General features: G+C 36.8%; 29 protein-coding genes across 29 annotated transcripts; 17 read left to right on the forward strand and 12 right to left on the reverse strand.

Annotated features, from left to right (window-relative positions):
- Positions 1–1,998: 1,998 nt before the first annotated feature.
- On the forward strand, positions 1,999–2,537 carry Bfra_011773 (uncharacterized protein; the record flags this gene model as incomplete). The annotated part of the gene is made up of 2 exons (XM_037342099.1): positions 1,999–2,182; positions 2,239–2,537. The coding sequence occupies 2 exons, from the start codon at positions 1,999–2,001 to the stop codon at positions 2,535–2,537; spliced, it is 483 nt and encodes a 160-aa protein (XP_037188179.1).
- A 1,673-nt stretch (positions 2,538–4,210) lies between these two features.
- Positions 4,211–6,159, forward strand: Bfra_011774 (putative transcription factor c2h2 protein; the record flags this gene model as incomplete). Its single annotated transcript, XM_037342100.1, has 3 exons — positions 4,211–4,322; positions 4,426–4,808; positions 5,062–6,159. The coding sequence occupies 3 exons, from the start codon at positions 4,211–4,213 to the stop codon at positions 6,157–6,159; spliced, it is 1,593 nt and encodes a 530-aa protein (XP_037188180.1).
- Positions 6,160–7,769: 1,610 nt separating this feature from the next.
- Bfra_011775 (putative oleate delta-12 desaturase protein) lies at positions 7,770–9,267 on the reverse strand (the record flags this gene model as incomplete). The annotated part of the gene is made up of 2 exons (XM_037342101.1): positions 7,770–8,344; positions 8,397–9,267. The coding sequence occupies 2 exons, from the start codon at positions 9,265–9,267 to the stop codon at positions 7,770–7,772; spliced, it is 1,446 nt and encodes a 481-aa protein (XP_037188181.1).
- Positions 9,268–13,698: 4,431 nt separating this feature from the next.
- Positions 13,699–14,842, reverse strand: Bfra_011776 (putative ring finger domain-containing protein; the record flags this gene model as incomplete). Its single annotated transcript, XM_037342102.1, has 2 exons — positions 13,699–14,247; positions 14,297–14,842. The coding sequence occupies 2 exons, from the start codon at positions 14,840–14,842 to the stop codon at positions 13,699–13,701; spliced, it is 1,095 nt and encodes a 364-aa protein (XP_037188182.1).
- Positions 14,843–16,239: 1,397 nt separating this feature from the next.
- On the forward strand, positions 16,240–17,280 carry Bfra_011777 (uncharacterized protein; the record flags this gene model as incomplete). The annotated part of the gene is made up of 1 exon (XM_037342103.1): positions 16,240–17,280. The coding sequence occupies one exon, from the start codon at positions 16,240–16,242 to the stop codon at positions 17,278–17,280; it is 1,041 nt and encodes a 346-aa protein (XP_037188183.1).
- An 815-nt stretch (positions 17,281–18,095) lies between these two features.
- On the forward strand, positions 18,096–19,915 carry Bfra_011778 (putative peroxisomal adenine nucleotide transporter 1 protein; the record flags this gene model as incomplete). Its single annotated transcript, XM_037342104.1, has 2 exons — positions 18,096–18,122; positions 18,356–19,915. 2 exons carry the CDS (start codon positions 18,096–18,098, stop codon positions 19,913–19,915), a joined length of 1,587 nt encoding a protein of 528 aa, XP_037188184.1.
- Positions 19,916–20,672: 757 nt separating this feature from the next.
- Positions 20,673–23,695, reverse strand: Bfra_011779 (putative dna ligase protein; the record flags this gene model as incomplete). Its single annotated transcript, XM_037342105.1, has 5 exons — positions 20,673–21,209; positions 21,263–22,031; positions 22,079–23,279; positions 23,342–23,583; positions 23,670–23,695. 5 exons carry the CDS (start codon positions 23,693–23,695, stop codon positions 20,673–20,675), a joined length of 2,775 nt encoding a protein of 924 aa, XP_037188185.1.
- An 879-nt stretch (positions 23,696–24,574) lies between these two features.
- Bfra_011780 (putative asparaginyl-trna synthetase protein) lies at positions 24,575–26,439 on the forward strand (the record flags this gene model as incomplete). Its single annotated transcript, XM_037342106.1, has 2 exons — positions 24,575–26,208; positions 26,306–26,439. The coding sequence occupies 2 exons, from the start codon at positions 24,575–24,577 to the stop codon at positions 26,430–26,432; spliced, it is 1,761 nt and encodes a 586-aa protein (XP_037188186.1). The 3' UTR covers positions 26,433–26,439.
- A 4,499-nt stretch (positions 26,440–30,938) lies between these two features.
- On the forward strand, positions 30,939–33,407 carry Bfra_011781 (putative negative regulator of differentiation 1 protein; the record flags this gene model as incomplete). The annotated part of the gene is made up of 1 exon (XM_037342107.1): positions 30,939–33,407. One exon carries the CDS (start codon positions 30,939–30,941, stop codon positions 33,405–33,407), a length of 2,469 nt encoding a protein of 822 aa, XP_037188187.1.
- Positions 33,408–34,920: 1,513 nt separating this feature from the next.
- On the forward strand, positions 34,921–37,124 carry Bfra_011782 (putative sorting nexin-41 protein; the record flags this gene model as incomplete). Its single annotated transcript, XM_037342108.1, has 5 exons — positions 34,921–35,017; positions 35,097–35,416; positions 35,463–35,729; positions 35,784–36,947; positions 37,029–37,124. The coding sequence occupies 5 exons, from the start codon at positions 34,921–34,923 to the stop codon at positions 37,122–37,124; spliced, it is 1,944 nt and encodes a 647-aa protein (XP_037188188.1).
- A 2,274-nt stretch (positions 37,125–39,398) lies between these two features.
- Positions 39,399–41,248, forward strand: Bfra_011783 (putative quinate permease protein; the record flags this gene model as incomplete). The annotated part of the gene is made up of 5 exons (XM_037342109.1): positions 39,399–39,884; positions 39,937–39,987; positions 40,039–40,158; positions 40,245–40,790; positions 40,841–41,248. 5 exons carry the CDS (start codon positions 39,399–39,401, stop codon positions 41,246–41,248), a joined length of 1,611 nt encoding a protein of 536 aa, XP_037188189.1.
- Positions 41,249–42,534: 1,286 nt separating this feature from the next.
- On the reverse strand, positions 42,535–43,533 carry Bfra_011784 (putative acetate transporter protein; the record flags this gene model as incomplete). Its single annotated transcript, XM_037342110.1, has 5 exons — positions 42,535–42,829; positions 42,890–42,935; positions 42,986–43,179; positions 43,238–43,350; positions 43,405–43,533. The coding sequence occupies 5 exons, from the start codon at positions 43,531–43,533 to the stop codon at positions 42,535–42,537; spliced, it is 777 nt and encodes a 258-aa protein (XP_037188190.1).
- Positions 43,534–44,424: 891 nt separating this feature from the next.
- On the reverse strand, positions 44,425–45,016 carry Bfra_011785 (uncharacterized protein; the record flags this gene model as incomplete). The annotated part of the gene is made up of 2 exons (XM_037342111.1): positions 44,425–44,723; positions 44,776–45,016. 2 exons carry the CDS (start codon positions 45,014–45,016, stop codon positions 44,425–44,427), a joined length of 540 nt encoding a protein of 179 aa, XP_037188191.1.
- Positions 45,017–49,320: 4,304 nt separating this feature from the next.
- Positions 49,321–53,466, forward strand: Bfra_011786 (putative laccase precursor protein; the record flags this gene model as incomplete). Its single annotated transcript, XM_037342112.1, has 8 exons — positions 49,321–49,451; positions 49,513–50,357; positions 50,521–50,552; positions 50,600–50,728; positions 51,612–51,746; positions 51,796–51,895; positions 51,956–52,007; positions 52,062–53,466. 8 exons carry the CDS (start codon positions 49,321–49,323, stop codon positions 53,464–53,466), a joined length of 2,829 nt encoding a protein of 942 aa, XP_037188192.1.
- A 1,019-nt stretch (positions 53,467–54,485) lies between these two features.
- Positions 54,486–54,845, forward strand: Bfra_011787 (uncharacterized protein; the record flags this gene model as incomplete). Its single annotated transcript, XM_037342113.1, has 3 exons — positions 54,486–54,596; positions 54,626–54,692; positions 54,777–54,845. The coding sequence occupies exons 1-3, from the start codon at positions 54,502–54,504 to the stop codon at positions 54,843–54,845; spliced, it is 231 nt and encodes a 76-aa protein (XP_037188193.1). The 5' UTR covers positions 54,486–54,501.
- A 9-nt stretch (positions 54,846–54,854) lies between these two features.
- On the forward strand, positions 54,855–55,722 carry Bfra_011788 (uncharacterized protein; the record flags this gene model as incomplete). The annotated part of the gene is made up of 2 exons (XM_037342114.1): positions 54,855–55,252; positions 55,653–55,722. 2 exons carry the CDS (start codon positions 54,855–54,857, stop codon positions 55,720–55,722), a joined length of 468 nt encoding a protein of 155 aa, XP_037188194.1.
- A 2,028-nt stretch (positions 55,723–57,750) lies between these two features.
- Bfra_011789 (uncharacterized protein) lies at positions 57,751–58,551 on the reverse strand (the record flags this gene model as incomplete). Its single annotated transcript, XM_037342115.1, has 2 exons — positions 57,751–58,236; positions 58,426–58,551. The coding sequence occupies 2 exons, from the start codon at positions 58,549–58,551 to the stop codon at positions 57,751–57,753; spliced, it is 612 nt and encodes a 203-aa protein (XP_037188195.1).
- A 2,573-nt stretch (positions 58,552–61,124) lies between these two features.
- Positions 61,125–62,073, forward strand: Bfra_011790 (putative cell division control protein 42 protein; the record flags this gene model as incomplete). Its single annotated transcript, XM_037342116.1, has 4 exons — positions 61,125–61,144; positions 61,329–61,448; positions 61,547–61,925; positions 62,008–62,073. The coding sequence occupies 4 exons, from the start codon at positions 61,125–61,127 to the stop codon at positions 62,071–62,073; spliced, it is 585 nt and encodes a 194-aa protein (XP_037188196.1).
- A 1,446-nt stretch (positions 62,074–63,519) lies between these two features.
- On the forward strand, positions 63,520–65,500 carry Bfra_011791 (putative mitochondrial precursor protein; the record flags this gene model as incomplete). The annotated part of the gene is made up of 4 exons (XM_037342117.1): positions 63,520–63,714; positions 64,090–64,279; positions 64,378–65,069; positions 65,339–65,500. The coding sequence occupies 4 exons, from the start codon at positions 63,520–63,522 to the stop codon at positions 65,498–65,500; spliced, it is 1,239 nt and encodes a 412-aa protein (XP_037188197.1).
- A 2,290-nt stretch (positions 65,501–67,790) lies between these two features.
- Positions 67,791–69,077, forward strand: Bfra_011792 (putative c6 transcription factor protein; the record flags this gene model as incomplete). Its single annotated transcript, XM_037342118.1, has 2 exons — positions 67,791–67,859; positions 67,953–69,077. The coding sequence occupies 2 exons, from the start codon at positions 67,791–67,793 to the stop codon at positions 69,075–69,077; spliced, it is 1,194 nt and encodes a 397-aa protein (XP_037188198.1).
- A 236-nt stretch (positions 69,078–69,313) lies between these two features.
- Bfra_011793 (putative fungal specific transcription factor domain-containing protein) lies at positions 69,314–72,407 on the reverse strand (the record flags this gene model as incomplete). Its single annotated transcript, XM_037342119.1, has 6 exons — positions 69,314–69,986; positions 70,249–70,469; positions 70,689–71,440; positions 71,556–72,016; positions 72,068–72,171; positions 72,309–72,407. 6 exons carry the CDS (start codon positions 72,405–72,407, stop codon positions 69,314–69,316), a joined length of 2,310 nt encoding a protein of 769 aa, XP_037188199.1.
- A 2,530-nt stretch (positions 72,408–74,937) lies between these two features.
- Bfra_011794 (putative surface protein sp1 protein) lies at positions 74,938–76,065 on the forward strand (the record flags this gene model as incomplete). Its single annotated transcript, XM_037342120.1, has 1 exon — positions 74,938–76,065. One exon carries the CDS (start codon positions 74,938–74,940, stop codon positions 76,063–76,065), a length of 1,128 nt encoding a protein of 375 aa, XP_037188200.1.
- Positions 76,066–79,072: 3,007 nt separating this feature from the next.
- On the forward strand, positions 79,073–81,351 carry Bfra_011795 (uncharacterized protein; the record flags this gene model as incomplete). The annotated part of the gene is made up of 4 exons (XM_037342121.1): positions 79,073–79,528; positions 79,581–79,663; positions 79,720–80,654; positions 80,738–81,351. The coding sequence occupies 4 exons, from the start codon at positions 79,073–79,075 to the stop codon at positions 81,349–81,351; spliced, it is 2,088 nt and encodes a 695-aa protein (XP_037188201.1).
- A 7,441-nt stretch (positions 81,352–88,792) lies between these two features.
- Bfra_011796 (uncharacterized protein) lies at positions 88,793–89,248 on the reverse strand (the record flags this gene model as incomplete). Its single annotated transcript, XM_037342122.1, has 3 exons — positions 88,793–88,945; positions 88,985–89,048; positions 89,229–89,248. The coding sequence occupies 3 exons, from the start codon at positions 89,246–89,248 to the stop codon at positions 88,793–88,795; spliced, it is 237 nt and encodes a 78-aa protein (XP_037188202.1).
- A 4,620-nt stretch (positions 89,249–93,868) lies between these two features.
- On the reverse strand, positions 93,869–94,063 carry Bfra_011797 (uncharacterized protein; the record flags this gene model as incomplete). Its single annotated transcript, XM_037342123.1, is given in 2 exon segments — positions 93,869–93,963; positions 93,976–94,063. 2 exon segments carry the CDS (start codon positions 94,061–94,063, stop codon positions 93,869–93,871), a joined length of 183 nt encoding a protein of 60 aa, XP_037188203.1.
- Positions 94,064–96,617: 2,554 nt separating this feature from the next.
- On the reverse strand, positions 96,618–97,983 carry Bfra_011798 (uncharacterized protein; the record flags this gene model as incomplete). The annotated part of the gene is made up of 3 exons (XM_037342124.1): positions 96,618–96,901; positions 96,970–97,164; positions 97,221–97,983. 3 exons carry the CDS (start codon positions 97,981–97,983, stop codon positions 96,618–96,620), a joined length of 1,242 nt encoding a protein of 413 aa, XP_037188204.1.
- Positions 97,984–100,352: 2,369 nt separating this feature from the next.
- Bfra_011799 (putative protease s8 tripeptidyl peptidase protein) lies at positions 100,353–102,320 on the reverse strand (the record flags this gene model as incomplete). The annotated part of the gene is made up of 7 exons (XM_037342125.1): positions 100,353–100,425; positions 100,510–100,684; positions 100,822–101,159; positions 101,221–101,361; positions 101,417–101,613; positions 101,705–102,235; positions 102,288–102,320. The coding sequence occupies 7 exons, from the start codon at positions 102,318–102,320 to the stop codon at positions 100,353–100,355; spliced, it is 1,488 nt and encodes a 495-aa protein (XP_037188205.1).
- A 137-nt stretch (positions 102,321–102,457) lies between these two features.
- On the forward strand, positions 102,458–106,073 carry Bfra_011800sa (putative abc transporter protein; the record flags this gene model as incomplete). Its single annotated transcript, XM_037342126.1, has 10 exons — positions 102,458–102,632; positions 102,690–103,363; positions 103,490–103,652; positions 103,701–104,048; positions 104,104–104,227; positions 104,412–104,462; positions 104,515–104,579; positions 104,633–105,248; positions 105,304–105,774; positions 105,845–106,073. 10 exons carry the CDS (start codon positions 102,458–102,460, stop codon positions 106,071–106,073), a joined length of 2,916 nt encoding a protein of 971 aa, XP_037188206.1.
- Positions 106,074–106,426: 353 nt separating this feature from the next.
- On the reverse strand, positions 106,427–107,056 carry Bfra_011801sa (putative nad-p-binding protein; the record flags this gene model as incomplete). Its single annotated transcript, XM_037342127.1, has 1 exon — positions 106,427–107,056. One exon carries the CDS (start codon positions 107,054–107,056, stop codon positions 106,427–106,429), a length of 630 nt encoding a protein of 209 aa, XP_037188207.1.
- Positions 107,057–128,514: the final 21,458 nt, after the last annotated feature.

A 128,514-nucleotide genomic window follows, 5' to 3' on the forward strand; every position in this document is an offset into this window, starting at 1 on the left:
TCAACAAAACGTCAAGTCACCTCATCACATATCGATCTGCCGTGAGAAGTGGATTTAGGTACTTCTCATTGCACCACTTATCCTTGCGATGCTTTCATACGATGAAGAATCAAGAGGAAACGCTTTCAGTTTGTGAGATGTTCTGCAGTACCAGTAGTGCAACGCCATTTTCAACAGCTGTAGGCCTCGATCAAGTTTGGATGTGACTTCCCTAAAATCCTATTCTCTCAATGTGACAACGGATTATGGTAGCAGTGAATATATCTTCCTCTAACCAACGCGTAAACTACTCCTTGTTCACACCACAGAGCCAGCAATAAAAGATCAGGAGCTCTCCCTGATCGCCCTACATGTTTGTTCAGAGCTGGGCTTTAACCTACAATGTAGCGACCGATATAAAAAAAAATCAGTTCGATGATGATGAAAGGAAGAATGGCTGATTGCTTGAGTAATCATGGATCCGTTGACATACGAGGTTTTGGTGTAACTCGACGAATTCTCCTGAAAGTCCGCGAGGATATGTGCGTTTTGTTGTGTTCCCACTGTTCTCATTGGTTGTAACATCCTTTCCACGTCGTCGGTTTTGTTGGTAGAGAATATTAAATACAACTTTGGGGTAGAATTCGGAAATGCAATGACTGTGATGTGGAGCATTACTCTGAAAGCAATTACGTAAACTAGCGATCGTGAAAGCTTGTATACAAACCCATACGAGGTCTCGTGGCAAATGCCTCGAGCGCGGAGGGACAACTTTTTCCACAAAATAAGTCTCCAATGCAGTCCCTGAGAACAGCAAAAAGCCGCTAGATTCACCAAAGAAGAATACCAACAGCGTCTCCTGTCACGCCTGGCCCTGCAGACGAGAAAGAGCCATGTGAATTATCATCTTTGGGGAGACAAGTTTGAACTGGTCGATTTGTGGAAGCAAAAATATGTCACACTGCGGATACATCTGCATTGGATGTAAGTGGCATTGTCAATGAGGGGTTGACGTGTAGAAGAGACAACCAAAGTATTCCCGGGTACGAAGATGTGGTGTCTCATTGAAAAGGCTTTTATGATGTACTTGGCAGATAAAGCGGAGGCTAATAAGGCAGTTGGTGGAGTGAGAATCCTCTGAGTAAGCGGGTAGAATTCAGAAAGCTCAATGTTCGTTTTGCGGGGCTGCAGAAGCCGATGACCCGATCGTTGGCTGTGGAGATCTGCCCCTATAGAACGCCCCGCCTATTTGTTTTCATTCCGAGGCACCAAGCGTGCATATTGTGGATAATCGTGGCTGAGTTAAGGGCCGTAAAAATTTAAAGTTTATCTGCCGTTTACGTTGTTGTGTTCTGGAATATGACTGCCAAAATTTAAAGCTTAAATTTAACGTTCTCAATAGAATGGTCACATACTCCACATTTTGACATGCAGAAAATTTCCACCCTGAGCCACTTTGAGGTCCTCGGAAGGCCACTGGCAAGCCTACAAATACGAGGCCGGAGAGACACACGAGACACAGCAGGAGAAGTGTACGTCGTATAGAGGTACAACTAAGCGGTCTACGTTAGGATCGAATTAGAACATCGATCAAGATGATAGTACTACAGTGCTAAGCGACTACTGTTTGGCCAATCCACTTTTTATATCAAAACTCGTCATTTTCATATGTTTATGTTTTTAAAACTAATGATTCGATACCAATTGTTATAGGAATTGGATCACTGTACATCTCGTATAGCACTCAATGCAGGGTCATCATACTATGTTAATATTATATTGACTGAGTGACAACATTGGATATCCGACTTATAGTGAGCCAAGAACATGGTTGTTAAGAAGTTAATGGATCAGACCCAGTTGTGTCTCCACGAAAATAAATGGATATTATAGGGGTTCATCGTATATATAGAGAAGTCCTGGAATTCAACATCATTCAAATCATCACTCAACTCACTCATCATTTCACTACACACATATTCAACTGTTCCATCAGTCCAACAGCTTCCAAACGTCAAAATGTTCTCCAAGACTATCATCGCAACTCTCCTCGCCAGCACTGTCGCTGCTAGCCCTATCGTCGCTAGAACAGCCGATACTACCTACACGCTCCGTACCTTCCCAACTGGAGCTGGGTCGATCTTCCGAGGCTTGGAGATCACTGCAGACAGCGGATATCTTTGGGTTGGAAAACCTACACCAGGTAAGCATAAACATGTTTCTATGTCCATGATTTGAAACAAGCTAACAGGTATACAGCCATTCAATTCTCTTTCGATAACGGACATGTAAACATCCAAGGAGGAGAAGAATTGTATCTCTCCAACAATTCAGTCGCATATGCTGCTCCAGACGCCAGCCTTTCATATAATGCAGGTTGGGCGTTCGAAGCCCCTTATAGTGGTCCAAACATCTCTGTTGGACTCTTGACATACCCTGGCAACGACTTCTGGGCTTGCTCAACCTCCGAGGCTGATGTTTATTCCATCGCTGTTTTCCCAAGCGATGCCCGCACTTACCCTGTTGGATGCGAGAAGATCCAATTGATTGCTCAGTAAATGGATGCCAGTTGGGGGTACCTTCAAGTTGTTAGGGCCAATCTATGATCAGATTTGTAATATTTAATAATGTTTCAGGGGGAGGGGAGGAGGGTGTTAATACAGCACTGGCAGTCATTTGAAGAATTAGACCTATTCCAGCTCAAGTTAATTACTAAACGATTTATCGTGCCAAACACTGCTTCCAAACATGTGATAAGATTCAAGACTTTAGTCAACAAGCAGAGATCCAGTTCCTGACTTCTCCAAGTTCACAACTCCAAGCTCCTAAATCTCGGCTCTTAACAGCACCTGGCCCCTTTAAGCTTCTAGTAATAAGCATGTTCGTAACATCGGCAGTCATGTTTTCTTTGCCTAATAGGCCATTATTTCACCATCCCCTACGATCGTGTGAACAAGATTGTGGCTGGCGTTCTCGGGAATACTTGCTCCCTTGCGTACTTAATGACTATACACTTCGGAACGAATTTCTAAATATCATAGTATTGAATATCTCATCTCTTTATGAAATGTGAAATATGTGATTCATTTTGCAAGGAGTAGGCGTAAGGCGTTATAGTAAGAAGCCGAGGTGTTCGATGGTTTTGATTGAGAAATGACATAAATCATGGTGTTAGATGAAGGCTCTAGATAATTTGACCTTACATCACGACAACAGAATTTGATCGATGAATAATCGACTGACGATGGCATTCACATCCGAGAACATCGACCATTCTTTACCTACTATCACCATTCTACAAGCAATTCAGACCACTTGATTGAGTATTATTTTCCATAGTACACTGACATGAATGTTTTTTTTTTGCTCTTAACAAGGCTCGTCCGTATGATTCAGCTCGAATGAATGTTACATTGACTGCCGAAAATCATGTGATAAGGTTGTGATAATGATCCTCATCGCCATAAGAAATTTTGGTAAACTATAAGACCTTCCAATCATTGTCTTGAAAAGTAACGACTTGGTGATGATCGATGTCAAAGTATGATATAAGGTATTCCTCGAGGTACCCGTCAGAGCTCGGTTCCTCCATCAGCGAAACAAGTTGTCAGAATTGAGTACCTTAAAAAAGTCTTTATAGTCCAATTGTCCTCTTAGGAAACAGATGTCATTTATTTCAATATATGATCCGAGGTAAATAGTAGCTGAACTATCTATTCCTCTTTTGTCTTTTGTCATTTGCTAAACCATTTGTAGTTGATTTATGATCCTAACCAATCGATAGAAATGAAGTATAAGGTTACTCGATTCCGGCAACTTATTTCGCTCTCAAGAGCTTGTACCACTAGTGGACGTACGGACTGATGGGAGCTGCAAAAATGGACTTGCTATTAAAAGATCTATGAAGTTGGTGGAAAAGTCTTAGTATTATAAGAGCTTGAGTCTTAGAAAATCCACATGTAAGCTGATCCCAACACAGCATAGCGTGATATGAGGTATGAGCCTCCTATTCCATACACCCAATGGTATGCCGGAGGCGAGACTTCTGGAGGCAAGACTCGCTGTGATATCACGTGATACTCTAATTGGTCCACGACGGTGTCGCATTTCGACGGACCTCACTTACTTCTCAATCCTCAATAAACTTGTTAAAGCTGTTGAATCGTTGCTTCAATCATCAATAACTACGGTCTCGTCAATTCTTGCATCTTCGAACTTTCTCAGTTTTGAGATGTCGTTGCCAGCTTTCGAAAGAGCTATCGATGTGAGCGATTTGGGGACCTCGGTACCAAGCACGTGTGGAATGAACCAAAACACGGCGGAAAATGTTGTGTCTCGTAACGGTAAGTGGAATAAAGCAACGGAACCTGAGTGGGGGTCGCTGGTATTTACCTGGGGCATGGTAGGTACACCGAACACTTGTCCGGAGCCTACCCAATTTCTTAGGTATCCGAATTGAAATCACACCGAATCAACTACACCATTTCTCGCATTGCTCTATTTACAACCATGATAACCATATGAACGGTTGCCCTCGCCTTGAACAATCAAGTAGCTCTCAAAATTCAGAAATATCGGAAAGTAACGATCTTGCGAATGTCACATCGTTGTCCCCTCATCCCTCTCACAATAATGTGAACTCAACGTCGCTTCTAGGGTCTGAGTATCTAGAGGTGGAACCCCTTTCAACACCTGAGCATGTTAGCTCGTTCATATCTACAGAATTTCCATCGCTTCAGCACACCACCTTATCAACTATCTCTCCAGACAATTTTCAATCGGATACTTTTCAACATCACACCACAAGAGATTTTCAATATGCAAATTTTGTGAGTTTATGTTCATGATATTTCTTCTTTGAATTACTCGATGGATGAACTCAATCTCGGGAAATACCAGTAGGTTAAAATTTGGAACTACACAAAGGGGTACCGAACTAGACTAGCTATTAGGTCATGATTCAAGGTTCCAGAGCTAAGTCACAGCTCTGCTATTGACTCGTCCTTCTTCATTGAATTCTGAATGCCCCATACCTCCATACACTCAGAAATTCCCGGCACTAATAACAACAATCTCTTACAGAATGCCTTGCCCAACTACCCATCATTCTCGGCTAGCCAAGAAGATCCCCATCGTCCGAACTTCTCGACTGTTTCCCAAAACAATTATGCTGCCATGTTATGTGTACGCTCAAATCACGAGATTGCAGATGAATTATTTACTTTGATACGAACAAAATTGATAGAGGGGGAGAATGTCTCTATGGAATACAGACCTTCGCTTGTGAAAGATTCTATTCAATTCTTCTATCGCAGATACGCGTTTGGCCCATTAGAAACTTTAGAATTCGGTCTTTCTATTCGCAAGTCAATTCGGGATATTCTTCTCAATATTCGGATTGAGGATAGGGAGGAGAAGAGCTCCTGTATACTAGAGGTAGTTGATGAAGCTTATTATGAAGAAGGATGGCGTCTTCACAGCCCTGTGAAGAGTGGTCTTTCGAATAATGATTGCAATTTAGGTCATGATGCACATATTCCCTCCGAAACCCAATCAACGACATTTTCTCAATCATTTTCTGATCCTTCTCCTTCTTCGAGCCAACCTTTCATTATCACATTACCTTCAAGCTCTCGCTCAAAAAAACGTCCAACAAAGGATCACCCCTCCACCGAAACACCAAGCCCTCAATCCAAAAGACAACGCCCCACTTCCTCCAAACCCTACAAATGCTACTGCAACAAACGATTCACCTCTCTGAAAGCTCTCCGCAAACATTCCAACACACACAATCCCTGTCAATTCATCGCCTGTCCTGAACTCTCCTGCGCTCACCTATCTCTCCGAATAGACAGTATAGAAGATCATCTCAAAATACACCACGTTGACATCTCCCATCTTTCACCCTCTGAACGTCATCAAAAACGCGAGGAGCTCAAACAAAATACCTTTCTAATACTAGATTGTACGCACGATCGATGCGTCGTCTCAGGTTGCGATCGAATATTTCCGAGAAATGAGCTGGATGGCTGCAAACGGAGTTTGGCTCATATTCTAAATCATTATCGAGATAAGAATAACCTGCCGAGTTCTTTTAGACATGTGTGCTCGGATGATGTGTCGTGTGGTGGTAAGGAGGCTTGGAGAAATAGTGTATATGTTACCGGAGAACGGATTTAGAGGCTGAAACGGCATGGTATTGAAGATATAGATGCGGAGCCATGATAGAAAGCGGGAGAATGAGAAGGGCACTGCTCCTCATCTCTCCTCAATTATCACTCGGAACATATAGATTTCAAAGCGAGGAAGAACATTACAGAGATTTAGACAATATTTGACATTCATTACATACAATCCTGTCATGAAATACTTCATTTATAACCTGCTCGATATGTACATACAGTCATCTCAATCAATGATCAATTTCTCAACGGTACCAAATATCACATTCACATCACTCTCGACTACTGTCGTCCTCGGCTCAAGGTCTCAGGATGCTCTCAAGACTTCCCGCTGCAATCACTCCTTCCCCCCTTCGCAGGCCGCTTGTCTGGAAGGTGGTACTGTATCAGATTCACTCACACTTTCCTCACTATTGCTATTGGAAAGCAAAAATGCTTCGAATATTGAATTGCTAGAACTCAACGGAGACTCTTCAGAGGAGTCCGGGATTACCTTGATAAAGGATCCCTTGCGATGAATAGCATTTGCTGGCAAGCTCATTTGCCTCTACACTCTAGCAACAGGTCTGAGTACAAGATATTGAGGTATCAAAACTTAGCTCAAGTATAGACCACAGAGACACAAAACCTCGTGCATAAAAGACAACAGCCCATAATTGAAGTAACTTAAGATGAGGTTCTCAATCCACTCACATACATATATTTATACATATAGCTATACATATATATACATACGTAGATACACACAGCTAAACAATCCTTTTACAAAACAATCTCCAGAAATCACCAAGTCCTCCCTCCACCAATAGCACACGACACATAACAAATAGCAACAAACACACCATCTTTCCAGCCAAGCAAACCAACAACACATCATCTTCCACATCGCACTCAAACATCCAGTCCAGTACGCCTCCGCTCTCAACACATAAATATATCGCGAGTAAAGTCCACCATCTCGTCATGTGTACCCGTACCAACTTGATCATTCCACATTTGCCCGCCGCCGATGTGTCCACCTCCACACTCCAACACCAGACTTTTTGTAGAATATGACGGAACGGAGAAGTTGCAGCGTAGACACTCATCTCACGTTTCACGGGTTGAATTGTAACACTACCACCAACTTTACCGAAGGTGGGTGGGAAGTAATATAGATACAAATACAACTTTTTCGCACTTGCATGCGGTAAATCTAACATGGCCATGAATGAAATCACCTTACTCCTTACAACCACAAAATCAATTGTTCAAACTCAAAGCCATAAAATAGAAAGAGTGAAATAACGCTTTTGTTCTATTCTTAACGTATTGCCGTGGTCTAGTCTAGTCGAGTTTAATCTAAACCATCTATCCAGTCTAGTCCATATCGCTCTATGTACACCAGAAGATGCAATCAACCAGCTAATCTATCTCTAAAAAGAAGGATATCTCTCCCCGGGATCCCAAGATCTAATTTGAACCTATATATCTTGGGTCTGGTATCGTGTTGTGACCCAAGTATCTTCTCAACTCGCAAGCGAAAACTCCCCAACTCCATCCACCAATGCACGTGGTCAATTATATCCACAACTCTTCTTGTCAAACATCTCATTTCCCATTCCTGATTCACTCTCCCAAAACTTCAGCCAAAAGAGGTAATCCAGCCTTTGCTCTCTCTTGAACACTTTGACTCAATCTTCTTCCCGCATTCATGTTTCTACTGGTGCTCATTGCTGTAGCCATGGAACCAACTGGTACGACCTTGGAGACTGTTGGCTTATCTGACTTAGCAATAGAAGCTTGGCCATTAGTGAGATCCTTAGCATGAACTTCTCCCTCTCTGTTATACAAGTTTCTGTACATGAAGACACCACTTCCTTCCATACCCTCGGATTCTTCGACGAATTTACATGTACGTTGGTTTCTCCAGAAAGCGGTCCAGAAAGGAGTCTTAACATCGGCTTTGTAATGTTGACCCATGACTTTCTTGATGTGTTGGCTTGCTTCTCCGGCGTGGTAGAATGGGATTGTGGAGACCAAGTGATGGCAAACGTGGGTACCGATGATATCGTGGAAAAGATGGGTATCAATGAAACCGAGATCACGATCGATAGTAGCGGTTGCACCACGAGCAAAGTTCCAGGTGTTGTTGTTGTAATGGGGCATGGATGCGTCGGTGTGTTGGAGGAAGGTAATAGCAACTGTGAGAATATGTTAGTTTCGGGTTATTGTAATTCAAAAGATAAAACGTACCAATCCAGTTGTTAACCCACAACCATGGAACGCCCCAAAGAACAATAACATTGAAGCTTCCGAAGACTTGACCAGCCCAGACCAAAGCGGCAATCATAACGGCAACACCAACGTCACTCAAAGCAATCAAAGGCAATTCGTGCTTCTTGTAAAAGACACTGTCCTCTCCGAAGTAGAAGTGAGAAATTTTCATTCCCTTGGCACCATCATAGTCTTGTCCAGTCAAGTTGGCAATCAAATAACCTGGCCATCCAAACAATTGATGAATGAATGCATGGTAAAGGGAGTAAATTGGGGAATCTTCTGCCAATTCAGCGAACTCGATCATATTGGCCTTGGCCTTCTCTCCAAAGTTTCTCTGAATCCAACCTTCTCTGGTGTGTGGAACGAAAGCAGTATCCTTATCCATGTTTCCGGTAGCTTTGTGATGTTGGGAGTGGGAAAGTCTCCAGGAGTGGAATGGCACAAGTAAGAACGAATGCATGATCAATCCCATAGTCCAGTTCAATCTCTTGTTCTTGCTGAAAGCACCGTGTCCACATTCATGTGCCAAAATCCAAATACCGGTGAAAACGAATCCTTGAACAGTGGTGTACGCGACCCAAGCGGCGAATCGAAGGTATGGATTTGGAAGCATTGGGATGAAGGTAAGGGCGAGGTAGATGAGAGTAGAGACGTAGAAGTAATCGCGGACAACGTATGCCATTGATCGAATGATGGAGGGTTTGAAGCAATGAGCTGGAATAGCATCGTAGATTTCCTTCATGGTATAATTGGGGAGCTCAAAGACATTTCCATGCATGTCAACATGTTGAGGTTGCTTTTCCTCAACGAGGGTGTTGCTCACTGAAGAGCGAGTTGAAGGTGCCATGTTTGCGAGATTGCTCCTCCCTCAATTCGAGTATTTGAGGAGATGTGTATAATGGTTGTTATAAATAAATCAAAACCGATGAAAGGGAATGATTCGAAAATCTTGGTTTTATTCTGCCAAGGTGATTCTTCCTCTTGCTCTTTGTGCGTGTTGACAAGAGATGGATAGAACAACAGTATCAGAAAGTCACCCTTGAGACAGTGATAAGAATATTCCAGATTCCTAAAACTTCTTCTCAAATAAGACAATGAGAGGAAAAGGGATTTGGAGAAAGATTTCAAAAAGAGGGAAAAGATGAGAGAAGAGTTGAAAGAAGGTATCGAGGGCGGAAGATGGGAAGTTTATATATAGTGATGGTAAGAAATATGAAATTTCTTAGCTTTACCTAGCTACTCTTAGCTTCGAGTCTTGGTAAAAATGATTGAGGCAATTCTCATATCGCTATACCTGGTACCTACCTTATTAGTAGCAAAAGGAGTGAAAGTAGTAAAAGTAGGAAAAGTAGGAAAAGTAGTAAAAATGGTAAAAATAGTAAAATCATTCACTTACCATATACCGAGTACGCAGATACACACACACGCACACACAGAGTTCACACAAACACCCACCGAGCCACCACATGTTAGTCAATTTGAAGAGAAAATGCCAAATGCCAATTGAACCCTTAAACACTTAGCGTGAGCCAAATGTTTTATCTTCCTTGCTATTTCTCCATATTATTTTTTACTTTTCCCGCCCAAAACCATCATCTCCACTTTAAGGATTCGGTAAGAGAAGTGATGGTGGAGATCTCTACTCCTCAACAGTTTTTAAAATTCCACTCTAACTTCTTTTGGTATAGATTCTGTGAGCAGGTCCAAATTCCAATTTATATTCATCAATTTATCTCGATTTACCGTAATTCTTCTTGCAATGGAATCGATTTGATTGGATCCGATAAGAGATGTTAACATGTCAGCATTTATCCGCCTGAGACCTGAGACTTGGTGGGATGCGAGGAATGAGATTGTAGCAAGAATAGCCATCAGATCCGATCAATTCGTACAGCGTACACTTACTTCACTTACTTGAGCAAGAGGCGAGAGCAAGGCAACTTGGGCAGGTACATGCTCAGACTGATACACACTCATCTAGGTACCCTTCCATGATTGAAACATCTCCAACGTCTATCTTTACCATCAATCATCAATCATCAATCGTCAATCGTCAACCGTCAACCGTCAACCGTCAACCGTCAATGTCAGTATCATGCCATCCTGATACATCTCCACTGATGGTCCATCCACAAATTCCTTTTCCTACCCACAACTAGCTAACTGTACAACGGTACAAGTGACGACCCCTAATCAATGAGGGAAGTGATATTTGTGTTGGCATTGGCGTTGGATTTGGCATTGGCATTGGCATATCTAGCTTCTTTTCAGCTCCCGAGTCAATTCTCTTCATTGACCAGAGAGCTGCTGCTTGTTGCTGATTGTTGCTGACTGTTGTAGGTGATTATGTTGTCGTAAGGATGAGTAGTACGAGATGTCATCTTCATCTTACCTTCTTCTTTTCTCGAATTTGTGCAACATCCTTTCACATGTTAAAAAGAAACGGTCTTGGTATTACCTTCACCCTTTCACCGTTGTCGGTTACAACAAGCCCTCACCTCACTCAGTATCTTCTTCCACATACTTCAACGACCACCATTCATGGCTCATACATTCAATCAATCAAATAGATGACATGTAACCATCCAATCAAATACTTTCCATCAAAAACTTCCTCTGAATCAAATTCAATCAACACATCCATCCTTCACCTCTACCCTGGTGGATCTAATGCAGGGTCCTTCTCCATCTATCAATCTTCGGCACATTTTCTCAATTCGGCTAGTGAAAGAAAGGAACACTTCACCAAGATCTCGACCACCCCTTGACTCGTTGATCCCAACCCGCGAGCTTTTGATTGGCTCGTCTATCAGTAAGAAACCCATGAGCTTGGCTATAATATGCTTTACGCGGTAGTGATGTGTTTTAAATGGAGTTTAGGAGCCAGATCATCAGGGGCTTCGACTTCCGACTTCTAGAAGAAGTAGAGGATGAACATGGTGGGATACAAATGTTGTGTCTCCCAAGGTTTGTGGCTATATTTTCTGGCGTTTTCCCCCCCTATACTGAAACAGTGAACGGTTATGCACATGCCAAAGGCAATGCGTGGTTTATTGTTGTACTGTAGTACAGCAGACTTGAGGCTCGAACTAATGAGTACCCAGACAAGTATCATGCACTCACAAAGTATAATGTAGAACTTTTTAAGCCCCCACGTTTGAAAATTTTCCAGATTCGGACCTCGTTTTTCTGGTGTACTTCGGGATTCAAATACTAATTGAGAAAATGTTGGGGAAGCGTCTATGCGATTCGAAGTTTTAAGGATTCTTCCAAGGGTATTCTTAATTTATGAAAATCATGTAAAATCATCTACTTCATAACTTCTCAAGGGGATTTACCCATTTGTTCCAATCAAGGGTCCCTCTTATCTGTTTGGAGCCGAAGATCGCAAAAAGAAATCTCCAGTAAAATAAAGAGATGTTTATCACAACATCCATATTACCACCCGTCAATTCTGTTTCAGATACGCACGTTCTCGGATCCACTCATCATCCACTACGACTACGAGTACGACGATGAAAAGGAGGAGGCGAATAATTAATTATTAAACTTTTGCTTTTTGACATTGCCTCGATTGGCTCGATTGGACAGAGGGAGTTTCGACTTGAGGGATCAGGATTCAGCACCCAGGAAAATACCCACTACAATTGCACGGGCTACACAATTAAACTAATTAAATCGAATCTACTCGACAGAAATGTATTGTACATACGAGGTACGTGATGGTATTCATAGATGCGGTGAGAGCTCGAGTGCGTTGCCATCGCGGGGTAGGTTGAAGGTTGACTCGGTTGCGAGAACAAATTTGAAAGACGCACTGTGAATGCAAATAACGGGTAATCTTCGGTTTGAATGGAAAAGGGTGAAGACTTCCTTTTTCTTTATAGCTATGTGGTACTCTTATAGTTCGGAATGGATGATTGCTGAGTATCTTGATAAGTCAGTACCTTGAGACTCATGATGACTTTCTCTGCGCTTTATTTTACTTGTCAGTTTTGAACCTCAGATTATGTCGAGTAGACCTGGCCAGTGAAGTCAGTATTTTTGATACATGTGCTCTCTTTTTCCAATCATCTACACAAAACATGGTGTGAAATCATCGTGAAGTTGTCTTTGACTTTTTGTATTGCATTCGATTAGTACATATCATAACCTTCATGGAATTACCGAAATCTTCGTACGAAGAACACTCTTTCTTCTGAATCAATCTTTCAATTCTTCCAAGCTGGGAATGTGGTCGGCGCTATGGGATCATATTAGTATGTTTTGAAGTGACTATGATGGTTGCTGGGTACTTGACGATGTTGTGGATAATCTTGATGATTCTGCACCTATTTCGAATTGTTAGTTCTTGGTGGAAATTTGCGAGTGGTCTTGAGATATAGCGGGACACCTAGTCTAAGACTTGATGTTTCACTAACAATATAATCGCTTCCCGTTGTCCTCTTGTTGGAAGAGAAAAACGAAATTCGTCACCGAGTTCGTCAGTTCACTTGCTGAAATTCACAATCAAAGATACATAAAGAATGGTCATAGGAGATTATCTACCACGTACATGTGTACGAGTATCAGAAAGGGAGTATAGTAACTCAATTCGAATCGCACACATAGTCTCTTCTATGAGAGTCGAAGGCTACCCAACTAATGTTATCGATCACGATACAGAGCTCTCTTTCTATGAGTGCGCTGATACATCGTAGGCTGGAGGGAATGACTGAGTGTACGTGTTGTTTGGTGTTTGGTGGTTGGATTCTCTATGTATGTACATGTGATCAGTGGAAGGTTTGGAGCCTGTAGGAAAACCATCGTGGGTTAGGGTTTGTGTATCGTAGGAAAGTTATTCTCTATGCTAAGTTATTGAATTAGGTTATATAGTAGCTTGTAATACAAAGTCTCATTGGTGTGTAATTTAGAGCGGCGTCTGGAGTGAGAGGGAGGACGTCCCGCCTTCTTCCGCTAGTTAACAAAATAAGCTAATGAAAGAGAGGAGGAAGTGAGAGGAAAAGATAAAGAAGATCCTGACAAGACAAACATTAAGAGAGTGCTTGCAAAGCGCGCCGGAACAGTCAAGTTATTGAGGTATCCCCAATAGCATAGCCTAAGGCCTATCAAGTCTTAGTTGTTTTCTTCGAAGTTGGCGCGAACACTGTTAGTGGCATGTTCAGACCCATAGTCTAAAGGCTGTGAGAAGTCATGGTACAATATTAATTATCTTCCTTGAATAACCACAATCTATCGCGCGCCCTATCATACAATCTATCGTGAAGCCATACTTTTCTTAACATTGAAAAGCGACGTCTTCCTTCACAACTTTATTACCCCCCGCACTAGCAAATCCTGTTCCTTCGCTTTTGATTTCTACCAATCCCGGCTTGATCTTCTCCTTATCTCCCTTCTTCCCCTTTTCCTTAACATCATTTCTCTCTGTCAGATCTGCCTCGCAGACATAACAAGCTACGGCATTCTGATCTGTTCCCGCTTCTGCGTGCGGGTCGTGAACTCCGCTTGGGGTCATGAATTTGGTAACGCATGATTTGCAGAGCACATGACCGCAGGGCTTTGCAAGTACGGCTTTGGAAGTGTTGGTCAATTGTTTCTTACACGAAGGACAGATTCTTTGCGGCTTTTTCGTGACACTATCGGTTTCTTCTGTGAATGCGACGGTAATTAAGGTGTGGAGTGAGTAATTGTGTGGTTTATCTTGTTGTGAGGCAGGGCAAACTGGTGATTGTTTGGCTTTCTTGACGATGTTGTGGAGAGTGGTGTTGGTATTCGAACTTGGTGTGACGGATGGAACCCAGAAACTAGGTAGAGTTGTTTTGGAAGCCTATCGTAGTTTCAGTAAATTGTCATGATGATCAGATTGGGCGCCATACTTTTTCGTCATCGATAGCTCTCCTCGCTTTTGATCTCTCATCCTGTGCAATTCTCAAAAGTTCATCCTCATCCAACTCAAACTTTCTCTTCTCTCCCCTCTTTCCACCTTCACCATTTACCTCTTGCTCCACCAAAATCTTTCCTCCTTCTCTCCCTACAATCTTGCCGCCTTTTCCTCCGGTCTTCCCCTCGAGCCCCATTTGTACTTTCTCAAATTCCGCTACAGCTCTCTCTCTCGCCTCATCTTCTTCTCTCACACGATCTTCATTCTTGTCCTGATCGTCCTTTTCCTTGTTTTTCTCCAGCCTCTTGATTTCCTTCTTCTGTGCCAAGATATTGCTCAACGCGCACTCGCGACAAAATATATCACCATGACTACACGAAACAGGAGTACGCGCAGGTAGAAGACACAGGCGACATGAAGCAAATGGTAAAAATGAGTCTCGAGATAAACGAGCACTACTGCTTGTCCAGGCTGATTTCGCCAACTCACGCTCGTAGGAGGTGAAGACCGCACGGGAGGTATTACGTTTGCTGTGAGACATGGTGGCCTTTTTGAATTTTGGCTATATCTGAGGAAAAGAGGCGACTAAATATATCGATACTTGAGGTTTTATTCGAAGGATGAGTCGTAAATTTATGTGGTCGGGAATATTGGTGAAGAGATCAAAAGTTCGAAGATGATCACCTGACAAAGCAATTGCACGGTGAAACATTAGTCCGTTCTCCACGCTAAGCTCGTTATAGCCTGTGCTGGCCAGCTGAGGTAACGTGCAACGATGACTTACACCAGGAGCTGATGAGGACTTCTTTCCTATCCTTGCTTCAATATCTAATGATTACAGAACATTACTCGATGATCCTTTGTTAGTTGAATGGTTTAACTTGGATTTGTGTACGACTACTCCCAAACCCTCTAAACGTTGTGTCTCCACTCCCTCAAATATCATACAAACTCTCCACTCGTCAGTTCAAAAGGAATCAAAGAATCGTGGATATCAGTTGACTTCATTCCTAAAGCCCGTGCAATGATTGTCCAAACATCATTGAAACAATCATATTGAATGGTGGCCAAGATGCCGAATGTTCCTGGCGCTCCACATCAAATGAATAAGCGCATCGTGCAGTCTCGCGTCCACCATGAACGCGACCAAATTTGTCGCAAATGCATCTGTTCTTGATTGAGACTGAGATCGAATAGCAATGCTTCAGTTCTACAAGCCCCCATTATGTTTAAGAACCCTAATCTTGCATGCCTAGCATATGATTGATCTCGTCTAGGAAATTTTATAGGCTTCGGGGGACAACAAAGCGCAAATTTGTGTTGCGTTGAAAGGGACTTCAGTTTGTAAGCCGAAAATTGAACATTGGACGGGATTTCAAAGATCGGTTGATAATCCTGTTGATTTTAAGATGTCATGTCTTTTGTCCCCGATCACTCTAGCACTTCCTATTGAACATTAGTAAATTGTACCTTTGGAGTTGCAATTTGAAATTAGGACAAAGATGAAACCCTGATATTATCTCATCTCATCTGGGCTTTCAATTTCTTGGAAAATTCGAGACCACCATTTTGTCTCTTGAGAATCAATCAAGAAAGAATGCGATAGTCTCAACTTTCGTGAGGTTATGGGAATTATCATCTGGTATACTGTGCTTTCCATTGAACGAGAACTATTCACTTTTCCTACTTACCGCCCTTGTTGACAAATTTTCTCTTGATAATGACTAGCGTTATTTACGGTTGTTATTGATTCATCCACGCTAAGACCATGTCCTTCGAGCCGTACCTCTACAGATTCCAATCATATATTGACAAAGTGAGATTGTCGTTTTCTAACTACAAACAACAACGTCTTAAGTCAGATTGTCGACAACTACATGCAAGCACAATCACTTCAAAAGTAACATTCACCAACAAATCTCGCTTTCTTTGCTCATAATGAAAGATCTTCGCCAAGTTCCTGAGTTCGGAAGATCTGTCCCTTCAACAAAACCAGATAGTTCTCGTTATCCTAGTCATAATTCACATACCAGTCAGGGCACGGAAGAAACGCGCGCACTACCTTCCTTCCCATCTCATCAGCCACACAGAAGCAACTTTTCAAGCATTTCTTCTAGCAATAACTTTACCGAGAACAAAGATCATCCACGGAAGCGTCTTTCGAGAGCAAAAGCCAAGATCAAAGAACTTGGGAATTTTGGTCCAAATCTGGTTGCTCTTGAGAGAAGGACACAAAAGCTCTTCATGGATCAGGCCAATCTTAATTTCAATCTCTTGAGCCGTCTCAAAATGCCACTGACATCGTCGTCTCCACAGGGATGCCCGTCAAGACTGGGACCTCTTCAACATCCGCACACAAATCTCCAAAATCCATCTAATTCTGGCCAATCGCTTGTTACTCACACTATCCAGGTCAACTCTGAGAATGTGGAAATGAATGATGCGCCAGATATTCCAAAATCAATCATGGTCCCGGTAGAATCCGAACGTCAAAACAGAGGTGAGGTGCGAACTCCCCGTCCAATTATTAGGCCCTCCCAAGCCGCAGAACCGGTTCAAATCACTTCAAATTCAAGTCAATTGATGACTCCAAGTAGGATATTGGAAAGCCCACGGCATACCGCTCTCCAAACCACCACAACCAACATCCGTGATCAAATTGAGCTTGAGATTTCCCACTTAATGCTAACAAAGCATAACGAACTACGACTCATCGAAACAGAACTAGCCAAAGCACAAATAATGCTTGAACAGCTTCGACGTGTGCATTTGAGGCCATTCAACCTTGTCAAGAATGAGGAGGGTCAGGTTTATGCAGTCAGGGTTGTAGTGAGGTCATTTAGTGGGGAGGAGAGAAGGCAAAGAGCAACTACAAAAAGACAAAGGGAAGATGAGAGGGCTGCCGAAGAACTGAAGATAGAAGAAATGAAGAAAGGGGGAAGTGGTATGGGTTTGAGGAATAGATATGTGAAGAGGTGAGGGGTGGAAGAGAAGGTAGATATAAAAGGGAAAGCGATGGAACTGGTAGGCTTGAAATGATTTCGGAGTGAAAACGATTGATCAGTGAGTACATTAGCGTTAAATAGCGAACCCATATTAAAACTATCATAATTCAAAATGTGTGGAATGACGATTGTCCAATTATGTCCTAAGTATTAGCGACGTCTGAAGCGACGCCAGCCAATCCCTCCCCGAAAGGACAGAGAGAGATATAGATATAACATAGGGGGAAAGAGGTCTAGATCGACAATCTTCCTTCTTTCTATTGAGTACGGGATCCGTCATCAGAGAGGAAAATAGCCCATCTGATGCTAAGTCAATCTCCAATAAACGTTTACTAGAAGGCATCACTCAATGCATCTAAGATCTTTAGAAAATTGAGCAACTAGACTGAATGTTCAACTAAGACATGAAGAATCACTGGATACTTGATATGATTACCGTCAATTCGTACGAGGCCAGGTGGCTTGTATCTAATGGTCTACCGTTTCAAAAAGCCGACTATGATTGTTGTGGCGCGCGTCGACGTAGAGGACGGGTTGATTACATAAGAATAATCTGGGGAAACCCTGTTTCCCCCTTTTGTTTATACTTTCGATGACGTAAATGGTAGGTACATTTCACATGTCCGAGAGCTTTGGTATATGAACTTCAACAATTTTCCCCTCAATTCTAATGTTCCATACCAAATATAATAGATCTATGACTTTACAAATATAACCATCTTCCACGACAGCAACGATCATATCAGAAATATTGCAAGGTACTTCGTACCAAGGTCAGATAGGACAACCATGGCAAATGTTTACAATAGTCAGCTTGTATTGTGCCCTCCCTTTTTCTCGTCTATCTCTCTTTACACAGAGCTTCCATTAGTCCGAATTGCAGTTCAACAATCGAAACCTTGTCATTCTTGGCTTCAAGAGGACAAATGAGATGATTTGAAAGACTGTATTCACTTTGAATGTTGCACTATGTGCACGTTAAGAGCTCCAGTCTGCCAGTCCGAACTCTTGAATTTTCTGTTTATGTGTCAATACTTACAATGTTTTAGGATGCATTCACGCAATATCATCAATATCAGGATACCTCATCATCCTCCGCGACCTCAACAGCTCTCCCAGCACTCGGCCATGCCATAAGCGGCGCGACTGGAACCGCCATCTCAAACCTCTGCATCTATCCCCTCGACCTCATCATAACACGTCTTCAAGTCCAAAGAACTCTCGCAAATTCCTCCTCTCCTACTTCAAGACAGCCACAGAAATATACATCAGTCGCCGACGCCTTTGATAAGATTTACAATGAAGAAGGAGGGATCACCGGATTTTACAGTGGAGTCTTACAAGACACATCCAAATCCATTGCAGATTCGTTCCTGTTTTTCCTCTTTTACGGATACATTCGTTCAAAAAGATTACAATCTCATCACTCACCCTCCAAAGCTACTCTTCCAGCACTCGAAGAATTGGGAGTCGGCGCATTAGCTGGCGGGTTATCAAAGTTTTTCACCACACCGTTGTCGAACATTGTCGTGCGAAAGCAAACTCATTCGATGACTGCTTCCTCTGGCTCAAAATCTCCAACAATATCTTCAATAATATCGGATATAAGAGAGAAGAAAGGTATTACTGGTCTCTGGTCCGGTTATAGTGCATCTTTAATTCTCACTCTCAATCCGAGTATTACATTCTTCCTCTATGAGTTTCTCAAACGTGTTATTATCCCGAGAGATAAACGCGATGATCCAGGGGCACGAATTACATTTTTGTTGGCGGCGGTTAGTAAGGCGGTTGCAAGCAGTATCACATATCCCGTGAGTCTAGCTAAGGCTCGGGCACAAGTCGACGGATCTTCTGCCCCAGTCAAGAAAGAAAGCGTTGAGAAGCTTTCAGACAATGTGAAAGATGCAACGAAGAACGGATCCAAGAAATCTGCCCAGGAAGCACAGAAAAATCTCAAAGATGTTTCCAAGCAAGCAAGAAGAAACACAATCGTTCATTCCATACTCAAGATCTACAAGGAAGAAGGAATAGGAGGATTATACGAAGGCATCGGAGGGGAGATTATCAAAGGGTTTCTAGGCCATGGATTAACGATGATTGTGAAAGATCGTGTACATGAACTCATACTCTCACTTTATTTCATGGTTTTACGATTGTTGAAGCGTAGTCCCTCGCCAAAAGCAATCATCAACGATGCGAGAGAAAAGGTCATGGAAGGAGGTGAGAATGCTTTACACAGTCTCAAAACAATGGGAGAGAATACGCTTCAATCTGCTCGTGACAATGGCTCGAGTCTCGCGTCTACAGCCCAAAATTCCACTACTACTATCACAAAATCCGCAAAGGACGTCTCTGATAAAGTGTTCAATGGAGCCAAAAATCTTGGGGAAAAGACAAATGCTATTGTCCCAACAACAAGGGAAGCAAGCGACAGAGCAGCTACCATGGGAAATAATCTGACAGAAACGACAACATCGACTTCTGAATACGCGAACAAGGAAGCAGGTCATTTGCTTGGAAACGCAGGGGAGCAATTAGGTGAGAAAATTGAGGGATTGGGAGGGGAAATCAAGAGGGTGGGAAAGACAGGGAACGGGGGACACGAATAGGATCTCGTTCCGGCTCTGAATCTTGGTCTGATTTGATACAATTTGATACAATTTGATTTGGCATGCATGATATGTTAGGAAACAGATTTTAAAGAGTGAAGCGGATAAGTGGAATATTGATATGAAGGATGATAATACACGCACAGCAGGATCGCTAGCATGATTAGGTTGTATAATAGTTTTTAAGTACATTAATTTAGTAAACGCTTTTTTTCAATGATAAAACAAATATTTTGGATTCATGACCTTGGTAGCTTTTGGTGATTTTCACAGCTTTTGATGCAATAAAAAATTACCAAGAGGTGTATGAGTTATAGCCACAAAGGGCAGACTTTCCTCTTCAGCGATGGCTTCGATTGTTCATATCTACGGGTGACATTCAAAACAACTCTAAAACGGCGTAGAACCAGCGCATGTTTTACGGGGTGAGGCGAGGCTTGTGAAGCAAATAAATGCCTGTGGACAATAAAAGCTCGCAGCTGGATATTTTGCAAGCTCAAAGCCTGTCGAGATTGCAAACTATGCGTAATTGCTATGTAGCTATCCGACATTGTAGTTTTGTAGGCACCTACTCGAGTAACTATAGCCATATTGTAACATTTCATCTTATCTCATACAATGCAACTATATCCCCACACCTGGCACCAACAAGCTCTCATATAATTATCTCCAAACACACCAGCGCCTATGGGGCATCCGTTTTATAAGCACGACAAAGCAACCGACATTTCACCCCCAACTCTCTTCGTCCCGTGATCTAATACTCAAAATCATCATCAACACTCGGGCCCTTACTCTTCGTAACACTCTCCTGCTTCCTGTACATCTCTGCCACCTGTCTACTACTAGTTGCCATATCCGGTTTCTTATCGTCTCTGATCTTGATAAATCTCGGAAATCTCAACGAAATGCCCTTTTCTCCCCCTTTGTCGACACCTTCCTTGCAACCCGCCTTATATCTCGGACTCAATGTCAAATCAGCCGTCTTGACTTCCCAGACATATTTGGGCTCAAACCAAACATCAGGTTGATGTTGATTTCCTGACGAATGGGAGTAGAATGGCTTAGGACGGTCGATGACTATAGCAGAGAGTTGGGCGTGGAGTTCTTCGAGAACTTGTTCGCTAAAACCAGTGCCGATATTGCAGATAGTTTCGTAGGTATCAGTTTGAGAATTGTGACAGGCGAGGAGGAAGGCTCCGTAGACGGAAGTACGCTTTCCACGACCATAGTAGGCTCCTAGAACGACGAGATCGAGAGAGTCGCCGATGCCCGAGAGATAATCCTTCTTGATCTGAGGTGGATGTTAGTATGATTGAGGAAATGAATTGGGATGAGAGTACATACTTTAAGCCAATTCCTACTTCGCTTACTGGGTTCATAACCACTTTCCGTACCATCCAACATCTTCACCATCAACCCTTCGCACGATGCCTTGACACTATCATCTAAGAATGTCTGAATCTCGTCAATCTCTTGACCATTCATACTAGTAGCAAATTGAAATTCGTCTTCGACAGGTTGGAAAGCTTCATGGAGAAGTGCACGACGTTCTCGTAATGATTTCTCAACAACAGCTTCACCATTCAGGAAAAGCAGATCGAACGCGAATACACAAACTTTAACTTTAACATCTTCGACCTTGACATCCTTCTTCTTTCGTGTCATGAGTTGTTGGAAAGGCAAGACTTTCTTTTCAACCATATCCCAAGCAACAGTTTCACAATCGAGTACAAAGCTCTTGGTATCTTCCTTGACCCATGTATTCAGTTTGCCAAGGATATCTGGGTATTTCTTGGACAAATCTTCTGAGTTTCGCGAGAATATAGCAGCGAGACCTCCAGCAGATGGTTTGGCAGCGGCGGGCGTAGCACCGAGATATTGTTTGGGAGAATCTTTAGAAACGTAATGGATCTGAGCTCTTTCTCCATCATATTTATACTCGCAAGTGAAAGTTTGATTTTCAAATCGATCCAGGACTTCCGTGATTGCTTTTGTTGGTTTGGCCAACATAGGTTTCAACGGTACACCGGGTTGGAGCTTGCAGTTGTCTTTCAGGTTGAAGATGCCGTGCTCCAACATTGCTGGAATAATCACGTCATAACTAGGAAGGGAGCTATTTTTGGTTAATAATCATTCAAGATCTGGAAGATAATAACATACCTATGAACTGCTTTCAATATTGACTCTCCCTTTGCCATCTGTTCTGTGCTTGGAACCTTTCCGGAACCTTTCGCTTCAATCTCATGACATACCATTGCTTGAGCCAAAGAGACGAGAACGGTCTTTTCTGCCAATCCGAGGCGAAGCTTACCCTCTAGGAAACGAACAATGTATTTTGCTTCGCTTGCTCCACCCTTGTCTTTTGTAATGTCAACTTTACCTGACGAATGCGCGTCAGCTGCGGAAAGCAACTTCTTGATTCCGTCAACTTTTCGTCCCTGGGCACCGTTGCCTTGCATTGTAGCAATGTCGATCAAACTCTTCAGAACGCCTCTAATTGTCAATGGCTTTGGCTTGAACATTACAGGCTGATTTGATCGACTCTTGACTGCTACAAGTCCAAGATCACCGATCTCTTTCTGATCGTTCTTGATGACGCTCAGATTTCGACCAGTAGACTCCCCGATTGCCTTCATGATCAATGATTCACCAATACCCAACTCAATTCCAGCATAATCTGCAGCCAATTTGTTGATCATGAGAAGAACTGTAGGCAAAAGATCATCTGGAGTGAGCCGAAGGACTTGACGAAGAAACAAGGAACAATGAGCCGCAATAACTAATCGCTTGGTGGTCATCTCTACCAAGGAAAATGTTGTACAAAGAGCTGCATAAGGTACTGGCTCTCCTGGTTTCCAATCCGGATATGGGTCTTTGTCCTTAGATTTCAAGGTTGTTTGAATCTTTTCCCTAGCTTTAGCGGCTACTTCTGGTTTCTCATCTCCACTAGATTCTAAATCCTCCTCGATTTCGGATTCTGATGCCGATTTTGATACATTTGAGTCTCGGCGCTTTGATGGTTTTGGTGACGGTGCTGCTGCTTCTACTTCGTCTTCATCCTCTTCCTCTTCCTCTACCACTTTCGCATTCTTACCACGCTTTGGTGGCGGTGACATGTTCTTCGAAGCGGCTTTTTTGGTCGATGATTCTGGCTCAGGTTTGGTCTTGGATATTATGCTAGCGGGTTTTGGCGAGGGCTTCTTCTCTCTTGCTTCGGCCTTTCGAGCTCTTCGAGGCTTCTTTACAATAGGCTCTTCGTCTTCATCCTCCTCCTCCTCTTCTTCCTTGACTTCATCCTCAATTTTTATAGCTTTGGTCTTGGCTGAGAGTTTCGGGCTGGCGGATCTTGATCTCTTCACACCTGTATTTGCAGAACTAATTAGCTTCCTAGAGGAAGTGCGCCACTACCCTGCCTAGACCTACCTTTCTCTAACTTTACATCTTCTTTTTGTACTTTTCCTTTGACATCAGACCCCTCTTCCTGCTTGATCAAATCTTCGTTTCCTACATCGGAATCCCCATCCTTCATGTCAACATCTTTATTCTCTTCTGAGGCTTCCGAGGCGGATGACGAGCTTGCTGACGGTTTGCTTGCGCTTGGCTTGGAAGAGAAAGATAGCTTCGATTGTTTTGGAGGCGCACCTTTCGGTTGGCCAAAGAACTTGCTTCGATTGGATAGCCATTAGCATCATCACATTTGCATCACTAGACAGGAACGAACCCCAACGTAGTTTGTGAATCTTTAACATACCCCAATGTCGCCTGCTTTGGAGGCATTGCGCAAAACGTTCGGATTGATAAGAACGTATGAAAGTTGCCCACTACAGGAATGAGAAGTCTGCGTGAAGCCACAATGTCAAGTTATGCAGTAGGGGAATTGAATTATCTTGACCAATTACGCTCAAGTATTGACAACTCTGTAGCGTAGACTTTATTTGAAAGGGTATGAAATTAGTTGTAAATTATACTTGGTACGATGTTGAAGGTTGAATCAATTCTGTTATTGTCATTTTCAAGTCTTCCGTTCAAACATTCAGACTTTTCCATTGACATAGATAGATAGATAGATAGATAGATAGCATAGAGATAAATTCTACCTGGTAGGCACCAGTCGCGTCATTGAAAATCAAAATACGCGTTTCTCCCTGGTAGTTAAGCTCTACCGCGTAAATTGGTTCCTGATCACATCGGTCGGTCGGTCGGCCAGTTCCGTTAGCTTCCGTTCACTAATTAAAGTCGGCTCTTCAAGCGGCCGACCACTCGAGTATTGATATCACCAGCACCTATGTAGGTGAGAGTACCGGACGAATGTGTGAAATTACTCATCTTTTAGAATTCGATAATACTACCGACGATGGATTGGATCCAGACTAGAATTGTTCATAGTCCAGATGAGTGTATAATGAGACGTTTCTCACCTGTTTCAACCGAAAATAATGATGAATCGAATTGATAAAGAATTTCAAAAAGAGAGTGTTTTACGATGTGCGGTGTGACACTCATCTTAATCTCTTATCAGTTCCCCTTCTGACTCACCAATTGGATTGTTTTGATGACTCCAATAATTATTTAGAAGCATAAATTCCCCCACCAAATAATAAGTTCCCCTCCCCTCCAAACTTTCAACACAATTTTGAACACCACAACACGATAACCATGGCTGCACTTCAAGAACTCGCAGATCGAACTCTGAAGACAGACGCAATCTATATCGACACCGATGTTGGTCAAGATGATCAATCAGCCACTGGTGCCGAAAGCAAACCATACAAGTCCTTAGCATACGCCTATATTCAACATGGTGGTAGCGAGGGAGGAAAATATCAATCGAGAGCCTCAACAACTGGTGCCGTGAGCGCGGATGGTGATCCAGCAGAACGATTGGTATGGAAAGATCCAGCTAAGGCTGCTATTAAGAAGGCACAAAATGCCTTGGATGCACACAAGAAGAAGCTTGTGAAGCAACAACAGATGGCTGCCGCAGAGAAGGAGAAAGATGATGCAAGACTCAAGACACTCGAAGACTCGAAAAAGATTGTTCTCACCGAAGATTCCTCATTACCACCAGCAGTCAAGATCAAGATTATGCGCAAAGATATCGAATTGGGTGAGGGCGAAAAGAAGGGTACTCGTGTCAAGGTTTCAGGTCGCATTCATAGACTGAGAGAACAAAAGCAAGCCACTTTCATTACATTGGTTGATGGATATGGGCATTTACAATGTATCTTGCAAGGCGATCTTACCAAGACATACGATGCTCTCACTTTCGCACAAGGTACTTCTCTTACTCTCTACGGAGAGATGCGAAAGGTTCTGGCTGGTCAATCGGCTCCAGATGACCGCGAATTAATCGTCGATTACTACAAAGTCATTGGCACATCCCCATCCGACGCCGATGCCATCACCAACAAGATCTCTCATCAACAAGATCAATGGGAGTCCTCTATGTTGGACAACCGTCACCTTGTCCTCCGTGGAGATACCGCTTCTTCAGTTATGAAGGTTCGTTCTGCAGTCGAATGGGCTTTCGCAAAGGCATACAAGGAGATGTACTTCACGAAGATTAGTCCACCTGCTTTTGTTCAAACACAAGTTGAGGGCGGATCTACTTTGTTTGAATTGGATTATTACGGAGAGAAGACATATCTTACTCAATCATCTCAACTTTACCTCGAAACTGGTATTCCAAGTCTCGGCAACGTTTACTGTATTGAAAAGTCCTTCCGTGCAGAGAAATCCCTGACTCGTCGTCATTTGTCTGAATATACCCACGTTGAAGCTGAATTAGATTTCATTGATTTTGATGATCTTCTCGATCATTTGGAGGAGATGATCAGCACCGTCATTAGTACTATTATGGCCGACCCAGAGATCGCCGGTTATATCAAGGAACTCAACCCAGAATTCCAAGCTCCAGCCCGTCCATTCAAGCGCATGCGCTACTCGGATGCCATTGACTGGCTCAACGCTCAAGATCCCCCTATTCTTAACGAAGAGGGCAACCCACATGTTTTCGGTGATGATATTGCTGAGGCTGCCGAGAGAAGGATGACAGATATCATTAACTTGCCCATCCTTCTCACACATTTCCCAGTTGAAATTAAGGCCTTCTACATGAAGAAAGATCCTCAGGATCCAAGAGTTACAGAGAGTGTGGATGTTTTGATGCCAGGTGTTGGTGAGATTGTTGGTGGTAGTATGAGAATGGAAGGTTATGAGGAATTGATGGCTGCATATGAGCGTGAGGGCATTAGTCCTAAGGAGTACTACTGGTACACTGAACAGAGAAAGTACGTTACTCCCCTTCTTTTTACCTCTACAACTGCACCCAACCTCTGATTGTGATTCTTCAAACTATGTATGCGCAAATAAACTAACAGTAAACAGGTATGGTACATCTCCTCACGGTGGTTACGGATTAGGTCTTGAGAGATTCATCGCTTGGATCTGTAAACAGCATTCAGTGCGTACGTGCTGTTTGTACCCAAGATTTATGGGACGTTGCAAGCCTTAGAGCAATGGATTGTGGTTGATTGGGATAATGAAGTTGGAGAGAAAAGTTGTGACGAATGGATGCTATTGATAGCAGAGGTTGCAAGTTTACATTTGAGTAAAGCGTTAAATGAGTGAATGATAGGCCACCTGATGTTTGATCCATTTTTGATTCTATGTATACATTGTGAATTCGAATGTTTGAGTAGAGTTATGATTGGAACGTTTGAACTTTGATGTTTGACTTCTCGAAAGCACCGCGAGAGCACGCTAGACTTTCGATATTGGAGAAAATTATATATACCAGCTGGTCAATTCCCACATTGTAGAATTTCCGATAAAGAAATACCGCTAGAGAGGTCAATGCAACGAGAATTGAGAGGGCGTGAGTAAGCGAAGCGAAAGGAGGTGAGAGGGAGGACATGAGAAATAGGGATTTTAAACGTATGGGAGGAGTTTGATATTTTGATCTTCAAGCTTCATTTATGTATGCAGAATAGACAAAAAACAGAAAGCTCGTTTGATGTTATGTTTATTTATTTAGGTACTAGATATATAGATGGAAGATTGTCGATTTCATACATCTCAACTCTGGAAGTTTTTTGATAGGTTGCCCGCGCGAGATTCTACATTGTATTCATATCCTAATTGCAGTTTGGAAATTGTAGAATGATATCTATTAATAGCCACGCTGAGCCATGTTTCCAATTTACATCTCAATATCATTCTTCCGTATTAATTACCCAGGCACTCGCAGTTAGATTAGTTGGTGGCGAGTGGACAATTATGAAGCTATACCACACTACACTACACTACCGGTACACTACACTACACTCACGAGTCACGGGAAATTGTTTCACGAAACACGCCACGAGAGCTTGGACCTAGGGGCTCGGATGATGTTCCTTACTTGGTACTGGAATAGATAGGGGAAATCCTTGGGGATGGAGAGTTGGTGTAATTGGGGTGGGTGGTTGGAGGTGGTGTAATGTTCTGGAAGGATGGGTGGAAGGATGGAGGTGAAGGATCGATGTATTGGGGGAGGGGAGGTGCAATGAGGAGAGATGGGAGGTTGTGGGTAGCTGAAGGTACTGTGCACTACGACTCATGGAGATGAATGGGAAGGAAATGCTACTTTTGATGGTGATTAGATGTGGTTAGTTTTCATGTGGGTTGTGATCTGTCGAAACGGTCGCGTTGAGACGTAAGGGATGATTTGGAAAGCGTTGAAAAGCGTTGATCTTGAGAATTTCCATTGATTACAACCATTGTTAACTTACCTTACCAGCAAAGTGTACACGAGTATCTCAAGAATGATTGACAAACCCGTGTGACATCTCGTAACGTGCTACTCTACATACATACGGATTACAGTTGTGCACAGCTACCTAGGAATATTCAGGGCTGCATCTTGAGACTTGGGGCCCGTTGTCGATACTACATAGATATGTACGTAGCCTGTCAGTACTTGGCCATCCTGGATATATAGGTACGCATCCGTATTATCTCAGCAATATTCTGGAGATTAAATCTGCGCATCTGAATGTTCCGGCGACTAAGTGCATCGTTTGTTCGTATTGTATGGGAAGAAACAGTAGGAGCCAGAAGGGATAGGTGGGGCCGATAGTGAAATGAATGATATCTGTTCTTTGAGGGTTGAGGAACTTTTGTTGGGATGATTAATAAATTTATAAGGAGTGAAGCGGTATCATTGAATTTACATAGCTGATTGGATAGACATGGGACGAGATGCTCTAAGGATCGGAATCAAAGAATTGGATAATTGGGTGAATGGGGACATCGATCACTTCGGGGAATATAATTCTTTTGTGCTCGCATGATCTCTGGAGCATACTCTCAAAGCAGAAGGGCTGGAAAAGTCGGTGGGTTGTCAAAAAGTTATGGAAGATTTTATGCCTATCGCGTGCAGAAACGAGGACAACCCATGAGCGGTGTTGGAGATCGTACGGAGTCGATGGATTTGGACCCTGAATTGATGAATGAAGATTAACCACGAATTCGACGCGAGATCCATAAGTGCATATCGTGTGCTGTTTTGCTCCATACGGTGCTTCAAAAATCAACACACAGTCGTAATGGATTTGCTCTTTTGGGTCGTCTCCATAGTAATCAAGTCTAGAATACAGTGCTGGCGCTGCGATTGGATCCGTGTTAGAATGCTGAGAGGATGAAAGAGGCAGAGCTCTTTGTCTGTTGTGTCGTACCTGATTGTGGTTATGGTTATGGCTTCGTACCTACCTTTGTATCAACATGTAGGTCCCACGATATGCGCCGCGGCTATGGAGGATTCTGTATGTTAGTTCACGGTAGGCTGTGATGGTGGAAGTCAAGAATGATTTGATATCTTGACGCTCTTTCTGCACCAATACCTTAAAATGTGTGTACCATGGTATTTTGAGTTTTGGTAGCTTCGCGTGCTTACATGATCGTTGACCCCCAGATGAAGGGTCCGAGATGATTTGGAAATGAATGCATCGCCTCGCCTTAGTTTGGATGCTTATGCCCAGGCATGAGATTCTTATCGATTCGTGAGTGAGAGACGTGAGGATGACTTTTCCTCTCTTCTGCTCTATCATATCTTGGATGCGTGCCTATGTGTATGTGCATGTGTGTGTGAGAGAGTGTGTATACCTGTGTCAGTGATTCAATGTGATTTCATCTAATGAAATTTTGATGAAATGTTTCTAAAGAACGATTATTTTAAGATGATTGCATCAACATATTGGTAGTACAACATTAGAAACGGTCTTGGAGGCTTCCAGGGGTAAAAGGTAGCTACCTACCATATTAGCGGGCATCTACTTGGTATGATGTCCATAAGATAATAGTCTATACCATACCAGATACCATACGACGCCAGACCATACTATATCCCACATCCCATCTCATACCGTATGCCATACCGTATCCCATACCGTATCCCATACCATCCCATCCCATACCACTTCCCAGCACACACCATCCCATCCCATCCCATCCCATCCCATCCCACCCCATACCGTACATTCATTTCCATATTTCGAGTAAAAGGGGAGGATAATAATGAACCAACCAAGGTACCAGGTAGCTTAGTGAGCTACTAGTGAGGTACTGGCGGGATTCATTCTAGAAAAGGAAGGACCCCATGTTAAATTATACTATCCCACATCAAGCCATCACCCCAAACTACTTTCGGTTTAATTAAAATGAGGAATTCCTCCCTTTTTCTCTCTCTTATTCATGAATTCTAGTATTTGATTGGTTCAATTCCAGATCATACTCGATCAGATAAATTATCTAAGGTATTATTTTTCCCATCGTCCTATTCCATCCTAACTTCACTTGCCCGCTTTCAATCTTTTTCATTTCAGTCCTCTCTCACATTCACTCTCACAACTCACTCCCTCTCTCCATCTTCCTTCATTACTCTACTTCTTATATTATGCTTTGAACAATTCACAATTCTTTCAAGATATTGTTCAATTCTATTTTACTCCTTTTTCGTTGATTTTTGATTCCAATTATTCCTTCTTTGGTTAATTCATTTTGAATACACTCTTTTTTGGTATCATTTCCACCATCAGGTCCCCATCTCAAGAGAGATTAAAAAAAGCGGATTGACTATCTTGCATTCCCCTTTTTTTACCCTTTCACAACTCTAATTCTTGATCTTTTGATTCTCGAATATCGACAAGAGGATTGAATTGAAGAAGACAAGAAGAGGAGCAGAAGAAGTGTGTATTGAAAAAAGAAGAAGAAGAAGAAGAAGACGATCCGAGAAGAAAAGAAATCTAGACAGTCCTTATCGATTCGTCCAAACTATTCGAATGAGCTTGTCGAAAAGTCTACCTCCTTTTTTTTAATAAGAAAAAGACAAAACTTCTTTGTTGTTACTATTGTTCCAATATTCTCTATACAGCCCACTCAAATCTTGCATCGAGCAGATATTCTGAAGCTTTTCTTTTAGAACTGCCCAATTTGTCTTCGCATCGAAACGACCATCACTTCGATTGGAATCCTTTGCGGTCAAATAAAGTCCTTCGAGCATTCACTTAACTTCAAACGTCCATTCCTTCGATCCAACACACTTCGAACATCTACCACACAGATATTTTGCGACGATTCACATCGACAACTTCCTCCTTTCGATTCGAATACTTGTATACAAACTGAACCTATTTTAATATTCATATTTCTATCTATACAAGAATTTGTTTATAGCGGCAAACATTCTCAATTCCAGCCAACCAGCCAACCTCGAATATCTACATACCTAGCTTTGTTAATACATATCCAAACTTCACTTCAGACAAATATTTCGATTTCGAATTTCTCGGCACATACACTCTTCTTACGATTTTTGGCAGATTAATTTTCTGTTGGATATCTTTTGGTCAATTGATTCATTCAATCTTCAAGACCAAAAGTTCTTCAACGTGCCTTTGCAGGCACATTTTAATCTTTCAAAACGGCGGTAATATCATCTCTTGTGCGGGACAGCTTTGTCCTGCCACCTCATCTTCTCGGGATGCAGGAGTCACAATCTCAAAATGGCGGATCTGGAGCGACATCTGTAAATAGACCCTTTGGGCATGCATCGAAGCCTTCCAGCAGCGATACGGGCTTCTCTCATGGCGCATACAGCTCAAATCAGTTTTCGATGGGTGGTTACGGTGATAGACATCCTCGCAGAGTGAACATTCCTTCAATAAATACACAGAGCATGGGCCAACAAGGTCAAAATGATATGACAACACCAGGGACCGCATTCGATATGCAATTCACACCTTTGTTACCTTCACAGCTTCTCCTTGGTAGTCCATTCCAACCAGGAACTCCTTCTGCGTTCCAAAGTCCTCAATTTCAAAACTATGCAACATTCCAACAGCAACAGCAGAATCAACAGCAACCTCAAAGCCCAACTGGACCTATGTCTCCTCAACTCTATCAGAGCTTGGTCTCCCCTTCGACTTATGGCGCACCTCAGTTCTACAACCCACAGTCCCCAACTGGTGGATTTGCACAAATGAACAACGGGATGCAGAACATGAGCATGGCTCCTTCCTCTCCAGTACAGATGTCACCTGGTTTAGTTTCAGGAACCAGCCGAACTGTTTACTTGGGAAACATTCCTCCTGAGACGTCCGCTGAAGAAATCCTCGGTCACGTCCGAAGTGGGCAGATTGAGTCTGTTCGACTTTTGCCGGATAAGAACTGCGCTTTCATCTCATTTTTGGATGGAAGTTCCGCCACACATTTCCACTCCGATGCGATTTTGAAGAAGCTCTCTATCAGAGGCCAGGATATCAAGGTTGGTTGGGGAAAGCCTTCTCAAGTGCCCACTTCCGTCGCTCTTGCCGTTCAACAATCAGGTGCTTCGAGAAATGTTTATTTGGGAAATCTTGGCGAGGAGGTCACCGAAGATGAGCTGCGTGAAGATCTTGGAAAATTCGGCCCAATTGATACAGTGAAGATTGTTCGAGAAAAGGCAATTGGTTTTGTTCATTTCTTGTCGATTGGAAACGCTATTAAGGCTGTCTCTCAGTTACCTCAAGAGGCAAAATGGCAATCGCCACGTCGGGTCTACTACGGAAAGGATCGTTGCGCTTACGTTTCGAAGACCCAACAACAGAATGCTGCACAATATCTTGGTATTGCACCAGGATATGCTCATGTTCTCAATGGGGCTGATCGTGACTTGATTTCTAATGCTCTTGCTCAACAATCCGTAGCTGCTGCTGCTGTTGCCACAACTGCGGGTGGAATCAATAACCTTGGAAACCGAACTGTTTACCTGGGTAACATTCATCCAGAAACAACAATCGAAGAAATTTGCAATGTTGTTAGAGGTGGTCTTTTACATCACATTCGATATATACCCGACAAGCACATTTGCTTCGTCACATTCATTGATCCTACTTCTGCTGCTTCTTTCTATGCTTTGAGTAACTTGCAAGGATTGATGATTCACAACAGAAGATTGAAGATTGGGTGGGGAAAACACTCTGGTGCTCTCCCAGCTGCAATTGCCCTTGCTGTTAGTGGTGGTGCATCAAGAAATGTCTACATTGGTAACTTGGATGAATCATGGACCGAAGAGAGATTGAGACAAGATTTCTCTGAATACGGTGAGATTGAATTGGTCAACACTCTTCGAGAGAAGAGTTGCGCCTTCGTAAACTTCACGAATATCGCAAATGCTATTAAGGCAATTGAGGCCATCCGAGGAAAGGAAGAGTACCGTCGATTCAAAGTCAACTTTGGAAAAGATCGATGTGGAAATCCTCCACGACAAGTCCAACAATCCCAATCTCCACGCGGTGATGGTGTTAACTCACCCCCTCATTCGGGTGGTCTTCAACCCAGTCAGAATGGTTCTTCCCCGACAGGTTCTGTAGCTCCTGGTTCAATCAATGGATCAAATGGAAATTTCCAACAGCAGCAACAACAACAACAACAGGGGTCTACTCCATCAACTATTCTTAACGCTGGAAGCAACAATCCTTTGACTATGTACCTCAACCAAGTTTCTCAACAAGCTCAACAACAGCAACAACAAAACCTTGATCCGTACTCCGTTGCAGCTCTTCAACAACAGCAGCAACAAGTCCTTGCAGCGCAACAAGCTGCTTTGTACGGTGGTGGTAACATGGATGACATGAATATCCAGCAACCACAATCGAATGGACACGGCTCAAGCGCAAGCATTAGCAATACGAATGGTTTCCAATCATCTGGAGCACCCACCATGAATGGATTGTTGGCTCCAGCTAGAGGAAGCCACAGCAGGGCTGTTTCTCTTCCTGTTTTCGCACAACCAGATGGTAATGGAAATGGAGAGCAGCAAGGAAACCCAAGAGGTAGAGGACATCAATATCAAAGCTCTTTCTCTGGTGGTCTAGGCAATGGAGGTTTCAACAGCGGATACGGACTTGGCATTGATGGACAAGGACATGGACTCAATGGTTGGGCTGAAGAGGAAGTGGCAGGACATTAATTAAGGACAGTGACTTCTTTTAATGATTATTTGAGCTTATAGTATGGAGGAGGAAAAAGTGGCTTAGTTGATTTGTTTGAAATTGAACTTGCGTGCATTTGATAGGCATAGGCAGGAAATATTGTGTTGTAATACCGAGCTCTCAATTTCTTATTTATTCCATTTCATCTTTTCTTTACTACCTTCATTCGCTTCGTTGTGCTTTCTTTCTTGTTTTGGTCTCCAATGGCTCTTGCGTTCTGTGTATCTTTTTGTTTCGTGGGTTGAGATGTCAAGGGAAACATTTGCGGATGAAGAATTGAGGAAGGCGAGGATCTCAAGAGAGGATATTGAATGCTTGATATTGATATCCAGAAAAAGAGAGAGGAAATAATTAAAGAGTTCAAGAGGGTATTGGATAGGGAATGATGACCAGTCTGGGATTAGGTATCAGGATAGAAAGGGACCTGGCAATATGATCCGATGATAGGGAGGTAGGTTCGAGGGGTGGAACGAGGTGGGAAATGAAAAATGAAATAAAACAGATATCTGAATCTTGATTGTGATGATTTTGTGAAGTGTGATTGATTAATGCTTCGTATATTGGAGTTTAATCTCGAGGGTTGGTGGCTTCAATGAGATCTCTACATTCTCTGGCTGCTCGTCTAAGTCAACAAGGGGAAAGGAACTCACTCGACTTTGCCTAGCTTCCACTCTTGGTTTGCACAAGGTGGAGCTTTGGGCCTTGCTTGATCGGATTAGAATTGATATAGTACTTGCGGATGAGTTTTCTGAATGACAATGAATATCCTTACCATGATGAAGTGACAATAGTGGTATTGTCTCATCCCATGATTTTCACCAAGGGAAGAGAGGGGGGGTTCCTGAGCAGGCTAAAGTCTTGACTAGTTGGTATCAACTCAGCATATGATGAAGCTGTGAGAGAGATCTGAACTGACACCTGATGGCATTCGAATGAGCAACTTGTAATATGTATCTGTAAGGGAAACTCCCTATCTGGTGACTATGGTGTAATGCCTGGAACAATCTCTTCATTTAGATGTTTGGCCGATAGAGTAATAGTTCTGAACAAAGAGGACAATCCAAGATCAATGGCAGTGGGATGTTAAGGTAAAGATAGTTCAGTTGCCAAGCAGGACAGAACTTCTATCGTGTTTTAATAATATATGTCAGGGCCTTTCTTATATTGAGCAATTCTTTATACCAAATCATCGAATGAAATTTGAAGTAGACAATTGAATACTTATAGTGCCACAGTTCACTTTGTGAGGGGCTTCTATCAATCAAGCCTCAATGATGGTTGTGGTCTGTGCACACCAATGACGATGGCTGGTGATCAACTATGTTAGAACTCAGAATGAATGTAGGAAAGCTTTCCTTGAGTGCTTGTTCCAACTGCCATGATCTCGAATAACATCAAATCACAACACACAAACAATTGTCTAATCATTAATCAAATATTCACAGAAACACAGAAAACTTACAGTACAAGCAAGCAGATCATTCATACATGATGTGGAATGATGAAGACAATAATCCATACGGCACCAGCTTCGAGCGCCGAGATTCAATAACTTCTTCAAATGCTGTCCCGAATTCACCTGGATCTCGTAAGTTCTTGTCTTTCATTTTCACAACTTTGATCACTTTGTATCAAAATGTTCTCTGTTTTCCTGGGCTACGCGCCAGGTGCTGAGTCTGATGCTGACTCCGAGGGCTGGGATATCATAGAACATGATTTTGGTGGACCACGCACTCCTTCCACCATCAGCGAAAACCAAGATAATGTACCAGAGCAGCGCAATCTAAGTTATGATCCGAGTGAGGCAGGAAGTGATGAGGATTATGGCGAAGCCTCTCAGGCTACAAGAAGGCAAAAGAAAGGGGGGTACGATAGTCGCATTGAACAAATTCTTTACGAGAATCCGGATCTCCCTATTCTGATTGTTGATGCCGGGAAGAGTTCTGAGAGTGGTGGGAAATATATTGTGTATACGATAAGAACCGGGGTATGGTAACTAGCTAGGTGAAAAAGACAAGCTAACAATATAGTAGGATCTTGAAGTCCGTCGTCGCTATTCCGAGTTTGCCTCTTTAAGAGATGCCCTCTCCAGGTTGCATCCTACTTTGATCATTCCACCTATTCCAGAAAAGCATACCATAGCAGATTATGCGGCGAACCCAACCAAAGCAAAGGTGGATCAACAAATGATAGATCTTCGAAAGCGCATGTTGGCTGTCTTCTTGAACAGATGTAGGAGAATGGATGAGGTACGGAATGATGGGGTTTGGTGGAGATTTCTGGATCCAAACGCAAGTTGGGTAAGTCGGCGATCGTTCAATTTCCGCTACCGGTCCTATTCTAACTCTCATTAGAACGAAGTATTACATTCCCATCCTATCGCATCAATTCCAAAATCCAATATGAAAGCCCCACCACTCGACCCCGCCAACCCCACACCAGCTCACGCATTCCTACCTGTGCCTGCATCCTCTGCGAAACTCAAGGCAGCTTCTACATCTACTACAAATGCTCAAGGTATGATAGCACAACCTTCTGGGTATGCCGCCAGTCCTTCCACCGCAGCGCATTCTACAGCCGGACCGCAAGTCTTTGGCAGAATCCCTCCGGAAAGTGCGAATTTGAGTGAACAGGATTTGGATCCATACTTCATAAGCTTTGAATCTTCTACGAAGGACTTGGAAGCGTTGTTGACCGGACCCATTGAACGAGTGAACCGGAGGACATTGACCCATTTGTCTTCGTTGTCGACCGATTTGGCGGAACTTGGCGCTAGATACAATGGGTTTTCGCTCTCGGAGCCATCGGCATCTCTTGCAGCTGCTATCGAAAGAGTTGGTCAAGCTGTTGATTCCTCTTACATTGCGACCGAGGAACTCTCTGCTTCCTTAGGTGCAACCTTTGCCGAACCAATGCGCGAGAGTGCACAATTTGCCGGTGTAGTGCGAAGTGTTTTGAGATATCGCGTTTTGAAGAGGGTTCAGCAAGAGATGACTAACGAGGACCTGGCTAAGAAGAAAGCTCTTCTAGAGCAGTTGGAAAGGAGCGAAGCTGAAGCAAAGAGAATCGACCAATATCTAACCAATAGTGGAACTGGCAATGTACCACGGCGGTCAAATTCGTCTGCAAGAGAACCGCCACAGGTAAGACGTGAATCGCCGCATGATGATACGGCATCAATTGACTCCGATTTTCCTCCAACTCACGGCGAAACTCCATCTGCTTCTCAAGGAATCCCTCAACAGGAAGAAATTCCTCCTACTCATCGAAAAAGTTCCAGTGGAAATTTCATCACAAACAAGATCTTTGGACGTATAAGTCATGCAGTTCATGGCGTTGTTGATGCTGACCCGGAGCGAACACGGAGGGATCAGATTAGCAAGACTAGAGAGGCCATTTCACATTTGGAGCAAGCACAACTTGCGTCCGCACAAGATGTTAAGGATGCAAGTGCAGGTGTTCTTAAGGATTTGCAGAGGTTTCAAAAAGAGAAAGAAGATGATTTGAAGAGATATATGGTATGTGTTAACCTCCTGCTACATTCCCTCTTTTGCATACCCATAGCAAAATTGCGACGGAAACACTAATCATGTTCACAGCTTGCATACGCGAGAGCTCAAATTGAATGGGCTAAAAAAAATAAGGAAACTTGGGAGGAAGCCAAACTCGAAGTGGAGAAGATAGATGACAATTAATGCGGAAGGAATGAAAGCTTCATGATGATGGGTGACGGATGATAAAGTTAATCAAAGCTAGCTAGTGGGCAATGGTGGTATTTTACGGGTGGTAATATTGATACGGGTTGGATCAGTAGGTATGAATAAAAAGGAGTTGCTGTGTAATTAGGAACCAGGAAAGATAGCTCTGCAAGCGCAGCCAACGAACAGAAATGATTAGAGATATACCCTTGAGATTGAGACTGAGGTTGATAGTAGCTGTGTGAACGAAATGGGTGAGATTCTTGTCTGAGATATCTGACAACGCTGCAAAGGTCTAGCTTTTTCGCAAGAGTGCACAGGTACTACTGAACGGATATCTGGGATATGGTTTGCCAAGATTACTGTCTCACAGTCTTACGTTGCCGGGAAAGGGGAACGGCATGGAAGCGAAAAGTGACCCATGGCTTGAAAATCAGTTGGCTCAGAAATAAGTAGCATGAAGTATTTTAACTTTCGCACGTTTGTGTAAAATAGGTAGTGGTAAGTTAAGGATGAAGTGTATAATTAATTGTTCGGCTTTGTCTCGCAGAACACCAACTAACAGAGAGAACTAGCGAGAGGAGAGTGAACGGTAGAGGCACGAAGTCACAACTTGGTTGCGCACAATCTTGGGTCAAGAAAGGAAAACGAAGAAATTTTTAGTTTGAAGGCGGGTGTTATGTTGAGATCCCTTCTTTGAAACTAAAACAAGATGTCATTATATCACATGTCCAGCTTTGAATCATTCTCTCTTGTTGAGAGAACTCTTTCTCGGAGCTATAATTCGAATCTTTGGTAAAGCAGGCTCGGAATTTCGAAGTTGATAAGGATTAATGATGCAGCAAACTTGAAATTAAAGTGAGCTGCACGTCCGACTGAATAAGATAACATTGATGATGATGTGGAAAATAATGCCAAGTCTTTTAGACGTGTCTATTTTTCCCTCAATATCAGTCAACTCTACACGAGTTTCTTATAGATTCAAGTTTTCAGTAGCTGTGTTGAATAAGGAGCAAATCTAAAATTTTGCGTTCATTTGTGAATCCTGATCTAGGTGGAAAGAGCAACCTTAAAAGGCGTCCCCTTTTATAAACTTCCTATCGGTGTGGGCACGAAGCACGAGATTTTTTTTTCTTCTTCAAAAGTGGACATGTTAGGATCATCCCAACATGTCCATTTTGAATCAAAACAAACCTATAAAGACCTCAGGAATTGTCTAGATTTGTGAATTCACTGTGTGAGCAGTAGATCACATCTCGGGAGTTTGTCTCTGTACAGTTAAATCACTGATTGTTGAGGATCATCTGTTCACATTCCTTCGTCTCGTGATCGTGCGAGCGAAGATGGGAATCAGAATGGATTCGACACACCAGCTCTGGCAGATGTAATAAGCAATGAGTGCAGGGAATGGAATATTAAATTTACCCACTTTCTTGGCCCAAATGCTCCATAGGAAGATGTTCTAACGTCTAAAATGAAATCAAGCTTTCCAATAGTTTGGTAAGCATTTTGGGTCCACTCGATAATGGATTCAGAAAAGCTAACAGCTGAAAACAATACCACAAGCTAAATTTGATCATTCTTTTTCCGCGCTGTCCCAATGAAAGATCAGATAATAGTTTTCTTTATATAGAAACAAGCTTTAAACAAAAGGACCAAAGAAAAGCTTGCAGGGAGAGTGCAAAGTGTTTATCCGCTTGTCAGTAAGATTGCGGGGTGGCTTTTTGTGGATTCGCGGGGACTGGGGGGTTGGAGAAGATGGGGTTCTCGGGGTTGTAAGCGACCGCCGTTTTGGCCAGCTAGGTTAAATGGAACTCGAGGAGCTTCGATCTTTCAATTTCTACTTAGTACTGGGACTGAAAACATAGTCTCGGGACTCTCTACCCTATACATCGAAAGCTTCATTGAATCTCAAATTAGTTCATGATATGGAGCTTGAAGATATATTGCTGGCACTTATCACTTGCAAACATGTTCGATTTCCCTTATTGCACACAGGTCAGATGGAAATAAATTCCAGGGTATGAGGGTCAATCTTTTACCGGGAACCATGCTTCTATACAGATTATTGGTCGATCAATCTCACGCCTCAGCCGTGCATATTCACATCGAAGCTCCGGTGAGGGTGAAGGTTACGTATGTGTGAAAGTGGATAAGAAGCTCTGGATAAGATCCAGCCATGCGCAAAATAAATTTGACAATTTCCCTCTTTCTTGTCGTACCCCAATCTAGATCTCAATATCTCTGAGTATTGAGCTCCAATCCGCTATCATGGGGATGTTGTCCAAAGTCGAGGATCGCCCTACTCCTTCTCAAGTCTATAATTGGCGTGTATATGCATGTTCTATTGTCGCTGGTTTTGCTGCTGTCATGATAGGTTATGATAGCGCATTCATAGGAACAACTATCGCCCTGCCATCTTTCAAAGAGGAATTCAACTTCGCCGCATTATCTACCACGAAGTTAAATCTTGTGAGCGCCAATATCGTATCATGTTATCAAGCTGGAGCATTCTTCGGTTCTCTCTTTGCGTACATTGCGGCGTATTTCCTTGGAAGAGTCCGAGGAATGGCTGTATTTAGTGCTGTATTTACAATTGGTGCTGCAATGATGCTTGGTGCAAATGGAGATCGTGGCCTGGGTCTCATATACGGCGGTCGAGTTCTTGCAGGTTTGGGCGTAGGAGGTTGTTCGAGCTTAGCTCCCATTTATATTTCCGAGATATCTCCACCTGCAATTCGTGGTCGATTAATTTGCGTAGGTTTTGCCAGTCAATTGCACATTAAAGTTCTTGCTAATCATCTGCCAGATGTTTGAGTTAGGATGGCAGATTGGTGGACTGGTTGGATTCTGGATTAATGTGAGAACAACAATCGTTGAGTGAGGGGAGAGTTGCTAATTGTCTCTGCAGTACGGAATCTCTGAAACTCTTCCATCTAACCACGAGCAATGGATAATTCCATTTGCAATTCAGCTTATTCCTTCCGGATTGTTATTATTTGGATCATTTTGGCTTCACGAAACCCCTCGCGTGAGTACACTGGCTTCCAAATCTTTCACTATTTCTTCTCAATTGCATTGCTTTTCCGAACCATGGCTAAATCTTATTCCATATAGTGGTTGATGAGCAAAGGAAAACGGGATAAAGCTATCAAAAATCTATGCTGGATTCGAAACCTCACTGAAGATGATATCTACATCAGGGAAGAGATCTACGCAATCGACCAAAATATTGAACAACAAATGGCGGGTGGTGGTCTTGGATTCTGGCAACCATTCAAACTCCTCGCGAGAAGTCGAAAGATTCAATGGAGATTTTTCCTTGGAGGTGCATTGTTCTTTTGGCAAAACGCTTCTGGTATCAATGCCGTCAACTATTATTCTCCAACTATCTTCAAGAGTATTGGAATTATCGGTACCAATACTTCACTATTCTCGACCGGTCTATTTGGTGTTGTCAAAACCGTGGGAACTATCATTTACTTGCTGTTCCTGATTGATCAATTGGGTCGCAGGAAGCTATTGATGATCGGATCCATTGGTGGAGCTTTGTGCATGTACTACGTCGCTGGTTACATTGCAATTGCAAAACCTGCGGATCACCCAACAAGTTCCCTGCCGCCTTCTGGTGTATCTGCAGTTTTCTTTTTCTACTTGTGGACTGTAAGTCCCCAGCCAATTGGATACCCAATGACTTACTGATAACTCTTTAGGCATTTTACACCCCAACCTGGAACCCAACACCCTGGGTAATAAACGCCGAGATCTTCGACCAAAGCGTCCGAACGCTAGCTCAAGCACATGCCGCTGCCCATAACTGGCTATGGAATTTTCTCATCTCGAGATTCACACCTCAAATGTTCTCTTCAATGGGATATGGAGTCTACTTGTTCTTCGCATCATTGATGATTTGGGGTGCGGCATTCGTCTTCTTCTTGATTCCAGAAACGAAGAACGTTCCTCTGGAGGCGGTTGATAGGCTTTTTCAGCGCAATTTACCGGCTAGGAGAGCGCATGCAGTTGTATGGGCGGAATTGGAGCAGGAGGAAGAGGCATTGAGAGCGGGAATCACAGCGGGATTGGAAAAGGAGAGGGCCGCTTCGCATGTTGAGACTGTTTAGGATGGGCGGGACACGAGGATTGGTATTTATTCGTAGCTAACGACCAATTCATCGCTTGATTATTGCTGCAGTAGTGAGAAATAGTAGTAGCAAAAGCTCTGCATAATTTTGCCCCCGTGTCAGTTTTCATGAAATGAAGAGATTCAGCTAGAGGACGCGGAGTGCTTGTTTTTCCGGAAGAAGACAATCGATATCAGAATCAATGTCTGTTCAGCTTCGAATAATATATAGTGACCCATATGACTCGGGCATCTCACACATATCGAAAGCCAGAAGTTCCTTTGCCTTAGACTCAAGTAGAGGTTAAAGGGCATCAAGGAATGGAAACTCCCAAACCTTGGAACTGTGCACTCCTTCTCTTTCTCCCTACTTCCTATTCCCGAGCCCCAATAAGAATGCAGTTCTCAACACCAACCCAAACCCGAGAATCCCGTAGTTAATCAACTCCTCCGTCGACCATCCCCCAACGTTAAAAAGCCCAATTGAATCCGCCTCGTAGATTCCCCAAGCATGCCCTACGTCACACACCAACATAGCAAATACCACAGTTTTCCACACGGAATAATCGCGAGTGAGTCTCAGGACGACCGCTTCGTTGATTGTGAATAGGATATACAGAGCCGCGATATCAGTGGAGAGAAACTTTATCACGGGGTCTGGGGTAAGGGTTGAGGAGAGAGAAACGAAGGGTTTAGAAAGGGAAGAGGGGGCCGTGCCGTGGATGAATTTGTAGGGTTGGAAGTAGGCTAGGTATGCGCCAGAGAGGGCCAGGATAGGTTCGATGTAGAGGAGAAATATACGATAGAAGGGGTGGATTTTGGAAATGCGAGAATCAACTGATGGGGCCATTGTGAAAATGGTGACGATGACGGCAATGTGCTGGAGAAATATTGAAGGCGTTAGGTTAAAGGTAGGTCATGTTATATATGTAAAAGATGTGGTTTATGAGCTTCAATGTCGTGAAAGACTTGAGACAATGTTTATCGATTGAGAAGTCAGTCTAGTCTGTGCTGCCGGAAGTTTTCCGCCTGCCACTGATAAACCCACAATTTCAATGCTATCGCACTGAAATCGTTTACCGTACTCCTGAGAATCTCACGCCTGCGCCGTAAAGATTACATTTTGAGGGACTTAATCATGTAGGAGACCGTAGCTTCGGAATTTTGGAAACCGAATCTCAATTGCTTCAGCAATTTATCCGTGCTTTTATTTTTTCTCAAGCCTTATTTTATACCGCAATCACAACCTCCCTCATGAACCTCGGTGTCTCCTCTTTAAACCACCCTTCAGGCTTGAGATTCCTTCTCATGTTGTTGTGGAACCGGCCTCTCATTGTTCAATTTCCTCTTGAAGAATCGACCGGTATCGCCCATTGGAAAATCGAAAAATAGTGCTTCCTGGCACATCAAATGTCCCACAGTATAATATCCAAACATCCCCGCTATGAAAGCAAAGGCTCCGGCAGTTTTCTTGAGTGCGGCGGCTGTTGCAACGTTGCCGTCTGCAGCACAGAAGTACGATGCGCTGACGAGAGTGAAGGCTAGTTGTACAAAAAAGAAGATGGCAACATAGACGAGGTTTCTAGAGTATTGATTAGATCTCAATCGGAAGATTGCCAGAGGTGTAATATATAGTACATACATTGGAAGTGATCCGATCAAGAAAAATAGGTTGAAGACAGACCACACTGTTTCTGTCAGCTTCGTAGCTTCTCAACAGGCAGTCACGGATACCTACACAAGACAAAGAATCCAAGGGCATTATTATACTGTACAGTATCATTCCCATATGCAGCTGCGATTCCCAGAAAAGGAATGTCCAATGCACCAAATCCAGCATAGAAAAGTCCAAAAGCACTCAGGACAGTATAGCCATATGAATTGCCCCGAATGAGCTCCCACTGAGCAGAGATCACCATGCCTATGCCTGCGCTTTAAGAGGATTAAATGGATGAAATTTCAAAGAAGAGAAGGAGGAAGGAGTTTCTACCAAAAATTGAAATTCGCAACGAAAACATCTGTATTAGATAGCCCGCGGAACCCCATGAGAGCACAAGAGAGCGTTGTCAGAGTAGTCGCAAATGCTCCGATTGCTAATGCGGTCTGAACAAAGTCACAAATGAGTTGATGATTGTATAGGGGTTTGGAAAGACTCACCGGACTACCAATTGTGCTTCCAAAGGATTGTGGTACTACATGGATGGAATATCTTCGCAAGCTTTGGTCGATATCGACGTCTTTGAGACAGCCGCTTTCGATATCTCTACTGCGAATTGTGTCAACCATTTTGAGACAATCAGCCAAGCCTTAAAAGTCACGTAGATTTAAGGAAACAAAACAGAATCCGAAAAGACAGCAATCGGCGTTTGTCGGGATTAGCCTCTTGATCTGAAGATACCAAATCCCGAACTTCGCAGACAAAAATAGTCAGTGCTAAGGTGTATACTTTACTCGCAGTTTCGACGCATGAGCAATGATTCAAACAGTCCAGACTGCGGTGCCAACAACCAGAAACTCTTCGTATTTGAAAGCGGTTCAATAATCACGATGAACCCAGTATTTCGAATGTCCTAAATATCTGAATATGATTCATACATTGGGAACCTTCTTGAGGCCGTATTTATATGACACGAAACACTTGTTCGTACTCACATTGCCCAGTCTAAACGAAGATTTCGACATATACGCAGTCATGACATGCTTCTCGGCAATCATTTAGGCATTATATCGTTGAGGTCAGGAATAAGGATTCAGATAGATGATTGAAGGCCAATGCACTGATCTGATGTGGCGGATGCACCAATCAATGCCTCATCTGGGGAAATACCGGCTTCTTGGAAATGGATTTCCCCAATGATCAACAACACTAATAAGAGCACGACATTGAGGTTAAGTGCGCGCAATACACAAAAACATGCGTTTCTGGTCACAAAAGAGGGGTGAGCGTCGTGGAGAAAAGGTTGTGGAAATCTTGTATTAGTCAGCTTAGACAACATTCAACCAAAAAAGAAACATTCACAAAAACAATAGACGGCTGAACAAACGACCCGACTGATTTTTCGAAGTCTGCATGGTCTAGCGTATACCTAGTAGTCTTGTACTTATATCAACCTAAATAAATTTCTCTTCTCTTGAGCATGTATTTGCGCATTCACATGTCCAATAACTTGAGATTCTTCATTTGTCTCTTGACCCCAATCCACCTCCGGTGCTTGACGAAGTCTGATGGCGGGTAGAGCTCAGAATCGTTGTTGGGAAAGATGTAGATAGATCTGATGGTGTTATAACAACTTGTTCAAGAATGTCACTACTTTGGTGCGCACCACCATGGCCATTCTGGCCACCACCAGCTCGACCACCTCGTGACGTGGGTATATTACGATCTCGAATAGAGTCGCGAACGCTAATGCTTGGATTTTTGATTAGGTAATTCCTCGCATTTTCTGCTGGTGATGGGTAAGGGAATGGAACCCTTTCTTTTCTTGAGTTAGTTGTCTCTGCGACAAGCCCAACGATGAATCAACTCACTATCACCATACTCATAATACCAATTAAGATCTGCCATATATCCAGTCAAGTGGACATCTTCTGGATGATTCGCAACCGCCTGGTCGATTAGTTGCAAAGCTCGCTGCCGTACTTTCCGTTCGTATTCATGGCGTTGTACAATAGTCCAATCCTTCGCATCCAGGTCCCGTAAATGTTTCTCGATTAGTTCATTTGTTCGAATGACAGACATGTATCCCCGCGGGGGGACGTTGTAAGGCATTTTGCACCAGACTTTTGATTTTGAGGTAGCATGAAAGTTTCAAAATTTAATTGATCTAGATACAGAATTGAAGGAAGTCTTCTCAGGCTGGCCAGTGAGCAGAGTGAATCCAGCTCGAGGACAAAAGACGATTCACTACCTACTTGAGTGAATGTCTTCTGGCACGTCATTCAATTGTATGCCTCAGTTATACCTGTGTCCTAGAAACATGTCATTAATATATTCATAATGTAGTTTGCTTTAGACTATCAATAATCTATCTGGCTTTCTTTTTTATGGATTTTTTTCCGAAGATGAATGGGCTGAAAGATTTAAAAGATTTAAAAGATTCAAAAGCATATGATGATCGGCAATAGGTTTTCACGTTTCAAGATTTCATTAAAGCCAATGTATACCCACGAGAGAATTGAAGGAGGTCATCACGAGGTGAGGGACGAAGCTAATCACCCGATACAAACTCCTTTATATAAACTATATAGCTATAAACTTTACGAATTCGAGGTTTCATGAAAGAAGTATTCAAAAGTTAGCCACGTCATAATACTTTGAAACTTTTCGAATGAGACATACGGCTTTAATGGGAGTTAGATGAAGCCAAGTACATCAAAAACTACGCTGGTGTCAGCGGGTCTGCCATTGATATAACTTAAAGTACCCAGTCTTGGAAACTTCTTTAACTGATCAAACTGACTCGAAAATTTGAATGGTAGCGTGAGACACCTAGGTGTTAAGTTTGACAATTGAAACTGCCTCCCTTTCCGAAAAGGGGGCGTATAGTTGACCAGTATCTACTGTACATAATGCTCTCATATCGTCCTCTACACAACAAATCTTTGAAAAAGCTACTTCCAAATCACAACAAAACTCACGACAGAAACGCACACCACCATACCAAAGTGAGGCCAAGGAATTTTGATGAACCTATCCTAGCGTCCAGGCTACCAGAGGTCACAGTATCTACCCCTCACCTGTTGGAACTATGGAGTCTCGATTCTGATCAGCGATCACAAGTTTTTGGTGAACAAAACATCAGGGTTTGCAAGATTGAGGCTTCATAAAGTGAGGTAATATTTTTGCATGGCGACTTATCAAATGTAACAAGACATTTGAGCCACTCGCATCAAGAGCAGAGCAAATGATGCTCGAGCTTTATCATGGATGATTATCAAAATGCTAATGATGAGGGATAACGGTGATAACATACCCAGGAGTATTGAACTTTCTCTCATGGGCCCGGTTGGTGGTGTCTCGGCTACCGGTCGGGGACATGCAGGGCAAAGACCTGCGAACTCTTCGAGCACTGCTTCAAAAATAGCATCAAATGCAAGTTCTTTAGCCTCGGCTACGAGAATAAAAATATGTTGAATGCATTCACTGTCCTACATTTACGCTAGCTATCATTAGTCATCAAGATATATACCTTCTCTTGATTCCATAGTCTTAATATGATAGCCATTACAATGCAAGCCTCCGTATACCTACAATAAAATATATACACCTTAAAATAGTGGTGGGACATCGAAGAGAGCGAGCAGCGAAATTGGTTTGATAATGCAGATAACACTGGCGATTTTGACCATAAAGGCGACAAGAAGAGATGAAAATTTCCAGATGAAAGCTCACTACATAGCATGCCTGATTATGTTTATATTTGATGGAGGCTCCCAAAGACCTCTGGATGAAGACCCCCGGGGTTTCCCAAGTGAAGTAAGACCTCCTCCATGATTTGTTCAGTGGTCATGGATCTCAATGGTGCGCCAATTAGAAACTCTATTGCTGGGAAATGAGTCTCAAAGCATCGAGTGATCCCACGAAATAAGTTGCTCGTTTGCCCTGATGGCGGAGTGTACTCAAACTAGCCTTGGCGATTCCGCGATTGGCGAGGAAGATCCAAGAAAGATCGTGATCTACTTAGGAAAATACTATAGACACTCATCTGTAGTACGGTGGGGGAACATATGGAAGATCTCATCAAATCCAATTTATTAGGACCTGATTTATTGCCATCACTCCAGGAGTGGTCTGGCTGAAGCTAAAAACAAGATGCATATGCATTCTCATTCATAGCTCGTTCTTGCAAACGAATGAATCTTGTTTAGAATATCTCATCCAAAATCAAAAGTGCCGCAGCGATATACAACCAGGGTGACCAGAAGTTTGGACCTGCAGACTGGATGCAAATTTTCAACATCCGGAACAAAATCATCATTCGAAATGAATTTAGTGATTCATAGTGTTCGAATGTTCTCATTTTTATCAAAATATCATAAAAACAAGAATGAAGTCCTATGAATTGTCGAAATGCAGTCCAAACCAATGCACATATGCAACTATCCTGAACGTTGTAAATTGAAATGCTCCACATGCCATTCACAGCCTGCTTCCATAACCCTTTTCACTAAATCGCATGTGATTAAGCAAACGCACAAGCACGTAAGTGTCACGACCGCTTGGTCCATGATCTAACGAACTTTAGTATCATGTATGTGATATTTGAGTTTTAGAGGCATTAACATCCATCGTATTTGGAGGCTGTGTTGGCCACGAACTGCCAACGCTTTGTACACAATGAGAGCAGTTAGTCTCGGCCAGAGCATTTTCTTTTCCTATGTCCATCTACCTCCCGTGCGGGGTATTTCTCACATTTGCACCCCTTTCAATCGAACGATTAACTATTTCATGCACGTGTCTAGATCTATTTGTCAATTTATCTCTACAATTGGTTACAATGCTAGGATTACACGTCATGATTGGACATGAAGCGTTGAAGAATTCGGACGGCGTTTCAGACAATTCTGGAATTTTCATGGCATGATACGAATACACGAAGATCAGATGAAAAGATTTCAAACCATTTCCCCGGTAAAATGAGAATGTCCGGAAGGAAAACGGACTCAGCCTCGTTAACAATCGAACGTTCAAGAGATTGTCAATACAAGAATATTCATATGACGCTGCCATGACCTCTCCTCTAGAAAGATGGAGTCCAGGAACGCCTCGAAAGTTTGTCGTTACCCAAAGGGTCTCTGTACTGCGAATACAGTCAGCAAACCAACATCGCTAGGACTTCCGGACATCTAGACCATCCTCAAAATCCGCATTTTTCGTTTTTAAGTTTTTGGACTTCATTCGGATCCACTCCTCGCCACTGCTACTTTCTTAGTAGGAATGTATATTTTACCCGATTTAGCATTAGGACATTATGGAATCCACATAGAGGATGACTCTTTGAAGATTTTTATATACTAAAGAAAAAATACTTCAAGAAGAGAATGAAATTTTCGTGGAGGCTGGTCGTGTGATGTGTTGTACAAATTTACAAGAACGGTGTGGAATTTCTATTACAGAAAGAAAGTCGGTACATTGCTTGGTCGTTGGCCTCGGCTACGAACGTTTGAATGTTGGTACCTGTGTACGGGGAGAGTATTACAGTAAGACATTGAATTAGCATGGAATCGTAGTCTCCCCCTCTCGCCCCTGAATCTAAAATCTTATCTACTCGAAATCATTTCAAACATTCAAATACTGAATCCAGTAAGATATACAGAGTAGATTGATTCGTATCAAGATATTAGGTCCTCAGGTGTATCAATGTCGATCATGAACACTCCGATTGGTATCAAAATCATCTCATCAATGATCACTCTGATGAATACCTGGTGCTGTAGTAAACCCAAAAATACCCACTTGCAGTCATTTACCAAAGCCGTCATCATATTTAACTTTTTGTTGATTTCACACCAGCAACCACACCGTGCACTTGCTATATGATCCATAATTAAGTACATTTCTCAGCATTTCTCTTGGCTCTTGAACAGGGCTGACAAAATACCCATCCATGCCTCCTTCCATGCTTTACCATGTGCACACTGCACCAGGTGCTACGCCACAGACCATGACCATTGTGACCTATCAGCGCTTACAATGGATGAATATAAATGCAAGACCCGGCCACAATCACTATCATTCATCAATAATCCAAAAATTTAAGGTTTATAGCATCGAATTGATTAAAGAGCTGTCGTGTCCTGCCATTTCGTACTCGTCCCCCCATAGAAAGAGATCCATCCATCACTGTTATCATCATAATCATATCATTTATTTATTCTCCATTTTTTGTGCCCAATCGTCCATCCCAATTCCACACAGCGACATATTGATCGATCACTCTATACCATATATATCATAACCTTCCTCTCCTTGTGGCTAATCTCCCGCAACATATTCGTCGATTAGAACCTAGTCTTTCATCAACTCTCCCATTCACACTCGGGCAGTTCGACGTAGCTAATCAAAGTACAATCATGTCCGGGGCATTAAGTCTGCTCGCAGAGCTCGACAAGGAGACCAATAAAGCTCCAAGTCGAAAGAACAGTCAAGCAAAACCAAGGACGAGCAGATCAACAGCAAATTCGCGATCATCTTCAGTCCAATCGTAAGTTTTTCGAATTCTTCCCCGAAAATCATCTCACACTGATAACTAACACTGAGTGCAGAAGGGGACCATCACAAACACAACGTCCAACCTCAGCCCCGGGGCCCAGTCCAGTAATTCCACCTCAAAATATAACTCCTCGACGTACTACACAATCTACAAATGTCACCCCTCGAACGTCATTTGAACTTGGAACTGAAAGATCGAGATCCCAAGGCCCGGATTCTCGAAGAGTTTCATTCGCAGAGGCCCCGCGACCTCAAACGAGAACTCTAATGATACCCTCGAAAGAAAACATGCCATCGTCCGGGTTTCCGTACAACATAAAATTGAACAAATATGGTGTTTCCGAGCACGAATGGTCACAATTCACCAAAGAAATAATTGAAACTCTGCCACCGTCAAAGAGCTTTAGCTGGTTATGGAAGCGTGGGAAAATTACTGCGATAATCAAAAGAGACCTTCAATACGAATCGGAATTGAAATCAGCTTTGAGGCAATGGAACAAAGGATTCAGACGTAGAGGCTTCCAGGTGTATCTGGAAATTCCAGTCGAGAAGGATTTGACCGATGATGAGGTCTCGGGAGATACTAAAGAAGAAAAGAAGCAAGCTAAGAAGGATGCCAAGAAATTCCGATTCATAATAGGTGCTGGGAATTCTTCTTCCTCTTCCGTTTACTCGAGGACGAGTTTGGCGGAAAGCGTTAGTAGAGAAGATAAGGCTAAACCCGCCCCGATTTCGCGAGAGGAAGAGGACCAACTAAATCAAAAGTTTCCACAAGCTCAGACAAATGGCACTGGGACTGCAACCAGTACGACAGAAGGTGGGCATGACGAGGATGAATCTTCAATTGAAAAGGCTCCAATTCTTTCACCGTCAACAGACACTGTAGACCATGCTCCCGGTGCGGTGTCCGTGTCATGAATTTCGAATTCATCGAACTGTAAAATATGAAGGAGGGGATCACGACATATAACGAAGATAAATGATGATGGTTTGGTTGGCGTTTAGGATTTGAATCGTTGTTGCTACCGATTTGGACATGTTTAATGAACGGGTAGTTTTAGGCTCCACTCAAGGTATTGGACCAACAGAACGGGTGAATTGGACATTGTCATGTTATGTACATTACTCCCTGATGCATAGCGAGATTTGTACACCGAAATTTGTATATTAGATGAGAATTTAACCATTACCAGCGGCGGCTTTATGGGTCTTCTCTTACTGTGGCCTCTTATCCCTAGAATTGCATTACCAACATTTGTGATGGAATTGGTGAGTAAAGCGGAGGGAATGAGAATGTATTATTCGTTTACTTCGAGGCATTTTTTCTTTTCTTTCATTGGTTCTCAAAGTTCTCTTGTCATTTTGTGCCCTTTTTTCTTGAATCTCTGTTCCATTTTGTCACTCATCTCAGAAAATCTCAAGGATTTTTTGACAGCCACACAGTATTTGACCCTGCTCCAGCCGTGTCGATCGCACCACGAAAACCATCTCACTCGGCGCCGCTACTGAAGAATCATATCTCCTATTGCAAGCGCATTCTTAGTGGCGGTATCCACTGCGGTAATCACTTCTAGTCAGGGGTGACGATGTATTACCTGGCCATACTTGATGACCTCATAACAGGAAACTCTTTTAGGAAATAAAACCTTCTATACATACTCAAAGTACCGCCACAATGAATGCTTTTGAGGGTCACGTTTGTTTCGCGATGTTTCCCAGCATTACACTTTAATGTTTGTAGAGAAGTCTTTTTCTCGAGTGATGAAATTTGGCCTCTGTGACGGACACCAACAATATTCTGCGGCTTTTTCATGGGCCTTAAGAAGGTGAACTCGGCTTCAATACCGATAGAATTTTTATTCGGCCTTCTATGAAATCGTGATTCATATTCAAAAAGTGTCTGGCATAGAGAAATCAATAATTGATGTGGTCAATAGTGACCCAAATCATGAATCTATAAACAATTCCTATACAACAGTTGCAATTACCATCACATAAATAGATTGTGAACTTCCCATGTTTTTAATGAACCAAATGCGATTACAGTTCCTATTGCTTGAGAGTAGACGCATGCTTTATTATGTTTTTCACAGTGTTGCTTTGTATAGCAATTCTCATTCCGTCTTGTCTTCTTTCTGCTATACCAAAGCAGGCGTTATCAAATATTAAGAGAACTTCAACCTCAAATTGCTTAAATACTGCATCGTCACGGAATTGTTGGAATGGTAACTATTCGATTGATACAGATTCGGAGGAGGCATGGCCAGATACTGGGGTTGTTGTTGCTGTATGTATTTAATGTGTTGTCAAAGTTGTTCATATCTCATTCTTCGCAGTACACTCTTACCATAACAAATCAGACTATGTCACCCGACGGTACACCAAGATGGATGTTAGTAGTCAACGGCACTTACCCAGGTCCTACCATTACTGCAAGTGAGTTCTTTCCAATGTGGCCCCCGTTCCACAGTGCAATGTTGGCTCATCTCTTCATAGATTGGGGTGATACACTAGAAATTACTGTTGCCAATCAAATAATCACAGACGGGTAAATATCTCCCCTGCTTTTCTTATCTCACCATCAAATACTGAATCTATTTAGTGTAAGCATTCACTGGCACGGAATTGTTCAGAAGAATACCAATACCATGGATGGTGTAAATGGAATAACAGAATGTCCAATTCCACCTGGTTCATCTAAAATCTACAAATTTCTCGCAACCCAGCATGGTACCTCTTGGTATCACTCCCACCATGCAGCCCAATATGGTGACGGAGTTCTTGGAAGTATTGTCATTAACGGTCCTGCTTCGCTGAATTATGACCATGATCTCGGTCCACTACCAATTACTGATTTCTACTATAAGTCTACCTATGAAGAAGGCCTTCTCTCTGTTAGTAAAGGTCCTCCAAAAGCAGACAATGGCCTCATAAACGGAACCAATCGAAACCCTCACAAAACCGCTGGAGTGTACAATCAAGCATCAGGACTAGTTCCAGGAGCAAAATACCGTTTACGAATCATCAACACGAGTATAGACAATCATTTTCAAGTCACTTTAGACTCTCACTCTTTTCAAGTGATTCAAACCGATTTCGTACCGATTCAGCCCTACACTACCAACACCGTCTTCATAGCAATTGGTCAACGATATGATGTTATCATCACAGCTGATCAAACGCCTTCCAATTACTGGTTCAGAGCCATTGTTCCCAAACCTCCGACACAAAAGGGGTTTGGCTGTGGTCAAAATGCTAATAATGGGTCTATCAATGCCATTTTCTCCTATCAGGGTGTCGAATTATCGGAGCCAACTTCCAATTCCTTTCTTATACCCCAAAGCTGTGAAGACGAGACTCAACTAGTCTCCTGGCATGAGAAAGCCGTGCCCGAAAATGAATTCGTGTGGCCTACCGCCCAAGAATTAGTTGTTACTGGCCCAGGAAGTAGTTCGCTTCCAAAAGCACCCGCACCATATATCTGGAGTATCAACGATACATACATGGAAATTGAGTGGGATAAGCCCACGCTCCAATATGTTACCCAGGGAAACAAAAATTACAATGTACATCAAAGTATCATTGAACTTCCGGATGCAAATGTATGGACATTCTGGATCATCAAAAATGCCGCGGCGGTACCACATCCTATTCATCTTCATGGTCACGACTTTTACATATTAGGACAAGAGAACAGTGTCAATTTCACAGATAAATCTACTTTAAACTTTGCTAATCCTGCTCGGCGTGATGTAGCCATGCTTCCAGCTCTCGGGTATTTAGTTATTGCCTTTGTTACGGATAATCCTGGGGCTTGGTTGTTACATTGTCATATCGCGTTCCATGTCGGGGAGGGGCTTGCACTTCAATTCCTAGAACGAGAATCAGAAATTGCGCAAAGAGTAGATCTTTCCGCTGTAGATGCGGAATGCAAGACATGGGATGCATGGTATAATACCGAGCGGGTTGATAATGCTTGGAACACGGAATTTGATTCGGGTGTCTAATCTGGTAATGATACTTGATGGCGTTTTGTTCTGTATATATTTATTATATGGGAAAAGGCTTTCTTCATTAAATGAATAATTTGGTGCTATACCATTGGCAGTAGTCATGAACTGTTTTAACCGCAATTGCATCCGCTCGCGTATTATAAAGGGGTGAGAACTTTCAAACCGCTAGCATTTACATAATAGAAGCAAAATTGAAACCTGATATGCATTCATGATAGCTTGCGATGCAGGCCTGATAACTGGGAGAAAAGATAAAGCGAAGTGCGGGCGCAGTTGAGGAGTTACAAGGTAAAGCCAGCGAGTTCAGATCTATGTACAAAGTTCATATTGTCACAAGAAGCCGCGTATGCGTTGACGATAAATATTTATGGATAGTTTATAATTCAGATGAGAGAGTACAGCGTGAAAGAAGCAATGTGCCGGGGAGAGTCCAAATATTTTATACTTCAATACCATTCCCATGTTGGAGTAACACCGTACTTATCTTATGGCTTGGTGGAGACGAGACAAATTAAAATTTCGTAAAGTGTAAGTTTGTGTTTGTGTTTCTTCTTGGCTCATGTTTTCAAGCTAATTGTTCTATTCTAATACACGATCTTAAGGATGCCTATTAATTATTTATCATTGGAGCCAATTTTTGAACTACTATTGCATTGGTTCGCTGGAATCTCCGTTACGGTGATAAATTTGGTTGCCACTTGTGAAGATTGTGATGACAGGAGGACTAGTTGTCATGTTCGTCCAAAACGCGGGGTTTTTAATTGTGTTACATCAATAATCTAGTAACTCGAGTCTAGAGTTTTACACCATATGAACAAGATTATCTGGAGTAGTAGCAATGGGATGGAGAAGGACAAATTTACTATGCCGATAATCTGCAGGAAATCTCTTTTGCGTTGTAGTTGACACATGTTCTTGTTGAAAGATAACTATCCATGATTTATTGCTTTGGTCTCTCTCCTCGGAAAAAGACTTTGCATAAACTCATGGTTATATATCTATGTAAGATACAGTTTCTTCGAACTTTTGATGATCGGCGTCATCTTTGCGAAAATTGAGTCAGCCAAGGCTTTAGCCTTTAAAGATAGTCCGGTCACGCCATTTAATGCATTTGGATGTCTGACGTAAGTGAAATCTAATAAACTATAAGTAGAAGGAGTTCATATAATGCATTCTTACCTTCATGCTTGTCAAAAAGTTATTCAAATTTTGTGTTCTTGGTACTCAAAAAATAGCATGTGAGAGATTTGCGGATAATTTTTGTGAGGCACTGGCTAACTCCAAAATATCCATCAGTGAAACAGTTGCAAACGAATACCAAAAACTTGAGTTTTGAAATTCTCTTCAGTGTCATACAAACATACAGTTACTAGGAGTCAAATATGTCTAAGTGGTGTCGTCAAGAACCTTCAAGAGCTACTACAATTTGGTGCATAGGCGCCGTCGTATTAGCAATGACGTTGGGTGGATTCTTTATTGGCTACTATTGGGATCGAGACGATGTTTCCAAAATGCGGTCGAAAGTTTTGCTTGGGCTTCTAGCATTCCCTCCTGAAGACAGATTAGAACGGGTTCTAGACCTATGTATGCTCCCTCTTCGAAATTGTACAGAATCCCGCGCAATTCATGACAACGAGGAGGCCATACAGCATCTTAATCGAATTATGTCGGTAGAACAATGGGAAAGCAGACTGGATGTCTCTAATTTGAGGTGCTTGACATTGGAAGAACGTAAATATTTCCAAAGTATTGCACGCCACAAGAAATATGGATGTCCCAGGTCTGACTGTTGTAATCAAGAAGCCATGCTCCGGAGCCGGATCACAAACTATAATAAGAGAAAAGCAGAGCAAGAGATTAAGTCATTGAGTCATATTTGTGGACATGATTTGTTTGTACGAGAAGCATACGGAAGACGTAGCACCCACGATATGTAGGTCCTAATTGTCTAATTGTATTCTGTCTGAAGAGCTAGCTATGTACAGGAGGTAGTAGGCCTTATATAGACCTACTGAAAGAGCTAGTCTCTTCTTCATTCGCTTAAGGCTTTGTTACAGTAACCTTACTATAGTAGTAATTGAATTAAAGTCATTCACTTTGTTCACACATGATTGTTCTGGCAAGGATCTGGAGAAGTGCCAATCACGGTGCCAAGAAAATCGGGACAGAAAGCTAAATAGACTTTTGAGTCTGGAGAGAATCAAGTTCTATGTACAAAACCTTCTCCCGGGAGGAAACGCCGATTACTGATACGATATAAAAAAACGGCTTGACAGAACGGACTAGGATTTGTGGTGAGTAAAGGGACGTCAATTATGCTTAGTCAATCTCGAGGCTATACACATACAACGACCAGACTTTTCAAAATGTATGATTATCGAAATTTGAGGAACTTAGTTTTGGCATGGAAGTATAGCAATCCAGACCTCTCACTGAATCTCAGGGTGGGAGCACATTTGTAGATTTGTATTTAGATCAAAAATTGCGGTGTGCATGGTGCTGAGTATCCTGGCTTGTCCCCATTGGCGCAGGTTAGTATATGAACTGCAGTCTACTAAGAAAATAATCAACTGCGCAGAGCTGTGGAAATTTCAATCTCTTGGAATTTGCAAGAAAATTTGTAATCTGTTGGCATCTTGTTGAATGGTGGACATTTCAAGTTACTTTCAATGTTTGAAAACTCGTCAACATTTGAAGATCATTGGTTCATGCATATGTGCAGTGTGGAGACAGACAGACAGTAGGAATACCATATTATATCACATCTTGTCAATCAACCCGAGTCGTTGACAATATCTATACATGGCAGTTAGCAATGTCTAGTGAACTACTCACACCTTTCAGTCTAAGGGGCTAAATTTCAAGACTATTTCATTTCTACCCCCCCCCCCCCCCCCCCCCCCCCAACCAGAATCTCAACCCATGTCCCATATTCCGAACGAAATTTCAAGATAGAAACCCAAAAAAATAGCAGGCGCTATAGACTAGGACTGAAATCTGAGGAAGAAACTTGCAACAGTAGACATGTGTCCCATCAGAGAAGGGGAGCAAGGGGTGGCAGACTACTCGTCACCCCTTGAACCACCAATCATCGAAATTACGACAAAATTGGACATCGAGAACAGAGACGACGCTATATGACGAGTCGAGAGTATAGATAGCCTAAAAACCATGAACTCGTCCTCCTTTCGATCTAAAGTCATCTCATTTCAGACTGATAATCTGACGGTGTCAAATATTGAAATGGGAATGGCAAAACGAGGGTAGATATCCAAACGCACAAGTCACGACAAAAATTTAGTCATCACGAAGTTGTGTGCGGACCGTGGAGAACCAACAGTATTCCCTCGACGCAAATTCTTAGACCTGTCAGTCAAAAAAATGTACAAATGTACATAGACCGGCCTGACTTTCGAGGATCCCATTTGAGAAGAACGAAACAATTTCTCCGTTACAAATGGACTGGATGAATCCTGTAGGCAAATACATACATCCCATCATTGATCCGGTGACGCCAACTGTACATACGTCCATATATTTCCGGCCCTCACTCCAATCCTTCAGTTAGCCGAGAAGCCTCTATATACCACAGCTACGCTACACCAGCTATACCGGAATCTCACCCGGTAGTATCGCTTCAATTCTCCAGCCAGCTTCCCATCCAGGAATCGGTGTCGAACGAAAACGGCACGGAGGCAGATGGGATCGTATCTTAAACGAGACATCACGACATAGAAATACGTGCGGACAGCCTCGAAAAGGCAAGTTGTCAGAATGACCACGTGGCTTGGCAGATGCTGTACTACGTGTAGCTAGCATGATAATAATTTATTTTTGGATGTAAGAAATGGTGTGGGTATGGGTGAGGCGAGGCGAGGGCATTTCCATCTTCAATTAGAAAACTCAAATGCTTGCAAAGTATTGAAGAGTTGCTCAAATATCAAGAGCAATCGAAGAAACATTGAGAACTCATAATTCGCAATTGGCCACCCATCATGGAGTACAACCAGCTCATGAGAGGAAGTTAAATTCTCATCCCGTCTTCCAAGCCACCTGCGACAAAATCTGCATGCCATCCCGAGCAAAACCACAACATGTTTCGTCTCCATTTTCTAGCAGGTTCTCGCATCTATACTTGTCCCGTTATTTCCATATTCGTTGCCTGCAGAGAAATGGAAATGGTAAGTATACTGCGTATCATCTTTTACCGTTCCACAAACGTACAGTATTATCTGATCGCCGAGTATGTGATGTCGAACTGTACTGTCGTACTGTATTTCAAATAGGATTGATGGACTTGCGATTTGCTTCAGCTGGTAGATTTTTTTGTTCCTCAATTTCTGCCTTCCCTCTGTACTTCCTAGCTCTTCGTATGCGAATTTCGAGATCTTCCATGGCTTTCTCGGTATTAATCAATTCCGGAATGACACCCATCATCTTGATACTATCTTCCTTTGTATCCTTCAAAGCCTGAGGGGTGAAAAGCCCAAACATTCTTAATGGGTCCTTCTTGAGAGCAGTTTTCGTGTCATCATCGCCGTTTGTATCTCTGTTCAAAAGGTCCGATTCCGATTCCGAAGTAGAAGTTTCGTTAATGGCGAATAGAAGAGGAGGGGTAAATTTTGTCGATTGTGTATTCGAGGCGTTTTCGGGGATCGTTACATTGCATAACCTCTGTGCTTGAATACGATCATCATAGAAAGAGGTATCGTAACGGATTCCATTTTGCGGCGTAAAATTGGCTCGGGATAAATTGATGTACATCTGTTGTCGCTCGTATTAGTATGAGTGCCTAGTAAATTAGATTTCCTGATCATCACCTGGGAATGGAGAGAGGATACGGGGCTGTGTCAATGATAAATGAGGGGTGAGAGGGATGAGGGGTTCAATCATCAAGGGGTACGGTGAATATATTGAACAATATCATTTTGCAAAAAGAGATTTATAACTGACAGATGACGACAATGCGGAGAGCTTAGATCTTAAAGCACTGTATCGATCCAAAAGTTGAAGGTATTGTTCTAACAGATGATCAATTTCGAGGGTGAGTTCTTGAACGGTCGAGATAGAGATGGACATGGTGAAATCCGAGTTTGGTGAATTGGGCTTCGATGAAAGGGGCAAAGATAAGATTAAGATATCGCAGTGATTCGTACGTAGTGTGCTGTGCGTTGCGTCGTTTGTTGTAATTTTAATGTTATGAGCTTATGATATGATTTCAGCTCAAAATTTCAATATTTGGATCGTGATTCTCGAGGGAGTTTGGGAAGAATAGCTACCTAGCGACCTAGCAACCTAGCTAGTATGGAGCAGTCGTCTGTATGTAAGACTACCGGTACAAGACAAGACAATAATTACTAGGTACTGTGTACAATTGAATTGCCAAGTGGAGTACCAGCGAGCCAGCGACTAGGATCTTATCAAGGATCATGGAAGAACAGAAGAAAACTCGTGGAAGGTGGAGAATACCTTCTAGGCAATTAGTTGGAGACTGCTTAATAAGGAAATCCGGTCGATTAATTATCTACTCGAGTCAAAGTAAGTCAAAAGGAGAATAAATGAAGATATTGATGATGTGTTGTGCTGTGTTTTACGAAATATGGCACTACAAAATGATGATTGGTGAGGGTAGTTAATTCATACTACCTAGGAATGAATGTTTTTTGGTTGAACGTTGGAAAATCTTCTTTCAAAATATAATATGCTTGCATGCAGGTGGGTGGTAACTCTATCCAATCCAGAGAGTATCACTACAATTGAACTTCACCACACTCAATCCATACACATTCAACCCTTTTTTCGAGATTGACAACGCTCCGCTGGGCTACTGCCGTGGAGGCTGTCTCGCTTCGCTCCTGTTAGAAAAGGAGAGCATTTCGAGGACTGGAGTTGAAACTTGTTTTTGATAAGGCTGCTATAAATATTTCCCTCTTCACTCTCCAAGCTTGGGTAGTATATACTTCGTACTTCGCATTGAAAACTAGAAAGAAGAACCCTAGACCTTGAATGCCATCTACTTTTCTCACTACCTATTATCTACCTACTCATTATCGACTTAACACGGCTGTACCTTAGTTGCAGATGTAAGGGCATTGGTCGTAATCAATGGTTCTGTCGCATTGATACGTAGATAATCAATATTCCGCTCTGATATCCCGCCCTATCTATCTGCTTCGGACCCTTACCTGCCCTACCAGCATGGCCTGCTTCAATCTAGGCTTGCCCTTTTTTTCCCTCCTTTACCCACCTTGCTTGTTTTGCCCTTCCCGAATCCTTTCAAGCGCTGAGTACCTGGTCCATTGCAATAATGTGTTGAATGCTGGGGGTATAAGCAAGCTGCTAGAGTTTGATTTTCAGCAGATAGTCAACAATTTCCGTTTGCATGAGAGGAGTTTGGAGATTTCATTGCATCAACTTGCTTTATACTTTCTTCCAATTTATTTTCTTCCAATTGGAGGGAAAGGGACAGAGACAGCAACAGGAACATCAACTAGAGTAAGAGCAAGATCAAGGGCATTCAAGAGGAAAAAAGGTACACCGATACTTGCTATACCTAGCTAGATACCCATTTATTCATTCATCCCTTTAACTCACCGTGTAAACCACTCATTGAGAAAATAACCTTGACAAACCCAATTTTTATTCAGTCGCTGCCTTTCCAACGCCCCGACTTCTTTCCCGTCAAGTGTTGAAACTAATAGTACACCACACAGTTACAAGAACCAAGCCAGTACAAGACAGCATAACAACACCCATACAGCGCTACCTTCATCTACCTACCTACCTACCTACACTAGAATACAAAGTGATGAATCAAAAAGAAGCACGAACCACCGAACCACCGAACCACCAAAACACCAAAACACCCTACTTGCATCGCCGAAACCATTAAAATCCATCTATCAAGCCATTCATAGGAAAATTTAAAATACGCGAACCATACAACTAAGTACAGCGAATGATGATAATGATGACAATAATGACAATCATGATAATAATGATAGTAATAGTAATAATAGTAATAATAACAATAATAACAATAATAACAATAATACCTAATAAGAGTCCCTCCCTACCTAGTAAGAAAGGAGAGAAAATACTAGGAGTTCAATTATTATCCTCATCCCATTTCCATCCCATCCCATCCCATCTCTTCCCATCCCCATCCCCATCCCATCCCATCCTATCCCCATCTCGTTGTTGTCTTGTCTCGCTCGAGCTTGTCTTGTCTTGTCAATTGTCTGCCTGATATTTCAGACCTCTAGAATAATCAAAAGATTGGAAATCGTTTGCTCATATTACATGCATTATTACTTTCCTGGATCAATCTCATTCAACTCGTTCTCGTGCATTTCATTCAACCTCAACCCCTACTCCTACTTTCAGTCAATTCAATTTAATTCAATCATTCAAATCTTTCATTTCGCACACATCACATTCAATCATCCTCTCTCAATCAAACATCACCACCACTCTTATCGAACGTCATTTTGCATACAATCAATTCCTACAGACCGAGCGCAACTCGATACAACCATCGAACAACTTCTTACATTTTTCGAATTGATTACTGAAGGAAGTGGACTTGAAAGAACGATTTCCCCCCAGATATTCAAGAACGGGTTATTGTTGTCTCTAGACAAAACGGAACAATGGTTGTCGCAACGATAAAGTTCGTATCTCCTTCATACTTCCTTATTCCTTTCCGTTGTCTTTCTCTTGGACAATTACGTAGCGTCATTGGGGTTGATGATCATGATGAAGCCGCTGTTGTGGCATGGATTGAATAACGATCTCGGAGAATTACCTTATTTCAATGACTTCAATCATAGCTAACACATAATATCGATTTGTAGATGTGTCGTCGTCGGTGACGGTGCTGTCGGAAAGACTTGTTTACTTATATCCTACACTACGAATAAATTCCCCTCCGAATATGTTCCTACAGTCTTCGATAACTATGCCGTCACAGTTATGTGAGTTTGATTTACACCGTCATTTCTCAACTTCATTTCTGCCATTCCTTCAATACATATACAACGACGGGATATTGTTCTGATCATGAATTTATTAGGATCGGTGATGAACCATATACACTCGGTCTATTTGATACTGCCGGACAAGAAGATTATGACAGACTCCGACCTCTTTCATATCCACAAACCGATGTCTTCCTCGTTTGCTTCTCGGTAACCTCGCCCGCATCATTCGAGAACGTACGAGAGAAATGGTTCCCAGAAGTTCATCATCACTGCCCCGGCGTACCTTGTTTAATCGTTGGCACACAAACCGATTTGAGAGATGATCCCAGCGTCAAGGAAAAGCTTACAAAACAAAAGATGAAGCCGGTCGAAAAGAGTGATGGTGAGAGGATGGCTAAGGACTTGGGGGCTGTTAAGTACGTTGAGTGCAGTGCTCTGACCCAATACAAGTTGAAGGATGTTTTCGATGAAGTATGTATTTCTTAATTCTAGGATGCGGCACACCTTCCACCGAGGTATTCATGAGAAGAGGGAAATTGCTAATTATGAGTAGGCAATTGTTGCAGCATTAGAACCTCCTGCGCCAAAGAAGAAACAACATAAATGTTTAATTCTTTAATTCAATTGTTTTACATAGACCAAACAATTAACTTTCTACCTCGCCTTCTTTCGTACCGCTCTTCACCGCCACCTCTCCCAATTATTCTTTCATATCTCATTGTCCAAATCCTCTTCGAGCAATTACATAAGTTCGGAATATCCTAGTGTTCTATTACCGTGGAGGGAATCGAAAGTTACGTTACACAGTCACACATCACCGGACTAGTCAAGAATCGACATCTTCTTGCATCTTCAATTCAGAAATGGGGCTATGATGCGACATTTTGAAACGGCTAGGAAATCTCTAGGGGAAGAGTAGCGAATGGACTCAAGGATGATACAGTGTTTCCTCGAGGGAGATTATATGTTCTGGACAGAATTTGGAGTATCAATTTTCTCAATCGATTTCCTGGGGCAGGACTGTGAGGTTTGTAGGAATGGGGGGAGGTAGAGAAATAGGTTGATGTGCGAAAGCTTTTTATTTTCTTTTACAGTCCTCTCTTGTTACTTTGATCCGAAGAATCGATTCCCAGAAAGTCTGCTTTGATTACCTCTTTTTTCTATATGGCGTGTGGGCTGGGGTGTTTTGTAGGTAAAGCGTAGGGGGGCAGGAGTGCAATATACAGAATTTTGATACCTTGATACATCTTATTGTGAGCTAAAATATCTAATGATTAGCTTGTGCCGGGTTCGAGATTCTTGAGCCTGTGAAAGAATACAGCGGCAGCGGCAGGGAGCGTCGTGGCGTCGTGCGCCAAGAAGGGGGAAATTTATGATTTCTCGAGCTTGATTCACATAAGAAAGACATGGCGTTATGTTTACAGGTATTTCGGATGAGCTGAACTAAACTCATGGAATCGAATGATATTCACCACCGTTTTGTTTCCTGTAACGTGAGTTGATTGAGTTGACTCTGTATTCTGCCGACAATTTTCATCTCACAAGCATAATATACATAGCATAGCATGGCTCTGAGTTTACATGTGTAACCGTTTGTAATGTAAATCAATAAATTGGAGCATCAATGTGCGAACAAAAAGTCTCGACTCGGAGCTTGAAGATAAGGGACAATGATGATAGGCTCGAGGTTCCGATATTAGTGGACGAGTGGACAGACAAACTTAGACAGACCGTTCGAAGTACCGAGCCGAATTGCTAGCTGGCTCATCGCGGGGAACATTCCCATTGTAAAAGTTATCAATTACTTATGTAACGGATTGTAATCAATGGCAAAGATACCCATACATGATAGAGCTTATCAAAATCACCCCTCAGCAAGCAATTGAAAGGGCGTGTTATCTATAATGGAATTTAAGTTCTTAAGTTCTTACAGAGATGATCATTTTTGTTCCTATATCAAGACGACGTCCAGAGGCTCCTACCATAGATCTTCTTTGTTCCCCGTCTCCTTCCTTCAACCGTTTGAGCATACGAACGCAAAAATCTTGGAAAGGACAAAAGAGAAATGAAGCTTTCCATCGTCAAGTCACTGTCATTATTGGCAGCATGTGGGGGTTTTCTACCAACTTTTGTGGTGGGGCATCAGCATGATGAAATGGCACAGCAACATTCGAATGTAGAGAAATTGAGATTTGGAAAGGTCGATGGAAGTGTGAGTAAGGAAGAAAAGCAAGAATTGGAGAGACTTTGGGGGTTCGAGGTCAGTCATTTTTGTTGGTTCCAAGGTTTTCTTAAAAGCATGCTGGTGTAGGAAGGAGACATGATTTTGAGAGTTTTGTGGTGAACAATCCAGATGCCGTGATAGTGATGGATTTGTATTCTTGTCTTATGAGTTGATGACTTGATGATAAGACTCTTATAAAAAATATGTCCAGTGGCATATACCGTAGGATCTGGACTTCCCCAATCCTGTGCACAATCTTGTGTCCGATGCATGTGATTATAGCAATGGATTGAGAGAGTGAAGAGGAGGTGCAATTTTTCCACATTCATACTTTTCTATCCAATCCACATCTAGTTATCGTTATTCAAATCGTAAATCATCGCATACTTATTAATGAAACCCTGCGAACAGTGGTCTTTCTCAGGAATCTCGACATTTGCCCATCTTGAATACAAGAAATGTCTCACTACCCCCGAGGAACTTTTCGATATAGGGATTCTAGGTGTTCCATTCGACACGGCAGTCAGCTATCGGCCAGGGGCAAGATTTGGACCCAGAGCTATTCGAGCCGCTAGTGCTAGACAAACTAGCTTTAGAGGATGTAAGTTCTTGTGCTCTTGATCCGTTACCCCACGAACGAAATAGCAATGGATGGGGAATATACTGTTTACAAAACTAAAGAGCTGACATTCCTGCCAGTCAATACAAGAGCTGGAATAAATCCATACACATCGTTTGCTCGTATTCTTGACTGCGGAGATATCCCGGTAACTCCCTTGGATAATGCCGTGGCATTAGAACAAATGACGGCAGCTTACACCGAACTACTCAACCGGAAGCCCCTCTCCTCATCACTTACCCGCCCAAAAATCATTTCCCTAGGAGGTGACCATAGTCTAGCACTAGCAGCTCTTCGAGCTCTTCGTAAGGTCTACAATCAGCCAATCGCTGTCCTCCACTTCGATGCTCATCTCGATACTTGGCATCCAGCCAAATATCCAGATCCATGGGCAAGTATGCAAGCACAATTCAACCATGGGAGCATGTTCTGGCTCGCTTCAAATGAAGGATTAATCATGAACGGTAGTAGCGTCCATGCGGGGTTGAGAACACGATTAAGTGGTGATGATTTCGCCGATTATGAGGATGATGATAGACAAGGCTTTTTGAGAATCTCCGCGGATGATATTGATGATCTTAGGCCTCAAGGCGTGGTAAAGAAGATTATGGAAAGAATTGGAACGGAAGTTCCGGTTTATCTTAGTATCGATATTGACGTTCTGGATCCCGGCGTAGCACCAGGAACAGGCACGCCTGAACCGGGTGGATGGACGATGAGGGAGTTGATTAGGATATTAAGGGGGATAGAGGGATTGAATGTTGTGGGTGCGGTGAGTATTAAGTTTTTCAATTGTCACTTCGTGCTCCCAAGGGAGCCATCCAGTCGGGTATCACATGCCTACAATAAGATAAGGTTTGATTCTTGAATCAATTGAAGTCTTGAGTTGATTTCAAGTATTGGCGACTGGCAAGCAGCATTCTTTTCAGTGCTGTTGCACGCTCTGTCACCCATCATCGCATTCGGCCTCAAATTTTGAACTACGCCTTTTCCAATCTTAGCGTTTTTATTGATTGCGATCACTAATCCTTGAGTTCTTAGGATGTCGTGGAGGTTAGTCCAAGCTATGATGGGACCGGGGAAGAAACGGCACTCAGTGGTGCGCAGGTGGTTTTCGAAATGTTGACGAGTGTTGTCAAGAGAGGCCTGAGGGACATGGGAAAGGTTACAGAGGTTAAAGAAAGTAGGAAGGAGGAGCTGTAGAAACAGCGGCTTAAAGGTTGAAGACAGAGCGTGGGCGCGGAGGATAAGTGAGTAAATCGGATGATCTGGGGACTCACGTATTCAGAAACTGAGAAGAATGTCGAAAATGTAGGTGGGCTTCGGAAGACAGGATGTGGTGGTGGGATAAATAAGAAAGAGGGTGACGCGAACTGGGCGGGTCTAGATTTGATCAATGCAAAGTTGATTCTATAAGATTCCTTGCGGGTCAGATTCTTTCTTCCATTCGACTTTGATACAGGCTTCACTAACTTGGACCGTCAAAAGCAGCAACCCATCGCTCGCTCCGATTGTTTTCGTATGAGCATCACATCGAGTTGCGGATCTTGAGATGAAGCGGATCAGACTCTAGATTTCGATCCCGAAACCTGTACTTGTCGTCCTTTTTATTCATGGCAGACTGTAGAAAGAAAGGTAAATATGCCCCAGTGGTATTTTGAACTTTCAGACTACCGGAAAACATAGCTTTCATCGCTGCGTTGGGTAGTTCGTTGCAATTTCCCGTTATCATCTCTGTATTTTATTTTGCATTCCCAAATTGAATTATTGTCTTTTTCAGTTTACACCAAGGATGGCTTCGCTATTGTACTGAAAACAAACCAGTCAGACCCTGACTCGAAATATCGAGCATCTTTCAATCGCTCCGTTGTTTCATATGGCCATTACGATGATCTAGATAGATGGATATCACCTGAAAACGGTTTGAGGTCGGGCAATAGTACGTTAATTGTTTGATAACATGGGAATCAGCAGCGAATTGGCTGAAAACATTCAGTGAAATTGAGACAAGGCTCAGGCATTGAATGATGCAATTGATGCTAGGGAGTGCTTATATTATGCTTATCTATTCCAACGCATTTCTTGGGGTATCACGGCACATGAGAATAAGGTTATGTAAAGGGAAACTCGACACGACATGCTCGGCAGTAAGCAAAGCTTTGATCAACGATGTGGGTGGTATTTGGGAAATTTACATCAAAGAATTGCATACTTTCCACGACTGCATATGCAGAAGACCATTTCAAGTGAGACGCAATGCAAATCCTCCAGGCTTTCAGGATAAAAAAACAGTGGTTGCCTCTAGAATCCTTGCAGTGGGCAAAATCCAAACCCATACAGAACGACCAAGTATGTTCAGACATCGCATGGTAGAAGACTTACACTAGAGTAAGTTCATCTCGGCCTTTCGGTCTTCCAAGATTCTGACGATACCATTCACCATGAGTTCAGCATGGATCCACTGTTACTTCTAGGTAACTTGTCACTTGCAAGACACCGAATACCCTAGTCAACATGATTTCACCCTCAGCAGGGAATAAAAAACGCCAGGTTTGTTACAAGGGAACCACGCGGGGTAGCGGAATGTGCCATTACCTCTGTGATCATATATCAATGCATCTCATCATCTTTTTTCCAAGGTCCTTGGCTTGTCATGGTTGTAACTTGGTCGAATTCTCTGCTTGGTGTGAACCAAATCTTAACAACACATATGGTGAGTCCTCTTGGGGAAAAGTGTGTGTCTTTTGCATGTAGGATGCCAAAGGATTTCGTCAAAAGATATATGAAACAATAAAATGCCGAATCTCGTCGAGAAAATATCGAGCCTGGCGATTTGGAAAGGCGCAGCAGCCAAGAAGGAATGTTACATTGACTTGACAAAAGCAAAAATAACTTCAAACCCAAATAATTTCCAAAGCTTCATTTTAAGACGTTTGATATCTGTATTACATCCGAGGAATAATGTTTACTGCAACCATATAGTCATGCTGAAAAGGATTTCGCGAGGGTTTCGGTGGAACCGGAGGAAGGAGCAAGAGGAATCGCGTTTGTTTTTAGAGTACTAAGATCATCGCTCGCCTTGACTTTACTAAGTTGGGAAATTTTGGTCAATGCTTCCCAGAAGCGTTCAGGTTGGAACATTCATATCATATATTGGGTTGACTAGGTATCACACGCAACGTGATCTAAATTCACCAAATCAGTAACGACGACAGGGGGGATGATTAAGAAGCGGGGTCAAAATCGCTGTTCCGCAGGTATGCGCCGCTCTAATTCTTATCACTTATCATGATCCAAATATAGCCAGGCACAAATGGATTTGAATATCCTTCCAAGGGTCTTGTACCTGAGGATCAAGGGAAGTTTGAAATGATACGTTATTCCCAACGACGATGTTCGACTGAAAATTCATATAATTAGTTAACTATCTTTGAGCATTTTACAGATCATTGATTCCATTCATGATTTGACGACACACAACGATAAACTCACGATGCCATCGAGAAGATCGCATATCAAATCACATCATGGTTGTACTCAATGCAAACTCCGGAGAGTTAAGGTAAATTATTCTTGCATGTTGCATGTTGGAAGGCTGTGGGTTTTGTCATAGCTCATAGCCTTTTGAGGGGGATCATGCTAATCACAAAATTAGTGTGATGAGCGTCAGCCTGCTTGTTCTAGATGTATAGCATACAAGAGAGGATGCACGTATAATTCATTGATCACTCAAGCACCAGGTCAACATAGTTTCGAACTTCGGCCACCGCAGAAATCAAAGACCCAAAAGCACAAAACAGCGTTCATCAGACCTTCATCTCATCGTGAACCATCTCAGAGTCAAGATCCAAGTTATGGCATTCAAGCACCGCTTCCATTTGGGCGATACAAAGAAGCAGATTCACTTCTCTATCACTATATTAATGTTACTGCTAAGCCCGCGACATCAGCATTCATTAGTCCAGATCATAATAAGTGGGAAGGAGCTGTGCAACGAAGCGCTTCAACTCATGAATACGTGTACAACGGAATGCTCTCCTTTGCCTCCTTACATCTGGCTGTTTTGCAACCCCAGAATCGTTCAATCCACCTAGCCAGAGCGCTTAAATTTCAAAACACCGGTATGACAGAATTTAGACCAGTGTTGGAAAATGTCACAGCGTCGAATTGTGAAGCTGCTTTGGGATTTTCGGGATTATTGATAAGTTCCATATATGCATTTCCAGTAGCACAAGCCGGACCGGATAAGCCCAGCGAAAGATTGTTAGACTATCTGCCTATAATATTTAGTTTGTTCAATGGAACCGTGGCTATATACCGAATGGGTTGGATGAAACGCCTGAATTCTCCACTCAGTGTGCATCTTCGGAACAAAGTAGTGACAGCTGACGCAACAAGCACTCCTGCAGAAGGCGAAAAGTACCTCGAGAAATTAGAGCGTCAAGAAATTGAAAGGTTAAACGATCAACATCTTCGAGAGCTGTATCACAATGTATCTCAAAAAGTTCGTCGAAATTTAAGAAGGACGGAACAGTTTCCTGGAAGAGCATGGCCTGGGGCGGCGCCACCAGCATACATCGAATGCATGAAAGAAAGGGAACCTATTGCGTTGATACTGGTCGCTTACTGGGCAGTAGGACAGGATAGAGGTGTAGGGCATAACTGGTGGGCGAAGAATTGGGGGAGAGATTTGGTGGAGGTAATCGGAGAGGAGCTGGGAGAAAATGCAAGATGGGAGTGGTATATGAAGTGGCCGAAGGAAAAAATGGAACTAATTTGATGTGGAATCTAACAGGGAAATGGGATCTATCTTGTATTCATTGATAAAGGTATTACTACAAGGACTCCCTGTAGATCTGATTACACTTGACACTTCAGGTGAAGTCCCGATTACAGGAATGATTTGTATACCAGAGAATGTAGTCTTAGATATGTTCTATGGAAAGAGGCGAGAGGGTATTTCTAGCTCAATTGATGCTTATTTGCTATTGTTTACTGAATTTGTCCAACGTTGAATCAAAATCCATTTGTTGGAGCATTCCATGCATAACTATCCCATGAAAACCAGTCAAAGTTCCCATCTAGAGACTGTTCTGTTGATAAAAAGTCTAATTGATGAAGTAATGGATCCGCTACTGCTCGACCTTGCTCAGTGAATGAATTGATGTCACGCAACGGGTTATCTTCCGCCATCTCATTATTGAACGCAGATGGGTCCATTGGATAAGATAGGAAGCTGAGTAATGTGGGGTCTGTAAGGCCGCCAGACAGATCTCTGAGGTCCATTCCTGTTGGGGCAGCAATATTGCTGGAAGTGTTTGCATTCTGTGAATCATTCCCAGGAGGATATGATCCTGTTTGGCGTGGACTCTGCGGCATTGTACAGCCTGTGATATGAGAATTCAATTCTGAACTCTTACTTAGCGGTTCAACATTTATTTCCGGCGACTTGTCCTCCAAGGCCTTACGACTCATGCTTCCTCTAACAAAACTTTCTGCAAGCCTAGTAAAGGTCTCTGCGATTTTTTCAAGCTTCCGAGCACTACGGTGCTGGACATGCATCCTCAAAAAATAATACACTACCTTTCTGAGTGATTGAAGGTCGTCAAAACAAGACGGGGAATTCGGATCGGCAATGATATTGGAGAAAAGAACAAAGTAGGGCATGAATGGGTAGTAGAGAAGCTGCCTGCAAACATGTTAGAAAGATAAATAACAAAAGAATTCAAGATACAAAGAGACGAGCATGTTGTCCAAAAGTTCCGCCTAACAGAGCTTTCAAATATTTGACAGCAATTCAGTATTCTAAAGGAGAGCAGCATTTCAAACTATCTAAATGTTCTCATTGAATTGAGAAACGAAACAATTGAATTTTGAACTGCAATCTGGACTACAATGAGAAAGGCAGGGGCTCGAACAAAAGAGACAGAAAGAAGTTGATAGCTACGTACCACACAATGCCATTGAAAATTTCCAAGGAGCTAGAAACGAGCTTTTCCAACATCTCTATAGCAATTCGTGCGTGAAAAAGACAAAGTTCGTGATTATGTTTGGAACTCCGAGTCAAGTAGACAACCGAATGGTGGTATTGAAATGTCAGAAAATTGATGCCCATTTGGACTGATTGAATTTCACTTTCTTCTCCTTGGAAGTTGTTGTATGCTGACATTTTCTGTTTGTTATACGTTAGCTGAGCACATCCTATATTTTGTTAAGTCATTGTGTGAGATGTCCCCAATATCCGGGACTGCAGTCCTGTCTAAAATTCCAAACTCGGGATTTTGAATATTTCAGAGTCTTAGGTTGTTGGAATACAGTCTGAGCTATTGAGTACCCTGACTATGTCAAGTCTGGCTGTGAATGCGATGGTGATAGATGAAATATAACGAACATCATCCAGATCGACCTTCCAAATCTCAAGTCTCTCTTTCATTGACGAAATTTGTTCTGTCCCAAACTCTCCATTGTGAACCAGGAGTGCAATGTCTATGATCTTTCCTTGTAATAAAAAAAGTTCTCGTGCTAGACCAAAGTACAATGCGCCGAAACCATCACTAAGCTGATGATCTTGGGTTCCAATGGCTGCAGTCGATGGTCGATGAGGTCTGAATGTTGCGAGAAATGAGGGATCTGGGGGATCAATCCCCTCATATAGTTGACTCAAGAGAAATGGGGGTCTCCCATAAGCCAGCGACAATGATTTATCAATCATGAACAGATTCCAGAATAGACAATTCCGGTGGGAGTTCTCTTTACTCTTCTTTGGATATTTTGGGGAAGGAATGTGGAGATTCAGACTTTGAGCCATCCGACAAGCATGACTTATCAATGTCCAGCATAGACCCGGAGGAACGACATCTTGACTATGACAGGATACCATTAATATCGCTTGTATACCAATTTCTGAGGGCTCAAGGAAGAACGAGGAATCTTGAAGAATTATCCACACATTCCACTGAAGACCTCGATTAATTCTAGTGTTTGATGGTTCCATGAAAGCGATTGTGGTTGATAAAAATGCATTGTAAAGCAAAAGCCAGGCTCTCTCGGATACTCTCTTCGGCTCAAATGCAAGCTTCGGAATTATGTCAAGTGGAGGCATGGTAAAAAACGGTTTACCTCGTTCGATTCCTGCAATGAAGACTTCAAGTTGAAATTAGTAACAGCATTTGTAGGGTGCACAGGGTGTTTAATGATCCGGACTAGCAGATTAAGTATAAGTTTTTTTCTGGGAGTGCGAAGCTTGAGATCATCTTACTTTGTATCATACGATCCCCTTCAGCCTTATCTGGAATGAAGAAAACTTCCCTCTGCCTTCTAAAATGCTTGACATTTGAATAAATGTCAGGATCGTCAAAACTTCCCTCGGAAAATATTGTGGTGAGGTATGATAATCCATTCTCCGCATCTCGTTGTAAACCCGGCTCGAGATTGCTTGACTTCATTTCAGCTGTCGTAATACTGCTCTTTGCTTGACTCAAGATTGAAGGAGCAGAAGAATCATCGTTAATATGTTCGTTTTTCTTCCCATTACAGGCTGGTGATTTGACGGAATGATTTGATTCTATGGTACCTTTGTCACTCTCATAGTTCGGTAAGATCAAGTACGTGGATTCGTGATTAGTAAACGAGGTCGGCAAGGTATGAACTATAGACTCGACAACATGTGAGCTATCAGGGTTCCATTCTGTGTGATTGTTGACGCTGTCTTGCAGAATGCTTTTTACTTATCAGATCTCTTTCATGGTGGCTTATTGACCTCAGACTTACTTCGTCCTAGGTCGTCTGGGTATTCTTCCACGGCGGGAGTAAGTACATGGACCAGACCATCCTTGGCAATTCACACATTTCGGCTTCTCTCGAGAGCATTTAAGCTATCAACGTTCAGATTTTGATGTCTGAAGAACGAGGGATAGTTGATTGGACCAACCTTTCTACGTTTACAATGGTCGCACTATTACAATCGAACTTTGATAAGTATGTGAATTGCAAGGGGCAGTTCAAAACTCACAGCGTACTGTTCAAGCTCCGTCTGCTTTGTAACCGGCATTTTGGGTCTATGTGAATCCCTCATGGTTGCGTCGGGAGGAGAATTGGTCGGGGTCGCCATGACTTGTCAATGAAGGAAATGATTTGCTTGGATACGGATTTTAACGGATTGAAAGGAAGTACCAACAGAAAATTTTAGGATAGATGGAAGATATTGCGGTATGTCCTAAGTTGTATGGAACATATTGCTGAACGGATGTTAAACAGTAATTGGAGATGGCACGGAACTTAGATGGAGGTTATGAATTTTGCTTACTAAGCGGTCAGTGCTGGTTGAAGCTGAGGTTGCACGGTACCCAGCACGTGCCTAGCCCGGCTGCCTGGTACTTAAAACCAGTGTGAACGGAATTTGTTGCATACCCAGCCATCAAAAACGAATAATCTTTAAAACTCACTTTTATGTATACACCATACAACAATCATAAATTGTTTCGCAATATAAAAAAGCTTCACACATGTCCAAATCATGAGCCATTGAATCATCATAGATTTTCTCAAAATAAATGAAAATTGGTTAATCGATTAATGGTTGGATTTTAAAAAGAGTACTTGATTATGGTGGGCAATGTATTCCGTTCATATCAAGCCTGGGTAGCGAATGAATAGGCATCAGCACAAAGCAGCGTTGGTAAATTAGTTATGCAGAGGCACTACTATGCAGTCTATTAAGCATACAAGAACAGTAGCAACAGAGCAAGTCGACGAGCAAATTGTTACCGCGTGTTATCTTACTAAAATATCGAGGGTAATTTCGAACGGCTGAATAAACGGAGTAGAGGTCAATCGTCTACAGTTGCTCTCCAATTTCCGTAAACATGGTTCTGCAGATTTCTTTAGACATAACGTTTTAGACATAACGTTGATATCTCAAGATCAAAATGAAACATCAAATTGAGGAATAATATTTGGCCGAGAGTATTTGTCATCGTGGATGAGAAGGAAGGGAACTCAGATTATGACGTACATGTAGACGTCGCTTTGTGCGAGGTTTGATCCGAATTTCGTAAAGCTACAAGTGCGATAGTCATGGAACGACCATCATACGAGAAACTTTTTGATCGTTGATGGCTTGCTTTGATTGCTGTTCGTGAGATTAGGACCCTGAAGTGGGTTGTGAGTGGCGGGCATAATGTATCGTGTCGTGCTATAATTTGATTGAAGAATCTTTCCACGCCAACACACCCTATTGTACCGGAATCCACGAGAGGAAAATTAGTTCATGTCTATTTGTGAGTCAGGGTCTGGCATTGCATTTCAATAACATTATCCCACTAGATCAACGGTAGGTATAGTATCGGCCTCGAAGGAACCTTTGAATAGTCTGCCCTGCGCTACTGTGGCTGTACAAATCTACCAGAAAACGAGGTTCTCAATCAAAGATGGCTGGTAGTTATCACTGCCCCTCTCACTCAAGCAATGCCAAGAACCTCGTGTTTGAATTTTAAGCTTCATTTTGGTGCTGATTGACTGATCGCCAGCCCCCAGAAAAATCAGATGGACAGCTAGGATGGCATGAGGTCGACAATTAAACTTTGTGCATCCGGGGCGATGTCGTATATCATTGGCTCGGATCTTATTCCTCGTGTCTAAGACTTACACTAACATCAATCCATCGAAGCTTCGGGTACCATCTCTAACCTCGTTCCAGTGTGCCGATGCGACACATACGAGATATCAATTTTTTTCTATCAGCATGGCCCCAGCTTGCAATGAATCAATATAACCGAGAAAAAGTCTCAAAATGGCTCTTTCTTTGAAACGTATATGAATTCATTTTCATATTTGAGATGATTTCTAGTTGAGAAAATAGAGTTTTAAATTATTGAATTGTTCTTACAGACAGTTCCAAGAAGACACATTGTCTCATTATTTGTACATCATATTTTGATTCGGTTGTAGCATTTTGGTGCTCGGCATTTTCTATCCGTCACGAGCTCAGGCACCGAGATCCCCACAAACATCTTTTCGTCAAGCCATTCGTACGAGAACCAAGACTTTTAGTAACATGATTGTGTACTAGGGCTCAGATCGTTCTTCATGATAATGACGTCTAGGGCCGGATACATTTTGGGCAGACCCCTGGTTTTGAGATCAGCGGACAAGCTAGACTCCCCGATTCCGATCCTAGCAAAATCGAATAACTGGTTTTGGAATGTCGGCCGTCGGTTATGTGAACTTTATTCAATCTCAACGTCCAAGTTAGGTCATTTTCTTTGCTAAATATCTATTCTTGGTATGAGGCTCTTGGTCGGTACGACTTCGAAGGCAAGAATGTGTTGGCTCAAGCAATTCTTGGGAAACTATTGGAACCATTGAACATGTACGAGTTATTGTGGGTGACCCCTCAGTAAATACTGGGGACAACATATTGATCCGTTATGTATGCCAAGCCATGTGAGATAGCGCAGTGAAATCAATGGATGTGTAGCACATCGATGAATCAAATTTAATATATAATGTGTCGAGTTCTTCCTCGAAATTCATGATATCAAGTAATCAATTCATCATATACTTTACGATCATCACTTCTCAAAAACTATCCAGATTCGCATTCTTAATTCAACCCAATAAAAACAAAATTTCGAATCGAAATGCATTTCCAAGATATTGCATTCGCTCTCTTTGTGACTGGAGCATTCGCTGCACCAGCTGCGTTAAAGTCTAGAGATGCATGCTCCGATACCTGCAACACTGAGTACAACACCTGTCGAAGTGCTCCAGGTGCAAACCGATCCACTTGCGCTTCCAACTATGCATCATGCCTCGGATATTCTCCTTATGATAGCAACGGATCACTCGTCACTCCAACTGCTTGCTCCTCTTCAGTAGCATCAACTACAGCTTCATCTGCCACAACATCCGCTACAGCCGATGCTTGCGTATCCAAATGTAACGCATCATACAACTCATGCCGTACTGGGCCAAACGCCAATCAAGCCACATGTGCTTCTGAGTACTCAACATGTCTCGGATACCTTCCATATGATAGTAACGGATCACTCGTTACCCCAACTGCTTGCTCCTCAGTGGCATCATCAACCACTGCTGCAATCACAACCACTACTCAAGCTGCTTCATCTGCCACAACTGACGCTTGTGTATCTAAATGCAACAACTCATATAACTCATGTCGATCTGCCCCTGATGCTAACATGTCTACATGTGCATCTGAATATGCCACATGTCTTGGATATTTACCTTTTGACAACAGCGGATCCCTGGTTACTCCTACCGCGTGCTCCAGCAGCGCCGTTTCTACAACAAATGCACCAAGTTCCACACAAGCTCCTCAAGCTTCCGGGACCTCTTCTCCAGATCAAACCTCGATTGTTGAGGGGGCAGAACGGACTATCAAGCAATTGATCAGATACTGTTCCGAAGATGGATCTGGATGTGATTACAACTTTGCCATCTCCTACAACGATGAGCGATCTGATGAGAGATGTACCGTCATTCGTATGCCAGGAAGTGGTGCTACAACCGAGTCCTGGTATGGAATTCCATGTACTACAGGATCTGCAAACACTATCTCTTGGGGAGTTTCTGACCAGTTTGGTGCTGAAAACGCATTTGCTGTTTTGACTGTCACCAACAACGAAGAGAAGACAAATGCTTATTTCGGTGTCTCGAACGTAAACGGAAATCCAGTCACTCCTTCAAGTCCTGCTGGATCCGGTAACTTTGGAGACATTGGTCCTGAACCAGTTTATGTCTTCTAAGGGATGGATTGCTTTGCTGTTTTTGTAGCGGTTTGGAGATGAATTAATGAACGATGATATGCCTGTTTTGGATCACTGTATAATAACACATTCCTTTATGTATTTTTGTATGAGCGGCATTGGGATGGCAGGAAATGAGGAATTACCTTGTGAATAGCACACTCATTAGATGCAATTATTAGATATAATCAATAATTTTTTGGATTTAGCTAATTGCCCTTCTACAATCAAATTTTGGATTAACGGCCAGACCTTCCATCGTGCACGTCTCTCTTTGCATCCCCCTGCCGTTATCTAAGACCAACAAGGTTTGATTAGACTTCTTAGGGTTTCATATAACAACTTTTTTGCCAAAATGGTCATCTAAGATCAAGCTACAGCTTCCCAGACCACTTTCCAGTCTCACGTTATCCCCCGCTCTTCATATATTCGGGTAGCGCGAGATCGATTATTTAACACGCACACCCGCTGACATACCCGATGGCACACTTGTTCAGATGCTTGGCTTGTAGCTGAGCTCACTGCATCGAGTACAACTATCAACTCAAATATCACAATAAACGTCGAAGGTTGTTGATTGTAATATTGCAATTAATCGACTGGAGATTATCTTACGTTATATGAGTTTGTAATCCTTCTAGAAGACCTAGCTGTGATTAAATCCAGAGCAGAATTTATCAAGCTGGTTGCCGTTCCTTGGTATTGAAGAGTTCCTTAAGAGAGGGTCAAGAGAGCTTCCCTCGCCTTAGCTTTTTTATTTTGAGTGTAATGAAAATCCCTGAGATTAAGCCGTTGAAAGTGCATTGTAGATGAAGTGTTCTTCACCTTGAGTGAAGAGAAGTAAAATTTGATAGAAGATATTTGAAATTGTGGAGAATCAACTTGGCAGATTCTCAGCGAGAGTCAAATGGACATAAAAACTCAGATAGTCTTACCAAAACATCGTGTTTAAAATGAAGCTTAGATCGTCTATGTTCTTCTTTTCATGATCATTCATTACTCATTTTTCAATAATCTCAAAAACAAAATCAATCATCATTCGAAAAGTCAACATCCAAAGAACGCAGAGCAGAATGAAATTTTCTGCTCTTAGAACAGCTTTGTGCTTCAACTTCCTCGCTACGAGTCTTGGAATTGGGGCTTTCTATTCAAAATTGGTGTACTCTTTAGGAAGCTCATTAGATCCATAAAACTGAGGTCGTGAATTGAGCATTACTACTCTGTGATCGCTACATGTCTTGCTCCTCTCCATCCCCTTGTCAAGGAAGACCACGGACAGTGTGAAACACCCATCCCGTTCTGTATTTCCTCTGAGCATCCTGAATAGTTTTACCTCGCAGCCGCCTAGCACGCATTCAGTGAGCAATTCGACTCGGAAGATAGGAAAAAAAATGCCGTGCTGTGCCACTGATGTGGAGCTTTGAGTGGTAAAATCACAAAAAAATACTTGGCATGATTTTACTCCTGTTTAAGATGGAATTATAACTTTAATAAGCTTGGAGGAGGATAACTACTTAAGTCTCTCAATTAAGAATGCTTGGGAATCAAGGAAGTGAGAAGTACGTATATCTATATAGAAGAGGTGAATAAAAGTTGAGATTGTCCGTTGCCAGGGCCCTAAACACGGGCCAATCTAGCTAGCGCTATCTGGAGTTTTCTCCCTGAGTGCAGCCCAACAGATATCGATGCGATACTAGAGATAATCAATCCAGCACCTCCCTGAAGATCTATGAAGAAATGCCCTTTTCTTTTCTCAAAAACTTCTAGAGCTGTTGCCACATTCTTCATCATATGCGGATCTTCTTACATTGGCAGTCATCGAAGTTCACTATTGATGTCCCTTATCCTGTACAATGAGGGGTAAGCCAAGGCCAATATTATTGGACCGAGCACCACACCACATCATTTTTGATTCCGTGGATAGTGTACACTGTACAAAACGATATCAATAGTATTGACCAAGATCATGAACGATATAAATTTTCAGACCGACGACAATCTATGCTCGACATGATCATCTCTCTTCTGAAAGGTGTATCTTACAGGTAGAACAAAAAAGATCCTTGTTCTGCCCCCACGTCACTACATTTATCCCCGCAATCTAGCCAATGAAATACACCAACAGTTGTATCAACGAAACACTATCTGCCTAGCAATTTCCTAATTGGCATTTCTCTACATGATATAGCCTTGATACCATGAGAAAAGGTGAGAGTGGCTTCAGCAAGACGGAAAAACGGATACATAAAACTCGACAAGATCGAAGTTTGTTTGAAAAGACCATAACTTCGATGTTTGCTAATCATACGTGAGAGTATCTCAAACTTGTCAGGTCCTCAAATGGATGTGTATTTCAAGTGTTTTAATTCACTAATCTGTTCGAAAATTGAAATTGATCAATGATCCAATTTAACGGAGAATTGTAAAAACAAAGGAATCTTGAAATATGCCTGTTTTTTCGTCCTACTAAAGAGTAAGTATGGAAGGGCTGGACGTAAACGAAGATCGAGAAGTGATGTGAAAGGAAGACTGAGAAATTAATAAAGATGTTATTAGTCAGTATCATGCGTATCTCCAAGTAAGAATGAGTGGTACTGAGAGTTTGGGATGCATGCATGGGTTGAGCAAGTCACATGAGCTAGACATAAGTACACTTTCCTTGATTTGTGTGATTATGATGGATAACTTATATACATACATCTTCTTATTTTTTTTCTTTTATCTTCATTATTTGCCAAAAAAACTTCGGGCTTGATCATGTCAAATGCTTTGTACGCCAGGATTACGTCGCTGGCTGAATGCCATACGCCAATCCAGCTTCATGAGAGTCCAAATATTTCCTCCTCGGAAAACTTTAAGAATCCTGTACACAAATCAGAGAATTCCTCGGAAGAATTGCTGCGAGAAACCACATCGCTCAGAGTTTCAAATTGGGGTTCTGGCTTCAAAACACCTATGCTAATGTTTTGTTTCTATACTATCGGTAAATTTCTTGCTATTGAAAAAGATGAGTGCAATCGCTAAAATATACCATCTAGCTTTGGCCACAGCATTTGCTCATCTGGTCCTATTTTTATATTTGGATGGGAAAACCGCCGATGGAACAGAGAGTGAAGTCCCCAAGCAATCCTATGTATCAGCAGCCTCGATAATTCTTGGAAACATTTTCACGCTTTCTCTTACTGGATCGGTGACAATTGTTTTTACCCAATATCTCTGGTATATTCTACGAACTACGACCCTAAAAGTTTCTACGATAGAGTCCATGTTTGCAATGCAAGCTAATCCTCTGCTACTACGCGATTTTAATGCTTGGCAGAAAGCTCCAATTCTGGTAGTTCTTGTGGTACTTGTGTGGTTGATGAATATCGCTGCCAGTTTCGCGCCAGGGGCTCTGATAGTTGGCCCAACAACCAGATATTCAAATCAGGTTGTAGAAGTTCCTACATTCGATAGCTCCTTTGTAAGTTTTCGTTATACTGCCGGATGTTCACTTTACCACTGACACAACTAAGATAGGCAATGGCTCTGGCGCGGACGCCAACAAATTCTCTTTGGATAAATTTGACATTAATGACTATGATACCTTCTTTCCTGTGTATGTATCATGTACAACCAAAAGTCCGATCCATAAAACTGATCATTTAATTCCAGTTCAACTGCGGGAAGCTATTCACAGCCATTACAAAGGCTCGCTGCCTCAACTATGACTGCTGGGAAACAAAGCACAATGCAGTCACCGTGTGGAGCCAACTGCTCATACACGTTAAACCTTGAAGGTCCTTATCTCCAATGTGATAGTCCAAACATTCAGTACGGTGTATTAAACACGACCAGCTTATCGTGGTCCGATAACTTCCAGTCGATCGGTCAAAACATTACATTTGAAACACATGATGATGGTATTGATCTTCTCGTATGGAACGCATATCAAGGTTTCTTGTTCGACCCATGGGTGGGGGGGAGTAAAGAAGCGCGAGCGACGGCTAGCCAGATGCATATTATCGCTCCATCTCAATTTTCGACTCAAACGATCCGACCTTTGGGTATGCGAACTCCTGCTGTAAGAGAAAGCGGATCTGAATCTAATATTTTTGGAAGGTTGGTTGCCGTAGAGGGAAATTATATCAATTGTTCGGCTGCAACGGCTACGTACAATGTGTCATATGTGTATGAAAACAACATTCTATCTACCAATGTTTCTGTAAGTTCAATTGACATCATAAAGAATCTTGGAACAACGAAGGAAATGTCCAATGTGACTCAAGAGTACGGAATAAGTTGGCCTGGGTTCCTAGTCACTACAGCAAACAGAACTGAGGAATGGTTGTTGGGTCTTGGGAGCTCGTATCTAGGATACGAGTCTGCAAACTGGACGAGTGATTGGGTATCTTGGTATAAGAATCTGCAAATCATGGCTGTCATCAACAGTATGACTAGATTACTGAATGGAACCTATCCTGTCGAGCTTATCCAATTTGGTGACGCTACAAGTTCTCTAAGTCCAGCCTACGGAGTGGGGGTCGACGTTTGGGGAACTGAAGTGTCATGGGTTGATTTTCTTGATGTATTTCCGACAAGTTCTACATGTGAGTCTCGCTGAATAATCCGCTCGAACATTTCATACATAGCTCTTGAGAATTTGTCCGTCAGACTAACCCTTCAATGCCAGACGCGGATAGACTCAAAAGTACACTGATAGGCTATACAACTTTCAATGACAACTTCGGAGATTTTAATGTAACTGCTTACTCATGGGTTAATGACCCTACTGAAAACTTAAAGTATGATAGCGTCTCATTCACCGTAACGCCCGAATCTCTTAATCAGCTTCTTCAAAACATCACACTCAACATGATTAGCGAAATTGGCTGGTGGTCTACACCTGCAAACGTTACACAATGGGAATCAATCAATACATTCCAATTTTCTAAGCCTCTAAATCTCATACTACCCTACTTCATCTCTCTTTTCCTCGCAATCCCAGTTCTGGTCTTAGGTATTTGGTCCCTGCACCAAAATGGAGTATCAGCTATGAACAATAGCTTTGTACAGTTGCTAAACACGACGACTGGAAGTAAAGAGTTGGAGAGAGCTGCGGGGAAAGGTTGCTTAGGAGGTTATGATAATGTATTGGATGAGTTGATGGACTTAAAAATTAGGTTTGGGGAGTTGAAGGGTGTGGAGCGGGGCGATGAGAGAAGTAGCAATGGCGTAAGAAGAGCGGGGTTTGGAACAGAAGAAGAGGTTAGGCCATTAGTGAAGGGCGAGAATTATGGCTTTTGATGTACGTTTGGTGATTGATGATGTGATGATTCGAGATTCAAAAGATGTAACCGAGGGCTCAAAATCTGATTTTCTAGTTTCTATTCTTGGGCTGTGAGTCTCATCATTTGTGGATGGATAGTCAAAGACTTGAATGGATGCTTAATCATAGGGCTGGCTGTCCAGGCATTTCTAAGAGTCGTTGGATCAAAGGAGCCTTAGATAGAATAAATACGCAGTTAGTAATAAGGAAGAAGGGTTTGGGAAAGTAGCGGAGATTGTACTTGTACCTTATTGCATAAAGAAATCGACGCGAGTGGGGTATCTGTCGCAAACTGTAATGTAAGAGTCCTGGTCCTTGCTTACAGCACCCCTCTCAATTTATAATTATTTTATATTAAATTGAATAATTACTCAATGTAGTAGGCTATGCGCTTAGCAGGGGATAAACTAGGCTTGATTAGGAATAGTACTATTAATAATACTATATAAGAAGCTTAGACTAATAGAATATAATAATAGAATTACTATTTATAAAAAGATTAAATTAATCTTTAAATATATGTATTATATTTAGAACATTAGAAAGTAAATATTAGAATTAATCTTTTCTATAGGGATACAAGCTTTCATTTTATGCTTTTTTCAACCCTCTATATATTCTATAATAATATGCGTATATACTATATTATAATTTAGTTTTGATTTAAAATTAAATTAAAGATTAGATTATAGATTAGATTATAAATCAGATTATAAATTAATTTTTGATTTCAAATTAGATTTTCTAATAAATAATATTTATTGTTAGAAAAGGTACTTATACCGCATACTACGCTATGCTATATCGGGATTAGCCTGCATGTAACTCTGTCGAGTCTATACATATATATCGTATCTCTATATAGAACTTAATAATATTAAGGCTTTTTCATTAACTCATATATAATCTTTTAACATTTATTATTGTTGGTATCACCATGGGGATGGTGAAGTCAATATAGTACTATGATTTACATTATTATAATATTGCTTAAGGTTCTAAAAGTTAAGGCTATGAAATATATATATTATAATACCAAGATATTAATACAAATATTAATATAATTATATAATCTTTATTCCAACACTAGTAATTCTTTAAAGTTATTGGATTGTATTTTTCTAGTTAATATCTCCTTGTCTATATAACCACCTTTCCTTTTAATCTTTTTTAACTTATTTAGTAATTTTAATTTTTATAATATTATTATTAATCAAATTCTTAAAAGCTTGATATAACTTTGATTTAATTATCACATCTACAAAATTAGATTCTTTATCAATCTATTTAATCTCTATAATTTCTTGTTTCTCATATACCTCCCGAATCGCTATTATATTAATTATTAGTTTTTTTTTATTAGTAATATTAAGCTTTATAAGATAGTTATAAAGTGATTTGAAATTAATACATATAATTAATAGAATTTTATAATTTAGGAAGATTTTATTAATTGTGTTTTTGATTGTTATGTTAATATTAAAACCTAAAATCATACCATAAAGTTTTAATACTAATACATTTTTAATAACTCTCTTACATTTAATAAATAATTAGTAAATAATATTAGCTTTATTATACTTATCCATTAAAATAACAATATATTTAATCTAAAAGAATAAATCTTTATTGTTAATAAAGGATACATTAGTAAATATAATTAATTTGAAAAAATCCATATTTAATAAAACAAATTGTAACCCTCTCTTCATATTATCAATTTGTTATTGAATACACTTATTAAAAAAATTGGTATCTTCTTCTTTTAGATTAACAATTTGTACAGTATAAGATAAATCAAAAGCTACCTTTGATTAATATATAATTACAATATATACTCCTTAAGCATATTATACAATATATTAATTCTTTACTATTATTGACTTTCTCAGTTTTCTGTATATACCATATATATTGAATAGTTTTGATTTGATTAAATGTAAGTTCTCACATTGCTTCTATTAATTGAAATAGATTATACCATTATTTTATTAAATAATCAAACCACCATTAAATTTGAATAATATATTTAATATAAATATTTCACATTTTTTTATTATAAACTTAGTATTATTAAGTTTTTTCTATTTACAATCTATAAATTTATTGTTAATAATAATAAGTGTATCATCTATTTGTAATTTGATAATATTAAATGTTATATTATCCTTGATTGTATATAAAAAATATAGATTATAAGTTAACTGTACCATTTTGAGAGCATTAGTATAATATTTATAATAAATATTAAACCAATAATTGCCTACTTCCAGGATACTATATAATAGTTATACAACTTACAGGATAAAACCCTCTAAAATATCCATTTTTACTAATAATTGTATATAAAACTTTCGAATTAAATTTGATATCAATTATATATATATTTATATAATATTATAAATGCTCATGGTTACCTCATCCTTAAATAGCATAACTATTATTGACAGTATAATATATTAATTAATGTATTATATTGTAAATAATTATATTAAAACAATAGTCTTTCCTTAATCTTTCTATATTTATATAACTAGTCAAAACTTTGAAAACACTTTGTTAATTCCTTTATTCTTAATTTTATCAACAAATTGTAAATTGAATATTCTAATATCTGTGGGTATATTTACAAATTTTATAAATTAAAAAATGTTATTTTTTATAAGTTTATTAATTTCTCTTCACCTTAATTCAATAAAGATTATTAATGCTAATATATTAATAAATGCTATATAACATTCGATATATAAAATAGTGTTGTATTTATTATTATTTAGAAAATATATTATTAAGTTTGATAGTTTTGTAGGTTTTGTAAAATTAATATCTTTCTTTTTGTTTAAGAAAAAGATACTAAATATAGAGATTACAATTTGAAGAATTGATTATTATAAAGATTGGGGGTTTTTGAATAAATCCAAAAAGGACTTCTCTTAATTCCTACTACATATAATAGTAAGAATAAGAAAAGATTTTATTTTACTAGATTTTGATAAAATTACATTATTTACATTTTGAAGTGTATTTCATATTATTCATATATAATCTATTTCTCGCATAGGTTTATTAAATAGATTAGATTATAATGACTCTATTACGGGTACATATAGTATATAAAATACTGATTATACCAATTTGATAGGTTACTCATTTTAAAACTGATTTTGAAACTGGTTTTGTTTCTTTTTTATATATGGCTTAATTTGAGTTATACGGAATTCTGTTGGTTCGCTTGTTAGTTGTATAGTATATATCTCATTTTTTATATTTAATAAATAATATAGATTTGTCCATTCTTTATATTCTTTCCATACCCAAATCTTCAAATTAATAAAAAGATTATATAGAGTTATTATAAATAATCCATTACATTAATTTAGAGCATCTGAGATTTATTTTATAGCTTATAGTTTGTTTATTTTGTTCATTACCTTTTTGATCACTATTTGTCATTATAAAACTATAGATACTAATAAATCGAAATCCGTTATCCATGAATATACTCTAAAAACTAATAATATAGATATTAATCTATTTATGTTGGTTTAAGAAGGATACGGAAGACGTAGTACCTACAAATGTAGGTCCTAAATGTCTATATTGTATTCTATCTAAAGAGCTAGCTATGTACAGGAAGTAGTAGATCTTATATAGATCTATTGAAAGAGCTAGTCTCTTTCGCTTTCGCTTAGGGCTTATAATATAGTAGCTAATGAATTAAAACTATTCATTGTATGATTAATATTCATATACTGGAAACTCTCTTTTTATGGTTTAATTTATTCTTTTATTAGTAAGGTGCTAAATCTTATACTAAGAAATGCCCTTTCTTCTTATCTATTCTATTATTCTATCATTCTATTCTCTCTCTACTCACCTTATTGGTTTAATGCTGATTTTGTTTGTATTAATAAGATTAGATAGAGCTTGATATGATTTTCCTTTAGTTATTACATTAGTCAGATTAGTAAGTTCATTAATTCAGATAACTTCTATAATCTCTTTTTATTCATAAGATTGATATAAAGCTATAATATCAATTATTAGTCGTTTCTTATTTATTATATCTAGCTTTGTAAGTAAATCATATAGTGACTTTGAATTAATATATAAAACTAATAGAATTTCTTTATTAAGGATGACATTAACTATAGAAATAATTGCAATTCCAATATTAAATCCTTAAACTAACCCTGTGGTGGCAGAATCCGTGGTTGACGAAGTGATCCTTTCGTAATTGCCATAAATTCTACAATACCTTCATTATGTATTGAATAAATCGTTTTTAAAGTATTAATATGATCAATCTAAGTCTCCATACTTTACGAAGCTTATTCTAATCAATAAGTTCTTAGTGAATTTCTTGAATTCTGGAAGGTTAATTGAAAGTTTCGGCCTGAGGCAACAATTATCTGTCAAGTAGAAAGCTTCTAGGTTTTACTTGCTTTTCAACCCCCCCCCCTCTCTTCCTCTTCTTTTCCTTCTAAATTGATCTCCTGTTAGATTTCAATAAAAGAATAGAAAAGTTCTTTTAGGTGTTTCGAATAGAATCTATTAAGGATTACTAATCTTTCTGTTATACTTCTATTTATTGATTTGAAATTTATTCATATATAGATTGAAATCAGGTCATATTCTTGTTTATATGATACATTCTGTATTGCATAGCATAGTGGTATAGCTTGTGATTTCACTTGAAAGCTCTCTTGTAGGTTTCCCTCATGTGATGTAACTTACCAAAAGGACTGTACTCCCCTTTAAACTTTCGGCTAATGCGTCCCGCCCATCCCTTAGCTCCTACGCTCATTCCCCTTCTCCCCTTTAGCTCTTATTTACCTCTTTGACCTCCTACGCACATACCTTTCCGTCCACCTTCCCCTCAACCCTAATATTCGAAAATCTTGAAAGCTCTAAGGCCTTTCAAGGTCCTCATTTTCTTTTTTTAATCAAAATTCAATAATAAACGGGTCGCAAAAAGAACCGATTTGATTCGTCAGTGACGAAGAGCTCTATTCGTCACTGACGAATATATATATCAATATCGTAATGTACGAAATAGAAATTTGTATGGGGATTTATATTGAATTTATCTTCGTCCGGAATATTAACTTTGCCACCACAGGGTAATCTATATAGTTTTGAAGCTAAAACGCTATGTATAACTCTTTTGTATTTAATGGATAACCAATAAATAATGTTAGTATTGTTATACTTATTCATTATAATAATTATATAGTCTATTTGGAACAAATAATCCTTATTGTTAGTAAAAGAGGCATTAGTAAAAACAATAATCTTAAGTAAATCCAAATCAAGTGATATATAGTTAAGTCCTCTAGCGGAGTTTTCTTTTTGCCATTTGATATATTTATTTAATACCATAATATTATTTTTAACCAGCTATATTGTTTATACTATCATCAATAAATCAAAAAATACTTTGAGTTGATATATAGTTATAATATATACACCTCAAGCTTATTATATAATATACTAATTATATATAAAAGCATGTTTTCAAACTTTATCATATATACTATAAATATCTGTAGATTCTATAGAAATAAATTGAAGATTAGTATATTATTTCTTTTAATTAAAATAGATATTATTATCCTTAAGTGTAAGAATAATACCATTGAATTTCAATAAGTAATTATAAGTTAGCTCTTCTCAATTCTTAATCATAAAATTAGTTTGTTTAAATTACTCTTTTTTAGCCTAAACAAATTTGCTATCTCTAATAATGAGTATATTATTTATTTGAAGTTTGATAATACTAAATCTAATATCCTAATTATTAATATACAAAAGATAAGGATTATAAATAAATTATTATATTTTAAGCTTTTTGTAATAATGAATATAGTATATCTTAAACTAATAATTATCTGTCTCTAGAATGCTATATAATGATTTTACAATAAATAAGATTATATTAGTTAATAGATTTATTTCCTTTGAAATATAGGTATAAAAAGTATAATATAAGTTCAAAATTAATTAGATATATGCTTAAGTAATATCTTGAATATATATATTTATACTACTTATCTTTCTAATACTTATAGTTAATAAAGCTAAAATATATTAATATAATCACTAAATTATTGGTGATTATATTAAGATAATTGTTTTATTTGTATTATTGTATACTTAAATAATTAATTATAATTTACAAAATTTAGTATTTATTCCTTTATTTTTGATTTTATTAATAAAATATAATTTGAAAATGTATATATTTAAAGGAACTTCTAATAGTAGTATAACTTTGAATATATTCTTAATTGTCAAATTATTAATCTTCTTCTTTTTGGAGTTTTTATATAAAATTGGATTTAGGAGATTAACAATAAACTAATCAATATATTCTTTTTATATATAAACGCGAATCTGGGGTATAATAATCTAGGGAAAAGATTTTAATATAAGTATTAAATTATTCTTGAATAGATCTAATAGAGGTTCCTTTAAATTCCTGATATGTGTAATAGTTGTTTCAAAAGTGGTAAATATAATCTTGCTAGATTCTAGTAAAGTTATTTTATATCTCCCAAGATGACCCGGAATATAGTTGATTTGGTTAATATGGTTGATTTGGTTGATTTAATTGATTTGGTTAATTTAGTTAATTTGATTAATTTGGTCGATTTGGTCAATTTGATTAATTTAATCAATTTGGTCAATTTGATCAATTTGATTAATTTAGTTATTAATTTGATTAATTTAGTAATAAGGCTTTATTAATATGAATCTAAATCTTGTAGATCTATAAAATAGATTAATTATATATATCTTATTATCTATATTGAATAATAAAAATGGTCCTTTTTATTTGTTAGAAATAGTATTATTACTCTTTTTCTATATTAGAATATTGTTATTTGAAGATAAATTATAAAATATAATAGTTAAAGAGTCATTGTATATATTCAAAGCTTCTTATATTTTTATAGAACTATATAATTTATGAATCTCTACTATAACTTTAAAGATTGCGATGGCTTACTATTGAATAATAGATGTTGGAGGATTAAATTCAATTATTTTAGGAAATATACCGAAAATAAGTAATATTGATATTAAACTATTTAATCTAATAGTATTATTTATTGTTTTTATAGTTATTTGAAGTATTATATTCTTGTTAATACCTAAATTATAAGTCTTATTATAAATGATTTTATAAGATCTATATAATGATATATAAAATCTCTTAATAATACTAATCGAATAATATACTTCTATAAAAATAATTTTTATTTGAATGAATATTGACATAATATATTATTGAAACTTTTTTCTAATAAAGTTAGTATTTGTATTATAGATAATATATTCTGGAGAATTAATATATATATTGATTCAATATTTGTAAAGTTTATTTTATATATACTTTGTAGATATATTGCTTAATTATCTAGCTGCCTGAAAACGTATAGTTTTATTGATAATATATAAGATACAATTATTATTGATGTAAAGTATATCAACTAATATTATATGATTAAACTCAAAGTCCTTATCGGGAATAAAGAACTTGAATCTGCCTAGTGATTTTCTATAGATCTAGTAATAATAACAAAACTTGGTAAATTGTTTGATTACTTTGAAATCTTTATTATATCCAGAGCGTTTGAATACCTTATAAAACTTGTAAGCAAATAAATAACTGAATTATCTATGAATTCATTATAACTCAGTTTTTATAAATAAATACTCTCCACCACTAATAGAATTATAAATGATATTCTAAAGATTAACCTTCTAAAATAGAAATACATAACCGAATTATTAAAAAACAGGTAAAATACATTTAGATATAATAATAATATTATTGATATTATTATACTTGAACTTAAGCCTATCCATATTTGCTAAATATAATAGAAATGGAATATCAGCTTTCATTACATTTCATTCTACTATTCCAAACAAAAGATCTATCCAAAAGGAACTAATAGAAATAGTTACATCAATACCATATCACACTATCACTTGCCCAATGATTACAGGGTTATATTCGATATCCTCAATTGTCTTCCATACAAGATATTGATTATATCCAATAGTTGATCTTTAAGCAATACTAATGTCAATTATAATATCAAAGAATTTATTAATATAATATTGCTTGATTTCTGTAATTAATATTTTAACTATTAATATATAAATGCTTACCATATTATTAAGAATGATTACTACCTGAGATTCATTATATATACTTATTAATATAAAGAATATTCTAAACACTTTTTTAATATCACTATTATTATTATTAATGAAATATTGATCAATAAAATAATCTCCATTATCATTACTATCATCCCGATTACTCTCTTATCCCATATCCATAATAAACTGATTATAATATTTCTGAAAGCTTTTATTATTAAAGCTATTATACTTACTATAATAGTTTGTCTTAAGTTGATCTCTTTTCTTTTAACTATACTTATAATATTTGCAGTCTTTCTTCTTATAACCAGAGAAATAGCAATTATCTTTACCTTTATTAAATAGCACAGGAAAAGATTACTTTCCATTATATTTATTATATAGTTTTCGAAAAAAGAAATTCGAGAAATTATTATTATAAAAACATCGATTAATAAGAAAGATTTCAATTACTAATATATATTGTTTCAGGAACAATTTTTAATAAGAATTAATTATTTACTTAATCTGATTAATAAAATCCGGGATACCAGCATAAAGATTAGATATTACAATATAATATTTAGGGATACTATTATACACAAACAAAATCTTAATATAGTATAATTAAACATTATATATATTCTAAGAAATAATATACTATAAATAACAAAGATCAGTAATTATTTTATTAAACACATTTTGGAGATCTACATCAGGATTCTTTTCAATATAAATCTTGAAAATAATATTATTTTACTTAAAAAGTATATTTTTTTGATACTTAAGTCCTTCAAAGTTCTTTACCATTATATTATATAATCCTTTATATGAATTAAAAAGATTACTAAGATTTACTTAATAAAAGTCTCTAGCTACTCCAGAAAATATAATTAGAAAAGCTTTTGTTATTAATATAATAAGCATAAACATTTTATAATAATATTTATCGAATATAGAAATCTTTAAATCAAACGAATTATTAATACCTTTATATATATTATTATCTTTATAGATCTTTGAGAAATCAATAAGATAATAGCTTTAATCATATTAATTATTATTATTGTAATCAGAATAATCGGAATAATCCAACTTTCTTCCATCTCTCCCACTATTGCCTTTATAATTGTCTCCATTATCATTATTATCAGATTTATTAAAGTTGTTTGATAAGCCTTCTAATACTCCTGGCAGCATAATTTTATCAAAATCTGGTATACTTACACCACTTTTCCTTAATGTTTTGTAATCTTTTGAATTATTCGATTTCTTAATAGGATATGAAGTATTATTATCTTCCTTACAATTCCTAAGCTTATTACTTTATAGGTTTATACTAAGTCCAACAAATAAAAGAGTTTATTTTGTAAATATAAATAATTATATCTCATTAGTTTGGTATTTGAGAAGTTGATTCTTAATCTAATTATAATATTTTTACCACAAAAAGACTTTTAGGAGAGTATATTCAATATTCATACTAATATTAATATACACATTATAGCATCATAGAATCTTACGGAATCGATAAAGTATTATTCTCTCAATAAACTCGAAAGCTTGTTTTTTAAAATTCTTGAAATTATATGTGATTATATCTTGAAGTGATATGTTAGTAATTTTAGTATTAATATATTCAACACATTTGAACTGGAAGTATCTATTAACATATCTATAGTTTATAATTCTAAAAGAAAATCTTTTATAAAACTTTCTTGCTATAAAAAGATCTTCTAAAAAGATATAGTTCTAAGATTTACTAATAAGAAATATATCAATTAATTCCTTTGATTCGTTTTTTATATTAGAATTATGGGGAGTGTTGAGATCTGAAAACATTTTGTTGAATATAGAGAGGGCGAGGAGATTGTATTTCTGATTTTGTAATTAATCGATATTAGTTTTGTTAAAGGCTCCTATGACTATAGGTGTGCCTAGTAGTATTAATAGTTGATTAAATTATTTATCAGTTTATCTAAAACTAACATTAAAAAGAGTCCCTCAGCTTATTATAGTATTAGTAATAAAAGTGGAATAAAAAGAAAAGATAAAGAAAGTAAAAGGGAGTAAGAGGGTTTTTTTGAATAATTAGTTGAGTAATTTGTAATATTATTAATTAATATTGATTTGAGAAGGATACGGAAGATGTAGTACCTATAAATGTAGATCCTAAATGTCTATATTGTATTCTGTTTAAAGAGCTAGCTATATACAGGAAGTAGTAGGTCTTATATAGATCTACTAAAAGAACTAGTCTCTTTCGCTTTTGTTTAGGGCTTGTAATACAGTAGCTAATGAATTGAAACTATTCACTGTATGATCAACGTTCATATAATTTAGTTCAGTAATATTATTTACTGTTTTTATAGTTATTTATAATATCATCTCTTTTATTATAAAGTTTTCTAGTTTATTAGTAATAATAATATATATTCTTTTGATAACTATATGATATTATTCAACCACACCAATTAACCAATAAGCTTTAATTAGGACACTCTTTATTCTTATTAATATAATTGTTATATATTATATAAATTTCTTATTAACAAAGTTCTTTTTAGTATTATATATAATATAATTTAATGGATTAGTATATGTATTTATTCAGTATTTTTGGAATATATCGAAAATATATTTTATAATAATATTATCTAATTATTATATAATTTGAAATCGAATACCTTTATTAATAATATATAGGATAAAGTAAATATTAATATACATCACATCAATTATAATTAAATAATTAAAATTAATATTATCTTATAGATTAAACTTGAATTGTTTAGATAATTTGCTATACTTTTAGTAATATTAATAAAACTTTGTAAATTTATTAATCTCAACTTATAATATATTATTATAATTAGTATATTACAATATTCACAAAAACCTATATACTGATAGGTGGCTAAAATAACAATATAGATATTGTAGTTTTGTCTTAATAAGGTAGTACTCGTAATTGTTGATAATTTATTGAATAAATTGTTATATATTTATATGCTATAGAAAAACTATATACTTATTGTAGTGAATATATAGATAACTATCTCCTATCTTATATACAATAACTATGTCAACAATATTGTTATAATATATTCTAAGCTTATCTATATTGTTAAGTAATAATAAAAATAGTATTTCTACATTTATAATATAAAATTCAACAATTTCTGATAATAAATTGAATAGAATTGATTTAATTAACTCAACTTTTCCAATTCCAAATATTATATTTACGACTTCTGTTTTGCTTGTATTCAACAATATATCTTCAACAATTGTTTTATATACTAAATATTGTTTATAGCCTATTATAAACTATTGTATTACAATAATATCAATAATAACTCTTTAGAATTCTTTTGTATTATATTTGTTAATATATATTATATTTTTATTATAAATTTAATATATTAAAGTATGTATAAAAATCTTATTAATTAAATTTATAATAATCTCTTTCCCATTGACAGATCTATTATAAATAATAAAACTTAAATATGATTTATATATAGATGAGTTCTGGAATTCGAATTGTGTAAAATATATTGTTACCTCACTGTTTATATTTAGATCGGATTCTTTATCATTCTAAATAGATTCTTTATATTCAATAAGAAATTACTTAAAGCTTTTCTTAAAACTATTATTAATATTCTTAAATTACTCCTTATACTTTTTTCATAATTTATTATATTTTTTTTTATTGTGCTGAGTTAACCAGTAATTTTCTTTTTTATAAACAAAACATTTCTTTTTTATTTATAATTTAAACAAATATCAATTGCTGTATCCAAAACCTTTATTTTGATTATATTCTTTTTGGTCATATTAATATTTGCAATTAATATAAAATATTATAACCTCATTTGGGTGGGTTTGTTCTTATGTTATAATAACTAATTAAAGCTTTTTGAGAAGACTTGGGATATCTTTAGTAAAACAAAAACAAATTAAAGAGTATACTTGCATTGGTGTATATGCGTTAATAATCTTTTAATAAAATAATTTATTTGTTTTTATTGCTAAACTGAATCCTTTATATAAATAGTGAAATTGCGTAATTATTAATTATAAGTATTGATTTATCGATTTGCTATTATTATCTGGGTTTTCTATTATACTCTTAAATATAATACTTTTTTATTGTTGTATAAGGTTATATTTATATTCTGGATCTTCAAATATAATTTCTATTATCTTGCATATTCTCTCCATCATTAATAATATACTACCCAGATTCGTATAATAGAAGTCGAGTGCGATTTTGATAAGTATAGTAGGAAATGCTTTAAATAGTAAATACTCTAGCAGATTGATGTGTTAATAGTTGTTGAGAAATATTGAGTATTTATAAACAAAATTGTTATTTTGCCCACTGTATTTGTTGGCTTTTTTATAAAGTTTTATAAGGTTTTCTAATATTTAACCGATATTAATAACTCTTAATAATTGAATAAATAGAACTTCTAGAATACCATAATTATATTCTGGGTTATCTTTACCTCCACCTCCCATATCATTTTTTTCTCTATTTTTATTATTCTTATTATAATCTCTTTATAGGAAATCATTTTCTCTACCTCCATTATTGTTTCTTTCTTTTTCTTTGTCTTTACTTGAATTACTATTATTACCAAATGGACCTTTATTTGGTTAATTACTTCTTCTTAGTGGAATCTCAGTATTGTTAATATAATACTATTCCTATAGCAATAACAATAATTATAATAATAATAGATTAAATTGATAAAAAGGTGATTTTAGTTATAATTAATTAGAATTGAATCATTGAATAAATAATCCTAATTATAAATCAAAATTGAATCGAATAGGTTGAACAGATATTAGCTTTATTAGACTATAGAATTAGTATACAGTTGATTTATTGGATTTAGTCTCTTCTTGGAAATTAGATTTATACTAAGGATATTCAAAGTGATGAAATAATTATACTTCTAGTTTTGATAATATCTTTTATTTAATATTAATATTTTTACCCTTATTAATTAAAGATATTTTCCATAAAGTAATAAATAGCTTTAATATAATATATTAATTAAAACCTAAAGATCCAGATTAACCAAATTGATTATTCATTTAGGATATTTCAAGGTCTTAAAATAATATATATAGGTTTTCATTTGTAATTCTTTATTGCATACTTTTCAATTGAAATATAAAGCCTTTTTCCAAGAGTACTTTAATAATCTTTTATTTTATTTATTCTTTATAATTTAATTAAATTATATCAATTAAAACAGTATAAACTAATCGAGTTGTACAGATAACATACTTAGTAATAAATAATTCATATGAGCATAGCTTATATTTGAGTTTATATAAAAGACATATACTGACTACTTAAAAATACTCTAATATAAAATGTTCAAATACTATAAAATAATCTGATTATAATTTCTAATCGAAATATATTAATTATTGATATTTGTATAATTTGAATTTATAGAAGTCTCTGATTTTCTTTATATTAAGATTCTCTCTAATATTAAGTGAATAGTTTTTCTATTTTTTAGCTAATTTTTCAAATATATTAATTATAATAATTAATAATATATTTGATTTATTTATACTTATGTTTTTGTAAAAGATATAATCTTTTAATTGAAGAGATTTCGGAAATTGTTTTACCATATTAATGGATAGCAGATAGGTAATAAAATAATTTTATATTTGTTGTTTAAAATATCACTAAACTCAAGCTAATACTACTAATCTCTATTCTTTAATATATATTACAAAGAAGAATCGAATATAAACTAAAGTTAATTTGAGAGTTATTACCACATTACTAACTTCTCTCAATAGTATTAGTATCAAATTATATTGGATTAATACTTATATAAAAACTGCCGCCACATTACCGATGGTTTTTATTTATATAAGGATAGATATCAAATCATATTGAAATAATATGAGAGCTTATGCTTCTTCAAAGAAATACCAATCTTAATCACAAATATACATTATATTTGAAATTAAGGTGCTAGACTTTTGATTTATAATATCATTGATTAATATTAATATCACCATAGGGATGGTGAAGTCAATATAATACTATAATTTATATTATTGTAATATTACTTGAGGTTCTAAAAGCTAGGGCTATGAAATGTATATGTTATAATGCCGAGGCACTAGTGCAAGCGCTAGTGCGGTCACATGATCCCTGTCCCGACAATTATATTATTTGTTAAACCGTGTATGAACTAGTTTATATATCATATTTAAAAAAAAATTCAAAATAATAACTTTATAGTTTTTAGTAAAGAATTAATAAATAATTCTTTATTTAATATTATAATAGAATTATATTATATATAAAGATTTATAAAGAAATTTTTTTTCTTATATTTTTAGACTTTTATAATTCTTATAATAATAATATACTATTTTTTATTTATTATTAGTCTCTTGAATATTATAATAATATGAAGTGATTTAAATAATATTATATTAAATAATGTATAATAATATTATTTTATTAGAATAAAACCATTAAAAGGAATATTAGTATTACTAAAGTTAATATAAGAATTATATGAAAAAAGATTATATTTATTAGAGTAGATAATAGTAATAAATCAAGTAGATATTATATAATACAAAGACTTTTTATTAATTTCTTTAAATTATAAAAATTCTATAATTTATAATTATTTACAAATTAATATTGACTTGAGATAAATTTATAGAACCTAATTACATACTTCTACTATTCTTTTAAAACTTAATTATAACAAGATTACTATTAGAATTCTAGAATAAAGTTATTTCTATAATATATATTATAGAAATAAAATAAATATTAAATTAATTATTAATAATAGTGTTATTAGTCTAATCAAAATATTCATAAATTTAACTTTAAATATTAGTTATTGTATAAAAGTTACTATATTAAAGTCTTATAGTGATGCTGTGAGTACGGATCTCATCACGTGTTTTCCAACAAATATAGAGACGATAGTAAAGACGGAAAGTATTATTATTCGTATCGAAAATATTACAACTATATAGCTCAAATTAGAGTTGTATAAACATGTCTTTTTCAGATAGTATTCCTTAAAACCCATTTAGATCCTCTCTTGGCATATGTAATATAAATATTCGCCATACAATCTGTCTTGATTTCGTTAAATTTAGTTATGTCTCCACAAGACACTGCCCCGCCAAGATCTGAGAAGACTTGCTCACAATCTTTCTCCAAGTACAAGTCGATCTCTAACACCCAACGTATGAAGGCAGCCAATTGCTTTTCAAGATATCCCGGAATTTCGCTTCGAGGTTTGGCGAACCGAACTCTGGAAGTCTGACGATCTAAGCAGGATTTATCTAGGTGACATAATTAGTAGTACTTGAGGGATCTTGGGAGAAAAAGGGGTACAAAACGAAACGCTCACCAGAATTAAGCATACTAGCACTATTAACATTCTTCAGGTTACCTAGAATAGCATCGGAAGATATCTTGTTGTATTTGCGCTTCCGCCCCACAGACAATTCTTCATCAGTTTCGGTATCCACAAGCTGTTGATCGAGATCATGGGAAGATAGATCTTTGCCAGAGACTCTACTAGATTCATATAGTCGATCACTATCTTTATTATTGGGATGTCAGCGCTATTGCTCACTGCTAAGCCGACTGCTGAATCACCTTTGTGTTCTAATCCAGCACCCTGACATTCACTGGTATATAGCGGTGGAGCGTCCGAGTTATGCTTTACGCTATGAATGTTGCTTTTATGTTTCGCCGGGTTCTCCTGTCTCACAAATTGATTGAAATTCGTCCATTTGTCGCATACCATACCATGTTTATATACACTCTGGGTCGTAAAGTCACCTGTAAAGGTTCCCTTGCGTATTCGATCGATCCTTTTCCAAATATTCGTAAGAAGCGATTCTTCAAGTGATGTATATACCCAGAATTGCTTAGCCTGTGAAAGGGACTCCATGCTAGCCAATAGTTGTAAGACATTATCCGACGCAGGGGTAAAGGCATGCTTCTCGGTGGGAGGCATGAACACTGTGCCATGATTGTGGAGCTGAAAGCATATACGGGAAACAGAGGCATAATCGGAACATATGCCAGCCTCTCGAATAGCAGCGCTAGTGTCGGGAGAACAATCAGAGTTTGGAGTCTCTAACGAGAGACATGGTGTATCATTCTCATTGTTGACAAGCAACCTAGCTTGGATTACGAAGTAGAGCAATTTCTTACGTATCGTAGATGATTCAGGGCTCGCTGTAACTCCGACTGTTACTGTAAACCAGAAGAGCAATTTGGGACATGCGTGCGTGCCGAGGTGTATATTCATTCGAAGATTTTGAATTCGTGTGCCAATATAGCTGTATTGTCCAGCATCGACCCATTTAATAACTACAGGTATCTCTGTACAGCCGAACGTTGGAGAAGCCATAGCGGCCTGTTAAACTGTATTGAAGATGGGACACCTGCAAAGACAATTGTTAGCGCTATTCTGATAGGTAGTAAAGTGTAACCAATATGAGCAGGATAAAAAGCCTTAGAATACTATCCTCAACAATATATTCGTCTAGAAACCATGCTCGTTGTAGGGAGAAGATACTTAGTCTCCTTGCTTCAGGTGACATTTGACCAGCCTACAAGAGATGATACTTAGCCGTCCTAGAAGAGGAGCTTCAGGATCCGCCTGCTACAGGTGACATCTGACCAGCCTACAAGAGGTGGTACCTAGCCATCCTAGAAGAGGAGTCTCGAGATCCGCCTGCTACAGGTGACATCTGACCAGCCTACAAGAGGTGGTACCTAGCCATCCTAGAAGAGGAGTCTCGAGATCCGCCTGCTACAGGTGACATCTGACCAGCCTACAAGAGGTGGTACCTAGCCATCCTAGAAGAGGAGTCTCAAGAACCGCCTACCTACAGGTGAAGAACGCAACCACCGCCAGTGCTGTTGTACTCGTAAAGTCGTAACAAATATTGTGCGATAGAAATAGACTATATGACGATGATAGAGAACTATACTGTTATAGTTGTAATCGATATTTTGCGATGGAGATTGATATAGAAATGGCGATGGAAAGACTGTGTTCTGTATAATTGTGATAAATGTTGCGTAATTACCGACGTTGACCTGTCGTGGAAAGAAAGTTTGCCTTATCTCCAAATCACGTGATCCTGTAGTAAAGAGTGTGAAACTAGGCTGAAAATAGTATAGATCCATAGACATTTGGTTAATGCAATAAATGCCAAGATTTCCGTGAATGCTCCTCGTGAAAGATGACTGACATATAAATTGATGCCTAGAAGAAACAGCTGGTATGTGCGGCTATCAAACACTAATAGTTCGCAGATCAAAATCAGATATACGTACCCAGGATTAGATATGTGTATCCAGCACCAGATGTGCGCAGTTTAAAGAAAATTGCACTTTTATAAAAACCATATCAGGTTTCATCGAATTCCAAGCTTACAGTCCGAAAAAGATTAGCAAATATTCAGTTGTCGACTATCATGTGGATTACCTCGACATCCTCACACAAACGATTTCGTAGGAGCTAATCAATAAACTATCCTTACTCCAAACGACCTTTTTCATTCTACTCTAAAACCGGCTAGCTACCCGATTGATTTAGACATCTGGTTTTCCCTTCCCGATTTCGTCGTCCTTTCTAAGAATTGTTCCAAGAATGCATTTCACTTGCCTTCAACGACCTGTACACTGTCATACAACTCAGGTTGATATAGATATTTTTCGCAACCTTGAGTCTAACTGAATCAAGCAAGGCACCCCACATTGCCTCTGTTCGCTCAATAGAGGCAAAACATGCTATCATTGAAATATCAATTTGGGTCATCTTCCAGTTGACATTGGAGTCAAGGAGAATCTTTTCATCAATGAGAACAACTGATTCCTTGCCCATTGCTGGGACAATGTTGCTCAAAATAGAGCGGCATTCTCCATCTTGAAAGTCGTGGAATACACTTCGAATGCAGTAATATTTGGCATCTACGGCGGTGGACTAACTAGAATTCCTGAGCAAACCCCGCAATCATACATACTTTTGACGGGCTGAGGGGTATTGATGTCATGGACTGTAGTCTCAAGAGCAGGCTTCTCCTCGGCTGCATACGTATCGTGTGGCTGGTCCTATCTAGATCGCAGGGTGCTGTCTTTGGGAAGTGCTTGCAAGATAATTTGCCCTTCAATACTGGCAGTCTTGGCCTTCAATTCATCTGAAGGGGACCCAACATTGCCACATATATTGACTAAAAGCACATCTTCACCACTTCTTGACTTCCAGCCACCCACTTCTCTCCCTAGGCGCCCCGACCTTCAGACTAAGAGCGGGGTTATTTTTACCCTTCTACGGAAGTAGAGAGGGGATCACGGAGTTACACGAAATCAATTCACTTTGAGAGATATTGGGGGGTTTTAAATAGAATCGGCTCTAAACAATGAGTAAACAACATGGTTGCTTGTTCCAAACATCTAAGAATGAGTGTTCAGTGAAGCTTTTCCGACCAACAGTGTAGAGTTCTTAGTCGACTACTCTTGACAGACTCAGCCAAAATCAGCGGTGTGAATTTCCGTGAGCCAATTGGGCCATTCACAAGCTGTTACGACGTGGGAGATACAGGTTAGAAGAATACGAGTTGAGAAACTTTTGAGGCAGTGCTAGAAAGTTGATAAGTGGAGAGAGTTTGATGGAATGATCAATCCATGTTTTTCTATTACTTAAAATAAAATTTTGTTGATTGATAACTACTTGCTTTTCCCATCGTGCTCCTCCTTCTCAGTAGATCCTTAATCTAAAGCCAGGAAGTATGCGAGCATCTTAGGAAAGTTCGGTGTTCCAAGACCAGAGACTGGATCCCACCTATAGGGACAGACAGGTAATTAGTAATGTAATGAGTGAGTAGAAGTCTCACACACATAGAGGGAAACATTTAAATTCGCTTACCATCGAGCAGTATAAAACCCTTCCGTGCCACAGCCAGGATTGGCGCCGTTAGTAACGTCATTTAGAACGCCGGGATTTGCATACAAAGCTGGAGCGATAAATCCAAGCCGACCTTTACCGATTGCCATACGAGCTTCCACGAGGCGATTGACGATGGACGCAAAGATTGGTGTACCTGGGTTGAATATAAAGTTAACACGGCGAACTTTGATTCCAACAATTGCATGAAACAATCAGTCCGTATGTGCTTGTATAGCTAGCCAAGCTGAAAAATAAGGGGGTGAGACAAATAGTGAGAAATCGAAGACGTACTACCACTTGTAACACCCTCCAAAGCGAATGTGCCATTAGCCCAGACAGCGATGTTGTCTCCATTAGCGGCAACGTCAGGGTATCCTCGACCACTGCTGTTGTATGCACCGCTGGTGGTATTTAGATTTGCTTCACCAGAATAAGAAGCATATGGCAGGTTGATAGTTTCGAAATATCTCGCAACGGCTGCCGCTTGATACTGGGGAACAGGGTAAATATTACTGAAGCCACCCCCAGAGGCAAAACAAGTCGATGGATCATTCGCGGCACTCTCAGTCTCGAACGCTGTATGGCCTGGGTAGACCTTTGTAGCACCGACATTGGTAATCCAGGGGCAACTGTTCCATAAAAAGATATGAGACGAGTATAATTTTGCAGCAGAGTAAAATAGATGCTTACGTGTTGGGTAAAGCAGGGCTAAATATCTTACCTTCGGGTCCAAGGCAACCATTGGTACTATCGTCGCCTGCTGGTCTGCCGACACCCGCATCGCCAGAGGCCACGAGGACGGTGATCCCTTGCAAGCCTAGTTTGAGACATCTATGCAATGATGGTCAGCAGACCGAACCCTACCAGATGTATGATCGATACTCACTCATTGCATTGGCGCTTCTGGTACGCAACGGGTAGATCGTCCTCCTGAAGTCCATAGGAAATGGAAATAACATTTGTCGGCTCGTACACACCACACATCAAGGTCCCGTTATAGCCACCGCTATTGGAATCCAGATGTATGGGATCTAGGTCTGGGTCGTCCCCACATTCTCCATAAGCACAATATGTGCAGTAAGACTATGACGGCCAGCGTTAGTTTATACGATTCTCATTCTTTCTCCGCCCACTTTGTTTTCGGACGACGGTCAAGGAATTCTAGACAACTTACCCCATCTAGGGCATCCAGGAAGGTATTGAAAACCCCACTATCGTAGGAAGAGTTCTCGATGTAGTAAGTGTCGTCAGTCGGGAAGAGTGTAATCTTCTGTGGGTAAACGATCGGGTAGGCAAGCTCCACATCGAGACTAAATTCCCCTGCTACATAGGGATTAGATGCAGCAAGCAATGCCTGGTCAACGAAAGAGACGTTGGGTTGTGTGTTTTGAGGAATACTCAGAGAGAAGTTCTGGTAAAAGAGATTGAGGTCTTCTTTCACATCGTAGTATCCCTCCTCGAAAATTCCTAGTGCATTTTTGGCATTCACGACAGATGGCGCAGCGGGAATCTGGTAGAGAGCCTTGATATAGTCCGGGGTAATAACTTGGTCACAGTGCGCCAAGTCACCATTGGGGTGCCATTGAGCAGTTTGGCCGGAATTTTCAAAACGCTGAATCTTTCCCCTTCCCGCAGCAACTCGAATTCCGGGATGTATGTAATCGATATGTTGCTGAATAGCTTCTGGAACATGGTATCTGTAAAGCTTGCCATTAGTAATTATTTCAGGCTACCATCGCCATCTGGATTTTAGAGACACGTCTCGGGGCAATTTGCGTGGCACCTGTCATTTTTATTCTGAGTGAGTTCGATGATCACTCAATCAGCGCATGTTACAGCAATGTGAATACTAATGATCGTGTTCTTAGTTCTGGCATACGCATCTAGTCAAGTTGCTAAGAAAATCCGGCCGCGCCAGCGACAATGGATGCAAGCAGTTCAGAAACGTGTGGCTTACACCTCGGACGTTCTTGGCTTGATTAAGGGTATGAAGATGCTTGGTCTCACCAATATGATCACTGGGAACGTTCAAGATCTGAGAGAAAAAGAGTTGCAAAAGTCGAAGCGTTTTCGATATGTACAGATCGTCAATATCACCCTCGGTATGTTCTCTTCCTCTTTCTAGGCTGTCGGACTTATATTAACTATTGCTTCTCAAGGAAATGCGGCAAACATGCTGTCTCCCGTCGTCACCTTCATTGGCTATGGCATTATTGCGAAGTATTCGTCTGGTAAGGCACCAAGTGCCGCAACCATCTTCTCGTCGTTGTCTCTGCTGTCGATGTTGATCAGTCCGGTGAATGAGCTAGTCTCAGCCATTCCCAATCTAGCCTCCACGTTAGAGTGTTGCAATCGTATTCAACAGTACACGGAAGGCAAGAAACAGGTCGACTTCAGACGCCTGACCCGTGAGCCCAGAGTTTCTGATGTTGAAACTGATAGGGAGCCGAAATACGAGAAATCCGAAAGCGGCACCAGCATCATTGAACTTGGGCAGGTCAATGCAGGCTGGTCTCCAGAGAAGACCGTCCTCCACGACCTCTCCGTGCAGATCACTGCGGGCACACTAACCATCGTTATCGGGCCCGTTGGATGCGGAAAATCCACTTTACTCCAGATCTTGCTAGGCGAAGGGATCCTGCACAGCGGCTTAGTAAACCTGTCGACAGATGATATTGCATATTGTGATCAGACGCCTTTCTTAACGAACCAAAGTATCCGACAGAACATCGTTGGCAACTTGGATTATGATCAGGAATGGTATATCTCTTGTTTGCGGGCATGTGCCTTGGACGTTGATATTCGCCAGTTTCCAGACGGCGATAATGGCCGAGTAGGAAGTAAAGGTATTTCATTGAGTGGCGGGTAGAAACAACGCTTGGTATGTGTAAACGTGTCTGTTTTCTGGAGTTATCTTTCTTTATTAATTAAAAACAATCTAATTTGTGTTCCCACCCAGACCGTCGCTAGAGCCGTCTACGCCCGGAAGAAGATTATCCTGATGGACGATTGCCTCAGCGGGCTGGACTCGGAAACGGAACGGCATTGCTTTCACCAACTGTTAAGTCAAGATGGGTTAATACGACACACTGGTGCTACTATTGTGCTGGTTACTCATGCCGGTAAAGCTCCATCTAATTTTCATTGAGGATCACTGCTGACAGATGCAGTCAAATGGCTCCCGTATTCAGATCAGATCCTCGTTCTCAGCCCAGACAGTCGCCTATTACAGTTCGGCACATACCAATCTCTCACATCAGTACCCGGACATCTTCATAATCTCAACTTGAAAAAAAACGGATTCGAGAACGCAAGTTCCATTACAAAGCTGGATATCAATTCAAGTACATCAGATTCTCCAATACCTGACGAAAAGAAGGATAAGCAGGAAGCAGGTGAAAGTCGCGGACGTCGAGATCCCCGTAATCTTTTATACTACATTAACACTTTGGGCAAACCAGCTTTTGGCTTATTTCTACTTTTCACCACCATACAGTGTAGTTTTATAGCACTACAGCGTAATTAGGCAGACCCTTTATTAGCTATTCAAGTCATTGACTGATAGATTTGCAGCACTGTGGCTCAGCTGGTGGGTCGACGCCAATACGACGAGGCCGGAAACTGATCTAGGAAAATGGCTGGGCGTCTATGCTGTCTTTGGGATCCTGGCGCTAGCTTTTCTCGGGATCGCTGCAGGGTAAGAGCCAACTGAGTTTTTGCTCGTTTACGGTGCAGTTTGCAGCTTACACGCGTTCAGGCACTATTTGATATCACTGGTTCCCAGCTCCGCGAGTAGATTGCACTACTCAATTCTGAGAGCTACAATGAGGTCGGGACTCTGGAACTCTTTTGCGTCAATCTATGCTGACCTGGATACCTAGGGCTCCCATGACTTTTATCTCGGCCACGGACTCGGGATCTCTCTTGAACCGGTGAGTTTAACCGTTTCAGTCAATAGAAGAAAGCGTCGTGCCTCGCGAACAGGTTCACTCAGGATATGACCCTAATGGATATGCAATTACCAATGTCCCTTTTGCTTTCCACCGAAGGTATGTTGCCGCCATCTCCTCTCTATCACGCTTTTATTACTAAAGATGTACAGGAATTGGCAAAACCATCGCCGGAGCAATCCTGACTTGCGTCTCCTCAGGCTATATGGCCCTGTGTCTGCATTTCTTAGGAGTGGCGCTCTTCTATCTTCAAAAGTTCTACCTTCGGACCTCCCGGCAGATGCGGCTACTCGACCTCGAAGCCAAATCCCCGCTCTATACGCATCTCACTGAGACCTTGGACGGGGTGCGGACCATACGTGCATTCAAATGGAAGGGGTACGTCCTTAACCAAAACTTTGGACTGCTCGATCTTGCGCAACGACCATTCTATCTGCTTTTGTGCCTGCAGAACTGGTTAAATCTCGTGCTAGATGTTGTCGTCGCTTGTTTGGCTATCATCCTCATTGCTTTAGCCGTGACACTGCGGCATTCGATGAACAGCAGTCTGCTAGGAGTTGCGATGGTTAGTATTGTGAGTTTCAGTCAAACGCTATCATCTTTCGTGAATGACTGGACTAGTATCGAGACGTCTTTGGGGGCTATTGCGAGAACACGGCGATTTGTCGCAGAAACTCCGGCAGAACTGTCCGACGGAGCAGCAGTCGTCTCTGTAGAATGGCCTTCGGACACTTCTATCGAGTTCAAAGATGTCTCTGCTTCATATCAGTACGTGTATCCCTAATTGCCTTTATCAACGATATATTACTGGCAACGGTCAAAGGGTCTCCGGTCCCGAGGTCGTACAGAAGATTAATCTGATCATCGAGGCTGGGCAGCGGGTCGCGATTTGTGGCCGCACGGGTTCGGGCAAATCCACTCTCGTCGCACTTCTCCTACGCCTGCTAGACCCCAAGTCTGGCGCCGTGTTCATTGGGCACGACGACATCTCTTCGTTTTCCCCAGAAACAGTCCGCGGGCGCATCAACTCGCTGCCACAGGACCCGTGGTTTCTGCCGGGGGGACATGAAACTGTGCGTTCCAACTTGGACCCTCTAAGCGAAGCCACAGAATCCCAGATCCAAGTTGCATTGGAAAAAGTCGGATTGACAGAGCAGACCCGGAGGATGGGCGGCCATGATGCAGAAATGCGTGGAAGTCACCTGTCCGCTGGACAAAGACAATTGTTCTGTTTGGCGAGGGCCATGCTGATGCGGAGAAGTAAAATCTTGCTGCTGGATGAGGCAACAAGCAGGTACTCCACTACTGTCCCCCTTCTCGAGAATTGTATGAAGATAATACTAATGACTACTGTGATGAACCAGTGTCGATGTACCTACGGAGGAGGTCATGATGTCCCTCTTGCGGACCGAGTTTCAAGGCTGGACTATCATAGCAATCGTCCATCGGCTAAAGAGCATCCAGGACTTTGATCGCGTGGTGGTGCTGGATCAGGGCCGGGTTGTCGAATTTGAAAGTCCGACGGCGCTACTTGCGGATGAGGGCTCGGCTTTTGCGAAGCTGTATAGGAATGAGGGGTGGCAGTCATCTTAGAAGATGGAAGCAAGGATCATCGGTTCAAGTGACTCTTATATAGCCACTGTGTAACTCGTATATAGCCACTGTGTAAATCGAGATCTGAGACTCTGAGATTGATTCATGTAAGATGAAGGTAGATGAGAAATATCGACAAATGTATGTTTGAAAGCTAGCTACTATTTCATTCTAGGTACAAAGTAGAACTAAAGGAGAACAAGCCTCTTCATGAGGATTCACTAAAATCAACGAGGAATCTATCCATGTCTTGCAGTGGTGAAGTGATACATGCAACTCGGGAAATATCCGTTTTGAGAGCTTATCAGAAGCTATTCTCTGCTATTCTCTCATTTTCTAAAGGATCTCACGTCTTATAGAACCAACCTGACCCTCAATTTATTTCCCTCCATAATCTCGTCCTTCCGAGACATGATCTCTTCCATGTCCCAATTGGCGCTTATATATCGCCCATTGAGCCATTCCTGCTTTCCTCGGGTCAACCATACGATCGTATCGGCCGCCAACTCAGGCGCATCGACCAAATTCGCATGAGACTGGGCAGGTAAGGCCTTGATGAGTCCAGTGTCGACGGCTCCAGGATCAACGACTATTGCCACAACTCCTTGTCCCCCGTACTCGACGCTGGTGAATTCCGTCAAACGACATATCGCCATTTTCCCCATCTGGTAGGCCGAAGCACCCGCCCGGCAGAGGTGCGTCCCGATCGAGTTGATATTGATAATTGTCTTCTGGCCACCTCTGAGGAGTAGCGGAAGGAAGGCTCGCATCATCAGATATTTCCCCTTCACATTGACCTCCCAAGTCGCCCACCAAGAAGTGGGATCCGTGTCAGCGAGTGGAAACCAATTCTCGAGACGTCCGGCATTATTGACAAGAATATCGAGACGACCAAAGGATTGCTCTGTCTGAGCGAAGGCGGAGGCAACATTTTTCTCATCTGAAACATCCAGCGTGAGCTTCCCTGTGGTAGTAGAATCCATAGTTGACAAAATGATCCTTTTGTAATTACTATAAATTCTATAATATCTATATTATATATTGAATAAATTGTTTTTAAAGTATTAATATAATTAATCTAAATCTCTATATCTTACAAGATTTATTCTAATCAATAAGGTTTTAATAAAATTCTTGAATTTGAAAAGCTTTTAAGTTTTAGTTTAAGGCAATCATTTTTAGATCAAAATATCTATATATATTTAAATTAGATTGTTCTTTTGTTTATTCAGTATATTCTGTATTGTGTAATACAATGATAAAGCTTTTAATTAAAGAATAAATTGAAAGTAAATAGCAAGTAATAGGAATACTTCCCTTTAAACTTTTAGCTAATGTTTTCCATTTACTCTTTAGTTTTTATATTTACTCCTCTTCTCTTTTTAACTCTTATACTCGCATCTCTTCATTCACTTTATTTTCAATTCTAATCTTCAAAAATAATAAGACTATATAAAGCTCTTATTTTCTTTTTTCTTATTGAAATTCAATAATAAATAAATTACAAAAAAAATCAATTTGATTTATTAATAATAAAAAGCTTTATTTATTATTAACGAATATATATATTAATATTATAATATACGAAATAAAAATTTGTATAGGGGTTTATATTGAATTTCTTTTTGTCCGGAATATTAACTTTGCTATCACAGGGCTTGAGTACTTTGGGAGTCGGGTGACCAACTTTTGCTGCCTCCTCGAGAATCGCTTTCTCGACCGAGTCGAGGGACGAGCGAGCACCTATAGCAATGGCAGAGGCGCTTGCCTGGTCAAATGCAACAGCGCACGCACGACTAATACCTCGGGAGGCTCCGGTGATGAAAACAGCTCGATTCTTTTGTTCTTTGCAATTGGCAGCGGTGACCAGTGGATAAGTGTTGTAGTGTATTGCGGCTGTGTAAGCAGCCTCTGTTATTATACGAATTAATACTCTGCTACATCGACAAGATATCGAGAGGAATACTAGCTTGTAGAGGAAAAGAAATCTGAGGTTCTATTCAGGGCTGGGCACTGGGTAGGGTATACCCGGGGTAACCTGGGGTATAACCCAGTCGGTATTACACCTAGCTTTATCTTTATAGAATAGAATAATTACTTTATAGATTGTTTGAGTAATTAGAGTATTTATAGAGTATATAATATATATTAGGGATATTTAGGGGTATATTTGAGAGACTATAAATATTATAGAATAATAGTTTTTTGTTTAAATTTGTTGGAAATCACATGTGTAGCACGTATGTAGCATGTGCACACCACTATATAACTCCTTTTCCTAAGCCTCCCGGATATATAGTCCTAATATATATATTCAATATATTATTTTTTATATATAACTTGCTATCTATTTCTAATAGATTATGAGTGTCACATTATTATAAGCTTCATTTTATATCTCTATATCCCTTAAGTCTTGAGTTCTTATTTCTTTATAACTATTTCTATTTTTAATATTATAATAAACAAAACCACTATTGATACAATCCAAACAAAATAGGAAATATTAATCACTTTTAATGATTATAACTAAATAGATTTCTATAAAATTATTCGAATTATTATAATAATAGTATCTGCGTTATCTTTGTACATAGAGAAAAGTATAAGACTAACAAGCAATTAAACTGATATTACTAAATAGAATAGAAAAGCGGGAATTGTATTCTCTATTATTAATTTCTATATTATTTCTATATATTACTCTCAATTTATATCTATAATCGATATAGAAGATATTACAAGAACCTAAGCAAAACTCTTAATATTCAATAATAATATAAACCTTTAATATACTTAGAATCTCTGGTAATAATTCGCCTACAAGTAATTCGATTTTAAAATAAAAACGATTCAATTTTTTTTTAATTAACTTCTTAATTATCAATATAAATTATTTATAATAATACAACCTTTATTCGAAATAAAGATCTATTCTTATCTTTTGAATATACTATCAAATACAGAAATCTAATAGATATAGCGAAACTTTATTATATTATTAAATATAAATACTTGAGATATACTATATACTCTATAAGAAGCTAAGAGAATTCCTTGAGGTATAATAAGTTATTTAGTAATAACTAATATTATATAAGGAAATATAAGAAGAAGAGATAATAAAAGAGCTTAAGGAAGAGATAGAAAAGGATATACAGAATATTATGGAAATAGAAGAAAATATATATCTAAAAGAGATTATATTATCTTATTAAATTCTAATAAAACTATTAAGACTGAATCTTATATTTGCAAATTCTATAAGAAGAAAGAATATTAACAAAATGTTTATTAGGAGTATAATAAGACTAAAGAAATTTTATATAAAAAGACTAATAATAATAGTTTTGTGCAAATAGTTATAATAAATAAATATATTGATTCCTTTTATCCTTATATTATAATATATACTGAAATCCAAAATAATATATAGATTTTTAACTCAAAAGCCTTTTATTATTTTACTAACTCTATTGAAAATCTCTCTAATATTATATAATAGGGTATTTCATAAAAAATCAAAATTATGAATAATATATATTCTATAAGTATTATATACAGAATAATTATTATTAGAAACTTTATATTAAAAGATATTTAGTATATCAAGAACTTTCGGAATAATCAATTTATTTCAGTTAGAACACTTATTAAAATAAATCAAAAAGTTATTTTCAAAGAGAGTTTAATATTATACTAGAAAAATGATTAGTTAGAAATAATTATAATATATATTAATAGTAGTTATATTATTTAATAATTATTTATTTAATAAGTATATATAATAAATATAGATTTAGAAATAGAAGAGATTAATATAAATAATAATAAAACTGAGATTATATATTTATGCTTAGATTATCTCAATTATAATTAAATAGATAAGCTAAAGAAAGCTTCAAATAGATTATATTATATTAAAAGAAAGAAAAGTACTAATCAAAAAGCTTACGAGTCTTATTTTATAAAAAAAATAAATAAGCATTTCAATAAATATACAGCTATTTATATATTTATAAAACTATGATATTTATATATAAATCTATTAGAGATTTAAGAATCTTTTGAGAATAGAAACAGATACTTTATTATAATTATTGATAATATAATAAAAGGAATTTGGCTTAAATTTATAAAAGATAAATCTATAGAGATTATTATATTTATACTCATACAATATTTGCAATCGCCTGTATAACTATTGAAATGATTACAAATCAATTACATCTAAGGGCCTCATAGAAGGCTCCCCTATGCTGTTAGTGATGTACGCCCCTGGTGTGTTGAGCGGCTCCTCAATCCAAAAGGTAATCCCCTCTCAATCAAGTATTATTATTTTAGGGGCAAGTATTATTTCTTTATTAATTATAAGATTATTTATAAACTTTGCTTTTAATGTAATTAAGGATTAATTTGAAAGGATTGATAAAATAAAATAAAAGAAATAAGAAGTAATTGAAGTATTTGTAGTATTAGTGGATAAGCTTGTATAAGGCTTTCAGGGTTAATAATGTAGATTTGTAATGAATATTAAAGGGATGATTATTTTCATATTATTGGAAGTAGTAAAGATTATTTCTGATTAATGGATAGAGCTTATAACAAAGTATTTATGATTAGAAAGTAATAAGTAAAAGATTTATATTGATGTATTAAAAACTTGGATAGTATTTGAGGTAGAAAGTCTTATTAAGGCTTTCATCAATACAAAACACTCTATTTCTATTGAAGAAATGAATATTGAGTGTATAGAAGTATGCAGATTCAAAAGAAAAAATAATTAGATTGAAAAAACGATTCTTATAATAATTAATGGGGAAGTTTTATTTTCAAAGATAAATTTCTTTCTATTAAGATTTAGAATAAAAGAAATAGTTATTAAATTTATATTAGTAGAAATCTTTTTTTTTTAAAGGAATAATATAAGTTAAACTCTATGATGTAGTTTTAGTGTTAACCAGAAGAAAATCATGAAAGCAGATAACTTTAAGTGGGTATTTAAAACTCTTTATATAATAAGTATATGTAGATTAGAAAAATGGTTTATATATATAATCCCACAAATATCTTATAATTTTTATTATATTGAAGAAACTTCTATTCCTATATCTACTAAGTTTATTAAAAAAGAAATCACAATTCAAACCGGCAAGCAGTTAGTTAATTATCAATTAGTATATAGCAGGGTTAATTCGATTATTAAAAGAGCTATTTGGATTATTAGCTTTAATATTATAGTATTACAATTCCAACTATTCAATAATAATTTCTATTCGATTCTCCTAGATAAATCTTAGGAAATTCAATTTCATAATATTAGTTATTTAGGGTATTATAATTTCTTTATTTATAATAAAGTTTTATAATACTTGATATATAGTAAACTAAATACTAAGTATGAGGGTATATTTGTATATTAATAATATATTAGAGTAATTTAATATGCTAATTGTTATAAATCCTTTTGTATTAACTATTTCAATTACCCAGCTACTTTTAGGGTTTATACTAAATAATGGATTGTTCTGATTATAAAGGAATTAGCTATAATTAAAATTATTAATAAAAAAGACTATGAGATACTATACAAAGCAGATATAGATGAAATAGAATAAACCTTTGAATTATTTTTGTTTTTTATAATAATAATTACAGAAACCCTAATTACTTTGAGGGCAAGGATTATAGTATATAAAAATGAATATCTCAGTAAATGTTTATATAGATTTAATATAAATCTATCAATTATATTAATTATATTATATATATACTCAATTTATAACTAGAACTAACAGAATCTCAATATAGAAGTACTAACAAAAAAAGCTTTTATTCTAATAGATCTAGAAATAATTAATATAGAAAACTCTATAATAATTAATATTATATCTAAACTCTTTTTATAAATAATATAATTAATAAATATATTTAAAGGAATAAAGATTTTATTATTATTTGGATGAATATAGATTAGAGATATATAAATTATATTATATTATTATAATTAATAATTAAGGTTTAATTAAATATAATTTATTTATAAAAACTAAAATTATATTGAAATTTAATAATATAAAATTATAATGTATATAATTAATATTAGTTAATTAATAATTAGAATTTTTAAGGAAACTTGGAGGAGAATGAGTAAAACTTTCGAATTATAATATATATATGAAAGAATGTATATCTAAAAGTAAAGCAAATAAATTAATTTAAAAATAAAAATCTATTTTGAATATGAGTTAATAAATATTCAATCCTGAATATTTATAAAACTTTGTATATTTTAGATATTATTAATTATATTATATATTTAATTCTGAATGAGTGTATAATTATAAAAAGAGATTTTAATGTAAAGTATAAACTATAGAAATTGGGGATAATTATGGTTAATTAAGAGATATAGCTTATAATATAGGTAAACAAATAGGGCATAAAGTTTATAGATATCTTAGGTATATTTATTTATATAAGAGGGTATGTAATAGATTTGATCTTTTTTAATATATTATTTGCTTATATAGAGGTATTAGAAAAACTCTATTATAAATCTGATTATATTATTTAAATTATTAATTTAATGAATTATGGAATAATAGAGTGGGATTAGTATTATTATTGGATAAAAAAAGTAAATCTATCTAGATTAGATAAACTAATAATTAATTTATTAGTCTATTTTAATAATATAAATATTTAAATTACAATCAAAATCGAAACCCATATCAATAAACTTGTGAATGTGTTAAACAAATCGATTTGAGTAATTGGTAAAATTAATTGAAAGTTAGGGAAAGTCTTATTATAGTGGATGAATAAGTGTAGAGAAGTTTATTGAGTATATATAGAAGTATAGAGGGGAATGGATTTAGAAAGAAAGATTTATACTATATATCTTTTATAAAAAATAGTATGATAAGTTAAGAGATTCTATTAAATAATGTGTTTAAATGGGATTAAGGATGATAAAGAATTTTATTGAATTATGGGATGGCATAAATTGATTTCTGAAAACAATATAAAATTCTTTTCTTTAATAATTAGTGAATAAGAGATTTGTGATATAAGAGAGAAGGTGGATGCTCTATTTATAATAATTTTGGATTAGTTTAAGGTGGATAATAATCTATTAAACAATTTATTATATAATTAGATATATAAGGGGACTCTTTTCTAGAAAAGAATAATCTTGGTTGAAGAGGTAGAAAAGTATGTTATAGGAGCCTTGTATATGGTACCAGGAGTGAATCAAGCCATTGTGCGCCTCCTTAAGGTATACTAGTCAAGTATTAAATTACTAATCCATGAGATATTTGTATTATACCTAGTTCTAAACTATTATTCAGAAGAATAAAAGTTAATAGAGGTAGTAATGATTTTTAAGGTAGGTAAAAAAGACAAAATGTTATTGTGATTATGGCGATTAATAGTTTTGATTTTTTGTATTAAAAAGGGTTTTGAATGGTATATAGTTAGTTAAATATTTTAGATAATTTTAAAATATAAAATAATTAGTTTATAATATTGTAAAGTGTTCTTTAAAAGATTAGGGATAGATTTAGTAGTTGCTTTTATTTATAATACAGAGTTTATTTTAATAATTAATAATATAATTTCGATTATTATTATGGATGTATAAAAAGCTTTTGATGTTTTTTTGAAATATTGATTTTTGAATTGAATAATTAAATAAGGATGGTTGACTTTGCTATTCAAATTAATAAATTTATTCCTTACAAATAGAAAAGTCAGAATAAGATTTAAAAATATTATAATAGAGGCTTATCCAGTAGTATGTAGTATCTTTTAGGGATTCTTATTATTATTTATATTTTATATATTTTATCTTACTAAGTTTTTTAATCAAAATATTAAATATTATTTTAGTTATATAGATGATATTATAATTTATTATTTCTTTAAGTATTTCTTTATGAATATTAGGATTCTATAAAAATGAGTATAATAGATTATTAGATAGAATAAGGAAAACAAAATCCTATTTGTTTTAGAGAAATTCAAGTTACTTTATATAACTAAATAATATAATATTATTAATCTATTATTAGTAGTGAATTCGGATTTAATAATTATTTTAGTATTAATTGTAATAAATGAAAGTATTCAATTAATTCTAAGATAGTTAGAGATTTTCTTTAATTATTAACTTTTGTTTCTACAATATGTTAAATTGTATATAATAAAAACTATAAAAGTAGTTTTATATATTAAATCGATTATTTGTATTATATATAAACTATTAACTTTCTATTTATAAAAAGTAGTAATTACCTATATCCTTTTAGTAGTATTATTTAGTATAGAAGTATAGTATGCTAATAAATATAAATCTGGTTTAGATTAAAGCGAATCAAGTATAAATATAAATATTAAGGGTTATCTTTATTATATTAATAAAGTAATTAATATTGTTATAAAAGGAATAATTCTAGTATATAAAACAATATCAATTATAGCTTTTATCAAAAAAACTAGTTTACTATTAGAATTAGTTGTATTAGAGTATATCAAATTGAGATTTGTTTTTTATTTAAAAACAATCAATAAATAGTATCTGCTAATAAATTATTTGAAATCTATAATATAAAAGCAAAAGTAAGAAATAGATACAACTAAAGGATTTTTTATAAAAATCTAATAATTTGGTTTTTTTATTTTAGAGATTTAATAACTAGAATTATTTTATTTATATTTCTTAATAAATTATAAAACGGATTTAATAGAAGGGCTAATTAAAGAGAAAGTAATTTAAATTTTTAAAAAGTAGTAATAATAACTTTTATCTAAGAACTACATAATCTTTTTCAACAGATTAAAATAAATTATTGATTATAAATATTATATTGACTATAGATATATAATATATTATAATAATATTCAAATAGCTTTTGGATTTAAATAGATTTAAAGCGATTTATATATATTCGATATAAAAGCGATAGGAGTATAATATGAATTAGAATATCTAATTATTATATTTAAAGATTTCTTGAATAACTGAATTTGGATATGTATTGATAGTATATCAATTATTTAGAGTATATATGAAAATATATTATTTATAATGTAATAAGTTTTTTATAAGTATTACAAAGTAATAAAACAATTTAATGTTAGAATAAAATGGTTATCTGGATATATAGAGATTGAAGGTAATAAGGAAACAAATCATTTAGCAAATGTAGATATAATTAGGCTTATGAATTAGATAATCAATAAGTTATTAATAATTAGTAAAATTTAAATAATTATTTGTTAAAAGTGCTTATATATAAAATCTATCTAGTAGAAAAAAATAAATATCTTTCTTTCTATTAACTATAAGGAATAATCTCCTAAATATAATACAAAGAAACTAAAGAAACTAACTTTATTAAAAGTAATCTTATATTAACTAATAGTTATAAGAATAGACTACAATAATTATATTGTTTACCATCAATAATTTGATTATCAAAATAATAAACTAAACTACTTATATAGTAATATTAAGGAATTATATTATTTTTTTAAATATACTATAAATAATCTAAAATATTTAGATTAATCCCTTACCCCTATAAAAATACAATCTAATAAACAAACAATCATATATATCAAAAAACTTTTATATATACCTAATAAATTTATTTAATTGATTACCAATTTAGAATTCTATACTCAAATCTATTTTAACTATTAAAGAATCTTTAGAAAACAATTATTTTTTTAATAAAGCCCACCACCCCTTTTATAAACTTACTACTCAACTAATTACTCGAATATATTATACCCCTAAAAACCACAAATCCAATATACAATATAAAAACTTTACTACTTAACTAAACAAATAGCAATCCACTTTTACTTTTTCTTTTTCATTATAGAAATCAAAACCTACAACAAACCTATCCACCCAAAAACTAAACTCTACCCTAACAACAACCCAGATTAAACATATTCTTCTGGAAACAGAAATGGATCACACCTACAAAGAAGCAAATAGCCCCTAACATTAAAATTAAATTACTAAATTCGATTACAATGATTATACTGCTTAAATAATTCCTTATCTTAGCATATCTAAATATTCTTAGAGAGGTTCAAGACAGACATTAATTAATATAAATAAATAAATAAATAAATTATATTTATACTAATAAATCTCATTAATCAGATTGAGAAAAAATTTAATTATAAGGTTGTTATTATCAAAGTAAATAATAGGAAAAATGAATTTGGGATATCTTTTTAAATAGAAATTGGAAAGAGAAAATTAATATTTGAATTCTTACCTTTTAAAAAGTATTTTATAAATAAAGTAATTAAAAAGAAGATTTAAAATATTAATATTATAGTAAAATTATTATTAAATAAATTAGATATTAAGCTTAGTATATAGAAACTTATTATTAAATATATTATATATTTGAAAAATAAATTATTTATTAAAGTATTATCTTTTGGAAAGGTAGAAATATTCTTTATAGTAATAATACTATATAAGGCTATATATAATAAATAATCTGATTTTAAAAAGCTTAGGATATTTGATTATAAAATATGGACTAGGAACTCTTAGTAATCTAATCTAATAATCAAGAAATTCGAATCTAGAGTATTTAAAGAAAAGCATATTATAATTGAAATGAATAGAAATAACATTTATTGTCTTTTTAATCTTTATATTAAAAACTATTACTAGAATAGTAGATACTGATTTTAATAAATATAAATATTTATTTAAAAAATTCAAAGAAAAGAGTATTTTAGAATCGCTTAGAATAAAAAGAAAAAGGAAATCTTTTCCATATAATAAATATAAAACTATAAAAAGAAAGATATAATTAATAATATAAAAAGATATATAAGAGGATATACATATTAATAAGTAAAAGGAAGTTTAAATCCAAAATGAATAAAAGAAAGTTTGAATTTATTTTTTATAAATACTATAATAATAATAATTATAGGAAACTGAATATTTAGTACAAAATATATAAATACCTATATTTTCAAAATAGAGAGTATAAATAGTTATAGAAATTCTAAGAATAAAATCTATTCTAATAATTATTTTAATTTGAATTATTTTGAATAAAAATTGTAAGAAATAATTGAAAAAAATCTTTAATAATTAGATTGTTTAATATATAATTATATTATATATTACCTCCATATATTCTGAAGACTCCTTAATTAATAATTTTGAATTAATATTAAAAGAATTAGTAAAGCTTAAAAATACTATGTAAAAGAATGTTTAAATATAAATAAAAGTAATTAGAAATAAATTATAAAATCTTAAAAATAATAATATTTTCGAAATTATAAATAAAGCTATATCTATAGGTTGAAAACTATTAAATAATAAATATATTCTGAGAAATAAACTAGATTATTTTAATAAATTAATTAAAAGAAAAGCAAAACTAATAATTAAAGATTATCTTTAAATATATAGAATAGATTATTAAAAAACCTTTACTAATATAGTAAGGTACTTAATATTATATATTTTATTAATAAAAACTGTAGTAGAAGATTTAGAGATTAATAATATAGATATTGATATTGCTTTTTTGAATAATAAATTAATAGATATAGAAATCCTTATGGAAATATCAGAATTTTTTGAAGAAATTTTCTTTGAAATTAAACTCAAAAGCAAACTATATCTCAAATTGAAAAAGTTATTTTATAAACTAAAACAAGTATTAAAAATTTAATAAACTATTATTTAAAGATTTTTCAAAAAGATTAAATTTGAAAAATCTATAGTAAATCTAAATCTTTTTATAAAAAAGGGATTATATATTTTATTATATATAGATAATTTGTTGATAATAGGAAATCGTATAAATATAAACTTGATAAAAAAGACAATCTCAAGTAAATAGAAATACAAAGATTTGAGCAAAACTAGTATATTTCTAGACATTCAGTGTAACACTTTGCCTTAGAAGAACTGCGAGAGCAGGGTACAATTTATCCTTAGAATCTATAATTATAGAATTGAGAATAAAGTATTTATAGAGTATTTCTATATACTAACTATATATATATGATTATATATGTGTATATATATGTATATAAGCAATTATATTATAATTGAATACGATTTGTAATATTACTTCTCTTTTTAGAAAAGCTTACTTTTAAGCTTTATAACTATCTATTTAGTATTCAAATTAACAATTATAATATAATATCAATTATTGTTTAATCGAATAATATAGTAAACAAATATATATACAAGTTTTTCTTTTTCGTAATAAAAAGGTGTATAAAAAGTAAAGGAAATTGTTTTGTAATTTAATAATAATTTAAATCTTTTAAGGTATATAGAGTTTTTGAATCTATTTTTCTTTTAAAACCCTTTTTAATTATTTACTCTTTTTTATTTTTTATTATTATTATGTTTTTGATATTATTAATAAAATATAATAGTAAAAGTAAATTATTATTAGTATAATTGAGGTAATTGAAAGCGGTGTATATAATAATAAGTTATTTATTTTGTTTTTTATATTTAATATATTAATATATTTTCCTAATAGTTTATAATAAAAAGAGGATCTATCTTTTTTATTATATAAAATAAGTATACTTCTATAGAAAAGTTGAATAATAATAAAAATAGAAGGGACTTTGATGAGAATAAAAATAATAATAATAAATTAAATTATAAAAATATATATAAATAAAGTTTTCTTTTATTTATTTTCAATATATAATCAGCTTATCTAATAAATATAATTATAAATATTAAGAATAATATACTTAAAGATAGAATTGATCTTTGATATATTCAATAGATATATTTATTTTATTATTTATTAAAATAAAATTCAAAGAAAAAATACAATTTATTTATTGATTATATTAAAGATTATAAAATAAAGTTTATTAATAAATTAATTATAATAATATATCATTTTCACAAATTTAGAATTAATAGAGATATTATAATAAAAAAAAGATTTTGAAGACTTTATATTAGAATCAATTTAATCATAAATTTGATACAATTTATCACAAAAGCGTTAGCTTTATTGATATTAATAAATTAGGATTTTTGAATAAAAGGTTATTAAAGAAAATAGTATTACAATAGGAATAATACATTCAAAAAAATAATTAGATTTATATTAACTATATTTATAATTATATTTTTGATAAGAAGAATAGTATTTACTATTGATTTTCTGACTAATTATTTAATTAACCTTACTACTTGCTTTATTTAACCAATAAATATAAATATAAATATTTATTTAAAAAGAATATTTATGAAATGTTTTTTTAATATTAATTGGCTATGATTTTGTACAGCAATATAATAGAGATGAATATTAGCTGTTTTGAGATTAATAATAATACTAACTTTTATTTAATTTGATTTATAGAAAGAGCTAAAAAGTTATATTTTGAAAAAAATATTTTCTTTCACTTTTACTCAAGAAGATATAGAGTATTATATAATCGAAACTATAAAATAGAAAAATGAATTAAAATAACAATATCAATTTGCTATAACTCAAATGGAAATGGAACTTTTAGTAGCTTATAAGTAATTAAATAAGATTAAATATAAGTTCGGTTTTATTATTATATATACTACAATTAAGAGTTATCTTGTTTTTAAGTTTATAATTATTATATATATTCTTATCATTATTGTTGACTAGGGATTTGACTAATATTTCGATTTAAATCATTTAGTTTTTGTTATTATATTTTGCTTGATTATAATTATTAATATTTGTAGAGACTTTCTTTCTAATCTGATTTAAGTTTGTTGAATAAAGAAAAAGATTTTCTTTATTATATTAGCTTAGTAATTCAGTCTTTATCTAATCGCTTTTAGTTTTTCATTAAATTAGAATTTTCTTTATTATAATAATAAACTAAAAAAGTTCTTTTAATCTTTTTCATTTATATATTAATTATTATTTGTAAAATTGTAATTATCCTTTTCATTCTTATAAAAGCGAATTTATTTCAATAAGTGTATAAAGAGTTTTAATAAAATAGAATTTTATAAATAGAAATTATAAAGATAATATGGGATAGTTTTTAAATTAAAAATGAAATATTAAATAAGATTGTTATTAGTATTTAACTATAATATTCTATATTTAAACTGTTTATATACTTTTTTAATAATAAGAATATATTTTATTTCTTATTCAGTATTATTAATAATATTTATTGGAAATAATAATTCGAGGATTTGTTTAGGAAATGGATTATTAATTGCTTTATAAAGTTTATTAAATGGAAATTATCAGCGTAGGATACTATTAGTTAGCCGGGGAAGCCCTGGGGAAACCCTAGGATAACTATAGACCAATTGCTTAATGACCATTAGAAAATTGATATTAATAAAACTCAATTTAAGAATTATTAACTTGACTTACAATAGATCTATAATCTATAATATTACAAAAAAGAATATTAGAAAACTATAATATCAAGATTTCAAAAAGATAATTTATAAATAACTAGATATACCCTAAATTAATTAAAATATAAAATTAGTTTTGATTAGAATATAACCTACTTTCTTATATAATCTCTAACTAAAGTCTACTAGTCTCATCCCGACATATTCCCTACTACTGAACCCTGATATTTATAATCAAATTTATTATTTCTTTTTTCTTTATATATTAATATATATAACGTGGTTTATCATCATGTGGGCCATATTATTATGTGGGCCACTTTCACCTCAATTATTATCTCTTTGCTTTAACACGCGATTTATTAACAATCTATTATGAAAACGACTAATAAAGAAGCACGAATCATTCTAGCTATTGAAGTTATTCAAAAAGATAAAAAATTAAGTATTCAGAAAGCTGTTAAGCTGTATAATGTCCCGCGTATAACAATTTAGTATAGAATGAATGATTTTACTCCTCGTATAGAATATCAATACAAAATCTATAAGATTATAGAATTAAAAAAGAAAGTGATTATTCAATATATAATTGATATGGATAATAGAGAATTTCCGTCTAAACTCAAAGGTGTGGAAGATATGGCGAATTATATTCTCGAAACGCGGGGTGCGAAGAAGGTTGGAAAGCTCTGGGCTCATTGATTCGTAAAGTGTCATACAGAATTAAAAACGCGTTTTAATCGCGTTTATGACTTTCAAAGAGTTTTCTATAAAGATCCTAAGTTTATTAAAGACTGATTTCAAGTAGTTTCAAATATACAAGTAAAATACAATATTCTCGATTATGATTTCTACAACTTCAATGAAATCAGCTTTATAATAAATATAATATACCCCGGAATAATTGTAATTAATACTGAACGAAATAATAGAAGCAAAACAATATAATCAGGTAATAAAGAGTGGGCTATAGTGATTATATATGGTAATAGGGAGAATAAAACTATATTCTCATTTCTAGTGGTTCAAGAATAAGTTCATTTTTTCAATTGATATACCGAAACTGATTTCCCTACGGATTGAGTTATTAAACCTACTTCCAATAAATGGACAAATAATGAGACAAGCTTAGAATAATTGAAACATTTCGATAAACATACTCTAAATCGCAGAAAAAGCAAATATCGAATATTGGTATTGGATGGACATGAAAGTTATAAATTAATACCTTTTCAATCATATTATAAAGCAAATAATATAATATATCTAAAGTTACCATCATATTCAAGTTATTTAATTCAACCACTTAATATTGACTGTTTTAATAATCTAAAACATTCATATAGTACTCAAATTGATGGGTTTATCAAGGTATATATCAATCATATTTCGAAGGTTGAATTCTTAATAGCTTTCAAAACTGTATATCAAGAATCAATTACGATTCAGAATATAAAAGCAGGATTTCGAGGAATAAATTTAATACCATTTGATTCTGAAATTATACTCTCGAAACTAGATATTCGAATTCATACACCTACTCCTTCTTTTTCCAATTCAGATTTATAGATCTCTCAAACCCCTCATAATCCAACTGAAGCTCTTTCGTAATCAACTTTAGTAAAATCTCGAATAGCTTATTATTAATTAAGCTCCTCTATACCTTTACATAAGGCAAGAGCCGATTCAACTTGAATCGGTGCCGAAATAGGACTAGGGTAAGTAAAAGAGATTAGGTGATATAATTGAATCGGGAGTTAAATTGGTGGTGTAGAATACAATATAACTTTAAATTAATTATTACTCTTGTTTTAAAATTAATATATAATATTAATATCTAGTAAAAATTAATGCCAAATAATTGAAATCTATATTATAAATAAGTTTGAAAAAGTTTAGGGTTGTTTAGAATAAATCAGTTAATTTAGAATTACTTAATAAACAATTATTCAATAAATTAAGCAGAATAAACACTACAACAATAAAGATGATAATATATTTGAATATATTACTAAATACAAGATTTTAGTTTATATTCTGTATTGAATAGTAGTTTGAGAACTTGAAACTTATCTTCAGAATAGATATAATCTAGAAAAGAAAAGGTGTATTCTATTATTTAAAAAGTATAGTTTACTTTCTCTCCAATACCCCAAAAATGTTAGAGTACTCAAGTCAAATAGTCTTCTATTTCCAGTTCTTGATTAGCTTATAAACATACTATTTTATAACAATTGTATTTATATTATATCATTAAAGGATGAAATATAAAAACATTACAAAGATTATAGCTGACGGTTTTCGAAAACCAATCTAAAGCATTAAATAGAAATTAAGGTATAGATATTTTTTAATTATATATATTAGAGATATTTTATTGTAATTATTAAGGCAAATCTTAAAGAATTAGAATTATTAGTAAAAAACGAAAACAAAGTAGTTCAAAATCAATTGTTACACGAATTCAAAGATTTTAATAATTAAGATTAAAAAAGATATGAGATTATTAATAATAAAATAGAAAAGAATAATAACACTAATTAATAAAGCTTTATCCAGTAATAACCACACTTTGAAAGCCGCAATATTAAATGTATTACTTATATAAATAGATTATTGAATTGAAAAGATAAGTAATTATAATATGTCAATAAGATTATAAATATTATAATTAAGAAAGTAATAAATAGGCTAAGTAGCTTCCATAATAATACTTTATACTAACTATAAATAGCTAATTCGACCAAGAAAGTAGAAAACCGTCCCATAATGCATTTACAAAATAAAAATAGTTTAAATCAATATATTATTTATCTTCAGCGATTTACATACTATTTATTATGTGTATACATAGCACAAAAAGAGAGGGTAATGAAGGAAAACTTGGGAAGAGAGGAAACTAAAAATGGGGAAAAGATATTAATAAGTAATCAAAATAATTCCGCAAATAAAAATAAAAATGAAATAAAAAAAAAAAATTAATAGATAGTTAATTCTAACAAGATTGTTATTGATATAATGAAGGATTGTTATAAACTAACCAAATTCAATTCGAAACAAAAAGAGCTGTTTGAAGAAATGCTTGAGTTATTAAAAACTGGAGAAGACGAAGATAACCAAATCTACAAAATAAAAGCACTTTTTATATCCATAATTCTATAAAGCTTGAAAAAGTGTAATCGATTTAATAATCCCATAATACATTTTGCTATAATATTAAGGATTATAGAAAACGAAAACCAATTAAGGCATAAAAATAAATATTTATATATACTTGTGGGATTTATATATTACATCCGGATTTTATTTCTGGAATATACTTTACTATCCGCTATTAGAGGAGAACAGATAGCTAAAGATATTAATTAGTTTTTAGAATTGCAAAAGAAATATCTAATAATAGATAATTATAGCCCATACAGTTTCTTAATTAAGATACTAAAATATAATAAAACCATGAGTATACAAAAGATTAATTAGTCTAATATTACTTGGACTCAATTCGAAACAAATCGTCCAAATAATAATCTATTGGAATTTTATAGAAAGCCAATATTTATTAAGTGATTTAAGAATTTCATCCACAATATAATTCGGGAGGCCAAGGATATCTTATAGAAGGATTTAATATAGATGAGGCAGAAAAAGAATTACTTTAAGATTGATTTAGAGAATATTCAAGATAATTTATTGTTAGCAAAGCAGAAAGCTTTATAAATTATTAATAAGACTAATAGAATAAAAGATAAGCTGGATTGAATAATGGAGCAAATATTGAAAGCTTTTAAAGAACAGTAATTGTGGGATTGGAAAAACAATATATAACGAATAACAAGAATTTGCAAGTATCAACAACTACAGAAATAATTGAAAGAGCTCATACTTGTTCTGAAATATTAGAGTAATAATCCCCCAGCTCATAGAAAGAAAATTACTTCTATTTAATTTTATAATGATTTACTCTAGAAATGGAATATTTATATTATTAATAGCTGAATAGAATATATAACACAATATTATAAATTCCAGGCACTTTTTGATAAGGCTAAAATGATTCCCCAATTTCTCCCATAGTATATAATATAAATCTGATTAATTTATTTGACTTATATTCAGCCATTCTCGGAGACTCTCAACCAAAAGATAAATAGACTTCCCCAAAATAATTATCTCTAATATAATAAAAATGAATTATGGATATGCAAATATTTAATTAAAATCTTAACTTAGGAAACTATAATTCAATTAGAAGTCCACTTGACCATATAAAACTATTGAAATATAGTTATTAAAATGGACTATAAGTATATTGATGCTGAGTTTATAAGAGATCTGTTTATAATTGAAGATATGCTATATAAGAATATTAATATAATTGTGAGTGCTATTAATCTTATAGTTATTTATGGAAAGGATATTACTGAACAATATGAAATCCGGGATGATATTATTTGAAATCTTAGTGATAAAAACATTCGAATCTTCAGAACTATTAATTTACAGTAATATTAGTTTTTAAAACTGAATAGTAAGTGGCCAAAACTATTTATGAAATATTAGTGGAAGTTATTTTATAGGATATTATTATTTAATTTTATTTTTAAAAAATCGAGATTATTGTTGAGCTGGCCATAGCCCGCGATTTTCATTCTATTGGTATTCAAGATTTCTTAAATAAAACTACTTACACCATTTTATTCGAACATAGCTATATTTGTATTATTAGAATTAAAAAGTATAGGATTTCTAAATTGACTGCAGACTGATATAATCATGATTACAGGAATGCTATTATTTAATATAGTTTCAATTTATTCTGGTAGTGAGATTTATAAAGGCTTAAAGAAAATGCTGAATTAAAAAAAGCCCATATTTCAATTAAAGGAATAAAAAGAAGCTATATTTGCTATACTCGAATTACAAATGTTATTAATTATAGTATTATCGATTAGCAAGAGAAAAACGCTGATATTTATTATCCCAGCAGTATTTCAGAACCCAGAAGTCAATATTATCATTATACCATTTAATGTACTCGAAAAGGACTATGTTCGATGATTATAGCTTACCCACATTAAACATATCATGTGGCACCATAAAGAAGTAAACTATACTCTAGTTGTTGTGATCAACACTGACCAAACTATATCCACTGATTTTATTATATATAGATCAATATTCCAAAAACGAAAGCTACTGTGTTATATTGTGCTTAATGAATATCATCTTTTATTTACTGCCAATAATTATCAACTAAAACTTTAACAACTTGATTATTTTTAAGTGTTGTGATACCCCATAATCTTACTAATAGCTACACTACCCTTAAGTCAATTCAATGAGTTATAAAAGGTTATATACATTTCTAACTTTCATCTTATTCGAATAAATATAGTTTATGTTAACATTCGATATACTATATGACGATATTTGAATCAGAATGCCATAAAGGTTATCCAGAAAATGGCCCAATTACAGAGTCTAAAAAAAGGAAAGTGGAATATCTTCTATTGCAGTAATTGAAATAGGATCAAAGAAGTAGACCAGATCTTAAATTACCCATCATACCATTCTATAATTAAAGAAAAAGATACGGTTGTAAAAAAATGATTACAAGCCGAAGAATTTATTACTATAACTAAAATATTCAGAATTGGTGGGAACTACCCAGGGATTGTTTACATTATATATATTAGAATCCCGTATAGAATAATCAACTTTGTATAGAAAACTGGATGTGGTGGTCAAACTGGAGAAAATATTGATTCGATTATTTTATTAAAGAATTTAGAATATCAATAATTCAATAAATAGAACACTACCAAGCTTACAATAAATAAGCTTGCTATGCAACAATTTATTCAAATTTAGAACTATCGACGGTTTACTATAAGTAGATATTTAAACAAGAAAGGATAGATTTACAATAAAACAAGAGAAAGGCTCTACGATTATTATAGTGGAGGGGTATTTGATTGGATTGTTAGTCAGATTCGAACTGCTCAGAAAATGCAACAATTTGAGAATAAAATAAATGAAATGTAGTGGCACTACGCATTTTACTAAATATACTATAAACTAGAATAAATGCATTATTTGTCTGCTCATTGTATTTTTACTCTGGGGCTCAATATCAAATAAAGTGAGTCACTTTGAACTAAAATACAGTTCAATCAAAAATATTGAGATTACTGAAGGTATGAAATTAATTAGCAGATTTGTAAGAGTATTAAAAATGAATAAGCATGTCAATAAAATGAAATAACGATTTACTTATAGTTTGGGTGGATCACATTTTTGGGGACTTAAGAGATCTTTATTTAAAAGGGATATTCTAAACAGAATATCGCAGTATACCAGAAATAGCTTGGATTCCAAGTTCGATAAAAAGTTTAAGAAGGGATTGTTAATAATAGAATATAGCTTCTTTGAATTATACTATAAGTAGAGCGGCCAAACAAATCTAGGCCCAATTATATCAATATAGAAGAAGGCAGTACTATTAATAAAGTGACTATTCCCATTATAATTACAACCCCTAATCTCATGGTTCTCATAATTGTATCTAGTATTATGATAGATCTCAATTAAAGAGAATAAGTTATTAAATAGTTTAGCTAATATTGTATTTATTATAAGATAATGGAGACTTCATAAAGCTATAGTATGTATTGGTATAAGATATATTACTAATTGAAAGGCATCACTAACAACTTAGAATATAAAAAGTTGGTGGAGTGGTAAATGGATATAAATCAATTCTGGGAAGGGATTTGCTAATGATATAGCGATTCTATTATGTAGTGTGAAAGTCGATTGTTCATAAATATTAGTTGTATATATAGTGATATAGTATTGCCCACTCTTTTTATTCTATATAAACAAAAATGAATTGATGAATAGCTAATTCGAGAAAGATATGAAATTGGATTTAATATTACATAGATACAACAATAACTTAATAAGAGTAGTAGTTAAGAAAAGTAAAGAAAAAGTCGAGCTATAAAAATATTTAATATATTTACAGAAAAGTTTAGATAAATAAGGGAAAATATTTAAATTAGAGAATATTTAGATTGAAGAATGTTTATATTTATTGTTTTGATTTGAAATAAGTCTAATTTAGAGTAATTCGAATAGGATACCATATAGGGTAGTATAAAAAAAACAAGGGATAGGGTTATTCTAAATGTAGAGAGAATATCGGATTGAAAAGGGTTGAGGTAGATATATAGATTAGATATATTTTTAAAGAACCCTCTCCCTACAATCTAGAAATAATAAAGAAAATTATTAAACTTCCCTTATAATCCAAAAATAGTAAAGAAAATTATCAAACTTCCCCCACAACCCAGAATTATTAAAAAAATAGAAATACTTCTCTCGCAACTTAGAAATATATTGAAAAGTAATAAAGAACTTTTGGAATTCAGAACCCCGCCCTAAATATTATTGAGAAGATCAAGTAAACTCTGATATTTAAGAGTAGTTATAAAAGATGGGAAAAGGGTTTAGGCGGGATTAAGAGAGTAATTAAATAAAGATATAGTGTATAGCATATAAAATATATATAAGAATGTTAAAAAAAGGTATTTTAATATTGGACAAATAAATATATAATACAATTTATATATCTCATTTTATTTAGATTTATTTGCATAGAGCGCCCATTATGACCCCATAGGGTTTTAAGTATATATATATAAAAGAAAATGAAAATTCGAATTAAGTTATTTCCATGAAATTATAAAGATTATAGAGATTGAATTATATATAAAGAAGGTATTGGGTTATATAGTAATGATATTAAAATATAAAAGGAAAGAATGAGTAGTGGAATTTAGAGGTGGTAGGATGTATGTGGGGTAAGGGTAAGGGTTAAATAAAAAAAGATTAGATTTTTAGGGTTTTTGTATTTAATATAAGGTTTTAGGGTTAGGGTTAGGGTTAGGGTTAGGGTTAGGGTTAGGGTTAGGGTTAGGGTTAGGGTTAGGGTTAGGGTTAGGTTAGGTTAGGTTAGGG

This window comes from Botrytis fragariae (genome assembly GCF_013461495.1).
Source record: "Botrytis fragariae strain BVB16 chromosome Unknown tig00000251, whole genome shotgun sequence".
Lineage (NCBI taxonomy): Eukaryota > Fungi > Ascomycota > Leotiomycetes > Helotiales > Sclerotiniaceae > Botrytis > Botrytis fragariae.